The sequence below is a fragment of the Pagrus pagrus genome, assembly GCF_965226575.1.
Source record: "Pagrus pagrus genome assembly, chromosome: 8".
Lineage (NCBI taxonomy): Eukaryota > Metazoa > Chordata > Actinopteri > Spariformes > Sparidae > Pagrus > Pagrus pagrus.
Genome location: NC_140192.1, coordinates 785,599 through 899,211, shown reverse-complemented (window position 1 = coordinate 899,211; position 113,613 = coordinate 785,599). Strand labels below are relative to the sequence as shown.

Below are 113,613 nucleotides of genomic sequence, written 5' to 3'. Positions count from 1 at the left end.
TTGAAATTGAGGATATTATCCATTCGCTTTGATGCACTTTGACACTGGGAGGGATTTTAAATTGAATTTATTATAAAACCATACAGTAAAATGTCTTGATATTTTCCATAATGATAGTCAGGATCACTGTGAACAAGAACCCATTGAAAATATCAGCAAACCTTGTAAGGAATAATTTTATTTAATTTTTGAAATTGAGGATATTATCCATTCGCCTTGATGCACTTTGACACTGGGAGGGATTTTAAATTAAATTTATTATAAAACCATACAGTAAAATGTCTTGATATGTTCTATAGTGATAGTCAGGATCACTGTGAACAGGAATCAATTGAAAATATTAGCAAACCTTGTAAGGAATAATTTTATTTAATTTTTGAAATTGAGGATATTATCCATTCACCAGTATGCACTTTGATAGTGGGAGGGATTTTGAATACAATTTACTATAAAACTATACAGTAAAATGTCTTGATATGTTCTATAGTGATAGTCAGGATCACTGTGAACAAGAATCAATTGAAAATATTAGCAAACTTCTTAAGGAATAATTTTGTTTAATTTTTGAAATTGAGGATATTATCCGTTCGCCTTGATGCACTTTGACACTGGGAGGGATTTTAAATTGAATTTATTATAAAACCATACAGTAAAATGTCTTGATATTTTCCATAATGATAGTCAGGATCACTGTGAACAAGAATCAATTGAAAATATTAGCAAACCTTGTAAGGAATAATTTTATTTAATTTTTGAAATTGAGGATATTATCCATTCGCCTTGATGCACTTTGACACTGGGAGGGATTTTAAATTAAATTTATTATAAAACCATACAGTAAAATGTCTTGATATGTTCTATAGTGATAGTCAGGATCACTGTGAACAAGAATCAATTGAAAATATTAGCAAACTTCTTAAGGAATAATTTTATTTAATTTTTGAAATTGAGGATATTATCCATTCGCCTTGATGCACTTTGACACTGGGAGGGATTTTAAATTGAATTTATTATAAAACCATACAGTAAAATGTCTTGATATTTTCCATAATGATAGTCAGGATCACTGTGAACAAGAACCCATTGAAAATATCAGCAAACCTTGTAAGGAATAATTTTATTTAATTTTTGAAATTGAGGATATTATCCATTCGCCTTGATGCACTTTGACACTGGGAGGGATTTTAAATTAAATTTATTATAAAACCATACAGTAAAATGTCTTGATATGTTCTATAATGATAGTCAGGATCACTCTGAACAGGAATCCATTGAAAATATTAGCAAACCTCTTAAGGAATAACTTTAATACATTTTTGAAATTGAGGATATTATCCATTCGCCTTGATGCACTTTGAGAGTGGGAGGGAATTTGAATATAATTTACTATAAAACCATACAGTAAAATGTCTTGATATGTTCTATAATGATAGTCAGGATCACTCTAAACAAGAATCCATTGAAAATATTAGCAAACCTCTTAAGGAATAATTTAAATACATTTTTGAAAAGCAGGATATTATCCATTCGCCTTGATACACTTTGACACTGGGAGGGATTTTAAATTGAATTTATTATAAAACCATACAGTAAAATGTCTTGATATGTTCTATAGTGATAGTCAGGATCACTCTGAACAGGAATCCATTGAAAATATTAGCAAACCTCTTAAGGAATAACTTTAATACATTTTTGAAATTGAGGATATTATCCATTCGCCTTGATGCACTTTGACACTGGGAGGGATTTTAAATTGAATTTATTATAAAACCATACAGTAAAATGTCTTGATATTTTCCATAATGATAGTCAGGATCACTGTGAACAAGAACCCATTGAAAATATCAGCAAACCTTGTAAGGAATAATTTTATTTAATTTTTGAAATTGAGGATATTATCCATTCGCCTTGATGCACTTTGACACTGGGAGGGATTTTAAATTAAATTTATTATAAAACCATACAGTAAAATGTCTTGATATGTTCTATAGTGATAGTCAGGATCACTGTGAACAAGAATCAATTGAAAATATTAGCAAACCTCTTAAGGAATAATTTAAATACATTTTTGAAAAGCAGGAAATTATTAATTCGCCATGATACACTTTGACACTGGGAGGGATTTTAAATTGAATTTATTATAAAACCATACAGTAAAATGTCTTGATATGTTCTATAGTGATAGTCAGGATCACTCTGAACAGGAATCCATTGAAAATATTAGCAAACCTCTTAAGGAATAACTTTAATACATTTTTGAAATTGAGGATATTATCCATTCGCCTTGATGCACTTTGACACTGGGAGGGATTTTAAATTGAATTTATTATAAAACCATACAGTAAAATGTCTTGATATTTTCCATAATGATAGTCAGGATCACTGTGAACAAGAACCCATTGAAAATATCAGCAAACCTTGTAAGGAATAATTTTATTTAATTTTTGAAATTGAGGATATTATCCATTCGCCTTGATGCACTTTGACACTGGGAGGGATTTTAAATTAAATTTATTATAAAACCATACAGTAAAATGTCTTGATATGTTCTATAGTGATAGTCAGGATCACTGTGAACAAGAATCAATTGAAAATATTAGCAAACCTTGTAAGGAATAATTTTATTTAATTTTTGAAATTGAGGATATTATCCATTCACCAGTATGCACTTTGATAGTGGGAGGGATTTTGAATACAATTTACTATAAAACTATACAGTAAAATGTCTTGATATTTTCCATAATGATAGTCAGGATCACTGTGAACAAGAATCAATTGAAAATATTAGCAAACCTCTTAAGGAATAACTTTATTTAATTTTTGAAATTGAGGATATTATCCATTCACCAGTATGCACTTTGATAGTGGGAGGGATTTTGAATACAATTTACTATAAAACTATACAGTAAAATGTCTTGATATGTTCTATAGTGATAGTCAGGATCACTGTGAACAAGAATCAATTGAAAATATTAGCAAACTTCTTAAGGAATAATTTTATTTAATTTTTGAAATTGAGGATATTATCCATTCGCCTTGATGCACTTTGACACTGGGAGGGATTTTAAATTGAATTTATTATAAAACCATACAGTAAAATGTCTTGATATTTTCCATAATGATAGTCAGGATCACTGTGAACAAGAACCCATTGAAAATATCAGCAAACCTTGTAAGGAATAATTTTATTTAATTTTTGAAATTGAGGATATTATCCATTCGCCTTGATGCACTTTGACACTGGGAGGGATTTTAAATTGAATTTATTATAAAACCATACAGTAAAATGTCTTGATATTTTCCATAATGATAGTCAGGATCACTGTGAACAAGAACCCATTGAAAATATCAGCAAACCTTGTAAGGAATAATTTTATTTAATTTTTGAAATTGAGGATATTATCCATTCGCCTTGATGCACTTTGACACTGGGAGGGATTTTAAATTGAATTTATTATAAAACCATACAGTAAAATGTCTTGATATTTTCCATAATGATAGTCAGGATCACTGTGAACAAGAACCCATTGAAAATATCAGCAAACCTTGTAAGGAATAATTTTATTTAATTTTTGAAATTGAGGATATTATCCATTCGCCTTGATGCACTTTGACACTGGGAGGGATTTTAAATTGAATTTATTATAAAACCATACAGTAAAATGTCTTGATATGTTCTATAGTGATAGTCAGGATCACTCTGAACAGGAATCCATTGAAAATATTAGCAAACCTCTTAAGGAATAACTTTAATACATTTTTGAAATTGAGGATATTATCCATTCGCCTTGATGCACTTTGACACTGGGAGGGATTTTAAATTGAATTTATTATAAAACCATACAGTAAAATGTCTTGATATGTTCTATAGTGATAGTCAGGATCACTGTGAACAAGAATCAATTGAAAATATTAGCAAACCTCTTAAGGAATAATTTAAATACATTTTTGAAAAGCAGGAAATTATTAATTCGCCATGATACACTTTGACACTGGGAGGGATTTTAAATTGAATTTATTATAAAACCATACAGTAAAATGTCTTGATATGTTCTATAGTGATAGTCAGGATCACTCTGAACAGGAATCCATTGAAAATATTAGCAAACCTCTTAAGGAATAACTTTAATACATTTTTGAAATTGAGGATATTATCCATTCGCCTTGATGCACTTTGACACTGGGAGGGATTTTAAATTGAATTTATTATAAAACCATACAGTAAAATGTCTTGATATTTTCCATAATGATAGTCAGGATCACTGTGAACAAGAACCCATTGAAAATATCAGCAAACCTTGTAAGGAATAATTTTATTTAATTTTTGAAATTGAGGATATTATCCATTCGCCTTGATGCACTTTGACACTGGGAGGGATTTTAAATTAAATTTATTATAAAACCATACAGTAAAATGTCTTGATATGTTCTATAGTGATAGTCAGGATCACTGTGAACAAGAATCAATTGAAAATATTAGCAAACCTTGTAAGGAATAATTTTATTTAATTTTTGAAATTGAGGATATTATCCATTCACCAGTATGCACTTTGATAGTGGGAGGGATTTTGAATACAATTTACTATAAAACTATACAGTAAAATGTCTTGATATTTTCCATAATGATAGTCAGGATCACTGTGAACAAGAATCAATTGAAAATATTAGCAAACCTCTTAAGGAATAACTTTATTTAATTTTTGAAATTGAGGATATTATCCATTCACCAGTATGCACTTTGATAGTGGGAGGGATTTTGAATACAATTTACTATAAAACTATACAGTAAAATGTCTTGATATGTTCTATAGTGATAGTCAGGATCACTGTGAACAAGAATCAATTGAAAATATTAGCAAACTTCTTAAGGAATAATTTTATTTAATTTTTGAAATTGAGGATATTATCCATTCGCCTTGATGCACTTTGACACTGGGAGGGATTTTAAATTGAATTTATTATAAAACCATACAGTAAAATGTCTTGATATTTTCCATAATGATAGTCAGGATCACTGTGAACAAGAACCCATTGAAAATATCAGCAAACCTTGTAAGGAATAATTTTATTTAATTTTTGAAATTGAGGATATTATCCATTCGCCTTGATGCACTTTGACACTGGGAGGGATTTTAAATTGAATTTATTATAAAACCATACAGTAAAATGTCTTGATATTTTCCATAATGATAGTCAGGATCACTGTGAACAAGAACCCATTGAAAATATCAGCAAACCTTGTAAGGAATAATTTTATTTAATTTTTGAAATTGAGGATATTATCCATTCGCCTTGATGCACTTTGACACTGGGAGGGATTTTAAATTGAATTTATTATAAAACCATACAGTAAAATGTCTTGATATTTTCCATAATGATAGTCAGGATCACTGTGAACAAGAACCCATTGAAAATATCAGCAAACCTTGTAAGGAATAATTTTATTTAATTTTTGAAATTGAGGATATTATCCATTCGCCTTGATGCACTTTGACACTGGGAGGGATTTTAAATTGAATTTATTATAAAACCATACAGTAAAATGTCTTGATATGTTCTATAGTGATAGTCAGGATCACTCTGAACAGGAATCCATTGAAAATATTAGCAAACCTCTTAAGGAATAACTTTAATACATTTTTGAAATTGAGGATATTATCCATTCGCCTTGATGCACTTTGACACTGGGAGGGATTTTAAATTGAATTTATTATAAAACCATACAGTAAAATGTCTTGATATGTTCTATAGTGATAGTCAGGATCACTGTGAACAAGAATCAATTGAAAATATTAGCAAACCTCTTAAGGAATAATTTAAATACATTTTTGAAAAGCAGGAAATTATTAATTCGCCATGATACACTTTGACACTGGGAGGGATTTTAAATTGAATTTATTATAAAACCATACAGTAAAATGTCTTGATATGTTCTATAGTGATAGTCAGGATCACTCTGAACAGGAATCCATTGAAAATATTAGCAAACCTCTTAAGGAATAACTTTAATACATTTTTGAAATTGAGGATATTATCCATTCGCCTTGATGCACTTTGACACTGGGAGGGATTTTAAATTGAATTTATTATAAAACCATACAGTAAAATGTCTTGATATTTTCCATAATGATAGTCAGGATCACTGTGAACAAGAACCCATTGAAAATATCAGCAAACCTTGTAAGGAATAATTTTATTTAATTTTTGAAATTGAGGATATTATCCATTCGCCTTGATGCACTTTGACACTGGGAGGGATTTTAAATTAAATTTATTATAAAACCATACAGTAAAATGTCTTGATATGTTCTATAGTGATAGTCAGGATCACTGTGAACAAGAATCAATTGAAAATATTAGCAAACCTTGTAAGGAATAATTTTATTTAATTTTTGAAATTGAGGATATTATCCATTCACCAGTATGCACTTTGATAGTGGGAGGGATTTTGAATACAATTTACTATAAAACTATACAGTAAAATGTCTTGATATTTTCCATAATGATAGTCAGGATCACTGTGAACAAGAATCAATTGAAAATATTAGCAAACCTCTTAAGGAATAACTTTATTTAATTTTTGAAATTGAGGATATTATCCATTCACCAGTATGCACTTTGATAGTGGGAGGGATTTTGAATACAATTTACTATAAAACTATACAGTAAAATGTCTTGATATGTTCTATAGTGATAGTCAGGATCACTGTGAACAAGAATCAATTGAAAATATTAGCAAACTTCTTAAGGAATAATTTTATTTAATTTTTGAAATTGAGGATATTATCCATTCGCCTTGATGCACTTTGACACTGGGAGGGATTTTAAATTGAATTTATTATAAAACCATACAGTAAAATGTCTTGATATTTTCCATAATGATAGTCAGGATCACTGTGAACAAGAACCCATTGAAAATATCAGCAAACCTTGTAAGGAATAATTTTATTTAATTTTTGAAATTGAGGATATTATCCATTCGCCTTGATGCACTTTGACACTGGGAGGGATTTTAAATTGAATTTATTATAAAACCATACAGTAAAATGTCTTGATATTTTCCATAATGATAGTCAGGATCACTGTGAACAAGAACCCATTGAAAATATCAGCAAACCTTGTAAGGAATAATTTTATTTAATTTTTGAAATTGAGGATATTATCCATTCGCCTTGATGCACTTTGACACTGGGAGGGATTTTAAATTGAATTTATTATAAAACCATACAGTAAAATGTCTTGATATTTTCCATAATGATAGTCAGGATCACTGTGAACAAGAACCCATTGAAAATATCAGCAAACCTTGTAAGGAATAATTTTATTTAATTTTTGAAATTGAGGATATTATCCATTCGCCTTGATGCACTTTGACACTGGGAGGGATTTTAAATTGAATTTATTATAAAACCATACAGTAAAATGTCTTGATATGTTCTATAGTGATAGTCAGGATCACTCTGAACAGGAATCCATTGAAAATATTAGCAAACCTCTTAAGGAATAACTTTAATACATTTTTGAAATTGAGGATATTATCCATTCGCCTTGATGCACTTTGAGAGTGGGAGGGAATTTGAATATAATTTACTATAAAACCATACAGTAAAATGTCTTGATATGTTCTATAATGATAGTCAGGATCACTCTAAACAAGAATCCATTGAAAATATTAGCAAACCTCTTAAGGAATAATTTAAATACATTTTTGAAAAGCAGGATATTATCCATTCGCCTTGATACACTTTGACACTGGGAGGGATTTTAAATTGAATTTATTATAAAACCATACAGTAAAATGTCTTGATATGTTCTATAGTGATAGTCAGGATCACTCTGAACAGGAATCCATTGAAAATATTAGCAAACCTCTTAAGGAATAACTTTAATACATTTTTGAAATTGAGGATATTATCCATTCGCCTTGATGCACTTTGACACTGGGAGGGATTTTAAATTGAATTTATTATAAAACCATACAGTAAAATGTCTTGATATTTTCCATAATGATAGTCAGGATCACTGTGAACAAGAACCCATTGAAAATATCAGCAAACCTTGTAAGGAATAATTTTATTTAATTTTTGAAATTGAGGATATTATCCATTCGCCTTGATGCACTTTGACACTGGGAGGGATTTTAAATTAAATTTATTATAAAACCATACAGTAAAATGTCTTGATATGTTCTATAGTGATAGTCAGGATCACTGTGAACAAGAATCAATTGAAAATATTAGCAAACCTTGTAAGGAATAATTTTATTTAATTTTTGAAATTGAGGATATTATCCATTCACCAGTATGCACTTTGATAGTGGGAGGGATTTTGAATACAATTTACTATAAAACTATACAGTAAAATGTCTTGATATTTTCCATAATGATAGTCAGGATCACTGTGAACAAGAACCCATTGAAAATATCAGCAAACCTTGTAAGGAATAATTTTATTTAATTTTTGAAATTGAGGATATTATCCATTCGCCTTGATGCACTTTGACACTGGGAGGGATTTTAAATTGAATTTATTATAAAACCATACAGTAAAATGTCTTGATATTTTCCATAATGATAGTCAGGATCACTGTGAACAAGAACCCATTGAAAATATCAGCAAACCTTGTAAGGAATAATTTTATTTAATTTTTGAAATTGAGGATATTATCCATTCGCCTTGATGCACTTTGACACTGGGAGGGATTTTAAATTGAATTTATTATAAAACCATACAGTAAAATGTCTTGATATGTTCTATAGTGATAGTCAGGATCACTCTGAACAGGAATCCATTGAAAATATTAGCAAACCTCTTAAGGAATAACTTTAATACATTTTTGAAATTGAGGATATTATCCATTCGCCTTGATGCACTTTGACACTGGGAGGGATTTTAAATTGAATTTATTATAAAACCATACAGTAAAATGTCTTGATATGTTCTATAATGATAGTCAGGATCACTCTGAACAGGAATCCATTGAAAATATTAGCAAACCTCTTAAGGAATAACTTTAATACATTTTTGAAATTGAGGATATTATCCATTCGCCTTGATGCACTTTGACACTGGGAGGGATTTTGAATACAATTTACTATAAAACCATACAGTAAAATGTCTTGATATTTTCTATAATGATAGTCAGGATCACTCTGAACAAGAATCCATTGAAAATATTAGCAAACCTCTTAAGGAATAATTTAAATACATTTTTGAAAAGCAGGATATTATCCATTCGCCTTGATGCACTTTGACACTGGGAGGGATTTTAAATTAAATTTATTATAAAACCATACAGTAAAATGTCTTGATATGTTCTATAGTGATAGTCAGGATCACTGTGAACAAGAATCAATTGAAAATATTAGCAAACCTCTTAAGGAATAATTTAAATACATTTTTGAAAAGCAGGAAATTATTAATTCGCCATGATACACTTTGACACTGGGAGGGATTTTAAATTGAATTTATTATAAAACCATACAGTAAAATGTCTTGATATGTTCTATAGTGATAGTCAGGATCACTCTGAACAGGAATCCATTGAAAATATTAGCAAACCTCTTAAGGAATAACTTTAATACATTTTTGAAATTGAGGATATTATCCATTCGCCTTGATGCACTTTGACACTGGGAGGGATTTTAAATTGAATTTATTATAAAACCATACAGTAAAATGTCTTGATATTTTCCATAATGATAGTCAGGATCACTGTGAACAAGAACCCATTGAAAATATCAGCAAACCTTGTAAGGAATAATTTTATTTAATTTTTGAAATTGAGGATATTATCCATTCGCCTTGATGCACTTTGACACTGGGAGGGATTTTAAATTAAATTTATTATAAAACCATACAGTAAAATGTCTTGATATGTTCTATAGTGATAGTCAGGATCACTGTGAACAAGAATCAATTGAAAATATTAGCAAACCTTGTAAGGAATAATTTTATTTAATTTTTGAAATTGAGGATATTATCCATTCACCAGTATGCACTTTGATAGTGGGAGGGATTTTGAATACAATTTACTATAAAACTATACAGTAAAATGTCTTGATATTTTCCATAATGATAGTCAGGATCACTGTGAACAAGAATCAATTGAAAATATTAGCAAACCTCTTAAGGAATAACTTTATTTAATTTTTGAAATTGAGGATATTATCCATTCGCCTTGATGCACTTTGAGAGTGGGAGGGAATTTGAATATAATTTACTATAAAACCATACAGTAAAATGTCTTGATATGTTCTATAATGATAGTCAGGATCACTCTAAACAAGAATCCATTGAAAATATTAGCAAACCTCTTAAGGAATGATTTAAATACATTTTTGAAAAGCAGGATATTATCCATTCGCCTTGATACACTTTGACACTGGGAGGGATTTTAAATTGAATTTATTATAAAACCATACAGTAAAATGTCTTAATATGTTCTATAGTGATAGTCAGGATCACTCTGAACAGGAATCCATTGAAAATATTAGCAAACCTCTTAAGGAATAACTTTAATACATTTTTGAAATTGAGGATATTATCCATTCGCCTTGATGCACTTTGACACTGGGAGGGATTTTAAATTAAATTTATTATAAAACCATACAGTAAAATGTCTTGATATGTTCTATAGTGATAGTCAGGATCACTGTGAACAAGAATCAATTGAAAATATTAGCAAACTTCTTAAGGAATAATTTTATTTAATTTTTGAAATTGAGGATATTATCCATTCGCCTTGATGCACTTTGACACTGGGAGGGATTTTAAATTGAATTTATTATAAAACCATACAGTAAAATGTCTTGATATTTTCCATAATGATAGTCAGGATCACTGTGAACAAGAACCCATTGAAAATATCAGCAAACCTTGTAAGGAATAATTTTATTTAATTTTTGAAATTGAGGATATTATCCATTCGCCTTGATGCACTTTGACACTGGGAGGGATTTTAAATTAAATTTATTATAAAACCATACAGTAAAATGTCTTGATATGTTCTATAATGATAGTCAGGATCACTCTGAACAGGAATCCATTGAAAATATTAGCAAACCTCTTAAGGAATAACTTTAATACATTTTTGAAATTGAGGATATTATCCATTCGCCTTGATGCACTTTGAGAGTGGGAGGGAATTTGAATATAATTTACTATAAAACCATACAGTAAAATGTCTTGATATGTTCTATAATGATAGTCAGGATCACTCTAAACAAGAATCCATTGAAAATATTAGCAAACCTCTTAAGGAATAATTTAAATACATTTTTGAAAAGCAGGATATTATCCATTCGCCTTGATACACTTTGACACTGGGAGGGATTTTAAATTGAATTTATTATAAAACCATACAGTAAAATGTCTTGATATGTTCTATAGTGATAGTCAGGATCACTCTGAACAGGAATCCATTGAAAATATTAGCAAACCTCTTAAGGAATAACTTTAATACATTTTTGAAATTGAGGATATTATCCATTCGCCTTGATGCACTTTGACACTGGGAGGGATTTTAAATTGAATTTATTATAAAACCATACAGTAAAATGTCTTGATATTTTCCATAATGATAGTCAGGATCACTGTGAACAAGAACCCATTGAAAATATCAGCAAACCTTGTAAGGAATAATTTTATTTAATTTTTGAAATTGAGGATATTATCCATTCGCCTTGATGCACTTTGACACTGGGAGGGATTTTAAATTAAATTTATTATAAAACCATACAGTAAAATGTCTTGATATGTTCTATAGTGATAGTCAGGATCACTGTGAACAAGAATCAATTGAAAATATTAGCAAACCTCTTAAGGAATAATTTAAATACATTTTTGAAAAGCAGGAAATTATTAATTCGCCATGATACACTTTGACACTGGGAGGGATTTTAAATTGAATTTATTATAAAACCATACAGTAAAATGTCTTGATATGTTCTATAGTGATAGTCAGGATCACTCTGAACAGGAATCCATTGAAAATATTAGCAAACCTCTTAAGGAATAACTTTAATACATTTTTGAAATTGAGGATATTATCCATTCGCCTTGATGCACTTTGACACTGGGAGGGATTTTAAATTGAATTTATTATAAAACCATACAGTAAAATGTCTTGATATTTTCCATAATGATAGTCAGGATCACTGTGAACAAGAACCCATTGAAAATATCAGCAAACCTTGTAAGGAATAATTTTATTTAATTTTTGAAATTGAGGATATTATCCATTCGCCTTGATGCACTTTGACACTGGGAGGGATTTTAAATTAAATTTATTATAAAACCATACAGTAAAATGTCTTGATATGTTCTATAGTGATAGTCAGGATCACTGTGAACAAGAATCAATTGAAAATATTAGCAAACCTTGTAAGGAATAATTTTATTTAATTTTTGAAATTGAGGATATTATCCATTCACCAGTATGCACTTTGATAGTGGGAGGGATTTTGAATACAATTTACTATAAAACTATACAGTAAAATGTCTTGATATTTTCCATAATGATAGTCAGGATCACTGTGAACAAGAATCAATTGAAAATATTAGCAAACCTCTTAAGGAATAACTTTATTTAATTTTTGAAATTGAGGATATTATCCATTCACCAGTATGCACTTTGATAGTGGGAGGGATTTTGAATACAATTTACTATAAAACTATACAGTAAAATGTCTTGATATGTTCTATAGTGATAGTCAGGATCACTGTGAACAAGAATCAATTGAAAATATTAGCAAACTTCTTAAGGAATAATTTTATTTAATTTTTGAAATTGAGGATATTATCCATTCGCCTTGATGCACTTTGACACTGGGAGGGATTTTAAATTGAATTTATTATAAAACCATACAGTAAAATGTCTTGATATTTTCCATAATGATAGTCAGGATCACTGTGAACAAGAACCCATTGAAAATATCAGCAAACCTTGTAAGGAATAATTTTATTTAATTTTTGAAATTGAGGATATTATCCATTCGCCTTGATGCACTTTGACACTGGGAGGGATTTTAAATTGAATTTATTATAAAACCATACAGTAAAATGTCTTGATATTTTCCATAATGATAGTCAGGATCACTGTGAACAAGAACCCATTGAAAATATCAGCAAACCTTGTAAGGAATAATTTTATTTAATTTTTGAAATTGAGGATATTATCCATTCGCCTTGATGCACTTTGACACTGGGAGGGATTTTAAATTGAATTTATTATAAAACCATACAGTAAAATGTCTTGATATTTTCCATAATGATAGTCAGGATCACTGTGAACAAGAACCCATTGAAAATATCAGCAAACCTTGTAAGGAATAATTTTATTTAATTTTTGAAATTGAGGATATTATCCATTCGCCTTGATGCACTTTGACACTGGGAGGGATTTTAAATTAAATTTATTATAAAACCATACAGTAAAATGTCTTGATATGTTCTATAGTGATAGTCAGGATCACTGTGAACAAGAATCAATTGAAAATATTAGCAAACTTCTTAAGGAATAATTTTATTTAATTTTTGAAATTGAGGATATTATCCATTCGCCTTGATGCACTTTGACACTGGGAGGGATTTTAAATTGAATTTATTATAAAACCATACAGTAAAATGTCTTGATATTTTCCATAATGATAGTCAGGATCACTGTGAACAAGAACCCATTGAAAATATCAGCAAACCTTGTAAGGAATAATTTTATTTAATTTTTGAAATTGAGGATATTATCCATTCGCCTTGATGCACTTTGACACTGGGAGGGATTTTAAATTAAATTTATTATAAAACCATACAGTAAAATGTCTTGATATGTTCTATAATGATAGTCAGGATCACTCTGAACAGGAATCCATTGAAAATATTAGCAAACCTCTTAAGGAATAACTTTAATACATTTTTGAAATTGAGGATATTATCCATTCGCCTTGATGCACTTTGAGAGTGGGAGGGAATTTGAATATAATTTACTATAAAACCATACAGTAAAATGTCTTGATATGTTCTATAATGATAGTCAGGATCACTCTAAACAAGAATCCATTGAAAATATTAGCAAACCTCTTAAGGAATAATTTAAATACATTTTTGAAAAGCAGGATATTATCCATTCGCCTTGATACACTTTGACACTGGGAGGGATTTTAAATTGAATTTATTATAAAACCATACAGTAAAATGTCTTGATATGTTCTATAGTGATAGTCAGGATCACTCTGAACAGGAATCCATTGAAAATATTAGCAAACCTCTTAAGGAATAACTTTAATACATTTTTGAAATTGAGGATATTATCCATTCGCCTTGATGCACTTTGACACTGGGAGGGATTTTAAATTGAATTTATTATAAAACCATACAGTAAAATGTCTTGATATTTTCCATAATGATAGTCAGGATCACTGTGAACAAGAACCCATTGAAAATATCAGCAAACCTTGTAAGGAATAATTTTATTTAATTTTTGAAATTGAGGATATTATCCATTCGCCTTGATGCACTTTGACACTGGGAGGGATTTTAAATTAAATTTATTATAAAACCATACAGTAAAATGTCTTGATATGTTCTATAGTGATAGTCAGGATCACTGTGAACAAGAATCAATTGAAAATATTAGCAAACCTCTTAAGGAATAATTTAAATACATTTTTGAAAAGCAGGAAATTATTAATTCGCCATGATACACTTTGACACTGGGAGGGATTTTAAATTGAATTTATTATAAAACCATACAGTAAAATGTCTTGATATGTTCTATAGTGATAGTCAGGATCACTCTGAACAGGAATCCATTGAAAATATTAGCAAACCTCTTAAGGAATAACTTTAATACATTTTTGAAATTGAGGATATTATCCATTCGCCTTGATGCACTTTGACACTGGGAGGGATTTTAAATTGAATTTATTATAAAACCATACAGTAAAATGTCTTGATATTTTCCATAATGATAGTCAGGATCACTGTGAACAAGAACCCATTGAAAATATCAGCAAACCTTGTAAGGAATAATTTTATTTAATTTTTGAAATTGAGGATATTATCCATTCGCCTTGATGCACTTTGACACTGGGAGGGATTTTAAATTAAATTTATTATAAAACCATACAGTAAAATGTCTTGATATGTTCTATAGTGATAGTCAGGATCACTGTGAACAAGAATCAATTGAAAATATTAGCAAACCTTGTAAGGAATAATTTTATTTAATTTTTGAAATTGAGGATATTATCCATTCACCAGTATGCACTTTGATAGTGGGAGGGATTTTGAATACAATTTACTATAAAACTATACAGTAAAATGTCTTGATATTTTCCATAATGATAGTCAGGATCACTGTGAACAAGAATCAATTGAAAATATTAGCAAACCTCTTAAGGAATAACTTTATTTAATTTTTGAAATTGAGGATATTATCCATTCACCAGTATGCACTTTGATAGTGGGAGGGATTTTGAATACAATTTACTATAAAACTATACAGTAAAATGTCTTGATATGTTCTATAGTGATAGTCAGGATCACTGTGAACAAGAATCAATTGAAAATATTAGCAAACTTCTTAAGGAATAATTTTATTTAATTTTTGAAATTGAGGATATTATCCATTCGCCTTGATGCACTTTGACACTGGGAGGGATTTTAAATTGAATTTATTATAAAACCATACAGTAAAATGTCTTGATATTTTCCATAATGATAGTCAGGATCACTGTGAACAAGAACCCATTGAAAATATCAGCAAACCTTGTAAGGAATAATTTTATTTAATTTTTGAAATTGAGGATATTATCCATTCGCCTTGATGCACTTTGACACTGGGAGGGATTTTAAATTGAATTTATTATAAAACCATACAGTAAAATGTCTTGATATTTTCCATAATGATAGTCAGGATCACTGTGAACAAGAACCCATTGAAAATATCAGCAAACCTTGTAAGGAATAATTTTATTTAATTTTTGAAATTGAGGATATTATCCATTCGCCTTGATGCACTTTGACACTGGGAGGGATTTTAAATTGAATTTATTATAAAACCATACAGTAAAATGTCTTGATATTTTCCATAATGATAGTCAGGATCACTGTGAACAAGAACCCATTGAAAATATCAGCAAACCTTGTAAGGAATAATTTTATTTAATTTTTGAAATTGAGGATATTATCCATTCGCCTTGATGCACTTTGACACTGGGAGGGATTTTAAATTGAATTTATTATAAAACCATACAGTAAAATGTCTTGATATGTTCTATAGTGATAGTCAGGATCACTCTGAACAGGAATCCATTGAAAATATTAGCAAACCTCTTAAGGAATAACTTTAATACATTTTTGAAATTGAGGATATTATCCATTCGCCTTGATGCACTTTGAGAGTGGGAGGGAATTTGAATATAATTTACTATAAAACCATACAGTAAAATGTCTTGATATGTTCTATAATGATAGTCAGGATCACTCTAAACAAGAATCCATTGAAAATATTAGCAAACCTCTTAAGGAATAATTTAAATACATTTTTGAAAAGCAGGATATTATCCATTCGCCTTGATACACTTTGACACTGGGAGGGATTTTAAATTGAATTTATTATAAAACCATACAGTAAAATGTCTTGATATGTTCTATAGTGATAGTCAGGATCACTCTGAACAGGAATCCATTGAAAATATTAGCAAACCTCTTAAGGAATAACTTTAATACATTTTTGAAATTGAGGATATTATCCATTCGCCTTGATGCACTTTGACACTGGGAGGGATTTTAAATTGAATTTATTATAAAACCATACAGTAAAATGTCTTGATATTTTCCATAATGATAGTCAGGATCACTGTGAACAAGAACCCATTGAAAATATCAGCAAACCTTGTAAGGAATAATTTTATTTAATTTTTGAAATTGAGGATATTATCCATTCGCCTTGATGCACTTTGACACTGGGAGGGATTTTAAATTAAATTTATTATAAAACCATACAGTAAAATGTCTTGATATGTTCTATAGTGATAGTCAGGATCACTGTGAACAAGAATCAATTGAAAATATTAGCAAACCTTGTAAGGAATAATTTTATTTAATTTTTGAAATTGAGGATATTATCCATTCACCAGTATGCACTTTGATAGTGGGAGGGATTTTGAATACAATTTACTATAAAACTATACAGTAAAATGTCTTGATATTTTCCATAATGATAGTCAGGATCACTGTGAACAAGAATCAATTGAAAATATTAGCAAACCTCTTAAGGAATAACTTTATTTAATTTTTGAAATTGAGGATATTATCCATTCACCAGTATGCACTTTGATAGTGGGAGGGATTTTGAATACAATTTACTATAAAACTATACAGTAAAATGTCTTGATATGTTCTATAGTGATAGTCAGGATCACTGTGAACAAGAATCAATTGAAAATATTAGCAAACTTCTTAAGGAATAATTTTATTTAATTTTTGAAATTGAGGATATTATCCATTCGCCTTGATGCACTTTGACACTGGGAGGGATTTTAAATTGAATTTATTATAAAACCATACAGTAAAATGTCTTGATATTTTCCATAATGATAGTCAGGATCACTGTGAACAAGAACCCATTGAAAATATCAGCAAACCTTGTAAGGAATAATTTTATTTAATTTTTGAAATTGAGGATATTATCCATTCGCCTTGATGCACTTTGACACTGGGAGGGATTTTAAATTGAATTTATTATAAAACCATACAGTAAAATGTCTTGATATTTTCCATAATGATAGTCAGGATCACTGTGAACAAGAACCCATTGAAAATATCAGCAAACCTTGTAAGGAATAATTTTATTTAATTTTTGAAATTGAGGATATTATCCATTCGCCTTGATGCACTTTGACACTGGGAGGGATTTTAAATTGAATTTATTATAAAACCATACAGTAAAATGTCTTGATATTTTCCATAATGATAGTCAGGATCACTGTGAACAAGAACCCATTGAAAATATCAGCAAACCTTGTAAGGAATAATTTTATTTAATTTTTGAAATTGAGGATATTATCCATTCGCCTTGATGCACTTTGACACTGGGAGGGATTTTAAATTGAATTTATTATAAAACCATACAGTAAAATGTCTTGATATGTTCTATAGTGATAGTCAGGATCACTCTGAACAGGAATCCATTGAAAATATTAGCAAACCTCTTAAGGAATAACTTTAATACATTTTTGAAATTGAGGATATTATCCATTCGCCTTGATGCACTTTGAGAGTGGGAGGGAATTTGAATATAATTTACTATAAAACCATACAGTAAAATGTCTTGATATGTTCTATAATGATAGTCAGGATCACTCTAAACAAGAATCCATTGAAAATATTAGCAAACCTCTTAAGGAATAATTTAAATACATTTTTGAAAAGCAGGATATTATCCATTCGCCTTGATACACTTTGACACTGGGAGGGATTTTAAATTGAATTTATTATAAAACCATACAGTAAAATGTCTTGATATGTTCTATAGTGATAGTCAGGATCACTCTGAACAGGAATCCATTGAAAATATTAGCAAACCTCTTAAGGAATAACTTTAATACATTTTTGAAATTGAGGATATTATCCATTCGCCTTGATGCACTTTGACACTGGGAGGGATTTTAAATTGAATTTATTATAAAACCATACAGTAAAATGTCTTGATATTTTCCATAATGATAGTCAGGATCACTGTGAACAAGAACCCATTGAAAATATCAGCAAACCTTGTAAGGAATAATTTTATTTAATTTTTGAAATTGAGGATATTATCCATTCGCCTTGATGCACTTTGACACTGGGAGGGATTTTAAATTAAATTTATTATAAAACCATACAGTAAAATGTCTTGATATGTTCTATAGTGATAGTCAGGATCACTGTGAACAAGAATCAATTGAAAATATTAGCAAACCTTGTAAGGAATAATTTTATTTAATTTTTGAAATTGAGGATATTATCCATTCACCAGTATGCACTTTGATAGTGGGAGGGATTTTGAATACAATTTACTATAAAACTATACAGTAAAATGTCTTGATATTTTCCATAATGATAGTCAGGATCACTGTGAACAAGAACCCATTGAAAATATCAGCAAACCTTGTAAGGAATAATTTTATTTAATTTTTGAAATTGAGGATATTATCCATTCGCCTTGATGCACTTTGACACTGGGAGGGATTTTAAATTGAATTTATTATAAAACCATACAGTAAAATGTCTTGATATTTTCCATAATGATAGTCAGGATCACTGTGAACAAGAACCCATTGAAAATATCAGCAAACCTTGTAAGGAATAATTTTATTTAATTTTTGAAATTGAGGATATTATCCATTCGCCTTGATGCACTTTGACACTGGGAGGGATTTTAAATTGAATTTATTATAAAACCATACAGTAAAATGTCTTGATATGTTCTATAGTGATAGTCAGGATCACTCTGAACAGGAATCCATTGAAAATATTAGCAAACCTCTTAAGGAATAACTTTAATACATTTTTGAAATTGAGGATATTATCCATTCGCCTTGATGCACTTTGAGAGTGGGAGGGAATTTGAATATAATTTACTATAAAACCATACAGTAAAATGTCTTGATATGTTCTATAATGATAGTCAGGATCACTCTAAACAAGAATCCATTGAAAATATTAGCAAACCTCTTAAGGAATAATTTAAATACATTTTTGAAAAGCAGGATATTATCCATTCGCCTTGATACACTTTGACACTGGGAGGGATTTTAAATTGAATTTATTATAAAACCATACAGTAAAATGTCTTGATATGTTCTATAGTGATAGTCAGGATCACTCTGAACAGGAATCCATTGAAAATATTAGCAAACCTCTTAAGGAATAACTTTAATACATTTTTGAAATTGAGGATATTATCCATTCGCCTTGATGCACTTTGACACTGGGAGGGATTTTAAATTGAATTTATTATAAAACCATACAGTAAAATGTCTTGATATGTTCTATAATGATAGTCAGGATCACTCTGAACAGGAATCCATTGAAAATATTAGCAAACCTCTTAAGGAATAACTTTAATACATTTTTGAAATTGAGGATATTATCCATTCGCCTTGATGCACTTTGACACTGGGAGGGATTTTGAATACAATTTACTATAAAACCATACAGTAAAATGTCTTGATATTTTCTATAATGATAGTCAGGATCACTCTGAACAAGAATCCATTGAAAATATTAGCAAACCTCTTAAGGAATAATTTAAATACATTTTTGAAAAGCAGGATATTATCCATTCGCCTTGATGCACTTTGACACTGGGAGGGATTTTAAATTAAATTTATTATAAAACCATACAGTAAAATGTCTTGATATGTTCTATAGTGATAGTCAGGATCACTGTGAACAAGAATCAATTGAAAATATTAGCAAACCTCTTAAGGAATAATTTAAATACATTTTTGAAAAGCAGGAAATTATTAATTCGCCATGATACACTTTGACACTGGGAGGGATTTTAAATTGAATTTATTATAAAACCATACAGTAAAATGTCTTGATATGTTCTATAGTGATAGTCAGGATCACTCTGAACAGGAATCCATTGAAAATATTAGCAAACCTCTTAAGGAATAACTTTAATACATTTTTGAAATTGAGGATATTATCCATTCGCCTTGATGCACTTTGACACTGGGAGGGATTTTAAATTGAATTTATTATAAAACCATACAGTAAAATGTCTTGATATTTTCCATAATGATAGTCAGGATCACTGTGAACAAGAACCCATTGAAAATATCAGCAAACCTTGTAAGGAATAATTTTATTTAATTTTTGAAATTGAGGATATTATCCATTCGCCTTGATGCACTTTGACACTGGGAGGGATTTTAAATTAAATTTATTATAAAACCATACAGTAAAATGTCTTGATATGTTCTATAGTGATAGTCAGGATCACTGTGAACAAGAATCAATTGAAAATATTAGCAAACCTTGTAAGGAATAATTTTATTTAATTTTTGAAATTGAGGATATTATCCATTCACCAGTATGCACTTTGATAGTGGGAGGGATTTTGAATACAATTTACTATAAAACTATACAGTAAAATGTCTTGATATTTTCCATAATGATAGTCAGGATCACTGTGAACAAGAATCAATTGAAAATATTAGCAAACCTCTTAAGGAATAACTTTATTTAATTTTTGAAATTGAGGATATTATCCATTCGCCTTGATGCACTTTGAGAGTGGGAGGGAATTTGAATATAATTTACTATAAAACCATACAGTAAAATGTCTTGATATGTTCTATAATGATAGTCAGGATCACTCTAAACAAGAATCCATTGAAAATATTAGCAAACCTCTTAAGGAATGATTTAAATACATTTTTGAAAAGCAGGATATTATCCATTCGCCTTGATACACTTTGACACTGGGAGGGATTTTAAATTGAATTTATTATAAAACCATACAGTAAAATGTCTTAATATGTTCTATAGTGATAGTCAGGATCACTCTGAACAGGAATCCATTGAAAATATTAGCAAACCTCTTAAGGAATAACTTTAATACATTTTTGAAATTGAGGATATTATCCATTCGCCTTGATGCACTTTGACACTGGGAGGGATTTTAAATTAAATTTATTATAAAACCATACAGTAAAATGTCTTGATATGTTCTATAGTGATAGTCAGGATCACTGTGAACAAGAATCAATTGAAAATATTAGCAAACTTCTTAAGGAATAATTTTATTTAATTTTTGAAATTGAGGATATTATCCATTCGCCTTGATGCACTTTGACACTGGGAGGGATTTTAAATTGAATTTATTATAAAACCATACAGTAAAATGTCTTGATATTTTCCATAATGATAGTCAGGATCACTGTGAACAAGAACCCATTGAAAATATCAGCAAACCTTGTAAGGAATAATTTTATTTAATTTTTGAAATTGAGGATATTATCCATTCGCCTTGATGCACTTTGACACTGGGAGGGATTTTAAATTAAATTTATTATAAAACCATACAGTAAAATGTCTTGATATGTTCTATAATGATAGTCAGGATCACTCTGAACAGGAATCCATTGAAAATATTAGCAAACCTCTTAAGGAATAACTTTAATACATTTTTGAAATTGAGGATATTATCCATTCGCCTTGATGCACTTTGAGAGTGGGAGGGAATTTGAATATAATTTACTATAAAACCATACAGTAAAATGTCTTGATATGTTCTATAATGATAGTCAGGATCACTCTAAACAAGAATCCATTGAAAATATTAGCAAACCTCTTAAGGAATAATTTAAATACATTTTTGAAAAGCAGGATATTATCCATTCGCCTTGATACACTTTGACACTGGGAGGGATTTTAAATTGAATTTATTATAAAACCATACAGTAAAATGTCTTGATATGTTCTATAGTGATAGTCAGGATCACTCTGAACAGGAATCCATTGAAAATATTAGCAAACCTCTTAAGGAATAACTTTAATACATTTTTGAAATTGAGGATATTATCCATTCGCCTTGATGCACTTTGACACTGGGAGGGATTTTAAATTGAATTTATTATAAAACCATACAGTAAAATGTCTTGATATTTTCCATAATGATAGTCAGGATCACTGTGAACAAGAACCCATTGAAAATATCAGCAAACCTTGTAAGGAATAATTTTATTTAATTTTTGAAATTGAGGATATTATCCATTCGCCTTGATGCACTTTGACACTGGGAGGGATTTTAAATTAAATTTATTATAAAACCATACAGTAAAATGTCTTGATATGTTCTATAGTGATAGTCAGGATCACTGTGAACAAGAATCAATTGAAAATATTAGCAAACCTCTTAAGGAATAATTTAAATACATTTTTGAAAAGCAGGAAATTATTAATTCGCCATGATACACTTTGACACTGGGAGGGATTTTAAATTGAATTTATTATAAAACCATACAGTAAAATGTCTTGATATGTTCTATAGTGATAGTCAGGATCACTCTGAACAGGAATCCATTGAAAATATTAGCAAACCTCTTAAGGAATAACTTTAATACATTTTTGAAATTGAGGATATTATCCATTCGCCTTGATGCACTTTGACACTGGGAGGGATTTTAAATTGAATTTATTATAAAACCATACAGTAAAATGTCTTGATATTTTCCATAATGATAGTCAGGATCACTGTGAACAAGAACCCATTGAAAATATCAGCAAACCTTGTAAGGAATAATTTTATTTAATTTTTGAAATTGAGGATATTATCCATTCGCCTTGATGCACTTTGACACTGGGAGGGATTTTAAATTAAATTTATTATAAAACCATACAGTAAAATGTCTTGATATGTTCTATAGTGATAGTCAGGATCACTGTGAACAAGAATCAATTGAAAATATTAGCAAACCTCTTAAGGAATAATTTTATTTAATTTTTGAAATTGAGGATATTATCCATTCACCAGTATGCACTTTGATAGTGGGAGGGATTTTGAATACAATTTACTATAAAACCATACAGTAAAATGTCTTGATATTTTCTATAATGATAGTCAGGATCACTCTGAACAAGAATCCATTGAAAATATTAGCAAACCTCTTAAGGAATAATTTAAATACATTTTTGAAAAGCAGGATATTATCCATTCGCCTTGATGCACTTTGACACTGGGAGGGATTTTAAATTGAATTTATTATAAAACTATACAGTAAAATGTCTTGATATGTTCAGTAATAGATGCGCAACAGATACTAAGCGGCGGCTGACGTGACCTCAGTGTCTCGTCGCATCTCCAGTTACGTTAATCTCGAGATATCGGAACCAACCTGTGGAGCTTGTATCCGGTCGGATGTATTTTTCCGAACACACGGTCCATCGCAGTAAATCGTCCGGAGGTTTCAGTGTTTGTGCCGCGAATCAGAGAAAGAAAATCCAAAATGAAAACTAAGTTCAAGAAGGAAACGAGCGACTCGTGAAGTGACAGAAGGAAAGTTAACTCCAACATCCGCCGTGAAGTGTTTTTATCAACTGTGAGTACAAGAATCTACATCTGTACGCATATATAGCATCTAAACAGCTAACAGCACAGCTAACAGCACAGCTAACAGCACGGCTAACAGCACAGCTAACAGCACGGCTAACAGCACAGCTAACAACACAGCTAACAACACAGCTAACAGCACAGCTAACAGCACAGCTAACAGCACATACTGCAGTAAAGACATGGTGGTACCATAGTATCTGATGTTAAATGTACTCAAGTCGAATCAGAATCATAATAATGGATCAGCTTCTCTGGCTCTGATGCAGCATGTAATCTGTAAAGTAGCTAGTAACTAAAGTTATCACATACAAGTATAAAGTAGAAGAAAATGGAATTACTCCAATTGAGTAGAAGTACCTCAAAATTGGACTTAAGTACAGTACTTAAGTAAATGTACTTGGTTAGATTCCAGCAGTGATTACTGGACATACTTTATAAACAGCATTAACAGCTGAAGTACAGTGTGGTGTATTAAACTATCAATGTGATCTGAAATCAATAGAACCTCAGCTGTGGAGGAAGTACTCACATCCTGAACCTAACAGTAAGTAAAAGTACTGAAGTAGTTTTGAGTACTTCAGACACAGTTTTGTCCCAATTTAGAAAAAACTTCATCTGAAAAGTAAACAAATATATAAATGTAGTGAAGTGAAAAGAGATTTAGTGGAGCAGAAGTAACTAAGGATGTAACTAAGTACATTTACTCAAACACTGTAACTAAAGTTCTGAGGTACTTGTACTTTACTTGAGTATTCCCATTTTCTTCTACATTATACTTCTACTCCACTACAAGTGGTGCTTTTTACTCCACTACATTAATTTGATAACTTTAGTTACTAGTTACTTTACAGATTATATACAGATATACAGAATATCTTGATTAGTGGATCAAAGCTGAAAGTAAATGTGAATATATGAAGCCTGTAATTTACTTTTACTCGTAGTTTTGATACTTTTGTACATTTCTTTTCAGACACACAGGCACCAGAGTAATATTCCCACAAGATATCTTTCCTTTTACTCAAGTATGACTTTACACTGATGATGACAGAACCTGATGATATTATTGAGGTAAAGGTGAGAAGTAATAATTAAGCAGAATGGCCCAGCTCAGGATAACATGATGTAACTGAGGCATTCATGTGTTCATCATGTTTCATGTCGCAGCTGCGACACCTGGAGCTCATTAATGATCAATAATCAGCTCTGTAGTTATAATTCTTTATTTTTGGGGCTGAACTCAGGAAACGTTGAGACTCCACTGATGTTTACAGGAATCATTTAGTCCAAATCAACATTTTAATGTTGGAATTAAATGTAAATGCATGAAGTCTCACACCTTAAATCACAACACTGCAGGTAAAAGGACACAAACGTCAGTGCACATGAACACAAATGAGCTCGTCGAAAACAAAAGAGTCTGAGCGACCCAGTCCAGTTTACACAAGCTGCCTGTGATGAGCATCAAGGTCAGAGGTCACAGTAAAGGACCTCTGGAGGTCAGAGGTCACAGGTCACAGTAAAGGATCTCTGGAGGTCAGAGGTCACAGTAAAGGACCTCTGGAGGTCAGAGGTCAAAGAGCTCCTTGAATATGGTCATGCCTGATCAGAAGTTTATCTCAAACATTGATGAAACATCGATCTGTTGTATTGATTGATTGATTGATTGATTGTTTGATTGATTGATTGTTTGATTGATGTGACGCATAAAGAAATCGATCTCCCTTTTCTTTCTCGTCTCTCCTCGTCTTCAGGATGGAGCTTTCATCTTTGCTTCATGACCTTCATCTCTCCCCCTCCTCCTCCTCAGAGAAGCCCCTCCCCTCTACCTCTCTTCCTCCGATCACAGAGCTCCTGTCTCGTCTGCAGGAGAAGCTGATTGATGTATCCTCAGAGTCTGAAACGATCTCTCTGATTGGTTGCGTGGAACGTCTCTTTCAAACGGCTGATCCTCATTGGCTGTTCCGGCCGGCCTCCACCAATCAGGATGACAGGTCGGCGGAGCTTCAGGTGTCGTACGGCTCTCTGGTCAGCGCTCTGATTGGCTGTGCAGCTCTGCCGCTCTGTGAAGACGACTGCAGCTCGCTGCCCGCCGCAGCCTATCAGAGCGTCCCGAGCCGAGCTGGACCGGTGTGCTCCGCCCTCACAGCGCTGCTGGGAACTCTGGGAAATGGAGGCGGTCACACTGGTGTGCTGCTGACTCTCGGGCCTCCTGTGTGTGTGTTTGCTGTGACACACTTCCAGGTGAGTCAGCAAACATCAGAGTTTCTGTTTTATTACAGAGTCTTTGTTCAGACCGGACCCCGGAGGTTTTTACTTTTCATTTTAATTGTTTTCATTTGAGGATAAACTCTTGTGGATGCTTCATCTGGGTTTTGAGTTCTGACGTCTCAGTGAGAAGAAGATGAATAAAAAAACCTCCACTGAACATCTGAACAAAGACGTCTGTGATAAAACAGAAAAGTCAGAACTTTGACTTCATTTTTTTCTGAGGAAAAAGGTCAGTATTGAAATAAATGTTGCTCTAATTGTTCTATGTACGTTTAAAGGATGTAGAAATATGTAAGTGAAACACAGGCGTCATATTAATAATGATAAATGATCAATGTGTGTTTCATGTGTGTTCAGGATCAGGTGTGGACCAGCTCCTCCTCCAGAGCGCTGGCTCAGAGCCTGCAGGAGGCGCTGCTGAGGGCAGGGGGCTGGACAGACTCCGCCCACCTGCTGATGGGGGACGGGAGTCAGGAGAAGAGAGGAATTCTGGGAGGAATCCTGGACGTCCTGCAGCCTCAACTGACCAAGTGAGAATCACTTTGACTCTGAGTCTGTGGTCCAGTTCACAGCTACATTAACCTGCGTCTGGTCTGATGTCACTTCCTGCTCTGTATGAAACAAACCCGTCCATCACTGAGACAAACAGACGCCATGTTTCTACTCAAAGACAGAAAGAAGTTCATGCAGAACATTTGCTGAATTTACAAGAAGGAACAAATCAGTCAGAATCAGTCAGAGACAGAGTTTCACACAGTTTATAAAGTGTCTCCAACTCAACAACTCACTAAACTGACACATTTGTTAAGGGAGTCTGGGGACAAAGAAGTCGCCTATACTGGTTACTGGTTAGTGTGTTTGTAAAATGTGACATGTTTAGATCAATAAAATGTTTCTTCTTTCATAAATTGAGTGTAAATGGTGAAATCAGTGTAAACAGTGTGTTCAAACAGCTGCTAAATGTTGGCAGGTCAGACTTTAGCACTTTAGACACAGAAGCAGACAGGCTGGTACAGCCATGCTGCCACAAACTGACACTTTGTACAAGGAAACAAACAACTGACTGTTTTCATTTAATGCTGAATTTACAAGAAGGAGACAATGATTCAGAGTCTGTCAGAGACAGAGTTTCACTATGTTAGAGAGTTTGTTTTAACTCAACAACTCTTAAAATCACTACATTTGTTAAGGGAGTCTGGCGATGGTGTGTTACTGGTTCAGTGGTGGATCAGTGTTCACAGACAGCTGCTGCGGATATCGGCAGGTTAACTGTGTGTGTGTGTGTGTGTGTGTGTGTGTGTGTGCGCTGCAGGGACTCGTGGCAGCGTTGTGAAGCAGTGAAGTTGGTGTTTGCGTGGACTCTCCTGCAGGTCAGTTTGACCTTCATTCAGCGATGATGTCATCATGGATTTATGTTAAAAAAAAGTCATTTAAGCTACATGAACTACATTAGTCTCCATGGCAACAGAATAAATATAAATCCTCGCTCAGATCTGACAGAAAGTCCCATGATCCACCTCGACTTCAGCTTCTTGTACTTCCTGTTTCAGGAAGTTTCAGAGTTTGTGATGTCACACACTCAGGTGTTGTCTTTCTGTGTGTGTGTGTGTGTGTGTGTGTGTGTGTGTGTTTTGTGCAGGTCACTCGGCCCTCTCTCTCCCCCCACCTGCCCCGCCTCCTCCCCCCCTCCCTCCTCTTTAACGACCACCACAGACCAGAAAACTGCATGCTGGGAGTTCGCTGTCTGCACCACATCGTGCTCAACACAGTGAGAACACGCGCGCACACACACACACACACACACACACACACACACACACTGATGGTCACATGGAGCTTTAAGTCTCTTCGTCACAAAATGATTATTTGACCAGTTTGTGACTGTGACGGTGTTTCTACACCTGACGGAGTCGCTGGCAGGTGAAACTTGATCTACATGAAGAATTTCAACAGATGTTTCATTTAAATTGTCATGAATACAGAAATATAGAGAATAAAAGAAACCTTGTAACAAAAAGTGTGTGTGTGTGTGTTCAGCCTGCTGCAGATCTCCGTCAGTTCAACACAGCAGAAGTTCTCTATCAGGCGCTGTTCAAACACCTGTACACCACAGAGGCTGCTGTCATACAGGTAACACGCACACACACACACACACACACACACACACACACACACACACACACACACACACACACACACACACCCGCTGGGATCCCAAACTGATTTGAAAAGATGTTATTTCCACCATTTTGAATCTAAAATCTTCACAGCAGCTGATTTACACTCAGATAAATGGAGGACAGTAAACACAGTGACACATACAGTAAACAGGAAGTGATGTCAGACACAGCTGGATGCAGAGTGTGTGTGTGTGTGTGTGTGTGTGTGTGTGTGTGTGTTCAGGTGGTCCTGTCCTGTCTCTTGGACCTGCTCCTGGTTTTGGAAATGCCCCCCTCCTCGCTCGGCCCCTCCTCCTCCCGCAGGAAGCCCCGTCACCATGACGACGTGCTGCGTCTGGTCCTGACACACATGGAGGCGGAGCACAAGGTGGCGCTGCGACGCGTCTACGCCTCCGCTCTGCCTCTGTACATCGACAGGTGGGAGGGGCGCTTCATATTCATCCTGTTACAGCAGCGGGCGGGTGGAGTCCGAAGCTGATTCTCAGGGGGTGTTTGTTTTGTGTGCGGGGTCAGGATGGGCGTGGCCGTGTGCAGACACCTACGACGGGTTGAGCGGGTGGTGCTGGGCTACCTGGAGGTCAGAGATCCACCTGAGGAGACGAGTCGACTGAAGATCCTCGAGGTGCTGCAGAAAACCATCAGAGCTGCCTGGCCACGGTCAGAACACACACAGACAGACACAGACACACACACTCTGTTCTTGAGCATGACTCAGTTTCCATCCATCAGTTATTCTGTTGATTATCTTCTGTATTGATCGATCGGTTCCTCAAACATCTTCAGTTTTCTGTCACAGAACCCAGAAAACAAACGCAGACTTCTTTAAACAGCGACTCAAACGTCCATTATTAAAATAATTGGTGTATATTTAATCAGATCTCATTAACAAGTAAGAAACAGATTAAATGAAACAAACATAATAATGCGAGACGACAGCATGAAAACATCAACTGTCTGAAAATACAAACATTCATAAAGAAAACAGTTAATCTGATCAACTCTGACCTCTGGAGGACAAACGAGGAACTGCAGCTCATCTCACCTGTCTGACTCTCTGACCCGTCTGTCTGTCAGGATGCCGTGTCGTGTCGACGTGTTGCTGCGGTGCCTGTTGAAGTTGCTGCTCGATGTGTGTTCGGACTCTCAGCTCAGTGACCCGGTCAGACAGAAGCTGATGGGTCAGACGGCGCTGTGTATCAGACTGCTGGACGGCTGCTCAAGTGGAAATCTGCAGGTGTGTTCACCTTTATAACATGTTGGTTCTTTAAACCAGCTGAGACTCACTGAGATCACAGAGGAGACACCTGACCAAGAATGGTGGCAACTCAAGAGTTCCAGGAGTAAATTACAGAGGAACACACACAGATTAAACATTCAGACACTCTGGACTCAGTGGTTCTGATTCTGCAGCTTCACTTCCCTGATAAACACTGAACTGTTCCTTTAACATCGATATCCTGTCTGTCAGCCTCTCCTCCAGCAGGTCGACAGCAGCTGTTGCAGCCCTGAGATGCTCCATTGCCTAGCAACAGTAACTATGACGACAGACAGGTGATGCAGCACACCTGGAACACCTGGAGGAGAGACGAGGTGAGAGCAGACAAACGAGGCGCGGACACTGAACAGTTTGAACACAAAGAGTTTAATTTAAAGATAAACACCATCTGTATTCACAGCAGCGTACAACTCTTTTGTACGTGTTTTCATGAAGGCACCACAAGCTTCTTTAAGTGCTTCGTGTTGCGTTCACAGACCTCAGAAATATTCAGTCAGTGCTTAATGTTTTCAGCTCCACGTGACACAGTGATGCTGATGATGCGTTCAGGGAGCGCGTCGTCGTCTGAATCTGAGCGTCATTAACAGAAAACTGTCGGTGCTTCACTCGTCAGAGACGCTGTTGTATAACTTAAAGTTCATGAGGTTCAAAGTTCAGTCTTGGCGTCAGAAACAGTTTTTGTAATAACAAACTCACTGCAGGTTCATTTAGTCGATGTTCTGAACAGTTTCAGACAATAATAATAATCCTAAATCAGAAATGTTCGGCGTGTCGATCTTTGGCAGTCTCATAATTTGATTCTTGGTGTCCACTTTGATTTTTGATTCAAAACAATTGTGTGTTAAACCTTTAATTAATCTGCTGAAATACAACATGAGACACAGCTGCCAAAGATTCACATCAAGACTTAACTCACAGCTTTTATCCCGACGTGGATCAGAAGTCTTCATATATGAGGAAACTGATACGATCGAAAGCTCCAGAACAGAAACTAAATGGACTTTAGGTGAGATTGCCTGATCTGTCTAACATCAGTGTGTGTGTGTGTGTGTGTGTGAGCAGAGAGTCCAGCTGGTCCAGTCTGTGTTTCAGTCCCAGTAACGTCTCTTCGGTCTCTAGTCGTCTCTCCGTCAGAGTTTCCTGCCGAGTCCACAAACTGCAGCGCAGACGAGCCTGGAGGACAAAACAGACACTCAGTCAGGACTCGTCTCTACGTCCACTGAAGGACATCTGTTCTGTCTCCTACAGCCTCATGTGTCAGATGGACGTCCAACACAGACAGATCTGGGACATGTTTAGACTAGCTTAGTACAAAAGACTGAAAGCCGAGGGAAACGGTTAGCCTAGCATCTGTCAGGTCCGATTCATGTGTTGAATTATTCAACAATTTTTATTTTCACTGAGTGAAGAAACATTTCCTGTGGCAGTATTGTGGTCAGTTTGGACTGGTCTGGTGTTTAGCTGCTGCAGCGACCAGCGAACCGTCCAACTCTCACTGTCGATCGTTAGCTAGCACGATGTGACAGGGTTGAGTTGTTGAGGTTTTTGGCTTTTTTAATGAAGCTAAGCTAACAGTTTCCCCTACTTCTAAACATGTGACAACAACAATAAGCCTGACTTCAGTCTTCACTGTGTAACTCGGTATAAATGTTACCTGTGGAAACAAAGTGATGATAAAAAGTTAGCGGGATCATCTGAACATCAATAATCCTGTAAAAACACTCCTGTTTGTCGTCGGAAGATTCATGTTGTTTGTTTCTAATAAAGTTATCGTTCACCTTCAGTCGGTCTTCTTCTTGTCTCAGTTTTTCTCTCTGCAGCTCCACCGTCCACCTCTCCTCCTGACAACACACACACACACACACACAGTAAAATCTCTAAATGAATAAATAAACAAATTAATTCAAACAACTCACTGTAGAAATAAGTTTTTAATCAATGTAATTTATGTTTGTCTGAGTTCATGTCGCAGGAAACAAATGTAGATCAGCAGATTAAATAGTATTTAAATGTAGTGTTTTCCTGTTGGGACTCACCTCAGTACTGAAGGCTGATCTCAGACCAGCTGTAGACAGGTAGAAAGACTCTTCATCCTCCTCTTCCTCCCTGCTATCTTCTTCCTACACACACACACACTGAACATGTTAAATAAACAGTTATTGATTTTCATCCTGAGATCTTACCGAATAAATGTCTACCTCTTCGTCTTTCTTGTGGTGTTCATTTTCACGGGTGTTTTGTAGCCCCTCCTCTTTCAGTTGTAGCCCCTCCCCAAGGTGCTTTAGCCCCTCCTCTTTGTGGAGCAGCTGTTTCTCTCTCTGCCTAAGCTCCTCCTCTGACAAGTCAAACAGGAAATAAACAGTTATTTGGTGTATTTTCTCTTTGTAATGCCTTATTTTAACATTTTCTTTTTATCTTCTATAAAAATATTTTATCTTCTATAAAAATATTTTATCTTCTGTAAACTTTTTCTCAACTGACCTTTTATTCAAATTTTTTCTTAAAATGCTGATGTTTTTTTCTCAGAATTCTTGCTTTACTTCAAACTTTTCCCTCAAAATTCTGACTTCTTCCCTTTCATTTTCTTCTCCAATTTCTGACTTTTCCCTTTGACTTTTTTCTCCAAATTCTGACTTCTTCCCTTCAATTTTTTTCTAAATTCTGACTATTCCCTTTAACTTTTTCTCAAAATTCTCACTTTTCCCTTTAACTTTTTCCCTGAACTTTTTTTTTTCAAATTCCTGACTTTTCCCTTTAACTTTGTTTTCAAAATTCTGACTTTTTCTTTGACTTTTTCCAAATTCTGACTTTTCCCTTTGACTTTTTCCAAATTCTGACTTTTCACTTTGACTTTTTTCTCCAAGTTCCGACTTTTCCCCTTAACTTATTTTCCAAATTCTGACTTTTCCCCTTAACTTTTTTCCAAATTCTGACTTTTTCCAAATTCTGACTTTTTTCTCCAAATTCTGACTTTTTTCTCCAAATTCTGACTTTTCCCGTTAACTTTTTCTCAAAATTCTGACTTTTCCCTTTAACTTTTTCTTTGACTTTTTTCAAAATTCTGACTTTTTCCCTTAACTTTTTCCAAATTCTGACTTTTCCCTTTAACTTTTTTCCTCCAAATTCTGACTTCTTCCCTTTAATTTTTTTCTAAATTCTTACTATTCCCTTTAACTTTTTTCAAAATTCTCACTTTTTCCTTTAACTTTTTTCAAAATTCTGACTTTTTCCCTGAACTTTTTTTTTTTTTTTCAAATTCCTGGCTTTTCCCTTTAACTTTTTTTTTTTTTTTTTTTCCAAATTCTGACTTTTTCTTTGACTTTTTTCCAAATTCTGACTTTTTCCAAATTCTGACTTTTACCTTTGACTTTTTTCTCCAAATTCTGACTTTTCCCCTTAACTTTATTTCAAAATTCTGACTATTCCCTTTAACTTTCTCAAAATTCTCACTTTCCCCTTTAACTTTTTTCCAAATTCTGACTTTTTCCCTTAACTTTTTTCAAATTTCTGATATTTCCTTTAACTTTATCTCACATTTCAGTTTTTTACCCTTAACTTTTTCTCAAAACGTTGGCTTTTTTTCCCCTTAACTTTTTCTCAAATTTCCCCTGAATTTTTTCCCAAATTTCCTTTTTTTTTTGGAGGAGTCCTTAATCAAGTAGCTCAGGATGTTAGAGCTCTACTTGCAGATTTTTAGGATCCTCACTCAAACTTTTGAGATTGAAGTCTGTTTTCCAAAAGTAAAAGTCAAAAATGTAAGAATTACACTGGAATTTAGGAATTTAGTAAGAATTACACTGGAATTTAGTTCAATCCTTGTGAGGCTTGAAGGTCATGTTACTGAAGGAAACAGCGAAAACCTCTGAGAAACAGAAAAGACCACATGAACAAGTGGCTTAGCTTGTAAGAGGATTACTTGGAGTTTCAGAGATTGGGAGTTTGATCCTTATGAGGATCCTCTTCTTTTTCCTTCTTCATAAAAATTGTCTGAATGTAAAAACAAGTTTTGAAAAATTTCGTAAATTTCAAGAGACAATTTTTTTTTACTTTTGTGAAGTGAAACCAAAGGTTTACCAAACTTCTTCTTAACTTTTTCTCTAAATTCTGACTTTTCCCTTAACTTTTTCACAAATTTCTGACATTCACCTTAATTTGATCTTTGACAATTTTCAGAAATTCTTCTTTTTCCTTTGGTTTCACTTCACAAAAAACAAGGAATTCGTCTGAATAAAAAGAAAACAAAAAAAAATCGCAATTTTTGGAAATTTTTCGAAACTTTCCGAAGATTCCCGAAATTTACAGAAAATTGCCAAAAGTTTCCAAGTATTTCCGAAGATTCCCGAACACTCTCGAAAATTGCCGAAGATCAACTTTCGGAAACAAAGAAATTCTTTTGTCTTCTGTGAGGTGAAACCAAAGGTTTCCGAAATTTCCCAAAGACCGAAATTTTTCCTAAGATAACTCGGAAAATTTTGGAAATCTTCTAAATCTTCTGATTTTCCCTCAACTTTTTCTCAAATTTCTCCTGACCTTTTTCGCTAAATTCTGATATTTATTCTTTGAACTTTTTTCCAAAGAATTTCTGAACAAACCAAGGGGGGAGAAAATGTTTTGGGGTTTTTTCTAACTCAGACATTTTTTTGTCATCCTTTTTTTTCCCCCTTTGGTTTCACTTCGCAAAAGACAAAAAAAATATCTTTGTCCTGAGACTTCTGAACTTTTCCGAAGGTTTCCGAAAATTGCCAAAGATTCCCGAAATTTCCTGAGGATTCCCAAAAATTGCCAAAGATTCAGACATCTTCAGAAAATTTCGGAAATCTTTCCATTATCAAGACAAAGATTTTTTTGACACCAAAAGGTGTACCAAACTTGTTCTTACCTTAATTCAGACAACTTTGTTTTTTTGGTAAAGTGAAACCAAAGGAAGAAGAAGAATTTCGGCCTAAGATTCCCGAAGATTGTCGAAATTTTCCGGAGATTGCTGAAATTTTCCGAAAAATTGCCAAACGGAAAATTTCGGCAATTTAAATCTTCTGACAACTCAGATTGTCGAAGATTGCCGAAGATTTCCTTCTTCAGCAATTTTCGGAAATCTTTCCATAATCAAGACAAAGGTTTTTTTGTCTTTTGTTAAATGAAACCAAAGGTTTACGAAACATTCTTGACTTTGTATCAAATTTGTGACTTTGACAACATTCGGAAATTGTTCTTCTTCCTTTGGTTTCACTTCACAAAAGACAAAAAAAAATGTCTTAGCCTTGAGACTTCCGAACATTTCCCAAGATTTCCGAAGATTGCCGAAGATTTACGAAAATTGCTGAACAGAAAATTTTGGCAATTGAAGATTACTGAAATTTTTCCGAAGATTTCTGAAGAATATATGAAAATTATAAATTTCCAAAGAATTTCTGCATGCACACCAAGGGGGAAAAAAATATGAAGGTTTTTTTCGTTTTTGTTTTTCAGACAAATTTGTTTTTTGTTTCATTTTGGTGAAGTGAAAGCAAAGGAAAAGGAAAAGATTCCCAAAATTTCTGGAATTTTCCAAGTTAACTTTATAAAATTTCAGAAATATTCGGGACATTTTGGAAATTTTCAGTTACACTTCACAAAAGACAAAAAAAAATGTCTGAGAAATTCTCAAAATTCTGACTTTTTGCTCAACTTTTTCTCAAAATTCTCAATATTTTTCAGAAATTTGAAAAGGGAAAAGTCATGATTTTCTGAAAAGATTAAGGGAACAATCAAAAATTTGAGAAAAAGTTAAGGGAAAATTTGAGAAAAATTCAGATTTTTTTTTTGGAAAAAGTTAAGGGAAATTTGAGAAAAAATTAAGGGGAAAAAGTCAGAATTTTGAGAAAAAGTCAGAATCAACATTTTGAGAAAAGGTTTAGGGAAAAAATATTGAGGGGAAGTTTTATCCCTGCTGCACCTCTACTCTTTTTAGGTAGGTCCTGAAAAACTGAAAGAATGATTCCGTGTGACTGACTGAGCTGGCTGAGCTGCAGCTCCTGCTGGATCAGACGGCGCCCCCTGTCCTCCAATTGACACACTGCAGCTTTAACATCGTCCAGTCCAACACACACAGCCTGAGAGAGACACAGACAGAGAGAGAGACACACACAGACAGAGAGAGAGACACAGAGACATAAGTTGCCAGAAGCAGGACCAGTTACCACGTTACTGTCATTTGGTCATGTAACGTTGCTTTGTGGGACATTTCTCTTTATTTTGTCGATCTTTATTTTGTTGATCTGTTTAGTTATCAGACTGTGAACTGTGAACATCTGTGTATGTGTGTGTTGTACCTGTGTGTGTTGTATCTGTGTGTTCAGCTCCTTCAGTTGTTCATCTCTCTGCTGAAGCAGCTGACTGGACACACTCAGCTCCTACAGGACACAAACACACACACTCATCAGTACATACACAGAGGACAGCCTGTGTGTGTGTGTGTGTGTGTGTGTGTGTGTGTGTTCGTTCACCTGTTGCAGAGTGTGCAGGTGCTTCTTCCTCTCCTCCAGCTGTTCACTGAGCAGAGACAGCAGCTCACAGTCCTCTGAAACACAAACATCATGTCAGGTTGTTGTCTTCCTCCTGAACTGAAGATATACAGACACTGAGTATGTTTCAGTCATAATCAATAATCTGTATGTTATGATACAGTCTGGATGTAGTGAGGATGTCACACCATTACGCTGCTTCTGACTGGCTGCTGTGTCTCTGACCACTTCCTGTTTGAGGAGTTGGGCATGGTTGAGCTCCTCCCTCTGTTTAGAAAGCTCCGCCTCCACCGCTGACAGACACCTGACACACACACACAGAAACTCATAAATTAATCAATGATTGCTGACACTGATGATGTCACCGTTTATAGTTTTTCACTCAGTCGCAGGTTTTTATGATCTTTTAAAATTTCACATTAAAGTAAATGTTATTGTTTTATAATGTTACATCTAAATAATACACCCACCTGTGTGTGTTTGTGTGTGTATGTGTGTGTGTGTGTACCTGTCGGCGTGCCTCCGTCGGGCCTCCAGGTGTTTACACTGCTCCTGCAGGCTGCTCCTCTCCTCCCTCCTCCTGCTCAGCTCCTCCTGCTGCTGCATGAATCAAAAGATAAAAAAAATTCTCAAACATTTTTTTTTCCAGGTGTGAAACCAAAACCAACAAATACATTGTTTTTGTGGGAAAAAATTTTTTCCACTTCACAAATTGTTTTTTTTTTTTTTTTATGTCTGAATTAAAGAAAAAAAAAAAAAGCTTCATATTCCCCTCTTGGTTTGTTTGGAAATTCTTTGGAAATCTTCGGAAAATTTTGCCAATTTTGGGAAACCTTGGAAAAATCTTAGGGAATCTTCAGAGATTTCCAGGGATCTTCGGCGGAATTTCTTCTTCCTTTGGTTTCACTTCACAAAATAAATAAATAAATAAATAAATCTTCATACTTCCCCCCCTTGTTTTGTCCAGAAATTCTTCGAAAATTCTGGAATTTTTTTTTAGAAATCTTTTAGAAAAAATTCGGGAAATTTCGGGAAAAACCAAAAAAGAGCAAATGTTTTGAGAATTTTTTAGGAAAAAGTGAGATTTTTTGGGAAAAAGTCAGATTTAGAGAAAAAGTTAAGAACACGTTTGGTAAACCTCTGGTTTCACTTCACAAAAGACAAAAAAATGTCTGTCTTGATGATGGAAAGATGTCCGAAAATTGCTGAAGATTTCCAAAACTTTATGCAATTTTTGGAAAATTTCAGAATTCTTCGGCAATGTTCGGAAATCTTTCCAAAAAATCATTTTTTTTGTGAAACCAAAGGTTTACCAAACTTCACTTTTTATCAAATTTCTCACTTTAACCTTAAGTTATGGTTTGAAAATATTCGGAAATTCTTCTCCCTTTGGCTTCACTTCACAAAATAAAATAAAAACAATTGAATCAAAAAAAAAAAAAAAAAATAATAATAATAATAATTCCCCCTCCCCCATTGGTTTGTTAAGAAATTATTCGGCAATTTTCGGAAGTCTTCGTAAAATTCCAGAAACTTCACAAAAAATCCCCCAAAAATTTGTCTGATGAAAAAAAAATAAAAAAAATACTCATTTTGACCACAAGAGGCGTTTTTTTAGTTATGAATTTGTTATAATTGGCATGAATCTGCCATCAGTGTCACAGGAGGACTTTCCTCAGTTCATGTGTAAAATGACACAAAGTTGGAACATAAAAGACAAGAAAAGACAAATATACTGAACTCTAACTGCTGCAACTGACTAACCATTATAACTATAAACTATGATGTAACATAAGAGGCTCATATATCAGAATGATGTATTAAATGTTCCTGCTGATGAATTACAACATTCCACCCATGACAAACTGTGGTCACAATAATTATTACAACAAACAAACACTTGTTGTTCACAACAGGCTGTTGACTTTAACTCGTACTGAACATGCAGCTACAATAATATGAGAGAAAAGGTGAAGTCACAGTGAATCTACTCTGTCATTCAAACACTGTCCACTGACCTGCAGCTCTGTTTGCTGTTGTTTTGTCTCTTTCTGAGAAATCTCTGCTTCCTTCCTGTTAGACTCAACTTCCTGTTGCAGCTCAGCCACCTCTTTCCTCTTCCTGTCCACTTCCTCCTGCTTCTTTTCCAGCTCAGCCTTCCTCTTATTCATTTCATCACGTGTCCCGTCCAACTCATCCCTCACTGAGTCCAGTTCATCCTTCATCCTGTCCACCTCATCCTTCGTCCTCTCCAGCTCGTCCCTCGTTCGCTCCACCTTGTCCCTCATCCTCTCCAGCTCGTCCTTTGTCCTCTCCAGCTCGTCCTTTGTCCTCTCCAGCTGGTCCTGTTTCTTGTGGAGCCTCTGGACACTCTGGGAGCATTTGATTTTCATTTCCTCCAACGCCTTCTGCTCCACAAGTAACTCTTGAAGGACCTGCTTTAGCTCTGGACACGCACACGCACACACATACACACACACAGTGACACACACACGCACACACACACACACACACACACACACACACACACACACACACACACACGCACACATTAGTCTTTGTTAATGACGCAGAGATCAACGCAGATGTTACCTGTATGTGTGTTGTCAACTGCTGTGTGTGTGTGTGTGTGTGTGTGTGTGTGTGTGTGTGTGTATGTCACTGTGTGTGTGTGTGTGTGTGTGTGTGTGTGCGTGCGTGCGTGTGTGTATGTATGTATGTGTATGTCACTGTGTGTGTGTGTGTGTGTGTGTGTGTGTGTGTGTGTGTGCGCGCTTGTGTGTGTGTATGTGTATGTCTGTGTGTGTGTGTGTGTGTGTGTGTGCGTATGTTGTCACCTGCTCTGTGTGTGTTGACTTCAGTCTGTACTGTGATCAGTCTCTGCTCGTCCTCTCTCAGGACACAGTCTGTGGACGTCCTCTGACTCCACAGCGCCTCCTGCTGCTCCAGCAGCTCCTGCAGTCACACAGACATCTGTTATTTCTTTACACTGAAGCTTCTAAGAGTCATTTTCAGTCTCTGCAGCATCTTAAAAACCTGAAATCTGAACTTTTAAAAAGTTTCAGATAAACTTCATCACAAGGCGAAAGCAGGACGACTCCGTCACATCAGCAGTTATGAGACAGACGACAACAGAAGATGATTTTCTTTTAGCTTCACTGTGAATCAAACAGCGTCCAGCATGTTGAACCAAATCAGTCTCTGTTCGCCCCACTGCAGCTGTCTGATCCCTACATTTTGAATTATTTTGTTTCATGATTATAATTTTTTTCCTTCACTATTTGTTTTATTCCCAGACTCCTCGACTGGATGTTCTCGATGGATGTACGAACATACTACAGGAACTTTTAACTTTAACTGAAACAGTCTCAGTTTAACACTGATGTCTCTATATGACCTACATCAAATCTCAGAAATGTTTTTTGATAATGAAATAAGTTTATTTAAAACCATAAAACATACAGATGTTTGTTTCAGCCTACTTCACAGTCACATTCATTTATTTTACACACACGTCATCCATGATTAGTTACAAGTCTAACTCAAACTGTGAAGGTAAGAGAGGCACACAGAGGTCAAATGAAAGGTTCAAAAACATACCAAACGTGGCTCAGAAACTGTCAGGAAGAGAAGTGCGAAGCAGAAAGATTCAAGCCCTGTTGAATCTGAAGTTGACGACAGTGAACAGCGCTGCTGAAGTGTCCACAGCACAACAGCAGGCTGAGCAGAGTCATCCTACGCTGCTGTATTTTAACACTGGTACTCTGACAAACACTGACCGGCATAAACAAAGAGACCATCAGAGAGAAGATCGTCTGTTTCTGTGGAGATATCACATTTATTTATCCGGGTGGATAAGTCATAAAATTACGCCTATTTTCATGGTGGAGTGCTGAGGACTGAGGAAAGAAGCTGCTCTGTAGTCTGATGGTACGGCACCAAAACTGTTTACTTTGTTTTACCATTGTCATCTTTTGTCCACAGGGGGCGCCATAATCAACAAAACATTGAAGTTCCTGTAGTAGCTTCAAATAAAAGTAGTAAAACTACAATGTAAAGATGTTACGTTCAAGTCCTGCTTTCAAAACTGGATTTAAGAACAGTCAGTGTATTTAGTTACTATCCACTAGGGCTGTCACTTTTTCAAAAAATCAAGATTGAACGAATTCGAAGTGACACGCAATTTATTCGTGTCACTTCGAATAATACCCCCCCGCCACCCCCCCCCTTGCTGAAGCTGAGTGTGCCGAGTAGTAGGCAGTCAGACGAGGTTGTACACTTGACGTTGCTCCGGCAGCTCCGCTCGTCTGTGGTGCCTCGGTCTCCACTGTCTAACGTCGGTGGCAAGCTAGCAGGTGAGTCCGCAGATTTGTTGTCGTTGTAGAGTGAGACGGCTGCTTTGTACCGCTCAGGACGACTTTGCTCGCTAGTGTCCTCCATTTTCATAGCAAACAACATAATATTACTAGCTGAATTGATAGGTCAAGGGGTCAATAGGGCGTGCAATAGGTCAAGCTGATAGTGAAGTTTTAGAGCGCCCTCTGCTGGATCACAAGGCAAACTACTTCAAACGGTCTGTTGCGCTTATAGACTGTACATTTTGATTTCAAACAGGTCATTACATTCGAATAAGAACTTTTCCCCCCACATTCGAATGAATTTTCAAATTTCGAATAAAAAGTGACAGCCCTACTATCCACCAGCAACTGTGTTTGTTGTAATTGTCCTCGTGTTCTGACCCTGCAGAGGAAAAAGATGATAACTTCATCACCACCGCCGTCTCCTTCATCCTCTCTGATTACCTTCACTCTGCTCTTCAGTCGTTGCTCCTCCTCTCTAACCTCCTCCACTCTGGTCACAGCTGTTTGATGCTCCTCCGTCCTCTGACGCAGCCTCTGCTCCTGCTGCTCCACCTGCAGGACGACCACATTGTTCCTGACATGTTTCAACTTCAGAACAAAGCTCCAGTCTCAGCTTCATTTTCACTTTAATGTCAGTTTTCAAACAGAACATCTCTGTTTGTTCTCAGCAATCTAATTAATTAATTAAGAATTAAGACCGAATTACACAAAAAGAAACAGATTTGATTGTTTTCAATAAATCGAAGATGAAGTTTACCTGAATGTTGAGGGAGTCGAGACGCCTCTGAGTGTCCTGAGAGTCTGACAGCACATCAGCCAACCTGCACACACACACACACACACACATTATTCTGATTATGGAAAACATATCAACAAACATTTGGACCAACTCTCACAATGGAACGATAAAGGACCTCCAGATGCTTCACAATAAAGGCCCTCCAGATGTTTCACAATAAAGGACCTCCAGATGTTTCACAATAAAGGACCTCCAGATGTTTCATAATTGTAATGTTGGGGCTTTTACTGTGAAATACGTGTCTGATATAAACTAACTTTACTTTATAAAATTCGCAATCTGTGTCTTTATCTTCTCTCAGATTACAGTCAGAACATCAAAGCAGTGTAAAGAGTTTGTGATTCTTTCTTTATGAATCTCTGCTGCTCTGAAACTGATGTCATGTGTTCATATCAGTGTGTGTGTGTGTGTGTGTGTGTGTGTACCTGTCTGTAGCTGAGTGCATGTCTGTGCTGACTTGTTGTAATTCCTCCTCTCTGCTCCTCAGCACCTCCTTCACCTCCCTCAGAGCCTCCTCCTCCTCCTGTCTGCTCCTCCTCAGCTCCTCCACCTCCTCCTGCAGCTCTCTGGGGATCAGTTAATATGATGATGAGGATGATGTTGATGAAGAAGTACATGCTGTGAACTGAGGTCAAAGTTCAGCTATGAGTTTACCTGATGGCCTCCAGCAGACAGGTGGCGCTGTCCTGAGCTGAGCTAGCCTGCAGGAGAAACAGGTGTTTGAGAGAAGGACACGAGCTCAGTCATGAGTTCCTTGGAAGGTCGTGTCCCAATCTGTCCCCCACAACACAATGTATTGTATTAATACACTAAATATATCGGATTATCATTAGCTTCCAGGTCATGTGACCCATTGACTCAAAATCAATGACAAAATGTTTTCATGTGATGGTTGAATGAGACGCGACTCTTTTTATTGGATTTCAGTACTACTCATATTTTTAATTAATGTTTTGACCTATCGACTCTTAACGAAGTAACAAATACCAATCATCATCTTCTCACACACATTTGTGAATTCAAACCTCAGACTAACTTCACCCTCCAACCTGAGACCAACTTCACCCCCCAACCTCAGACCAACTTCACCCCCCAACCTCAGACTAACTTCACCCCCCAACCTCAGACTAACTTCACCCTCCGACCTGAGACTAACTTCACCCTCCGACCTGAGACCAACTTCACCCTCCAGCCCCAGACTAACTTCACCCTCCAACCTGAGACTAACTTCACAGTCCAACCTGAAACTAACTACACTGCAGTGAGTGAAATAATGTGACTACTACAAATTTGACAATCTTGTGAATACAATGGTATTTATCCTAGCGATTATCAGACAGTCCCATTGGTTAACAGCTGACGTTCAGGTGTCAGAAGATGAATGACAGTAAATATTTGTGAAGCAGAAAAATATATCACATATGTAAAAAAGTTCAGCTAAGAAATATTTTGCTGTCTTCTATCTCTAAACCAACTTCCTCGTTTAAAAGCAATCGTAGTTTTCTGGACTAAACTCACCTCAGGGAGCCGTTTGACAATGTGTTTCTCTCCTTCATTTACTTTTCATACAATGATTAAACATTTTTAATTAAGTCCTGAAGGTGAAGGAGAGACGACCCTCATAACCTCCAACCTAAACAATGCAAAGTCTATACCATGGTTAGGTCCCTGACACAGAGAGATACTGTGTAGACGTGTGTGTGTCTGTGTGTCTGTGTGTCTGTGTGTGTCTGTGAGTGTGTGTACCTGGTCTCTGCTGGTGTTTATGCAGCTCTGAGCCTCCAGCAGCAGCCTGTCTGCCTCCCGTAGTTCAGCTCGTCTCTTCAGCAGAGTTTTCTCCACACACTCCACCTCGTCACACACCTGCATCACACTCCTGCACACACACACACACACACACACACACACACACACACAAACACGGCAAAACTCAGATTAACTCTACTGAGCAGATCAGTTCTCGTTTGATGGTCACTGGTTCACTTGTTCAATGTGGACAATCAACCCTCCGTCTCTCAGATCGTCTTTGAGGTTAAATCATTTCAGTTTGAGCAGCTTCACACTCGACTCTCCAACATGGCTGCTGTCACGTCTGTGGCTCCAGATTTAAACTCGGCCTTTCCCTCTCTCTCTGTCAACAAACAGGCGCGGCCATCTTGTTTGAACAAAACTTTAATTATAAATGGAAACAGCCAGTTGGAGGTTGGAGGAGCAGAAGTCGTTTGTTTCCATGCGAGTTGATGCAACATAAAAAAAGATTTGTACAAAAGTCAGAAAATCACGATCATAAAACTGGAGGTGTGTGTTACCGGTGTTTGGTTTCCAGTCGTAGTTTCTTCTTCTTCCTCTCGTCTTCCTCCGCTTGCACTGCCTCTTTGTGCACACACTCACACACACACCTGTCCTCCTGCTGACACACACACACAGGAGATGTGAACATTTCTGCACTGAGATGATACAAATCTGTCTCAGGTCGGTTGCTAGTCTGCTTATTTCATCTAGAAAGAATTTCTCAATTATTTCAGAAAACGTTTTGTCACAGCGCTGATCACACCTTTATGATGGAGACGTGACCCACTACTACAGCTGTTTTATTTCAGAGCTGTTATAAATGAGTGCTGCTGTCATAATGTCTGATTCTGTTCGATGATTTGATTGGTTATCACAGTCAATATTGTCCTCTGGTGCACTCACTGACATGGACCGGACGATGAAAGATTTTACCACAGATTGTGATTAAAAACATTCACAATAAGTTGATGGTGGTGAAATTTCATCACTGTGTGTTCTCTCCGTGCTGAAATGAAAATATTTGTTTTCAAACTAAATGTGAAGTCTAAGTGACTTCAGTTTGTTTTTGCCATCTGAGTTTTTGTTTTCAAGTTTTGAGAATTTTCTGATGACTTTTGGGATAATAGCGTGAAACTCAGTTATGTCGGAGGATAATCAGGACATGAGATGTCCTCACGCCTTCTCACTGACCTCGTCTCTGTGCTCGGGGATGTTGCAGTGCAGAGCAGCGCCTCCTGCTGGCTGACTGTAGACGACAGCTGCAGGTGAACCAGAGAGCAGCCAGGCAGGTCCGACCAGTGGAGAGTGACCGTCTGAGAGCCCGGCAGAGACAGGAGGAGGAGGAGGAGGAGGAGGACTGTCTCCTCCGCTGTCCCTCCACTCTGCTGCAGGACAGTTTACAGTTCAGGACATGTCTGTAGTCGAATCTCAACATGTTGTTAATGTGTGTTTGTACCTGAGTCAGAGTCGGTGTGTGTCAGGGGGATAAACACCCAGTACCCTCCTTCTCCTCCTCCTCCTCCTCCTCCTCCTCCTCCTCCTCCTCCTCCTCCTCCTCCTCCTCCTCCTCCTCCTCCTGTGGGTGCTCTGTCCTGCTGTCGCCCCCTCTCAGGAGAACTGAGGTACTGCAGCCCGACACCAGAGTCCTGAGTCCCCAGAGAGCCCAGACTGGGAGCCTGAGAGACGGAGAGAGAGAAGGTTAAGTTCCCATGATGCTCTGAGTTACAGTGGGGAGGAAGGTAGCTCTACAAGTAAACAGAGATGGTGTTTCCGGGCCACTCTTTCCAGAACTCTCTTTAAAGAGCTGGCGGTTTATTGGTCCCTGATGGTCTTGTATGTTGAGAATCAGTTTTTCCTGAAGATATGGAGTTTCAGTGATACTTCCTGCTGTTGTGAAGATATTTACAGACTCTTCTGAGACACAAACTCCAGCAACAATCATGTGAAACAGTTTCTGTTCTGCTCTTATGTTTCTCTGCCTTCTGTTAAACTCAGTATTTATAGTTCACGGCTTTGCTGCTTCAGTTCTGTCTGTGTTCACTGATCTTCATTCAGTCGGCAGTAAACAGTGAGGACACGTCTACAGTAATCTGTGAGTTTGAGATAAAAGAAATGAAGTCTCACACTGTGTCCAGGAGGTATGAAGCACCACTGTCCTCCATCTCTGGTCCTGGTCCTGGTCCTGGTCCTGGATCTGGATCTGGTGTGGTCCAGCTTCTGTGTTGGCGTGTGTCTCTGAGGCTCCTTCACTGTGTGTGTGTGTTCTCCTGCCTGAGGTGTTTACATGAGCCGTCTTTATTCTTTTTGATCAAGGTCTCTTTTATTTTTCAAATATAACAAACAAAAGATCCACAACTCACACATGAAATAGTCAAATCTGGTTCCTGTCCATAAAAACAAACCAACCAACTTCCCTGCGCCCCCCACACGCAAGTACTGGACCCTCAGCAAATTTCCACATATTCAAACATGAGCCTGCAGATTCATACATATATGATTAAAATATCTAGGCAAATAAAAGAAAAAGACAACATAAAAAATAATAAAGGAAAAATAATAATAATTAGAAAAAAAATTAGAAATACGCACACACAACTGGGTTACATAGAAATGTTAGCAGCTGCTGTGTCTTCTAAAAAAGGAAATAAATAGCTGCCAAATGTCATAACATTTTCTAGTGGATTAATCGTGCTGAGTATCGAGTCTATACAACATTAACTTCCTTAAATAACAGTGCAACAAGTGTAATGTCTCTAACAACTAGCGCACTATGGCTGACTCAGTTAGTCCATAATAACTCGGGATATCCTTTAAGCAAAAACAACAAACCAGAGCTTTAGTAGGAACACTAAGCTGAACATGAAATAGTATGTCAGCCTATGAGCACACAGTTCAAGCTGGTCACCACCAATAAGAGAGTGGCACAGTATAGAAACTACACCTTGTGGTATGAATGGCACCTGGTGACATCTGGCACAGTGACACTGCTCAACGTTCCCCAGGCCGACAGAGGTGAGATGTTCAGGTGAGATGATCAGTCCAGCACACACTCTGGACGGGACAATACTCTTCGTGACACAAGTCATAGCTGTGTCCGGGTCAGTGAACTCCCTGTCCCCCCTCCTGTACGTGACCCGACATCGCGCTGGAAACAGATCCGGTACCGGACTCCCTGCGGTCGCGAAGCAGCTTCCTCGCCTGTGTGAAGCAGCCCGGGCTTCAGCCGCGCAGCCCGGGAGGATGGTGACTGGTTCCCCGTTGAAACGGAGCGGACCCCGAGTGCGAGCGTGTCGCAGTCTCTGGACACAGTCTTGGTAACAATGCAGCTGAGCGATGATGGCGCGAGGTTTTCGGCCCCAGGATCCGGTGCGAGCGGATCATCAGCTCTTCATCCAGCTGCAGCAGCTCGGTTAGCGGCTTCGACACGGAGGCTGCGGTGCTGGAGCCGGAGTCCCGGTCCGCAGTGATCCTCATGTTGCATCTCCTCATCCCCAGACTTCGTTTTCAGCTCTGCTTCATCTCACTCGGTGTTTTGTGCCCCCCCCCCTCTCTGACGCTCACTTTCTCCTGGTCGACCTCGGTTCAGCGCCGCGGTGCTGTTCATGATCTCCGTCTCACCGCCTCCAGCTCTGACTTTAACACCGTAGAAATGTCCGCTTTCAGAGAAAGAAGGACTTCTGGTTTCAGGCCTTCAACGTCCACCTCTCCCGAAGCAGGTGAGGGCGGGGTCACTTTAGCTGGGCTCCTGGCAGTACTCTGAGGTATCGGGCCTTGTTGCGGAGGATCCACTAGGCTACATACATTTCTCCAGCCTCGTGTCCATCAGGGCTCCGCCGTGGACTTGTTCCACTATCCGACGTACTTTAGTGATAGTTTGCTGTTGTATGAAAAACATTACACTTCATGTTTTTCGGATAAAATAGAGGTTTAACGGGAGCTCACGTGGAACACAGGTGACTCCAAGCCCCGCCCCCCGAGCCAAACACGCGTCCTGTGAAGCAGCAAAAACTTCTTCTTGTTGTCAAACATGTATCTCTACACATGCATTTCACTTTCACGTTAATTTGTGTTGTATTTTAACCACTTTAATGCTTCAAGCTGAACTGAAGGTTTCGGTTGAGAAATTAAAAACTTGTGAACATTGTATTCATAACGTATGTTAAAAAAAGATGATCATTTGCGTGACAGGAGGTTTAAAGTCGTTTCATTAATTTGTGCTTTTACAAAGAGAAAGTGATGGAGGGCTGAATGACTACAAAAGCTCAGTTATTCCTTCATGATAAAGATTTATTTATCCCCGGACACAACAGAGGAGATCAATAACAACAGCATACGAGATCAGCATCACACGGACGCCCTGAGGGGACAGCGGAGGGTCTGATCTCCCTGGTTTCCTCTGCTGTGTTTATGACCTGAGAACTGATGAAAAAAGCTTTTGCAGGAGAATCTTTCAAAAGTTGCTTAATAATATTTTCATCTGCGAAAAGACGTGAAAAAAAAATCTTCAGGAGAATTTGTTTTCATGTGTGAGAGAGTGAAAGGTTTTGGATTTTTATCATTGTTTTTCGTTCATTTTTTGTTTTTCTAGTTTTTGTTTATGTGAAACTCATTTTGACCATAAAAGTCTGAAGTGAAAAAATAAACTCAGAGGAAAAAAGATTCACGTGTAAAACTGAAAAAGAAAAAACAGAAATCTTTTCTTGTTGTTGAGAGTTTAAAAAGAGTTTTCTTCAGGAGAATTTTTGTTTTGTGTGAAACAATGAAACGTTTCACCTGATGAGACTCAAAACAAAGACGAGACGGTGATGTTACACAACCTGCAGACGCACAAAAAAACTGCCACTGTGTGTGTGTGTGTGTGTGTGTGTGTGTGTGTGTGTGTGTGTGTGTGTGTGTGTACCTGCTGTGTGTGTGTGTGCAGCAGCTCCACCGTGTGGTTCAGAGCTCTCAGCTGTTCGATGGTGGTCTTCAGCTGTTCGGCCGTCAGCTGATCAGCGTCACACATGGACCTGCTGAGCTGCTGCAGTTTCCTGTTGAGGCGGCCGAGGCTCCTCTGGTGACCGTCGCTCTGTGAACGCAGCTGGATCACATGACACACACAGTCAGTCCCAGCATGCACTGCTGCTGTTGACCTCATGTTATTATCACACACTTCGTCACACGTTAGAATCTGAACATAGTTGTTTACTGCTGCTGAACTCATCAACTGTTTGTGTTGATAAATTCAGTTTTAATCAATTTAATGAATTAATTGTTTTATGGAATAAATGTTGATCTGAACGTCCTCTGACCTGCTGCAGCAGCGTGTCTCTCTCCTGCCGGACGTCCTGACACTGCAGACAGCTCTGCTGCAGCTCCGCCTCCTGGACACGGTCAACAACCATCAGCAAACAACAACAATCAACAAACAACAAACAACAACAATCAATAATCAACAAACAACAACAATCATCATTTTAACAGAAATAAACTGAACCTCCTCCTGATCTCTGTGATCGGCTTCTGGTTCTGGTTCTGGTTCTGGTTCTGGTTCTGGTTCGGGTCTGGACTGCAGCTGATACTCACCAGTTTGTGTTGAAGGTCTCTGTTTCTGCTCTCAGACGTCTGCAGTCTGACTCTCAGAGTCTGCAGCTCCTCCTTCAGCCTCCAGTCTGAGTCCTGGTCCTGGTCCAGTTCCTGGCTATGGCTGCGGTCTTGTTGGAGCTGTTCCCGGCTGGTTCTGGTCTGCTGGATCGTCCTGTACAGCTGCTCCACACTCCTGGACAACATGTCCTGAGGCCTGACAGGACTGCAGGAGGACAGACAGTCAACATTCATCATAAGATCTGAGCTGCTGATGAATCCTCCAGAGCTGCAGTCTGTTTATTTAGAGCAGCACAACATGCAGACGGACACGTGACGACACACAAAGAACAGGATTCTTGGATTCTTCAGTCTGAGCCCGGTCACATCTCTTCAGACTGAGGGGTCCAACCACCCAAACAACTGATATCCAAGGACTGTGTTTCCTGCATTCTGGTGACATTTACAGAATGAAAATAAAAAAACAAGTAAAATGTGAATAGGATTTTATGTCAGATAATGTTTATTTTACTTTATATTCTCAGAAGACACTCAGGATAATCGGCCCTGCAGCGTATCTTGTGAAATTGGTGTCATGAAATAATATTTATCACTTCTCACTTTATTCGTTGCCCTTTAGACAGTCTGCACACCACTGATGCTGTGACGGGAAAATCAACATGGCAGATTTCAAAGCCTCTCTCCTTCTGAGGATTGTTCAAATATTCTTTCTTGTCTCCACTTGTGTGTCCGTCTCTCACCAACTGAGGAGGACGAGTTGTAACAGAACAGCAGGATTCAGCACCAGGAGCAGGTTGTGAGAACTACGAGGGGAGAAAGCGTGAGAAATGTGTCCTCTGGTTCTGGGACGGGGAGGGTTGGCAAGTATGATGGTGAAGGATCTGGTCGGTCCTGTGTCGTCTTTAACTCGTCCACCTTCACACAAGATGAAGAAACACGTCCCAGGACTGCGGCCCTGCTGGTCCGAGCTCAGACTGTTGGTGCAGTCTCCCTGCAGGACTCAGGGGAATTAGCTCAAATGGTAGAGCGCTCGCTTAGCATGCGAGAGGTAGCGGGATCGATGCCCGCATTCTCCACGACTCTTTTAACCCTTCACTGTCTCCTCTGTGTCTGAGAGCAGACTCGCTCTGAACACACACTCTGACACTGACACACTGCAGACATCGATCACATGCCGAGTCGCTACCGCCGCAAAAAAACAGCCGAGTCATGATTTCTGTCCGTCTGCTTCCAAAGGTCAGCTCATGTTTCCTCACTGTGTCTGAGTCTCATCAACACGCTGACTGTAGACAGCACGCTGCTGAGCTTTAGGTCGACTGCTCAGCAGAGAATGATGATGTTAATATTTGTACTGTGAACTTCAGAAGAGACTGAAATCAGAGCTCACAGAGAGAAAAGCAGAGTGTGTCATAAACGGTACATTACAGACCGACTTCAGTTACAGACCGACTTCACATACAGACGACTTCACTTACAGACGACTTCACTTACAGACCGATGGTCGTTTTATTTGATGAGTTTCATTGGTGCTCTTGTCCAACAGCTCATCAGACGAGGTGGCCGAGTGGTTAAGGCGATGGACTGCTAATCCATTGTGCTCTGCACGCGTGGGTTCGAATCCCATCCTCGTCGGTACAATTTCATTTTGACATGAACAGAACTGCAACACTTCACGATCACATAGGCCTGGGCGATAAACCGAAAATTTACCGATACCGAAATTTACAACGATAACCGACGTCATTTTGCCCATGTCGGTATATTCGGTATGTAAAAAAAAAAAAAAAAAGTCGTTTTTGTCTTGTTTGGCTGTGTGTGTAGGTAGGCTACCAGTATATTCATGTGTAACTGTTGCCAAAATGCAACCTCTGCTTATTTTGTGAATGAACACGAGTCAAACCTTTGTGTAAAAGCATAATTACGACGAAAAAGCCACTTTTAAGATTCACCGTAGTTTCGTTTCCAGGTCAAACTCATTTACAATGGAGGTGCACGGGTCAACTTTTCTGTAGCATCAAAACCGCTATTTTTAAAACACTAAGAAGACTCGACACAACATGAAACTTTGCTCGTAGTATCACCAGGGTCTCTACACATGAACACGAGCATTGAGAACATCGTTTGTGGACACAAAGTTTCCTAAAAAGAAGGTTTTTGAACAACTCACGTTAGCATTAGCAGTAGCAGTCCTGCCAGTCGCGATGCGTCGATCTCCGATCCCCGATGTAACATGGAGCTTTCTCCTTCATGTTACGCCGCACTCGGGGATCGACGCATCGCGATTTTGATGCTACAGAAAAGTTGACCCGTGCACCTCCATTGTAAATGAGTTTGACCTGGAAACAAAACTACGGTGAATCTTAAAAGTGGCTTTTTCAGTTCTGGAGGTACTTATCGTTCATTTATCGTTATCGAGGTGAGTTGCTCAATATATCGTGATATTGATTTGCCCTACGATCACATGCTGCTCGTAATACGTTCTGAAATGCATCATGGGTCATTTAATCACATCTGACTGGACTGCTCATCTGGTACCTGGACTGATCCCGATCCAACTCCTCTACTCCACTCTGAACATCAGGATCCAACAATGCTGCTGTGATCTGGTCCACCTGAGTTCTGGTCTGGTCCAGCTGGTCCTGAAGTCTCTGGACGATGTCCTGAAGAGACGACTTCTCATCCTGAAGACAGACAGACAGCCAACGTCCACAGTGTTTATTAATGTCTCTCAGTGCTGAAGAAACAGTTTAAATGTTGATGTTCTGGCGGGTCCAGCAGGAGACTTTATGTGCTGCTGGTTTTGGTGCAGCACCTGAGCATTTTATTCTCCCAGGTCTGCTGTTGTAGTCAGTGGATGTTTTTGTGAGTTTTGTTTATGTTTGTGTGTGTTGTTTATTTAATATCTGCTGTGAAACTGCATATTATGACATATTATGCTCATTTCTGCTTGTTGACATGGGTCCTTGATGTCTAAATGGACTGATAGTAACATGCTTTGGTCAAAAAACCTAAGGATTGAGCACAGCAGGGTTGTTCACACACCAGTTTCACAGCGCTGCTCTCAGCGGCCGGATTCAGGGACTGTTTGTCATTATGTTAATGAGCTACTGCGTGCGCCGCCCACTTCTTCCTGCCGACCGGAAGACGCGAGGACGGCATCGCGGGACCATGGCAACGAGCGACACACAGCAACTTTCAATAAAGTTGAGAAAAAAAAGAAGAAAAAACAACAACAACAACAACGAGCAACACACAGCGCGGCGCAGCTTTTCAGTGTCCGTGCCTGCATATAACTGATAGTAGCGCAGCAGACATGTAGCAGGTAGCGGCTGTCTCCGGCTCCAAAACAAAGTAGTGACTGCTTTACTGCAGATAACGTTTTGATACTCTCAGGTCTCTCATGCCAGCAGCTAACGCTACAGGCTGTAGCATTAGCTGTAGCGTTAGCTGTAGCCTACAGCTAACGGTACAGCTAACGCTACAGGCTGTAGCATTAGCTGTAGCGTTAGCTGTAGCCTACAGCTAACGGTACAGCTAATGCTACAGCCTGTACCGTTAGCTGTAGCCTACGGCTAACGCTACACACGTATTACATGTATACCAACACACAGAAACACGGTCAGAGGACAGTCTCCCAGAGCCATGACATCTGCCAAACTACAGCAGCTCCTCGGGCTGTCTCACAGTCAGCAGTGCATTCAGACAAGACCCGCTGCTAGAAGTTTGCTTACACACTGTCCTTTAGCACAACATGCTAATGAATGAACGTAGCTCACTGGCCGAGAATAACAGACCAGTTCATACCGTCTCCTCTGCGTGTTCACGGCGAAACAGCAGCTAAACGTCCGCGAACAACTGAGACATTTCACCCCGTCTCCTCTGTTTGTTCACCGCCGAGCAGTGGTTCACCGGCCGGTTAGAAGCGATAAAATCTCAATATCCCGATTCATTTTCTCAATTCACCGTCATGTTTTAAAAGAGTGCTGATATGACAAATTAACGCTTCGTATCATTCACATTATGGTGAATCCTCCGGCCTGTAAGCCCAGCGTTGATAACTTCACATGTAATGTTAGCTCAGCCTCATATTTACATCCACGGTTAGCGTTAGCTCATGTGCTAAACGGCCAAAGTAACACAAACTACACTGTTTTTTAAATACTTACAGCTCCATCACTGACAGCGGGTATGGATCCATCTTTTAAGGGACAATCTCGTTGCCAGTCCAGTTGTACTGACCCTGGCTGTTGAAACAGTCCGGGGTGAAGTGACTGGCACAGACCGTAACGCTTCTGCTCACTGAAGCTGGACCCTGATAAATAAAAAGCAGCCTCTTCGCTCTGATATCCTCTTTGTTAGGAGCGATGTAGCGAAACAGGAGGATCCTGCATCCGACGACACAGCAGCAGTGCTCGGCTTTCGGGTTGTACATGGCAGCGGTCAGGCTGTCGGTACAAGTTAGCGAGGGAAGAAAATGGCGGATCCTCGTTCAGGTAGCTGACGTAATGTGGGAGGAGATACGCAAAGAGTGTGCAAATCACCCGGACTGTGACGTCACAATCCGGGTGAAATCCAAACGGCTCGCTTAGAGACTCAGTTCCGGACTCTGCCAGGTACAAAATATTGACTTAGTTGTCAAAACTCATGCTTAAGGGGTGGGGAGGCACTCCGGACACGCAACTATACATACTAAAGCAAGGAGAAAGTCAGTTTTGCATAATATGTCCCCTTTAAAGTATCAGAAAACACTGCAGTTCTTTAGATTGACGTCATGTTTCATATTTGTTTATTTCGACTTAATCAGTAACTACATTTTTGAGAATACAGACAACTAAGTGAACTAAAGCTGGCTGGTAGCTAAGTGACTATTTATTATGTTTTTATCTAAATTTGCAGTAATTTACTCTAATGGTGTCAAACACTATGAGGTCACCGGACAGAATAAAACCTGCAGGAGTTGAAAATATGTTAATGAAGGTTCTTATTAGTGGCTATAAAACTTAAAGTAAACTTAAAAGGGCTTAAAGTAATTTCTACAGAGCTCTCCAGGAGATGAAGTTAACAAGCGCCACCATATTAAACAAAAATGGGAAACTAACAGTTGCATCTCAGAAGAAGTTTGGAAGGAATGTTGTGAACTTCAGTGGAGGATATCGAGCTCAGCTCAGCGCAGAAACCTCATCACTCAGGCAGCTCCAGCTGCTGGAGGAACTGTGGCTCCCAGGAAGCCAAACACTTGTTTTGGGCCCGGTCCAAAAGTAAAACTTACAGAATTAGTTACTATATTTGGGACAAAAATTATATTTAAATGGGATGAACTCTGTTGTGTTCAACGTCTACAACAAGGACACGACTCCAGACTCCAGCTGCACCGTGTGATTCATTTAACCTCTGTGATGAAAGATTTACCTCTTCAATGAGGCTCCAGGAACATACACTGGAAGTAATTAGGAAAATGTATATTTCCGCAAAAACGCCCTTCTTTTGTTTAAAAATGTTTCTTCAACTCTTTTAACGTGTCTATATTTGTTTAACTGTCCACAGGTTCTGTTGATCTTGTGTTGGGTTAAAAACTGAAAAAACGCTTCGCTCTCTGAAAGGACACTTCTAAAGATGATTATGTAACTGTAACAAGATGTGAAACCAAATAAAGGAAATAAATGTAAAAACAAATAACCTGCAGGAGTTTGTTTGAGCCACCAGCAGAACCAGAACCAGAAGCAGAACGTCTGTTGGGACTCTGGAGGATAAATTTCATACACGTCTCTGTTGTAGCTGAGCAGCTGCGGTGGAGACTCACCTGCAGCGTGTCGATGGACGACTGAAGCTGAGACTCTCTGATCTCTCTGATCTGTTTCTCTTTGTCAGCAGCAGCCTGCAGCGCATCACACTCCAACTACACACACACACACACACACACACACACACACACACACAAAATCCAGATGTGATTTAAAACACTTCATTTACACGTTGACACATATCTGCATCTTAAGTAGCCAGATCACACAGATTTACCTGTCCCAGTGTGATCTGTCGGGTTAGCTCCTCCTTCAGCTGCTGGAGCTCCGCCTCCAGCTCCACCTGCTGTCTGCTGCTCTCCACCTGTCTGTCTCTCAGAGCCTGGGCCTCCATCCGCAACACAGACAGCTCCTCCTGCTGGGAAGACATGTCCTGAAGACAGACGGACAGAGAGCAACATGTGTGACCCAGAGAAACAACAAACTGTCCCATGTTCACAGTGAGACACACACACACACACACACCTGTGTGTGTGTCCTGGCCATGTCCTCCAGCTGTCTGCAGTGTCTCTGAGTGTCCTCCAGGTGGAGCTGCAGACTTTGATTCTCAGCCTGAAGACTGTGAACCTGCTGCTGAGCACCACGAGCCTGAAACACAAACACAGGTCACAGAGATCACACACACACACACACACACACACACACACACACACACACACACACACACACACACAATAATACGTGTCCTTCATCCTGAGGTTTAGAGTGTCTACCTGCTCTCTGAGTCCTCTCAGATAGTCCTGAAGTCCTGAAATGATTCCCTCCAGATCCCTCTGAAGAGCTTCATTAGCCAATATCTGACCTGCAGGAGGAGGAGGAGGAGGAGGAGGAGGAGGAGAAGAAGAAGGAGAAGAAGGAGGAGGAGGAGGAGGTGGAGGAGGAAGGAGAGGAGGAGGTGGAGGAAGAAGAGGAGGAGGAGGAGAAGAAAGAGAAGGAAAACGAGGAGGAGAGCAGTTACATTTTATAACGTTGCCTCAGCCAATCCAAGGGCTCCAGTTTGAGAGAGACTCTGAGATTGGTCAGCGGCCTCCTCACCGTCAGTCAGCTGTTGCTCCAGCTCTTTGATCTCCTGTGTCTCCATGGCGATGCGTGACAGCATGTCGTCGAGGCGATCCTCCAGCTCGCTCTTCGTCCCGCTCATTCTGTCCAACAGTCGTCTGCAACCGGACAACCGGGAGGTCACATGGGCCTGAGAGAGAGACGTCAGCCAATCAGAGCAGGTTCATCACTTCACTCTGCTTCCTTATTGGTTACCATAACCCACTTCCAATAGGATCAGTGTAGAACAAACTGATCTGTATACAGTTAGTTTGTAGTCTGGGGAGAAGAAGTCATTAGTGACTCAGTGATCGATGTCTGCAGTGTCACGATTCAGAGGATCAGCTGTGATTCTTTGCTTTGACATCACACTGTGCCGACAGTGAAGCGCTGAAGGAGTCGTGGAGGATCCACACCGATCCCGCTGCCTCTCACATGCTGAGCTGCTGATTCACCTGATTCACCTGAGCCTTAAAGGAGCAGTCCACTGAATCTGTGTCTGTTTACACCCCCCGACCTTTCTCCTGGCCTGCACACCACAGTCCTCTCTCCTCTCTCCTCTCTCCTCTCTCCTACTCCTCCTCCTCCTCCTCCTCCTCCTCTCTCCTCCTTCTTCCTCTTCCCTCCTCCCTTCTCCTCCTCCTCCTCCTCCTTCTTCCTCTTCCCTCCTCCCTTCTCCTCCTCCTCCTCCCTCCATGTGTCTGAGCAGGGAGAACCTCTGCTGCTCTCCATGTCATGAGGGTTGATGTGATGGTCAGTGTGTTGCCTTTCCTTCAGGTTCTGGCTACACCACTGCTACATGCTAACAGCTCTGTGAGGCTACACCACTGCTACATGCTAACAGCTCTGTGAGGCTACACCACTGCTACACGCTAACAGCTCTGTGAGGCTACACCACTGCTACATGCTAACAGCTCTGTGAGGCTACACCACTGCTACACGCTAACAGCTCTGTGAGGCTACACCACTGCTACATGCTAACATGCTCACAGTAATGTTCACCATCTTAGTTTAGCTTGTTAGCATACTAACATTAGCTAACTGTCAGTTAACAGAGTCCAGCCGAGGCTGATGATGTCATCAGTTCTTCAGGAATGTGGACACATGAACATGTTGGACCAGCAGAGTTCTGATTCATCCTGAGGGGAACATGAACGTCAGAGTTGTTGACATGTTTCAGTCTGCAGGACGACAGCTCCTTTATGTTCTTTGCAGTGCATTGTGGGACAACAGTGTCCTTCATCAGCAGACTCAGTAACGTCCGTCTCTAACCTTCACACTGACTTCAGTTACAACTTCATCTCTATCACACCTCAGACTGAAACCTGCTCAGAGTTCGACTGGTTCACACACAGAGATGTTTGTGTACTCACAGTTCAGTTACCAGTCGTCCACCTCAGAGACCACACAGAGCTGCTGCTTCACACCTTCACCTCCTGCTCCTGCTCCTCCTGCTCTTCTATAACTCAGTTCACAGTAAACTTAATCTCTCCTGCTCTCTGATCCAGAAACATTCAGCTCTTCATCTGTTCTCTTCTCTCCGTTACAAACTTCTCCTCCTCTCCCCCTCTCTTTGAATCAACACAGGAAATCTGTCTCCCAGCCAATCAGAGAGGCAGCTGCAGGGTGACAGGTCATCCTCTGTCCAATGGGAGCCTCCGGCCCTCAGATTAGGGGGCTCCCCCGGGGGGAGGAGTCCGAGGTTCTTAAAGAGACGGCAGGCGACCTGTTGATGCTGTTTCTGATGTAACGCTGAACACAGAGAAGTTTTACTGCCGTCTGAAGCTTTTTCCAGATATTCAGTTTTATTCCTACTGAGACTCTGAGGACACTGACTGCTGCTGCCTCAAAGACAGGAGCAGAAAGTTTAAACACCAGTTCTCAGTTATAAAACCTACAGTGTGACACCACACAGGCAGCTCTTCAGTGGACTGCTCCTTTCAGGCTCAGGGGAATTAGCTCAAATGGTAGAGCGCTCGCTTAGCATGCGAGAGGTAGCGGGATCGATGCCCGCATTCTCCACAACCCTTTTAACCCTTCACTGTCTCCTGTGTCTGACTGCAGGACAGAGTTCATCATGTTTCTGATGTGCAGGGAGGACAGAGGACAGAGGACAAAGTGCAGGACAGGAGCAGAGCAGAGAGAGGACAAGAATCATCTCATTTTTAAAAAGTTAACCTCCAGACATCTGCACACAAACAGCCACAAGAATCCAGCCTGCAGGTTTAATCCTGACAGACGATCAGGGTTTAACACACACATTTCAATCAGCAGTTATTTACACTGAACTCTGTGTCTTTGAGCTGTTTTATTTTGGCTCAATAACCAGAACTGAGACAGCAGAACTGATGATTGCGTGGCTTTGCCCTACTCCAGAACAGGTCCATTGCTGGTGCAGCTCGGCTCAACGCGGCGCAGTGAAACTGGTGATGGAACAGCAAATCAGCGAGGCTCGATTTGACTCTGCGCAGTCGAAAGTGCTGGTGGATAACGGTAAAATATATATCTCTCCGTTCTCTTTGTGTCGGTGGATGAAGATACAAAACAGGGAACAGTTTGACGTTGATGCAGATAAAATACAACAGATTTCAGATGATTTGGTGGATGTTTGCTGGTGTGAACTGGAGGCTCAGGGTGCAGGAATAATGGAGAGAAGCTCAACATTGTTAGTCTGACAATAGTACCAAACCTGTAATGATAGACAACTGGTTGAATATCAACACAGTTCCCATTTAAGTCAATAAATCAATGTCTGTCCCACTTCTATCATCACATGATATTAAAACATCTGCCCCGTGTGAGGCTCGAACTCACGACCTTCAGATTATGAGACTGACGCGCTGCCTACTGCGCCAACGAGGCCTGAAACCTGCACTCCTGTGAATGACACAGCTTGTCACTGGAGTAACTGTGGAGCGACCTGGGTATTTAAAATGTCTTCTTCCTGTGTAACGAGGCTGTTACAGCTCTTGTCAAGTCTTAAAGTTGAGCAATAATCCTTTAACCTGACAGAAACTACACTTGTAGGAGTAATGTTGAGAAACGACTCATATTTAATAAGCAGGTACAGTAAAGGCTGTTCCACCTTCCTGTTGTAGTTTCATGAGTGTTACTGCTGTTGTCTCCGTGGCTCAGGTGTCCTTCTACACATCAGTGTTCATGGTGACCTGTGTGGCTCGTGTCCTCAGAGAGTTTTCAGTTGTTGTAAATGTCTCATCTTCTCAGAAAGACTCTGGTGACGTCACCGTGGCTCTTTTTCTTTCTCCTGGCCCAGACCATAATATTCACTGTATTTTGTCTCTATGGATGATGTCATCACCCACATCCTCCTCTGATGTCCCGACGTTAGATCAAAAACAAACAGATAGTAAACCTCAGAGGATCAGAGTCCATCACACAGCAGCGGCTGTCCACATACTGTTGTATAGAGACAAGACGCACACTCCTGAGAGGACAGACACACACTCTGTGGACACTAACAGACCAGACTGTGATAATCACTCACATGTTGTGGGTCTGTGGGCTCCAGAGTCAGCAGTTGTGTCTCCAGCTCTTCCTTCTGTCTCTCTGTCCTCCAGCTGTCCTCTGTCTGTCTGTCCATCCGTCTCCTCGTCTCGTCAGCTTCGTCACTCAGCTGCTCCACCACGGACAGTTTAGTGACGAGGCAACACAGCGGCTCCTGTTCCTGAGTACAGAAACCTGTGGATTAACTCCTCAGAGATCATCATCCAGAGTCCACACATCTGTGAGGACGTGCTGTCAAACTGCATGACTGTGGAAAACACAATCAGAGTTCAGCTGCATATTTGCTCTATGGATTTAAAGTGTTTGTTGTTGTTGTTGTTGTTGCTGTGACCTCATTTTGCCCCACACACACTTGTGAAACCACACACACCTCCTGGTTACAGTAATGTGTCAGTTACCTGTCTGTGAGTTTTGTTTTCCTCCAGTTCAGCTGCTGACTGCTGCTCTGTGTGACTCAACTGCAGGTCAGCCTCAGCTACACACACACACACACACACACACACACACACACACGCACACACACACACGCACACACAATAAAACAACAATCAGTTTTGATCATGACACTGACGCGTGGCTGTAAATCAGCTACAAGATCTGATATAAGAACAGCAGAAAAGCAGGAGCTTATTATTTGCAATCAGCAGATTAAAGATTAATGCGACGAGGATGGGATTCGAACCCACGCGTGCAGAGCACAATGGATTAGCAGTCCATCGCCTTAACCACTCGGCCACCTCGTCTGATGGCACGTTTAAGTCAAACAGTGAGAGTCTGACGTATCTTTGAGCCATATTTACATGTTAATGAGCTGCATGCTCACTCTAACACCTAGCAGTTACTCAGACGAGCCTGTCATGTGAACAAACCTTCACTCCGGACTGTCTGTTGTTGGTTTTCATGTCTCTTTTTAAGGCGAACACATTTCTGGTCTTGTGACAAAACTCTCAAAACAGAGTTGTTGTCCGTCAGGCACCAGGTCAGGCACCAGGTACCGTGTGTGTGTCCTGATCTGATTTTAAAACAGCTGCCCCGTGTGAGGCTCGAACTCACGACCTTCAGATTATGAGACTGACGCGCTGCCTACTGCGCCAACGAGGCCTGAAGGTACCTGATGTGTGACTGAGACGAGTTGTCAGAGTTGCGAATGTGGACTGACTTAATTTTCTTTAACGTGTGCTTACTGTGTCTGTTACAACTCTGAGATAAACTGGATGAACTGAACAAAAGGTGGTTTAGGTCTCACAATATCAGGACTGAGGGGGGACTGTCTGAAGAGAAGACAGTGACACACTGTGATTGAGACGAGCTGTTGTGTTGTAGTGACTTTATTTTTTAAATGTCTGCTTACTGTGTCAGAGAGCCGGTTGCAGCTCTTGTCACATATTAAAGGTGAGCATTGATCTTTGAACCTGACAGTTACTTGACCTCAGAGAGCGAATGACCTTAACACAACGTCCACGTGATAACTTCAGACATCTTTATGGTTTCTCATTGATGTTAGCTGAAGACTGGCGCTGTGACGGCTCCCTGCGGCTGGTGGAGGAGAAGCTGACCACTCTGAACTCAGCAGAGCGAAGAAAGGGTTAAAAGAGTCGTGGAGAATGCGGGCATCGATCCCGCTACCTCTCGCATGCTAAGCGAGCGCTCTACCATTTGAGCTAATTCCCCTGTTAATGCATCAGGAGTCCAGTCCGTCCTGTCTGCTGCTCTCCACATGATGCTATTTTTATAAGTGGACTCATGTTTCTGGAGGAGGTTCAAGCTGCATGCATCAGGACGGCCTCTGCTCATTTTCACTCACCAGTAATTTATGGTTCACAAGTGGAAAATAAATCTCTCACCAGCATAAATTCGTCCACATCAGATATATAAAGACTCTGGGAGGAGACCTGGAGCATGACGCAGCTACAACAACACTGTTTGGACCAGTGAGATTAAGGTCTTATACTTCACCAGTGTTTACACCGCCATCATTTGTGTCATGTGCACGTCACAACATCTGGACTAAATAGTTAAACTGACAGCTAACACAGCTGTACAACAGTCATCAAGACACTGACAGCGTTTCAGTTGAAGGTCATCGTCTTTCTATTTAATTCTTCTTGCATCTTGGACGAGGACACGAGGGAGACGTAACCAGAGAGCGTTTCTTTTCCCTAAACATAAGGCAGACCTATTCAACTGTTGGGTGAATGGGGCCCTGTAACGAGCTCGTCCCAGCTCTTTGATCATGAACCTGGCTAGAGTTGTCACGATACCAAAATGAGTAACCACGATACTACACCAGACAAAGTATCACGGTTCCAGGTATTATCGCGATACTGCAGCCTTTTTTTATTATCATTATTTTTATGAACTGCAATGTATTTGTACAAGTTATAAATACTTATTAATTACTTATAATGTTGTTTGGTGCATGATAAACACAACACTGGTGAAGTAGGAATTAGACTGAAACAAATATTTTTATGAATAACATTTATTAAAAAGTTAAAATTGAAAAAAACAAACAGACCACTGGCCTTTTCTCTGCGTGTTTGTGCGTCTAGTCATACTTTGACATCCTTTAACTCTTCACTCCTCAGCCTGTACACGGAGCATATAGCCTGATATTAGCCAATGAGAAAATAAACAGGGCAAACTAACCTGCTATTCGACGTATAAATCTGGGTGACGACACTGCAGGTGTTTTATGTAGAAACGATTATGAGCCATTGTTTGCTAGCGGTTTGCGTTTCCCGTAGCGGTTTATTTGAAAGTTGTCTCTTACTGTTTTCTTTTCTAAACGATGATCAGCTCCGGTGGCATTTAAAAATGTCCTTGCGCAGCTCGGGAACATGTTGCACTGTTCGCGGTTGTACTAATAACCACACAAAGTTAAATCTGTGGCTACAAGAGCAATGTTTGAACATGCACCCGGACTAAGAGAGAATGTTGCTGTGAGAATCGGTGCAGTTTCCACCGCAGACTCGCCGCTCGGGCCCGGGGCATCGCCCGGAGCTGTCTCCATGGAGTTCGTTCTTGCCGGCAGAAACACACAAACAGCCAATCAGCTAACAGACGGGTGGACCCGGCGTGCGAAACAACCTATCATATCCCCGGACGTCACCAGCAACAGGCAAGCAGCCAATCATTCAGCAGCTGTGTAGTTCGGTTGCAGTAGTTGCCATGTGGGTTTGTTTGCAAGGGAGTAGCACGCAGTGAGAAGCCGGGAGGAGAGCAGAGGCGCCGCTATGGAGCGGAAACTGGCACCGGTAGTATAGTAATCCACGGTAGTACCGTCGTGTAGAATTTCTAGTATAGTAGGAACCTTTACGATTTGGCACCGCGGGTACCGTGCAACTCGAAACCTGGCAGGCTGTGACCCATTCATCACTTCTGTCTGTTGCCAAGTGCAAGAAAGGGAGCCTGAATGCAGTGTAGATGATGTTTAAGTCATTTAAATTTAATCATTTAAATTCATTTATAAAACAGAAATTTACAGAGATTAAGAAGCAAGTGGAAAGAATATTAAATTGTTTGCACGTTGATATTCTCATAGTTCATATTTACAGTGTAAAATGTCTTAAAATCTGGAGATAATCTAGTTTCAAAATGTGTAAAATCTCACTTATATTGCATTTGTAATATTTTTGAAGTAGGTAACTATTTTATTTTGAAAGTCTGGTGAGAATAGTTGAAGCCAGGCAGAGGAGCGTGGAGCCACAGCTCTTTGACCTCCAAACGATTCTTGCTTTAGTCGGTAATGACTTTATGATTTCCTTTTGTTGAAGTTAACTGTCGAACTTTATCGAGCGGTCCTGTGGATTTTATTTGACGTGGATGAAGATGAAGGGAATCGTCAGGGCGTCGAGCTGAAGCTTCAGTCAGTGGAAACCGACACCTACCTTCACCTTCTTCCAGCAGGAGGCGCGATGACTCCATGTCTCCAGGAGACAGCTGATCCGGGGTCTGCAGGGAGGAGGGAGAGGAGGAGGAGGAGGAGGAGGAGGAGGTGATGGTTCTCCTGATGTGTCGAGCTTTGCCGATGTACGGACTCTCAGCCACAGAGTCCACAGTGTCCACAGTGTCCACAGTGTCCAGAGAGTGGACGTCCTGATGACACAGACGAGAGTCAAAACTCAACACTAATTCAGATATTTTATATCTGTGGTTGTTTGAGAATCAAATGTCAGAATGAAACAAAGTAACGATGTGACTGATCAGCTGAATCAGACAGGTTGTGTCCAATCAGTACACAATAGCAGAAAATGGAAATACTCAAGGAAAGTACAAGTACCTCAAAACTGTACTCAAGTACACATGCTTAGTTACATTCCATCACCGGTTTTCACTCAGATATTGATTATCAGTCAAAAAATAGTATTGGACCATACAGACACTACAGCTGTGATAGTCTGAAGTGTGTGTGTGTGTGTGTGTGTGTGTGTGTGTGTTACCTGAATGCTGCAGGTGGGCAGAGGGTTGAGTCTGGTGTCTATCTTGTAGAAAGTGAGCTCCTGCTCGAGCTCGTACAGCCGGTGAAAGGCTCTCGTCAACTCAGACGCTGTCTTCTCCAGCTGAAGACACACAAAAAGCTTTTATTGTGAAGAGAAACAGGAAGTCTGAACATTACAAAACACACGGCAAACAGAGCTGATGCTAAAATATCACTCAGACACACAGGTCCTGATCATCTACATGAGCATCAACACTGCAGGCCAAAACACACACACACACACACACACACACACACACACACACACACACACACACACTCCTCTCAGCTACCTGGGATCAAACTGCAGGAGTCTGAGGCTCTGAGAGAGCTAGGGATGATGGGAGATTAATGTTAATGTCATGACACAGTACCTGATAGGCCACGCCCAGCTGAGAGACAGGAGGGCGGGGCTAAGAACACAGACAGGTGGTGGAGAGAGGAAGAAGCCAGAGTGAGAGAAGGGGTTCACTTTATTAACACGGCGAGGTCTGACATCATTCTGATCATGTGACATCACAGTGTGACGTCACAGTGTGACGTCACAGTGTGACATCACATGTTGGCTGTGATGTGTTTGAGCCTCTACCTTCAGCAGAGAGGAAACGACTGAAGGAGAAGAAGAAGAGAACCGGACCGCTCCGGAGAACAGCTGCAGGAAACAACAGAGAGGAGGAAGAGAGACGGACAGAAGGACTTTAGAGGTCAAAGGTCAAACACCTGGTCTCAGAGGTGTGTGTGTGTGTGTGTGTGTGTCGTACCAGCTGATTCTTGGTGTGCAGCTCTTGCTCCAGCAGTGTGTGTGTGTGTCGGTGTGTTTCTGTCTGGGCCGTGAGTGTTCGGTTTGTCTCCTCCTGCTGGTGGAGTCGAGTCACTGCTGCCTGCTGCTCCTGCTGCAGCCTGCTGAGCTCTGATTGGCTGCTGTCCACCTGCTGCAGCAGACGCTCCAGCTCCTCTGATCACACATAAACACAGTGTCACCGTCCCGTCACACTCTCTAATGTGTTTCTGATGTCAAATGTCGTACCGGCGCTGAAGCGTTGGTGGGCGTGTCCTCTCTCCTCCTGCGTGATTGGCAGCTCATCCAGCCTGTCCAGTGTCCGGAGGTGGTAGAGCAGGAAGAGGCGGGAGTGCTGCAGTGAGCAGGCGGGGTTTCCTGACAGGGAGAGCTCTGATAGGCTGCTCAGAGAGCGCAGCCGGGACAGCTCGTACAGCTGCAGACACACAGACACAGAGACGACTGTAACAAAGTTTACTGATCGTTAATCAATCGTTTGATCGTTTATCAGCAAAAACAACAAATGTCTTCAGGAGCTCTAAGATGAAGCGTTTGTGCGATGAGAGAAAAAACGCTGCACGTGCGTCTTGTCTCTATACAACAGTATGTGGACAGCCGCTGCTGTGTGATGGACTCTGATCCTCTGAGGTTTACTATCTGTTTGTTTTTGATCTAACGTCGGGACATCAGAGGAGGATGTGGGTGATGACATCATCCATAGAGACAAAATACAGTGAATATTATGGTCTGGGCCAGGAGAAAGAAAAAGAGCCTTTCTGAGAAGATGAGACATCTACAACAACTGAAAACTCTCTGAGGACACGAGCCCGCTGCCTGTTTTACACCAGCGGTCTGAACCTGACATCAGCTGGACGCATCATCGCTGCTGTGATCACAAGTTTCCTCCTCAAGTTTATCATTGTTGATTACTTTCTTGATTCATTGATTCATTGATAAGTTGTTTGGGCTCTAAAATCTGATCAGTGTTTTGTCCACAGCACAAAGATCTTCAGTTTGCTGTTGCAGAAAATATTCCCATTTAACATGCTGCCATCAGAGGTCGGGGCCTGTACTCACAGACGTGATGAGGTTGTGCTGCAGGTGCAGCGTGTGCAGCGAGTGCAGTTTCCTGCTGAGCCACACGGGAACGTGTTCGATCCTGTTGTAGGACAAGTTCAGACGCTGCAGACTGGACATGAGCTCCAGTCCCTCAATCCTCCTACACACACACACACACACACACACACACACACACACCGAAAAGTGCTGCATGTAATCACGCACTCACAGAGCTGGAGTTACATCCAGTAACAAGAACCAGAACCAACACAACATCTTTATCTACTCCCACCATCACAGGACTGCACAAATATACTGTTAATCAGTGTGTGTGTGTGTGTGTGTGTGTGTGTGTGTGTGTGTGTGTGTGTGTGTGTGTGTGGGTGTGGGTGTGTGTGTGTGTGTCTCACTGGATGTTGTTGTGTGCCAGCTGCAGCTCTCTCAGCTGTGTCAGAGTGTTCAGTCTCTCCATCCTCTGGATCACGTTGTGGTTCAGTCTTAAACTCTCCAGACGCTGACAGCCATGAAGGTTCTCTATGAACTGAACCCCACACACACACACACACACACACACACACACACACACACACACACGCACACACACACACACACACACGCACACACACACACACACACACACACACACACACACACACGCACACACACACGCACACACACACACACACACGCACACACACACACCAAAGGTAATGATAGCACTAATATAAGCAGCAGTAGCAGCAGTATGGACCGTGGCACTAACAGTACCAGTGTGTTCTGACCTTGATCCGTTTGTCTCCAGTTAATGACGACAGGTTGAGGGATCGAATCAGAACCACAGACCGACAGCCAGTCAGCTTCAGCAGCAGCTCCTCTGTTATGTACCTGATACCTGACAGGAGAGTATTGATTACTGATTACTAATTACCTCATGTGGTTTTAAAGCTTTGTGTCCACATTTCCTCCTCTACCTCCCCTGTTCTCCTGAGAGTCTGCAGCTCCTCCTGCCTCCCTCTGCTCCTCCATCTCTGGACCAGACAGCTGGACAGGCTGAGGACAGACGAGAGACAGACAGGTGGTGAGACAGCCAGAAGGTGTTATGGTGTATTCTGTAACCTTACCAAATTCCAACCAGTCCTCTCCGTGACATCTAACCATGAATGATCCTAATGGGATCTGTTCTTTGGAGAGCTTAAAGGAGCAGTTCACCCAAAAACTTAAATTCAGTCATTATCTCCACAGAACATTTCTGGAGCTTCACAGTAAAACAGCGTTGCAGCGTTCTGCTGGTCTGACAAAACTTTATTTACACCCTGGAGGTGCAGTTAGCTCGTGAATCCAGGTCAGACAGAGCGCACGCTAACACTCTGAGCTCAGCAGCTCCAGTAAAGACTTCAGTTTAAGAGAATGGTGTAAAGACATTTAAATGATTATTTGATAAATACAGATAAAACATGTAACCATCCTATAACGATCCAAAAAGGTTTAAAACCTCAAAAAGCACATTTTTATGACATATTATTTTCATTCTGATTGGCTGTTTCTTTAAACTGAATGTGTGGACAGCCAATCACAGAGCTGCCTCTGTCCTTCTCATCTTAATTGTGTCATAATTGTATTTATTTGTATTTAGTTAATTATGCTTCATTACAAACTAAGTCTGAGCTTCTCTTAAATCTTCTTGAGCACACTTCTGAATAAATGTTCTCACACGTACTGTTTGATATCTCTGTAAAGCACTGTGTGACTTTGTTTAGCGAAGCGCTGTAAAACTAAAGTTTTTATGACTTTTATTTATCATTATTAATTAACATTATATTTGAAGAACTTGAGTCTCATTACCTGTCAGCAGTGAATTATTCCTCATCAGGTCACAGAAACCTGCTAACCTGAAGCTGCTAGCTAGTGAGAAGTCAACAAACTTAACCAGTCTTTAAAGAGTTAACTGGCTAAAGTTAACGTCAGTAATTAAAATCAACCACCAGTAAACTTACTGGTCAGACTGAACCTCTGTCCTCGCTGTTGTCAGCATCAATTAGCTGGTTAAATTATCAGATAAGTAGCTTTAGCTCAGCTTTAGCCTGGTTAGTATGTGGTCACCATAGAAACCCAAAGCTTTAACTAGCGGGGACTTTAACTTTATACTCAGTGAGCTAACAGCTAACAGCTAACAGCCTCCAACAGCTACACCGGGCGGACCGGCTCCTGGTGACCGACACAGACCGACGGTTAACGGTTAACTTTACCTCTGCTAACGTTAGCGTTAGCGTTAGTTAATCCTCCGTCTCCATGGGAACCAGCCGATACAAAGCCGGTGTAGTGACGTAACCCAGGTTAGCGTTAGTTAGAGATGAGCTGAGAGCAGGACGTCACACACACACACACACACACACACACACACACACACACACACACACACGCTTTGATTCAGACACGCTCCTGAGAGCTGCAGGTGGATGTTGCCTTCACGCTCTCCTCATAAACTCGGATTATTCCCTCACGTTCTGACGGTACCAACGAAATACTTGCTATAGCCTCTCTTTAATAAATAATTGACATGCCATATTGATTACACGAAGAACAGATTATTATCCAGATTTCAAATTCCGTCATTGTTTTTTTAACTGCATCTGCAAAGTATCGTGTTTATCGGATGATTAACTGCCATGTTAAACGTGTGCGAGACTGACAGTTACAATGTTTCCGATGGTACGTTAAGGCAGCACAAGTGTAACGCTGCTGACGTAAAGAAACTGAGTTCAAAGAGAGAGAAGTAATCAGATACTTCAGTGAAGTAATCAGATACTTCAGTGAAGTAACAGTACCGGAATGTAAAAATACCGGATCATTCACAGGGTTATACAAGTACCAACAGTCATACTGGAGTAAAAGTAAAGATATGGTGTGAAAATATTACTTTGGTCAAAGTAAAAGTCACATATATGAATAGTACTCGAGTAAAAGTCTCAAAGTATCTGATAATAAATGTACTTAAGTATCAACAGTATCAATAAAGTAACTGATCCATATACATGTGTATAAACTGTGAGTCAGCTGATCGTCACAATCAGTTTTTATCTGATTGATGACAAAATCAATTAATTAAAATGATGCAGTATGTAATCTGTAAAGTAACTAGTAACTAAAGTAATCAAATAAATGTAGTTGAGTAAAAAGTTCTATATTTATGTAGTGGAGTGTAAGTATAAAGCTGCAGAAAATAGAAAATACTCATGTAAAGTACAAGTACCTTAGAATTGTACTCTAGTACAGTACTTGAGTAAATGTACTTTGTTACATTCCATCACTGAATATAACACCAACAAGGGGCCTTATGAGTACTTCTACTTTTGATACTTCAAGTACATTTTGTTGCTTATATTTTAACGCCTAAATATTGAATGCAGGACTTTTACTTGTAACAGAGTATTTTAATACTTCTTCCATTACTGTTTAGTAATCCACACAGTGATCTGACAAACCGAAATAACCAGTGTTGTAAAAAGTACCCAAAAGTCATACTTAAGTACAAGTACCTCAAATGTTACTTAACTGCAGTACTTGAGTAGAAGTACTTAGTTATATTGCATCTCTGATTAATTACATGTTAAAGTTCTGCGTTTACTTAAGTATCATTGTCACACAAGAACATTTTATTTTGAATATTTTAAGCACATTTTCAATGCAGTACTTGTCCTGTAACAGTATTTTTGCAGTGTGTTGTTAGTACTTGAAGTATCTGCATACTTGAATACTCCATAATTGTCAGATAAATGTACTGCAGTAAAAAATGAAATATTGAGGAGTAGAAGTATAAACAGGCACAAACTGGTTCCAATATCACCTCAAAATGACACTTGAGTACAGAACTTGAGTAAAAGTTACTTTCTATCATTGAGTATCTGTTGGTGTCTGTAGCTGATGAAACAAACGATCAACAGAAACATGTTCATCATCAGATTATTTTAACTTTATTGTCAGATTATGAAAACAATCTGAAGAAGAAGAAATAAAACCACATTTAAACTGCGAGCTGACAACATGTCATCCTCAGCGCTCTACAAACGCCCCTCAGGAGTCAGGGCAGCTGACCAACTGCAGGTCCAGAGCAAAGTCATCCAGCTGGGAAACGTAGTCCACACACTCAGGAGAACTACAATCTGTCGGCCACAGCTCCACCAGCGCCTCAGAGTCCAGAGGAAGACGATACCTGCGAGACAAACACAGTCACATTAAAAAGAAGAAGGAGAAGAAGAAGTAGAAGAAGAAGACGAAGAAGTAGAAGAAGAAGAAGAAGAACTACAGGTGAGAGAGAGGTAGAGAGACACTGACTTGAAGCCCTGGTTGAGTTTGACCTCTGACCCGCTGGAGCCCATCACCAGGTACTGTTTGTTGTTCTGGATATCAACTGCACTGCAGGTGACCTTCTTCACCAGGTCCACCTCTGTACCTGAACTCACCGCCTCAAACTCTACAAGAGACAGAACGAACAGGTAACATGATGTCATCAAGGTGACAGGAAGTCAGGTGACAGAACATTTCTACAGGCGGCTTCAGACACATTTTCTTCCTTCACGTCTTCTTTGAGATTCGTGGAAAGAAAATGTCAAAATACGCATTTATGTGTTTATCTTACTTCAGATTTCTGTTTCTCAACATTCATCCTAATTAATGCATATTTAATTAGATAGCCTCATTTACATATTTAAACATAAAATATCAATAACTTGTGTGACGTCCTGAGAAACTGAGTTGGTCTTAAGTCAAACAAAGCGCCGCAGCGACGGGATGATGCTGGTTTAAATCTGTGTACTTCACCTTTATCTGAGTTCTTCAGGACTTCAACTACGGTGGCTGTGTAGGTCATAAAGTCTCCCTCTGCTGCTGAAGACACCACTGTCACCTTATAGGCTGCAGGAGACAAACAGAGAGCAGTGAATGACATGATGTGTGTGTGTGTGTGTGTGTGTGTGTGTGTGTGTGTGTGTGTGTGTGTATTTTCTATCATGTCGAGTCAATATGAATAATAATAATGAAATAACGACATGTGTGATTTATTCCAGGAGACAGAATAACCAGTTTGAGATGCAGAGCTTGTATCGGGGCTGTGGCTACAGGCGCCGGCTTCAGTCAGAGAATAAATTGTTTTCGATGTATTTTGATGTTTATTTGTTTAAAACATACCTGCTGCGTATGAAAGCCGATTATTAACTGTATATTACAGAAAGATAAGCTGAAGTTTATACCTGACTAACTTAATGAGCCTAATGAACATGTGGCATTTAAAGCAACATTATGTAGAAGTTGTAATTTTGTGTGATTGGGCCCCCTACAGCTTCTGAGTGGAACAACACATACACACAAACCACAGGTGTGTAACGTAGCTGCTCACTACAGAACTCATCACGTCATCACAGTGTGAGAGTGTGTGTTGGAAACGTGTGTGTTGACGCACATGATGTCGGACTCACACACACTGGATCTGATGTGCTGTATAAAACCTCCATCTAACAAAACGTGAACACAGGCCAGTGTTGCCAGGTGTACCATAGTTATCATATTTGTACGATAATTTTGCCTTCTGTACGATGTACGATCAACAATCCCAAATCTGTGAATGTGTGGTTGTAATCAGCCTGCAGCACCCGTCTGCCGGAGCTTTTTTGTGAACCCTGAAGGCATCTGTTTCCACTGTGACAAGTTTCCAGCCAATTGTGCTTTTCCAAATGTGAGCTACGTGACGTCCATGCGTTTGCCTCAGAACAACGAGCATGATTGGTTGAATGGTCCGCTGCGCCAGCCCCACGAGACGCTCCAGTCGGGTCCGGTGCTGATGTGGTGCTGTGAATCCATTCTGTACTGACGCCACAAAGCCGTGAGTGCCTGTTAGACGCTATTAAACACTAGAGTGACTATAGCGCATCAATAGACTTGTTATTTTGGTTATGACGTGTACGATAATTTCCCCAAAAATACGATAATTTTATGTCCCCGGTACGATAATCCTATATTTCCCACCTGGCAACACGTGTCTTCATGCTGACGGATCAGCATCACTTCTGTGGATTCTTCCCTGCAGCGGTTCTGGTCCAGTTTAATTTAACAATAAATGTCATCCTCACCGTATTTGATGTGCGGCCTGCAGGTCTCATCGGTCCGTTTGCCTGCTGTCAGAGTCACATCGATCTTTCCTCTGTAGGCAGCGCACGCAGCTACACAACAACAACAACACATTAACAACATAACGTACACAACAACAGGAAGTACTGCGTGAAATCATCCAACCAGAGGAGCGAGTGACAGCTGAGCTCAGCCAATCAGAAGGCAGCAGTTACCTGTCATACACTGACACTGTTGGCCCACACAGAGGCGCTGCAGCTTCTGCTCCTCGGAGGAGAACTGTTTGGTGCACAAACTTCCTGCAGGACACAAAACAGACGATGACACCAGAGTTTAAAGGACTTCGGGTTTACAGACTCTGAGTTGTTGGTCCGTGGAATTTTTTCTCTTTAGATAAAGCTCGACGAACAGTCCCCCCGCTTCCAGTCTTTGTGCTAAGCTAGGCTAACCACCTCTCTGTACTCCACACACATCTCATCTAGGAAAAGAAAAAGTAAAGCAAAGCTCTGTGGACAGAAACACTCGGATCAGGTCGAACTTATGAGTCTGCTGATATGACCTCATACGTTCGATTCTGATTAAATATCTTAGACATAAATTTGATCTGGTCCCTCAGAGTTCTGACTCAGAACGTCATGGTGCTGATCATAATCTTCACTTCCACAGTCAGAACCCTTGACTTTAAAAAAGTATTTAATAACTTTAACAAGAAAAAAAAATACAAATCTGGACTTTGTGCCTCATAACTCTGAACTCACGTCTTTCATCAGTTTTTAGATTTTATACGTTTTCTGTTTGAATGTCAAAACTACAAACAGACCTGATAAAGACTACAAATCCCAGGATGCACAGCAGTCAAGACTCTCACCTTTGTCCTGCGGCTCATAGACGCTAAACAGGGACTCGCTGGCCCCGGTCACCTTGAACGTGGTCCTGACCCGAAAACCAACACACAGGAAGCTGTCTGAGGGAACCTAGCAACCAGACAGGAAGTTATCACATTGAACCTAGCAACCAGACAGGAAGTTATCACATTGAACCTAGCAACCAGACAGGAAGTTATCACATTGAACCTAGCAACCAGACAGGAAGTTATCCAATAAACAGGTGCGTCCGTTACTCACAGCGTCCATCTGAATGACCACAGTTTGTCCTTGGAGCTCATAGTGAGAGATGCTCGGCACCATCGCGTCTCTGAACTGTGGGACAACAGATGAAGACAGTTTGTTACACAACATGTAGTTCAGTTTGTCAGGATGTTCAGATCAGTGTGTTTTGTCTTTATGTGCAAATCAAAACGGTCAAAAACAGGAGGACGGAGACGCAACTGTCTGTCCTCACACTGTCACCTGTCTCAGGTCCTCCAGGTACGCATCAACACCTGTGGGCAGCTGGATCTTCATCACTGTCAGACCGGACTCTGTCGACACCTCGTTAGGAGGAGGTTTATACCTGTAACACACACACACACACACACACACACACACACACACACACACGATGTACATGTGGGTCCTGGTCAGTCTCTGATGAGCGGATGAATATTTAGTCTTTTATGTTCAATAAAATTTGAGAAAAAACTTTTTTACTTTGCACAGGCGACAATGTGAGGAGTGCTCATACTGGGATCTGAGGAGGAGAGGACATTTACTCTGGTAACAGACAGACAGGCAGGCAGGCAGGCAGACAGACAGGCAGACAGGCAGACAGACAGACAGGCAGGCAGGCAGACAGGCAGGCAGGCAGGCAGGCAGGCAGGCAGACAGACAGACAGGCAGACAGACAGGCAGGCAGGCAGACAGGCAGGCAGACAGACAGACAGACAGGCAGACAGACAGACAGGCAGACAGACAGGCAGGCAGGCAGACAGGCAGGCAGACAGACAGGCAGGCAGGCAGACAGGCAGGCAGGCAGGCAGGCAGACAGACAGACAGGCAGGCAGGCAGGCAGGCAGGCAGACAGACAGGCAGGCAGGCAGACAGGCAGACAGGCAGGCAGACAGGCAGACAGACAGACAGGCAGGCAGGCAGGCAGACAGACAGACAGGCAGGCAGACAGGCAGACACATACACACACAGACAGACAGGCAGGCAGACAGGCAGACAGACAGGCAGGCAGACAGACAGACAGACAGGCAGGCAGGCAGGCAGGCAGGCAGACAGACAGACAGACAGGCAGGCAGACAGGCAGACAGGCAGGCAGGCAGACAGGCAGACACATACACACACAGACAGACAGGCAGGCAGGCAGACAGACAGACAGGCAGGCAGGCAGACAGGCAGGCAGGCAGGCAGGCAGACAGACAGGCAGACAGGCAGGCAGACAGGCAGACAGGCAGGCAGGCAGACAGGCAGACACATACACACACAGACAGACAGGCAGGCAGGCAGACAGACAGACAGGCAGGCAGGCAGACAGGCAGGCAGGCAGGCAGACAGACAGGCAGGCAGACAGGCAGACAGGCAGGCAGGCAGACAGACACACAGACAGACAGACCTAATTGAATACTCACTGCTGGAGGTGTCGGGGCCCGCCACCTCTATAGTGAGGTCAAAGTTGCAGTTGTGTGTGGACGCGGTGGTCTCATAGTAAACCGTCTTCATCTGGAAACACAGCGGGGGACAGTTACAGTCCAACGTCTCACTCAGACAGCCTGCTGGATTAAACCACACCCACCTTCACAGTGGACACGCCCCTCCCGTAACCCGTGGACACGGTGATGTCATCATTATTCGTCACCTGGGGAGAGAAAGACACAGGTAGAAGGAAGGACAGAAACACAGCAGACCCGTCTCACCATCGTCCTCCTGTCTCACTCTCACCTGGATGGGCGAGGCCACGGGTCGGCTCTGGGTCAGCTGGACTCGTCCCATAGAACCCTTCCTGTTGCGGATGTCGATGTCCTGATTGAGGACGGCTCGAGGGACGGCTCTGCTGTACTCTGTCAGCGCCTCCAGAGTCAAGACTGTGTCCTGAGAGACAGAGACAGGTCAAAGGTCACCCAACAGAACATCTGTATGTGTGTTACAGTGTGTTTGTGTGTGTGTGTACCTGTATAGAGTAGAAACCCTCTCCATAGTGCTGATCCTGGGTCAGCCAGGACAGGACGGGGTTAGCGTCCTGGATTCTCCCCTTTAACACAGATCCAATAATCAATAATCAGCATGTTTGACTTTAATTTCATCTTTGAATCATTTCAAATTAAATCTGTGACACAATGAAAGACGTCTAAATACAAAGCTGACGAGCAGCAGCGTGTTTTTATCCATCACACACGGGCAAAATACGTCTCAGTCCGGCCCGTTACGTCCTCGAAAACATGAACACAATCTCCAAAAAATAGAAAAAGAGGCAGAACAGCAGTGAATCTCATGACGACAGTGAGTCAGCGTTGCTTGTTCACTCACCTCAAGTGACAAGTTACAGTCATGGTTGTCAAGACGGAGACATGATTGATTGATTGATTCAACATTAATGCTTCAAGACATCAACGAGACATCTAAACATGTCATCACAGTGCGGGTCAGAGGGTGTTGAGCATGTTTGATATGACAGGAGACGATCGTGATGTTCGAGGAAAACAACGTTCAGAGACATTTTTACACCGAGCGTCTTAATTTCACTGCAAACTTTCACCAAGAAAAAACAGTTTCTGCTCGACCAGACAGAATATTTTTACAAAGCAGTCGAACGTTATGACGTAGCTGCGCGCTGTCACGCAAGCTAACGAGACAGAGCGAGACTCTCTGTAAACACTGATGATGAAGGTTCACGACTGGAGGACAACAAAGAGTCTCACGCTCCTCATGATGAGGACGAGACAAAGAGACAAGAGACTGAACAGGAAGTAAACAGGAAGTAGCGTCACCTTGAGGAGCAGAGTCAGCAGCACGTATACTGTCATCTCCACTGTCAGGCCGCTGGATTGGTCGGGTTTCAGCCAATCAGCTGTCACATTGGCCTCCTTCCAGTACCTGAGCACAACGGGGTTACCTGCACACACGCACACACACACACACGCACACACACACACACGCACACACACACGCACACACACACACAACAAATGTATTTATTTTTCATGTCAGAGAGAGAAATTAATTTAAATAATAATCAGAAAAAAACTGAATAAAATCTTGAAACTTCAAACACTTGAACTAAAAAGAATATCGATCATAAACATTTAACTGACAACTGATCGGTGAACTGACTGTCTGTCTTTATGTCTTTATGTCTTTATGTCTTTCTGTGATGTCATTTAATATAACTCGGACGGGGATGTGTGAGAATCAAACACACCTTTGCTCTGAGCCTTCCTCTCCAGGTGGAGGAGCAGCGTGGAGGCCGTCATGCTGTTGGGGTCATGAAGGGTCAGAGCGTAGGTCGCTACCGCACGCACATACACGCTTTTCACACCTGAGGCATGCTGGGAAATGTAGTTTGCTGCAGACGTCTTGCTGTCTTCCTGAAACTGAGAGCGAAGAGCACGAGAGGAGAGGAAACAAGGTGAGGAGAGACCGAGGAGGATTAGGAGGTGACAGGAGGAAGAGGAGGCGGTGTGTTCTCACTTGGAGCTGCAGGATTGGATCTTTGATGCTCGTCGCTTTGTGTAACGCGATCAGCACGAAGGACGTCAGATACACTGATTGGTCGACTGCATTTGCCCCTGCAACCTGCAGCCAATCAGAAAACACTGATGTCTGAAGATCACATTTTACCCAAAACATAGTGAGACGCTGACAGGAAGTGTTACTCAGTAACAAAGGAAACAGAAGAAGAAGAGTCGCTGCTCACCATGACTTTGTTGGGTCTGAAGGAGGATGTGTCGGTGAACGACCCGTCCGGCTGCTGAGTGCTGTGGATCAACCAGGCCACAGATTCTGACAGAGACTGACGATGGTCCGACTGATGGTCCACAGAGACCAGCGGATCGGCCGCAGACAGAGTCTTCACCACCTGAGCTGTCAGCCTGAGGGGAGGGCACAGAGGAGAGACACAGGGGCACACAGATCTCACCAGACTCCCTTAACAAATGTGTCAGTTTAGTGGGTTGTTGAGTTGGAGACACTTTATAAACTGTGTGAAACTCTGTCTCTGACTGATTCTGACTGATTTGTTCCTTCTTGTAAATTCAGCAAATGTTCTGCATGAACTTCTTTCTGTCTTTGAGCAGAACCATGGCGTCTGTTTGTCTCAGTGATGGACGGGTTTGTTTCATATAGAGCAGGAAGTGACATCAGACCAGACGCAGGTTAATGTAGCTGACAGAGATGTTGTTCTTAATTTGACCACTAGGACAGCACAAGTAGAGGCCTGTGTGTGTGTGTGTGTGTGTGTGTGTGTGTGCGTGTGTGTGTGTGTGTGTGTGTGTGCGTGTGCGTGTGTGTGTGTGTGTGTGTGTGTGTGTGTGTGTGTGTGCGTGTGTGTGTGTGTGTGTGTGTGTGTGTGTGTGTGTGTGCGTGCGCGCGCATGTGTGTTCTGACCAGGTGCTGGATTCTCTGTTCATCCACATGCTGTAGCTCGAGTCTCCACGTCTGAACGAACTGATGGCGATCAGACCTGCACACACACACACACACACACACACACACACACACACACACACACACACACACAGACACAGTTGATAAATAAACATGAACCTCCTCAGTGTCCTCAGTGTCCTCAGTGTGTCCTCAGTGTGTCCTCACCCTCTCTGATCTTCTGTCTCAGACCTCTTGAGCTCTCCTGGACGTTTTCTCCCAGAATGTCCCAGTGCCTCGCCGTCTCCAGGTACTGGTACACCTGGATCAGGGGGAGGAGTTCATCGAGCGCGGCCTCTGCTGACCCGGCTGGCAGGTTGAGGAGCTGCCGGACGCCCTCTGGGCTGAGCGCCACCGACAGGACGTCTCCGAGAACCTCACCTGTTCAAAAACACGACACATACTGTGTCAACTGTTCAGACCGGACCTCAACTGTTCATCAGAACCAATAAATTCATTTAGTATCTCATAGCATCAAGAATACATCAGAATTGTGTCAGACGATGTTTCATCTCGTCACTTGGAGCTGCAGTTATATTTAGATCAGCTGATAAAAGCTGTTTGTAGAGTGACGGCTGGGTGAGTTGTGTTCCAGGGTTCAAAAGATTAAATGTACCAGAAAAACTCAGTCTTTGTCAGTTACGAGCAGAAACATAAAGTCCGGCCCACACAGAGCTCACTGTGTCTCACCATGGATGGTCAGCATCCTCTGCACAGCCGTGTTGGGAACGATGTTGGTCGGCAGGTTGTTCTTCAGCTCCACGCTCATCTTCTCTGAACCTGCAGCAGCACAGAGACACAGACTGACACAGAGACACAGACTGACACAGACTGACACAGAGACACAGAGACACAGACTGACACAGACTGACACAGAGACACAGACTGACACAGACTGACACAGAGACACAGAGACACAGACTGACACAGAGACACAGAGACACAGACTGACACAGAGACACAGACTGACAGAGACACAGAGACACAGACTGACACAGACTGACACAGAGACACAGAGACACAGACTGACACAGAGACACAGAGACACAGACTGACACAGAGACACAGACTGACACAGAGACACAGAGACACAGACTGACACAGAGACACAGACTGACACAGACTGACAGAGACACAGAGACACAGACTGACACAGAGACACAGAGACACAGACTGACACAGAGACACAGACTGACACAGACTGACAGAGAGACACAGACTGACACAGACTGACACAGAGACACAGACTGACACAGAGACACAGACTGACACAGACTGACAGAGAGACACAGACTGACACAGACTGACACAGAGACACAGAGACCTCAGATGACCTCATCCTGCTGGTGGTTGTCAGGAAACGTACCGTAGCGTCCCTGCGGGTCGAGCGTCCCTCCAGACATCAGCTCCTTCTTCACTCCTTCAGGCTGCAAACACAAGCAACGTTAAAGGGAACAGCAGGAGAGGAAACAGCACCGGTCCGATCCGATTCACCCACTGTCACCTTACATGATTCTGACTCTTCAAACCTGATCTCCAGATAAATGAAGTCAGTGTGATCTCAGTACGTTTAGTGTATTGAATGAAGGATTTCTGTGAGCAGCAGCTTTGTTTTCACTGTGATCATCACAGGATGGATGAACTGATGATGTTTCACTGAGCAGCAGATGAACAAAAATCTGGAATCAAATCTGGAAAGAAGCACTGAAACATGACTGAGTGATTTAAAATGGCTGCCATGTTGGCCATCTTATCCTGGCTGATATTTTGATATTTAGTCAGCAGAATTTTAAAATGAATACACTTCTTTTAAGAAGTAATTTAATGACTCGTTGTCCAGAGAAGTTTCTTTCTCCAGGCTTGATGTTAAACAACATGTCGTCCATCTTGATACGCACCACCACCCGCAGCTTCTTCTCCAGGATGTCTTTGGGTCCATTGCGTGTCTTCAGGGTGAAGGTCAGGGTGTGTTCTCCGGGCTCCAGGCCCAGCACAGTGAAGCTCACCTTCCCCACCTCCTTGGCTGACAGGCGGCTCCAGGTGCAGGTGGTGGAGTGAAGCCCCGCCCCCCCGGTGGCTGGCTGGGACTGCAGCAGACACAGCGCCGGGCCGACCGTCAGCGTCACGCAGTACTGAGGACGAGACGAGATGTTACAGACTAACCTGAGAAAACATTCAAAAAATAAATACAATTATCAACAGAATGTGAAGAAGTAACAGTTTTGATGTTTGGACTGCTAGCTGCACAGCTAACTGAGCTAACAAGCTAACGGCAGCAATTAGCAGTTACTCTGGTGATCTGCTGCCCCCTGTTGGTTTTGAATATGAATTTGACAGATGGTTAATTATTATAGATTGTATCTTTAACATGTAGCATTCAAACTCTGTCCTTTACCACTGATCAAACAGGCAGAGCATCATGGGAAATGTAGTTGACTGTGGTACCGTGATGGGGTCGGGCTGCTGGTTGTACACAGAGCCTTTCAGCTCCAGCTGTTCTCCTCGGACCACCTGATAGGGCAGCGGGACGTCCACGCTGAGCGGCAGACTGACCGACACCTGAAGAGGCTCCGCGACACAGATACCTGCAGGAGAGACACACCTGAGGTCACCTCAACCTGCTCACGTGCTCACTGTTAGAAGACGGTATTTACATCCTCCATGTGCGGTCGCTAACACTGTTAGCTCAGCAGAACTACCTGATGCTAACACTTGTTAGCTCAGCAGCTCCAGTGAAGACTTCATTATTGAAGGGTTAAATCTGGTCTCCTCAGATCAGTGTGATCTCTGTGATCACAGCAGACGAGCTGCATGGAGACATCTGATGTTTAAATCATCTCCAGCTGCTTCAGGTGTTCAGCAGAACGCTGCAACTCTGTTTTACTGTGAAGCTCCAGAAATGTTCTGTGGACTACGAGACTTCACCTGACTTTATATCATCAGGAGGAGACGATGGCTGAGCCTGACTTTATATCATCAGGAGGAGATGATGACTGAGCCTGACTTTATATCATCAGGAGGAGACGATGGCTGAGCCTGACTTTATATCATCAGGAGGAGATGATGGCTGAGCCTGACTTTATATCATCATGAGATGATGACTGAGCCTGACTTTATATCATCAGGAGGAGATGATGACTGAGCCTGACTTTATATCATCAGGAGGAGATGATGGCTGAGCCTGACTTTATATCATCAGGAGGAGATGATGACTGAGCCTGACTTTATATCATCAGGAGGAGATGATGGCTGAGCCTGACTTTATATCATCATGAGATGATGACTGAGCCTGACTTTATATCATCAGGAGACAATGACTGAGCCTGACTTTATATCATCAGGAGGAGACGATGGCTGAGCCTGACTTTATATCATCATGAGATGATGACTGAGCCTGACTTTATATCATCAGGAGGAGATGATGACTGAGCCTGACTTTATATCATCAGGAGGAGATGATGGCTGAGCCTGACTTTATATCATCAGGAGGAGATGATGACTGAGCCTGACTTTATATCATCAGGAGACAATGACTGAGCCTGACTTTATATCATCAGGAGGAGATGATGGCTGAGCCTGACTTTATATCATCATGAGATGATGACTGAGCCTGACTTTATATCATCAGGAGGAGATGATGACTGAGCCTGACTTTATATCATCAGGAGGAGATGATGGCTGAGCCTGACTTTATATCATCAGGAGGAGATGATGACTGAGCCTGACTTTATATCATCAGGAGGAGATGATGGCTGAGCCTGACTTTATATCATCATGAGATGATGACTGAGCCTGACTTTATATCATCAGGAGACAATGACTGAGCCTGACTTTATATCATCAGGAGGAGACGATGGCTGAGCCTGACTTTATATCATCATGAGATGATGACTGAGCCTGACTTTATATCATCAGGAGGAGATGATGACTGAGCCTGACTTTATATCATCAGGAGGAGATGATGGCTGAGCCTGACTTTATATCATCAGGAGGAGATGATGACTGAGCCTGACTTTATATCATCAGGAGACAATGACTGAGCCTGACTTTATATCATCAGGAGGAGACGATGGCTGAGCCTGACTTTATATCATCAGGAGGAGATGATGACTGAGCCTGACTTTATATCATCAGGAGGAGACGATGGCTGAGCCTGACTTTATATCATCAGGAGGAGATGATGGCTGAGCCTGACTTTATATCATCAGGAGGAGACGATGACTGAGCCTGACTTTATATCATCATGAGATGATGACTGAGCCTGACTTTATATCATCAGGAGGAGATGATGACTGAGCCTGACTTTATATCATCAGGAGGAGATGATGGCTGAGCCTGACTTTATATCATCATGAGATGATGACTGAGCCTGACTTTATATCATCAGGAGACAATGACTGAGCCTGACTTTATATCATCAGGAGGAGACGATGGCTGAGCCTGACTTTATATCATCAGGAGGAGATGATGACTGAGCCTGACTTTATATCATCAGGAGACAATGACTGAGCCTGACTTTATATCATCAGGAGGAGATGATGGCTGAGCCTGACTTTATATCATCAGGAGGAGACGATGGCTGAGCCTGACTTTATATCATCAGGAGACAATGACTGAGCCTGACTTTATATCATCAGGAGACAATGACTGAGCCTGACTTTATATCATCAGGAGGAGATGATGACTGAGCCTGACTTTATATCATCAGGAGGAGATGATGACTGAGCCTGACTTTATATCATCAGGAGGAGATGATGACTGAGCCTGACTTTATATCATCAGGAGGAGATGATGGCTGAGCCTGACTTTATATCATCAGGAGGAGACGATGGCTGAGCCTGACTTTATATCATCAGGAGACAATGACTGAGCCTGACTTTATATCATCAGGAGACAATGACTGAGCCTGACTTTATATCATCAGGAGGAGATGATGACTGAGCCTGACTTTATATCATCAGGAGGAGATGATGACTGAGCCTGACTTTATATCATCAGGAGGAGATGATGGCTGAGCCTGACTTTATATCATCAGGAGGAGACGATGGCTGAGCCTGACTTTATATCATCAGGAGACAATGACTGAGCCTGACTTTATATCATCAGGAGGAGATGATGACTGAGCCTGACTTTATATCATCAGGAGGAGATGATGACTGAGCCTGACTTTATATCATCAGGAGGAGATGATGGCTGAGCCTGACTTTATATCATCAGGAGGAGACGATGGCTGAGCCTGACTTTATATCATCAGGAGACAATGACTGAGCCTGACTTTATATCATCAGGAGGAGATGATGACTGAGCCTGACTTTATATCATCAGGAGGAGATGATGACTGAGCCTGACTTTATATCATCAGGAGGAGATGATGGCTGAGCCTGACTTTATATCATCAGGAGGAGACGATGGCTGAGCCTGACTTTATATCATCAGGAGACAATGACTGAGCCTGACTTTATATCATCAGGAGGAGATGATGACTGAGCCTGACTTTATATCATCAGGAGACAATGACTGAGCCTGACTTTATATCATCAGGAGGAGATGATGGCTGAGCCTGACTTTATATCATCAGGAGGAGACGATGGCTGAGCCTGACTTTATATCATCAGGAGACAATGACTGAGCCTGACTTTATATCATCAGGAGACAATGACTGAGCCTGACTTTATATCATCAGGAGGAGATGATGACTGAGCCTGACTTTATATCATCAGGAGGAGATGATGACTGAGCCTGACTTTATATCATCAGGAGGAGATGATGACTGAGCCTGACTTTATATCATCAGGCAGCTGCGGGGACGCAGCAGAGAGGTGACGGCTGAATGACGTTGATGAAATGAAGGAATAGATGAAGCAGAGTAAAAAGAGCGAGGCTGTAGAGAATCTCACCATCGTTGAACATGCCGACGGCTCTGATCTGCCAGGTGGTCAGAGAGTCCGGTAGAGTTCTGACTGCAGACAGCTGACCCGGGCTGAACACAGACACTGAGTTAGAGTGCAGCCTCAGCAGGCTGTTCTGAAGTCTGATGGAGCTGCAGGTGGAGTTCTACCTCAGTCCAACAGGAAGTGTTCTGAAACTACTGAAGTGATCCTGGACTGTACCGGACTTACTCACACCTGACTTCAGTATTCAGATTTTCTACTTCAGTTACAATTGAGTGCTGCAAAAAGTACTGACAGTCGTACTCGAGTAAAAGTAAAAATATGGTGTTAAAATATTACTTTGGTGAAAGTCTGTGGTATCTGAGGTTAAATGTTCTTCAGTATCAATTTTGAGGTGTTTGTACTTTACTTTCCATTTTCTGCTACTTTAGTCTTCAACTCCACTACATTTACCTGATAACTTTAGTTACTAGTTACTTTACAGATTACATGTAAACGGTGTATACATACATGTAAATATATGGATCAGATACTTTTACTTATACTTTTGATACTGAAGTACATTTTAGGTCAGATACTTGAAGACTAATATTTTAACACCACATCTTTACTTTTACTTCAGTATAACTGTTAACTGGGTACTTTTTACAGCACTGAGGTCAGAAGCATCATCACTGAAATATACTCAAAGTACCAAAAGTAAAGTTACATGAAGCTCATCTCACTACTTTAACTTAATCTACTAATTTACACTAGTTATCTGAATTACATGTATTTTACAGCCTGAATAGAGTAAAAGTACAACACTTCTCTCTAAACTCTAAATACAAGTACAACAAAATGGTACTCGAGCAATTGTACTTAGTTACTTTCCAGCATTGCTTTAATGTGCTGGGTGTGTTTGATTTGTGTCACCTGACGGGCTGCACCTCCCACATCCAGCTCTCTGGAAAGTAGCTCCGCACCAGAGAGGGAGCCAGGTCGAAGTCAGCACCCAGCGCTGCACACACACACACACACACAGACACACACACACACACAGACACACACACACACACACACACACACACACAGACACACACACACACACACACACACACACAATGTAAAGATCTGTCAGATTTCATTCTGAGCTGAGAAAGAAACAAAACAAACAAAGGATTCAGTGAGAGGACATCAGCTGTCTGACGTCTGTCTGTCGCTAACTGAAGTTAGTTAGTAGATATGTTCAGCCTGTGGTAACCACACACACCTTATTTCACACATTTAACTGAAAACACATTCAACACACTCAGACTTTGAGGGGACAGGAAGTGCTAACATGCTAACATGCTAACTGATTTCTGGTTTCAGGACTACAGACTACACTGTGTTATTACTGACACACACCACTGATGTTAAATCTCCAGAGGAGCTTTAATCTGTAAATGAACATGTTTTTAAAGTACAGCTGAGCCGCCATGCTAATGTTAGCATAAAACAGCAACTAGCATCTCTGCACTCTGGAGCCCCCTACAGGTCACAGGGGGGAACTGACCCAGTGTGTGTATGTGTGCGTGTGCGTGTGTGTGGTCACCGTTGCGTCCCAGAACCAGGTCATGGTTCTGGTCCAGGTGCTGCTGCATGAACTCGCAGCATTCTCTGAAGGCCTGGCAGCAGGGAGGACGTTTCTTGTAATGCTGATTAGCGAACTGTTGGCAGGTCATGATCTTTGGGATGAACTTCATCCCGAGTTCACAGCATCTCTTCACATGACCGTAACTGTCAGCTGACAGACAGGAGGACAGACAGGAGGACAGACAGGAGGACAGGAGGACAGACAGGAGGACAGAGTCAGCTGCTGCTCACTCACGGGTCGGGTGTCGCCCTGAGGGATTTAAACTGTGACATCGTTTCACTGTTAAACTTATGAAATAATGACGAAGATAATAAATCAGCCGGAACAAAAGAAAATATTCAGGACGTGTGACATCAGCACCGACACACACTGATGCATTATGGGATATTTGTTGTTGTTCTGTAGCGTTAATGTTGGTGTCATCAGACTGGTCCGCTTCTACACGACTGTTCTCATGAACAAAACATAAACAACATGTAAACAACATGTGAACAACATGTAAACAACACATGAACAACATGTAAACAACATGTGAACAAAACATAAACAACATGTGAACAACACATAAACAACATGTAAACAACATGTGAACAAAACATAAACAACATGTAAACAACATGTGAACAAAACATAAACAACACGTAAACAACATGTGAACAACTCGTAAATAAGTAACCAACATGTGAACAACAGGTAAACAAGTAAACAACTGCTCTCACCTTTCTTCTTCTTCTCCTCTTCAGTCAGAGCTCGCTTTGGACGCACAGCTGCTGTGCATGTTTCACCTGCACACACACACACACACACACACACACACACACACACACACACATTAATCCAACCACAGTTGTTTTAATGCCCAGTCTATGGTCACTGATTGATTGATTGATTGATTGATTGATTGATTGATTGACTGATTGACATACTGCTGGTTGATGGGTTGGCGTTGGCGTTGGTGATGAAGGTGAGGCCAGCCAATCGGAACACATCTGCGCTGTCTCTGCCGCCGCCCCCGCCGCAGCCCAGGTCGCTGTGCTCGATGTGACGCAGAACCTGCAGGCCACCGTACATCCTGTCACTGATGCTGTCCGTGTCTTAGACCGGATACAGAGATTAACCAATGGGATGTGTTCTGTGTTACCGTGGAAACAGGGTCCCTGTAGTTGGGGCGTAGTGTGAAGAGGGCGGAGTCCACAGCAGACAGAGCCACCAGACCCTCCTGATTGGTCTGAATGTTCAGCTGGAGCCTTTCCTTTGGTTTGTAGTCCCGCGCACGATACGACACCTCAGTCTGACACACACACACACACACACACACACACACACACACACACACACACAGACACACACACACACACACACACACACACACACACACACACACACACACACACAGACACACACACACACACACACACACACACACACACACACACACACACACCACCATTAACACAGTTCATCTCATGGACTCACAAAGTGGCGTCACGAACAGGATTCCAGAAAACAGTGACTGATTCGTGCAAACCTTCTTTATTTCGCCTCTGTGTGTCTGATGGGATCATAAAGTGAATGTGACAGGTGAGGTCGTCGTGGCAACAGGCTTCAGGAATCAGTGGATCAATACAGGATGTCACTCGTACGATTGACAAGTGTTAAGCTCTCCTGTCTCTCAGTGTGAACTTTCTTAACTTGGCTGTGAGCGTCTGCAGCCTGATGAAGGTCAGAGGTCAGCGTCCTGGCTGCTCTCTGTGTGTCAGTGGAGTTTAAAGTTGGACTGCGCTTCAGGTCTAAGTTTAAATCTAAAGACGGAGGTAACTGTTGTCTCTCGACAACCCTGCGGCCTGTTTGTGTGCTAAGTGGTGTCTCGTCGTACCTGCAGTCCGTTGACACACTTGTCTCTGACGTCCAGCCACACGGAGTCGGCCACCAGCTCGGACGTCCCCTCTCCGTACAGGATGTAGTAGACCAGCAGTCTGATGGACGGGACCATGGAGGGCGTCACCCGGAACCTCAGATTCTGTTTGTGATCGGCGCTGGAGACGAACTTTGGACTGCCAAAATCCACCACCTTCCCTTTAGAGAGCACCTGAGGGGGAGTGATGTCACCAGTAACTATGTAAACAGGACAAACACTGACAGTGTGCATCATCAGCTGTGTTGTCTCACCAGGAAGCTGAGGGCTTTGACGGGCACATAGGAGGGCGTGGCCGAGTACACCTTGATGCTGGCGAAGCGTCCCACCTCCAGACCGCGGCCCGGCAGCGGCGGGTCGATGTAAAGGTACCGCTGGTTAGGAGAGTGATACGCCGCCGCCTCCAGACTGAGAGCCGCCTGACTGGCTGCTGGGAGGGTGGGGTCCGCCGTCGCAAACTGTGTCAGGGGGAGGACGGGTAAACAACAACAGGTAAACAACAACAAGTAAACACGTAAAGAAAAATAAAGTAACCAATGAGAAAGAGTAAACAACAAGTACAAAAAGTAAACTAACAAGTAAACAACTGAACAAAAACATGTAGACAACATGTAAAAACTCCTCCCCCTCCTCTTGCTTCTCCTCTTCTTCCTCCTCATCCCCCTCCTCCCCCTCCTCCCCCTCTTCCTCCTCTTCCTCCTCCTCCTCTTTTTCCTCCCCCTCCTCCTCCTCTTCTTCCTCCTCATCCCCCTCCTCCTCCTCTTCCTCCTCCTCCTCCTCCCCCTCTTCCTCCTCCTCTTCTTCCTCCTCATCCCCCTCCCCCTCTTCCTCCTCCCCCTCTTCCTCCTCCTCTTCTTCCTCCTCATCCCCCTCCTCCTCCTCTTCCTCCTCCTCCTCCTCCCCCTCCTCCCCCTCTTCCTCCTCCTCTTTTTCCTCCTCCTCCCCCTCCTCCTCCTTCTCTTCCTCCTCTTCTTCCTCCTCCTCCTCCTCACCTTCAGCATCGCCCGGACTCCATCACTCGGTACATTGCAGATGAAGACTGCGAGGCCGTCTGATTGGCTGTTGGCGCTGTCAGGACAGGGGATTTGCTCGCTCTCACCTCCACTTTTGAACAGCTGTCGCTCCACCAGACGAACCTGAACCCGGTTGACCGGTTTGTCCAGGTGATCCTTCACCAACACCTGCAGAGACGATCATTATTCAGTGACTGTTCTGGAGGTTCACACAGATCTCGCAATCTTAAGACCTGAGAGTCGTCTATTATTTATTTGAAGTCCTTTCTGCGTCTCTGCCCGCCTCTACCTGTTCACACCTGCTGTAGTGTGACACACCTGGATGTTATAAGGCAGTCCTGGTTTGATGAAAGGGGGCGTGGACACCAGACTCAGGCTGTAAGGTGATTTGACGAACTTCACAGCAGCAAACTCCGCCTCCTGAGTGATACCACCTGTGAGACAGAGAGGAGGGGTGAGGAGGGGTGAGGAGGGGTGAGCACACCTGGGCGTGTGAACATGTGTTCCTGATGTAAACATCAGGTTGAGGATGCGTGGTGTGTGTACCTGTGTCCTCCTGCAGCAGGACAGCCACGTACAGGTACCTCCCCACCAGACTGTTGAGGTCTTTTGGGCCGTCGTGTTTGGACAGGACCTTCTCCATGTTGACCGTCACGTCCACCTCACCTGTCGAGGACAACTGAAGCACACAGACGCTGGTGAATACGTTTGAGTGCTCTGAGCTGAGCTGTAGATCACATGTTCATCAAGAAATCCTCCACAGCTGGTTTATCAGACGTTAAAGGAGCAGTTCACTGCAACAATAGAACTGTATTAAAACAATCTTCATGAACTCTGCTGCACACCAGCAGTCTCCTGTTCTTACTCTCTCTCTGGAAACAGAGCTGGGGATGAGAACCGGAGGATTCTTCCCATGAACGTAACCGTAACGCAGAAACACTTCACCGTCAGCCACCGGAGCGCCGTGGAGATACCTGACAGAAACACACGTGTTAGCTGAATAATCAGGAGTCAGCGTTACGTTCTGATCATGACGTCAGCTCCAGTCTTCACCTGGCAGACACCTTGAAGTTGAAACTGTTGAATTGTCCGTAGCTGATGAAGTTTAATTCTGGTTCCATCTGGATGGAAAAACTGGGAAGAACTGATACAAAACACTTAAAAGTTAACAACTGACTCCGTCTGAAATCATGTCTGACGACCAACATGAAGCTTTCTGCTGTTCTTACCGTATTCTTTAACTTCAAACTCTGCTCTCGCTGTAGTGGTGAAATTATCAGAGTAGGAGGCTTCAATGGACCAAATCCCCAACCTGGAATCACATTGATATCATCACACACAGCCTGGAGTCACATACATATTACTATAGACAGTCTTGAAATCCTTGGATAACATGAAGCACAGCCTTGAGTCAGAATGTGTGCAGATGAAATTGTCTGTCGGGTTTTTAAAGGTCTCACTTTGGTTTGATGGGGATCTTGAAGGGGTTTTGCATCGACGGGATTCCGTTGCTGACATCGATCATCTCCACGATGTCCACGATCACGTTCTGTGGGTCCTGTCGGGGAGAGATTATTGATCTGTGATCACTTCAATCAACACGCTGCACCCTGCTGGTCAATATACGTCATTACACTCACTCTAAAGGTCAGGAAGACGCTGCGCTGGGCCGGCCTCAGCTCCTGGTTCAGAGAGAAGGCCCTCACTTTGACTGGACACACACACACACACACACACACACACACACACACACACACACACACACGCACACACACACACACACCAGTATTTGTACTTTACTTGAGCATTTTCTGTTCGTGCTTCTTTCTCCGTCTCTGAGGTGAATATTGTCCTTATAACTTCCACTACATGTACTACACTGCTGTGCAAAGGATTGTGGGACATTGAGGATGTGTTGTGTTCAGGTGAGGCTCTCACCGCTCTGATGGGGCGTGTACAGCGGTTTGTCAGTCTGGATGAACAGGTAGCCGTTGGTGCGGCTGACGGGGATAGACAGGTGGCCGTTGATCACCTGTGATTGGACGTGGAGGATCACATGACTCACGCTCTTATCCAGCTGACCTGGGAACAGCTGCAGAGGGAAACAAGAGGAGACATGATGATCAGAATCTCAGCCCGAGGTCAGCGCTGATGAATCCCGGCTGACTCGCTCTGTGCATCATGTCTGACCCGGACTCTGGCAGCAGCCTGGTGGTCGTTCTGGGCATTGAGGGTCACGACTTCCTGGGCCAGAACCACATGATTGGGCGCCATGGAGGTCTTCAAGTAGACGTAGACCCTCACTTCATCTGTGAAATCGAACAACTGCAGCAGCACCGTCTCCACGGCGTCCAGACGCAGCGAGAGAGGAGCTGTGATCAGATACCTGAGAGAGGACGACACAGGGAGGCTTTACTTCCTGATGAAACAGGAAGTGGTGGAGCAGCAGTGAAGGGTGTCCTGACATGATCGGGAGCAAAATATGGATCCTCCGTCCAGTGGCTGAGTTGCATTGTGGGTAATGTAGGCGGCAGGATTTGAGGAAGAAGAAGAACGTGGAATTAAAAAAGTGAGTGTTGGAGCAGAGGACTGCTTTTAAAACCGGGAGCCTACATTACCCACAATGCAACTGAGGGACATCACTGGAGGCAGTTTATGAGATGATGCAGCTTCATCTGGAGACACAGAAGGTTTCATACTTCTGCTGTCACGCACGCAGCAGAGCTCACCTGTACACACACCTGTACACACCTGTACACACACTTTACCTGCTGAGACTCAAACAACAAATTCTAAAAAAAATTAACCAGAAAATCACGAGAAATATGGAAAAACGTCGACTTACGTTCTAGAATCAGCCTCCGTCCTCCAACAGAGACAACACACACACATCAGGAGGACACACAGCTTCATCCTGACGCTGACGACAGAACACACAACTGACTGAGAGACTGACTGTGTGACACAGAGTCCCTTCTGATTAGTTATTGATCAACTCAACTATTGGCTAATGCCTGTGAGTCACCAGACAAGCGGGAAATCCTCAGTGTGTGTGTGTGTGTAGAGCTGAGTGTGTGTCCCAAAGGTGAGTTTACTCAGTCTGTGTGTTCAATCTTACACAACAGTGTCGACTCTGAGCTTTGTTCATCAAACCAGAACCAGAAACAAATGTTCAGACCTGTCGTCGTTTTCTCTTCGTTCTGCAGTAAAAACATGAAGATGTTTCAGATCAACACTCCACTGAGAGTCAGAGTGAGCCAGCTGCCATCTCCTGCAGGCTGCTGCTGTCCTGAGGGGGCGCTGGAGGGCAAACCATCGAGTCACTGCAACTGACAGGGATCATCTTCAGGAATACACTTAAAGGAACAGTTCACCCAAACATTAACCTCAGCCATCATCTCCTCCTGATGATATAAAGTCAGGCTCAGCCATCATCTCCTCCTGATGATATAAAGTCAGGCTCAGTCATCATCTCCTCCTGATGATATAAAGTCAGGCTCAGCCATCGTCTCCTCCTGATGATATAAAGTCAGGCTCAGTCATCGTCTCCTCCTGATGATATAAAGTCAGGCTCAGTCATCATCTCCTCCTGATGATATAAAGTCAGGCTCAGCCATCGTCTCCTCCTGATGATATAAAGTCAGGCTCAGTCATCGTCTCCTCCTGATGATATAAAGTCAGGCTCAGTCATCGTCTCCTCCTGATGATATAAAGTCAGGCTCAGCCATCGTCTCCTCCTGATGATATAAAGTCAGGCTCAGCCATCGTCTCCATTTTCTCATGATCGCCATTTTTACATTTTGAGCTCTTTCGGGTTATTTTAATCGCAACTCGCCAAAACTGAACGGAGGTTTATTACAAAATACACAATGATTTTATTTTGTGTCCATTGTTAACAAAATATGGATTTGTGCATCTTTAAACTATAAATATTATGTATAATATATATTATGACACATCTGGCAGCCAGAAAGTTACAAAGAACTTGAGATTCATGTTTTCAGTTGTGAAATATGAAGTTTTATGTTTGAAACATTTTTCAGGTGAAACGTCCTGAAACACAGTGAGCCTCATGTTCATCACAAATGCTGTTTCTGATGACTGAACTCAAATTATTATTAATATACTGATATTATATTATAATAAACTGTATGGAGCGTAGTGTTATTGGCAGAATGGAGTTAGAAAATAAAAGTAGTCAGAATGAGGCTTTAATAAGGAATCATTATTACTGAAGCATCAGCATGAAGCTGTTTTTAGGGTTTCATAACGTTCACATGGTCATTGTTGTTAATTTAATTTAATTTACCTGGTTCATATCATACCTCACCTGGAACGGCTCCTTGTCCAAAACCTGCTTTCTGGAAACTGGTGTCCCTCAAGGCTCAGTACTCGGACTGCTTCTGTTTTCACTCTAAACTAGATCTCTAGGCTCTGCAATCACATCACATGGATGCGCTTACCACTGTTATGCTGACGACACCCAGCTGTTCCTCTTTCTTCCATCCTCCAACACCCACGTTGCAACGTGCATCTCTGAATGTCTGGCAGACATCTCGGCTTGGACTACTGCAGCTCGCTGCAGCGCACCTCGTTTTCAATCTACCTAAATTCTCCCATGTGACCCCCCTCCTCCGTGACCTCCATTGGCTTCCTGTTGCAAAATGTAAAATGTAGAGAGGTGGCAGGGTCCGCCACATATAAACAAAGTAAAACAGAAAAACAAAAAATGAAATGATAAAAACAAAGAGGGTTTATTTAATTTCTAATCAGCCAATGAGGATCTTTCTCTGCTCCTTAAATATCTGCATTTACAAAGTAACCAGCGGCTGCAGGTGTCAGATAAATGTAGTGAAATATAAAACATCATCAAGTACTTGAGTAAATGTACTTAGTTACTTTGCTCCACTGGCTCCCGCAGTAAACACGCAGAGTGACGGAGGTCAAAGGTTCAGTAATACTTTATTAGGAGTATATAGGTTCAAATACAATGTCCTTTATAGAAGTCAACATCCTTCATATACTGATACATGTGTCATATACATATAGAGAGATAAAGTGACAGTTGAATTATATTCTGAGCATAAAGCAGATCTCATGTTTATATTCTTCTCTTTGACAGTTTGGAGGTTATTTACATTAAAGGGACGCATCGATTCTTCTTCTCTGTCCTCGTTACTTTGATTATTTAACAACATCTTTATACAGAAATCAGATGGTGGAAAAACAATCATGTAGAATCATTTACAAAGATTAGAAATTTAGATTCTCATATTTTCTAACAGGCGTCAACTGAACCCGCCTGAGACCCAATTTGGGTCTCAACACGTAGCTTAAGAACAACAGACATAAACATAATAATTAGAATAATAATTAAATATTTAACATTTCAGGCTCTGCCTATTTTAATAAGTGATGAGCTTCTTTAAAGGAATCTGGTGAGATTTTAGTAGATTTCCTGTTTGGTCAGTCGAGCTGAAGTGATGAGGTCACCTCCTGCTAGCATGTTAGCATGCTGCTAAAGTCCCTGAAGATGTTTTTACATTTGTTTTTATCACAAGATTATAAAACACCTGTTGGGACTTTGGTGCTTCGTACCACGCTAAGTTATAGCATCATGCCTTCCACCAGTCAAGCTAATGTTGGTGCTCAGAGTTACTCCTCCATACAGTTTATGCTAAGTGTTAGCAGGTAGCGCTACATTTAAATTTTGTCTAAAAACAAAACTATCAGTCAACAAGGTGTCTGCTAAAGTGCTAGCTTGGAGGCTTCTATAACTCAACATGGTTCACGCTGAAGTGAGAACCGGCCTGTTAGTCCTCGAAAATGGACGTGAACGTTGACACGGTTCTGTTGAACACAGGCGTGTTCATGTGGTCATAAAGTTTGGACTGTAACGGACACAGACGGCCGCAGCTCAGTGCACAGCATCACTGAAGCTAACGTTGCTCTGTCTGTGTGTCCTGCTGAAATATGTCGTGTTGAAGTCGTGTTTGCTTGGGGACATTTTGGCTACGAGCAGACGTGGTTGATGTTCAGTCTTAAGACAGCTAGCTCGCTAACAAACTGTAGCTTGTTGCTAATGGCAAAAAAAGTTTATTAAATGTAGCTCGTTTAAACATGTTTATACTCAAACAGCCTCATCAGCCTCGATAGCTTCTTCTAGTTTGGACGCTCCGGCTCTCCGGAGGTCAGATCTCTCAGGATTGTTTTATATTTTCAAAGCTTTCTTAAAAAAACATAATTTTTGAAGTACTCCACCTGTGCCTTCACACCTGCAGTCGGCGAGTACGTCTGCGTGAACGCACAGTTAGTTTTGGTTGTGAGCAGATAATACAGAGTGTCAGCATCATGTATGCTAACCTGTTAGCATGGAGCGAACTGTATGGAGCTGACCAACAGGATGACCTACAGACACTCAGGTTCCTCTGAAGCAGCCTCAGTGCTGCACTGTAGCGCCTCCTAGTTTTCAACACACAAACTACGACTGTTAACAGAGAACCATTCACATGCAAACCAAAGCACGACATCATCATCTCGAAGATAGAGAACACTTTCCCATCATGCAACTGTTATATGAACCATCATCAGAGCTCATCTGATGTCCCCTTTAACCAGTGTGTGTGTGTGTGTGTGTGTGTGTGTGTGTGTGTGTCATCATGCATATAATACAACCGTCCTGTGTCCAGTGTGTTTCTGATCTGACGTCTCATAAACGTCTCTGCAATTATCACCTGCTGCAGCCGAACAGTGAAGGAAGCACAAAGTGTGTCCTCCATATAAACTACACTGCAGCAGGTCAGAGGTCAGAGGTCACCAGGCTGCCTGGGTCAACTCAACATGTCTGTGTGTGTGTCTGTGTGTGTGTGTGTGTGTGTGTGTGTGTGTCTGTGTGTGTGTGTGTGTGTGTGTGTGTGTGTGTCTGTGTGTGTGTGTGTGTGTCTGTGTGTGTGTGTGTGTGTGTCTGTGTGTGTGTGTGTGTGTGTGTGTGTGTGTCTGTGTGTCTGTCTGTCCTCACAGCACCATGGTGGGTATGTGGTGGACCAGTGATGCTGGGTGAGGCATGGCGGTCAGCTGTGGTGGGTGAGGGGGAGGTGAGTGAGCGGCGTGGACCACCACGCTCCCCACCGCCGCCCCGCCGTCCCCGGTGGGCCGGTGCCTGGCGCTCTTCTGGTGCGCCCGCAGCCCGGCTAGCTGCGAGTACGCAGACTGGCAGACGTGGCACTTGTAGGGCCGCTCGCCGGTGTGCAGCCGGACGTGGTTCCTCAGCGTGGACGACTGGCTGAAGCGGCGGTTGCAGAAGCGGCAGACGAACGGTTTGTCCAGCGTGTGGATCCGCATGTGTGAGCGCAGGTTGCTGCGGGAGTTGAAGCCACGGTGACAGATGACGCAACGCATCCGACCCACACTGGAGGAGGCGGAAGAAGAGGAGGAGGAGGACGAGGAAGAGGAGGAGGAGGAGGAGCCCTCACAGGTGTGGAACTCATCTGGGAGGAGGAGGAATAATTCAGACTGTTCAAACATGTTTCATCAACTAGAAACGTTAATGATCACAGATCCAGCGGCTCAGAGCTCAGACGGATCTGTTGTTTATCATCTAATGTCACGATAAAAAATGTGTGTTGTCTGTGAACAGAAGCTCAAAGCTGCCACATGTCAGACTGTCTGAGATGACAGCTAACCCAGCTGACCCATCAATAATCAATAATCAATAATCAATCATCTTTACCGGTCTTGCTCTTCTTGCTGAGCTCCTCGTCTCCTCCAGGAATTCCAGGGATTCCCAGGAAGGTGTTGTGGGAGTTTCCGTACCAGACGAGCAGCTCCTGGTCCGGAGGGATCGTCTGAGGAGGACAACATGGACGTCAATCATGTGCCTTCAAAATAAAAGTCATATATGAATGTATGAGTCATGAAGGGAGACTCTGTTTCATCTGTCAGCCAGCAGAGGGCGACACACACCTGAACGCCTCCTGCAGCCGCTCAGACACTCTCCTTCTTTATCTTTGTGACTGTTTACATGGTTTTAAAACTGGAGACTCTTTAATCATCACAAGTCAAATGACTGCAGCTGCTTCAGTTCATTTACTGTATAAAAGTTTGACTTAGATTTAATTTTCATAATTTCTTGATTTCCTGCTGCACACAACGATCATCATCATTATTATTATTATTATTATTATTATTATTTCAGCTCAGTGGGAGAAGTGGAGTTAATGAACGTATCTGCTGACTCAGCAGGAGGACGTGATGCATTCACTGACCTCCACAGCCTTGTAGAAGATGCTGCTGCCGATCTGGACCACCTCCAGGTTCTGCTCCTGCTCGTTCCTCGCACACTTGATGTACGTCATCCAGCTCCTCTGATCCTCCTGACTGGCGTCGATGAAATACCGGACCGTCCCGTCCTCGTTAAACACCTGAGGGGGAAACATGGCGTCAAATCCAGTTGTCTGTCTTCACAGTCAGCCGGTCGACTCACTTTGTCAGTTTGTTGGTGGTTTTTCAAATACGTCATGAAAACATCTACACAACAGAACCAGGACATTTATTCACCCCGCTGGTCCGCTCACGGCTCAGTGTCAGGCAGACAGTCAGACAAACAGTCAGTCAGTCAGTCAGTCAGACAGACAGACAGACAGTCAGTCAGACAGACAGACAGTCAGACAGACAGACAGTCAGTCAGTCAGACAAACAGTCAGTCAGTCAGTCAGTCAGACAGACAGACAGACAGACAGACAGACAGACAGTCAGTCAGACAGACAGACAGACAGACAGACAGACAGTCAGACAGACAGACAGACAGTCAGTCAGTCAGACAGACAGACAGACAGACAGTCAGACAGACAGACAGACAGACAGACAGTCAGACAGACAGACAGACAGTCAGACAGACAGACAGACAGACAGTCAGTCAGACAGACAGTCAGACAGACAGACAGTCAGTCAGACAGACAGTCAGACAGACAGACAGTCAGTCAGACAGACAGACAGACAGACAGACAGTCAGTCAGACAGACAGACAGACAGACAGACAGACAGACAGACAGTCAGTCAGACAGACAGACAGACAGACAGACAGACAGACAGTCAGACAGACAGTCAGACAGACAGACAGACAGTCAGACAGACAGTCAGACAGACAGACAGACAGACAGACAGACAGTCAGACAGACAGACAGTCAGTCAGACAGACAGACAGTCAGTCAGTCAGTCAGTCAGTCAGTGAATGTCTGTCCTATGGGCCTGAACATGAACATGATGTTAGCGTGATGTTAGCGTGATGTAGCGTGATGTTAGCGTGATGTAGCGTGATGTTAGCGTGATGTTAGTGTGATGTTAGCGTGATGTTAGCGTGATGTTAGCGTGATGTTAGCGTGATGTAGCGTGATGTTAGCGTGATGGAGCGTGATGTTAGCGTGATGTTAGTGTGATGTTAGCGTGATGTTAGCGTGATGGAGCGTGATGTTAGCGTGATGTAGCGTGATGTTAGCGTGATGTTAGCGTGATGTAGCGTGATGTTAGCGTGATGGAGCGGCGGCGGTTGCTCACCTCCCACATCAGGTTGTTGTTCTTGTACAGGTCGATGTGTTCAGGTGAGATGAGGCGGCCGGTGAACGGGCCCATTTCTGTTCCTGCTTTAATCCACGTTTTAGAGAAAATCCCCAAACCTTCACCTGAAACACAGAAGACACTGCTGTCACACACACCTGCTGATCATATAGACTCAACACACACACACACACACACACACACACACACACACACACACACACACACTGAACAGAAAACTGCTTCGTAGCGTCGTCAGGCTCCAGGCCGCTGATCAATATTATTTATTTATGACTCATCAGTCTTTACAGGGACACGTAGATCAATACATTTAAAGGCTGAGTGAGTTTACAACCTCAGTGTGCAAAAACATATTTTATAAACTCCACCGGATCTTTCTGGACCACACGACCGTCCAGAACATTTAGTTTGAATTTTCATGCTCAATAAAAAGACAGAAATTTAACAATCAAACACACGAATGAAGGAAACGATGGGAAAACAAAATCAGTCAGAATGAGTCAGAGACAGAGTTTCACACAGTTTATAAAGTGTCTCCGACTCAGCAACTCACTAAACTGACACATTTGTGAAGGGAGTCTGGGGACTTTGTCTGCTCTCCTTGTTGTCTGCAGCGTGTTGTGTTTAAGTTCACCGTCGGCTGCAAATCGCTTCCTAAACCATCAGATAAATGTCACCATGACAAGTCACACTAACGGCAAGAACATGAACGCCACACATCATTTATCATGAAGTGATTACGGAGAGCGACCCTCAGACAGACAGGTGGACAGTTTACCTGGAACTGAGCTCTGAGCGATGATCACCTCGCTGGGTAAAACCAGACTGGACAACTTCTGCACCTCTGAACACACAACAACAAAACACGGCATCGTTTTAAATTCAGTTCATTTTAAAACATTTTTTTTTCTCTTCTTAAAATCAGAAAACAAGAATATCAAAGTGACGACAACAACACACTGAACTCCATTTAGATTTTTGCAGATTTAACACAAATGTTAATTCTGCAGTTGTTCTGAGTTTTAATGAAAAAGGTCATGAAGTTCAAGATGCTGCAAAGCTGAAGTTTCCCATTAACAGCGACAGCAGCAAGAAACGAGCAGAAGAAAAAGGTTCAACTCCTCAGCTGCTGCCCGCCGAGCGGACCGGTCCGGACCCGCGAGCGCGCTCCGAGGAGAAGAAAGAGAAAGTTCACGAGACGGAATGAAAAAGCAATGAACGACATGAAATGAAAGTAAAATGTAAAGAGGAAGAGAAGAAACGTCACGAGCTGTTTCACGCTCCGGACGAAGCGTGAAAGCGGCCGTGACATAAAGGAGCGGAGACAAAGTGTGAAGATTATCCGCTTTAAAACCACAGAAGAAGAAAGGACGGCCGTCATAAGTGCCACCAGGAGGACGTGGAGCGCGCGGAGGCGGTCAGTTCACACGACGACGAGAAGACCAGATTTAAATTCCTGCGGAGGAAAATGAACCAGAAATAATCCGCTAGAACTGAACCGGGAGGCTGAAGAGAACCGGTCCGGACTCTCACTGGTCCTCTCAAACTGTTTCTAACGAATTTTATCAAAAACAGAAACGAATTTAACAGAAACATTAAATTAAAATTAAAAACACGTGAATTAAAGGCAGAGAGAGAAAAGGCCGCGAGAGAAGCTCCAGTTTATTTCTCCGGATATTTGAGAAACAGAAAATATATAAAAAAATATTTATTAACTTCAGAAACACGAAGAATTAACGAATGATCAGCTGGCGGCTGCATCTTTAATCGATTCATTCTAATCATCAGGTTTTTGATGGACGTCGAGTTTCGCGGCGGCGGCGGGAAAGATTCTGATCACATCCAAACAGTCTGATCGGCTATTGATCAGGTTAATTAACGAACAATGATCAGATTAACTGTGTGTCTGGATTAAAATCATTTTTTATCTTCAGAAAATAATTTAAACTTCGCTCAAAACGTAAAACTGTAGGTGAAAATGAGCTGATCGGGTTGATCGATTACTAAGATCTCGAGTTGTTTCCGAAATAAAAACCGTTTCATTCCTGAAATCGTCTTAATTTAATTCGACTGGTTTCATGTTTGAATCTGAGATTTTTTATGAACGAAATGAAACAAGAAGAATTCAGAGACGTGACGTCATGTTAAAGTTAAAATTATAATCAGCAAAATACTAAAGTTTAATCAGCAGAAGAACTAAAATGAGAAGTGTCATTATGCAGAATATTAGAGGCTAATTAATGGATCATCATAAAGTAATCAGATGATCGTTTGATCCTTAGAGCTGATCGATAGTTGAAGATAAAACAATGACTCTTATTTTGAAGGACTGTGTGTAAAAAGTCTTTAATTAAAATAAGCAGAAAATATTTCTGTCAAATTAAAACTGATCTCTGACCTGACGGAGGTTTAAAGGGAAATATCAGGAGAGTAAAAGTACTTCGTTACTTTGCAGCACCGGGCTCGAGCCGCGCAGTTTGACATTGAATGACCGGATATTGAATATCGATCATATCAGACTGCATCGATCCCTGAACTCTGAGCTTCAGTGTGTGAAACTAAGATTAAACCAATTTAAGTTAAAAAGTTCATTAAGTGTAATTGAATGATTGAAGTGACGTCACTGACCTCCGGAGAAGGACTGCGCGAGCACCTCGGCGGTGAAGGCGGTCTTGGGGCTCGCGCTCGGGGCGGTGCGGTCCTCGTGCTGCAGGTGATGCTGGTGCTGGTGGTGGTGCTGCTCGCCCAGCACGTGCCTCCAGCGGCCGTACAGGAAGCTGTGCAGGATGTCCGACGTGATGATGTCCGCGAGGGACAGCGGCTGCTGCGGCTTGAAGCCCGGCTTCAGGCCCAGCGACGAGCCGGGCAGCACGGAGCCCATGGCGGGGCGGGAGGCAGCGGGAGCCGGTGTCAGGGGGACCGGAGCGAGACCAGGTCCTGCAGGAGGACACGAGTTTAAAGGTCCGAGGAGCTCGAGTCAAGCTCCACCGCTGGTATCGGTTCTGGTACAGAGGCAGATGTGTGTCTGCAGGTTGTGTGTTCCGAGTTTAAGAGTGAAAAGTGTGTGTGAGCTGCTGTGTGTGTGTGTGTGTGTCTATATACACTCTGTAATGAGCTGTAATCACCTCCTCCAACAGGTCTATAAAGAGAGAGGGGGGAGGGAGGGGGAGGGAGGAGGGAGGGAGTGTGTGTGTGTGTGTGTGTGTGTGTGTGTGTGTGTGTGTGTGTGTGTCCTGGCTCTGTTCACAGGCTCGTGACACCATAGAAACACTCACTTAGGACTTAATGAGAAAACAACAGCAGAACAGACCTGAGACCAGCAGTTAGAGACCTGGTCCTGGTCCTGGTCCTGGTCCTGGTTCAGGATGCTGCAGGTTTCCTGTGGTCCTACTCAGTCCTCTGCTTTTAAAGGATCTGGTGTCAGCACCATGGAGGATCCATGATGTGGCGTATCAAACAAACCTCACTGAGCCTTATGTGTCGTTTCATATTGTCCTGTTGTGTCGAGTCTCATCGTACTGTTCCACATCACATCTTACTGTACTGTATTATACCTTTTTGTACCGTTTTGTTGTGTATTGTTGTGTATTGTAGTTTATTGTAGTGTATTGTAGTGTATTGTAGCGTATTGTAGCGTATTGTAGTGTATTGTAGTTTATTGTCGGTTATTGTAGTGTATTGTAGCGTATTGTAGTGTATTGTAGCGTATTGTAGCGTATTGTAGTGTATTGTAGTTTATTGTAATGTATTGTAGTTTATTGTCGGTTATTGTAGTGTATTGTAGCGTATTGTAGTGTATTGTAGCGTATTGTAGCGTATTGTAGTGTATTGTAGTTTATTGTCGGTTATTGTCGGTTATTGTAGTTTATTGTAGCGTATTGTAGTGTATTGTAGCGTATTGTAGTGTATTGTAGTTTATTGTCGTGTATTGTCGTGTATTGTAGTTTATTGTAGTGTATAGTAGTGTATAATAGCGTATTGTAGTGTATTGTCGTGTATTGTAGTGTACTGTAGTTTATTGTTGTGTATTGTTGTGTATTGTAGTTTATTGTAGTGTATTGTAGCGTATTGTAGTGTATTGTAGCGTATTGTAGTGTATTGTAGTTTATTGTCGGTTATTGTCGGTTATTGTAGTTTATTGTAGTGTATTGTAGCTTATTGTAGTGTATTGTAGCGTATTGTAGTGTATTGTAGTTTATTGTCGTGTATTGTCGTGTATTGTAGTTTATTGTAGTGTATAGTAGTGTATAATAGCGTATTGTAGTGTATTGTCGTGTATTGTAGTGTACTGTAGTTTATTGTTGTGTATTGTAGTGTATTGTAGCGTATTGTAGTTTGTTGTTGTGTATTGTTGTGTATTGTAGTGTATTGTAGTGTATTGTCGGTTATTGTAGTGTATTGTAGTGTATTGTCGGTTATTGTTGTGTATTGTAGTGTATAATAGCGTATTGTAGTGTATTGTCGTGTATTGTCGTGTACTGTAGTTTATTGTTGTGTATTGTAGTGTATTGTAGTGTATTGTCGGTAATTGTCGTGTATTGTAGTGTATTGTAGTTTATTGTAGCGTATTGTAGTTTTTTTGTAGTGTATTGTAGTGTATTGTAGTTTATTGACGGTTATTGTCGTGTATTGTCGTGTATTGTCGTGTATTGTTATGTATTGTAGTGTATTGTAATGTATTGTCGGTTATTGTAGAGTATTGTAGTGTATTGTCGGTTATTGTCGGTTATTGAAGTTTATTGTAGTGTATTGTCGGTTATTGTAGAGTATTGTAGTGTATTGTCGGTTATTGTCGTATATTGTAGTGTATTGTAGCTTATTGTAGCGTATTGTAGTTTATTGTCGTGTATTGTAGTTTATTGTAGCGTATTGTAGTGTATTGTAGTTTATTGTAGTGTATTGTAGCGTATTGTCGTGTATTGTAGTGTATTGTAGCGTATTGTAGTTTATTGTCGGTTATTGTCGTATATTGTAGAGTATTGTAGTGTATTGTAGTTTATTGTAGTGTATTGTAGCGTATTGTAGTGTATTGTAGTGTATTTTTAGTTTATTGTAGTGTATTGTAGCGTATTGTAGCGTATTGTAGTGTATTTAGCGTATTGTAGTTTATTGTAGTGTATTGTAGTGTATTGTAGTTTATTGTAGTGTATTGTAGTGTATTGTAGCGTATTGTAGTGTATTGTAGCGTATTGTAGTTTATTGTAGTGTATTGTAGTGCATTGTAGTTTATTGTAATGTATTGTAGTGTATTGTAGTTTATTGTAGCGTATTGTAATGTATTGTAGTGTATTGTAGTATATTGTAGTGTATTGTAGTTTATTGTAGTGTATTGTAGCGTATTGTAGTTTATTGTAGTGTATTGTAGTTTATTGTAGTGTATTGTAGTTTATTGTAGTGTATTGTAGCGTATTGTAGCGTATTGTAGTGTATTTAGCGTATTGTAGTTTATTGTAGTGTATTGTAGTGTATTGTAGTTTATTGTAGTGTATTGTAGCGTATTGTAGTGTATTGTAGCGTATTGTAGTTTATTGTAATGTATTGTAGTGTATTGTAGCGTATTGTAGTTTATTGTAGTGTATTGTAGTGTATTGTAGTTTATTGTAGTGTATTGTAGTGTATTGTAGTTTATTGTAGTGTATTGTAGCGTATTGTAGCGTATTGTAGTGTATTGTAGCGTATTGTAGTTTATTGTAATGTATTGTAGTGTATTGTAGTTTATTGTAGCGTATTGTAATGTATTGTAGTGTATTGTAGTTTATTGTAGTGTATTGTAGTTTATTGTAGTGTATTGTAGTTTATTGTAATGCATTGTAGTGTATTGTAGTTTATTGTAGCGTATTGTAATGTATTGTAGTGTATTGTAGTATATTGTAGTGTATTGTAGTTTATTGTAGTGTATTGTAGTGTATTGTAGCGTATTGTAGTTTATTGTAGTGTATTGTAGTTTATTGTAGTGTATTGTAGCGTATTGTAGTTTATTGTAGCGTATTGTAGTTTATTGTATATTGTAGTGTATTGTAGTGTATTGTAGTTTATTGTAGTGTATTGTAGTGTATTGTAGCGTATTGTAGTTTATTGTAGTGTATTGTAGTTTATTGTAGTGTATTGTAGTGTATTGTAGTGTATTGTAGTTTATTGTAGTGTATTGTAGTGTATTGTAGTTTATTGTAGTGTATTGTAGTGTATTGTAGTTTATTGTAGTGCATTGTAGTGTATTGTAGTTTATTGTAGTGTATTGTAGTGTATTGTAGTTTATTGTAGTGTATTGTAGTGTATTGTAGTTTATTGTAGTGCATTGTAGTGTATTGTAGTTTATTGTAGTGCATTGTAGTGTATTGTAGTTTATTGTAGTGTATTGTAGTTTATTGTAGTGTATTGTAGTGCATTGTAGTGTATTGTAGTTTATTGTAGTGTATTGTAGTTTATTGTAGTGTATTGTAGTGTATTGTAGCGTATTGTAGTGTATTGTAGTTTATTGTAGTGTATTGTAGTGTATTGTAGTGTATTGTAGCGTATTGTAGTGTATTGTAGTGTATTGTAGTTTATTGTAGTTTATTGTAGTGTATTGTAGTGTATTGTAGTTTATTGTAGTGTATTGTAATGTATTGTAGTGTATTGTAGTGTACTGTAGTGTATTGTAGTTTATTGTAGTGTATTGTAGTGTATTGTCTGACAGCTTCAGATGCACCAGATGGTTCAGTGGGTCTGACTGTTACCGGGCCTCCTGACTCTTTCTTCAGACAGAAAGTTGATATCTGCTCACAAGAGGCAGAAAGAGAGTCGAGGCCTCTCTGTCACTTTCTCTCGTCTTAACCTGCAAACAGAAAAGACTGAAATTATAAAACATAAAGAGCTGAACAGAGTCTGACACAAAGTGGACAAAAATATGTGGACACCTCTTGTTTTTTGGGTCTCGTAAATAAGTGAGTGAGATAAATAGTGCAGTTAGACACATTTACTTTTTGTCTGTTTTCTCTATTTTTCTAAATTTTTAAAAAAAAGATTCAAATCTCCAGCAGTGGAATGTGAGCAGAGGAGGAGGAGGAGCAGGAGGAGGAGGAGGAGGTGTGCAGCAGTGTGAGTGACAGAGCAGGAAAACAGATTAGAGGACAGATTACCAAGACAACAGCTGCTTTCTTCATCCCTCCATTCACCCTCCTCCTCCTCCTCCCCCCTGTCGTCTCTCAACAGGATTATTATTCTCTCTTTCACTCTGATCTGTATTTATGAGCTTTTAAACATTTATTGTCGACACTCGTGAGCGCGACACACACACACACACACACACACACACACACACACACACACATTGTATTGTCGTCAGTCTGTCGGTTGAAACATCAGAATGGATTTAATTTGGTTTCGATGATTTTCTAAATGTTTTGCACGCAAACAAATAAAATCTCGGAAAAAAAAGATCAAAGAATCGAGAAGAAATAAAAGAAAACCCGAGCCGAGAGCAGAAGCTGGAGTTCTGCTGAGATTTAAAGATCCTGAGAAATGTTTCATGTTTTGTTTTTTTGTTCTGATGATTTTTAGAAGCTGAGAAATATTTATCAGACGGAGAGAAAGGGTTGGAGGACGTGAAGCTATTTGCGGGATATTAAATATAAAATGTGTATTAAAGTGTTTATTCTTGTGTTTTCCCGTCATTTTTCCATTTTTCTAATAAAATGGTATTATTATTATATTTAATATAAAACCTGTCAGTACATAAAACATTTAAATTTATATTTCTTATAATTTTGGATGAATTTAGTTGTCATGATTTTTCCTCTGACACGGTTCTGGTTCTGGTTCAGGTTCTGGTTCTTCTTCTTCTTCTTCCCTCCGCCGGCCTTCAGCGCACCTCTGCCGGCTTCAGAAGCTTCAGGCGGCTCGGTGAGATTTCCACCCGGCTCTCTGCTCTCCTCCGGGGGCTTCAGGCCCGGCCCTCCCCCGCCGCGCTCCCCGGAGCTCCGTGCGTAACGGCTCGGTGCCAAACACGGAGGCTGCGCGCTTTTGTCCCGGCGGACAGAGGAGAAGAAAAGGAGAGAAAATCCGGGAATAATGGCAGATTTGCAAATGTTTTTCAATTGATTTGACTCAATGAACGCGGGATTTTCTTTTTTTTCTCTTCTTCTTTTTTTTGTCTCTTTCTTTCTTTTGGAGGAGAGTTTGGCTGCAGCCGCCACGCACGCGGGCCGAGCGGGAGTTTATTAATGGAGAGCCGCGTCTTTATTGAAGGAGGACACGCTTTAATGAGCTTTTTACAACAAAAAGCCCTCAGTGAGTGTGTCCCGGTGTCCTCTCCGCCTTTATACCCGCTCCATGCAGCCAATAAGAAACCACTTTAGTCCCGAAAAGACGACGGGAAGTCAGGAGGCGGAGGGAGCGGCAGGTGACTGGCACGCGTAAAGACAAGCGAGAGAGGAGAGGAGAGGAGAGGAGAGGAGAGAAGGAGAGGAGAGGAGAGGAGAGAAGGGGAGAGAAGAGGAGAGGAGGAGAGAGGAGAGGAGGAGAGGAGAGGAGAGGAGAGGAGAGGAGAGGAGAGGAGAGGAGGAGAGGAGAGGAGGAGAGAGGAGAGGAGGAGAGGAGAGGAGAGGAGGAGAGAGGAGAGGAGGAGAGGAGAGGAGAGGAGAGGAGAGGAGAGGAGAGGAGAGGGGAGGAGGAGAGGAGAGGAGAGGAGAGGAGAGGAGAGGAGGAGAGAGGAGAGGAGGAGGAGAGGAGAGAAGAGGAGAGGAGAGGAGAGGAGAGGAGAGGAGAGGAGGAGAGAGGAGAGGAGAGGAGAGGAGGAGAGGAGAGGAGAGGAGAGGAGAGAAGGGGAGAGGAGAGGAGAGGAGAGGAGGAGAGGAGAGGAGGAGAGAGGAGAGGAGAGAGGAGAGGAGAGAAGGGGAGAGGAGAGGAGGAGAGAGGAGAGGAGAGAAGGGGAGAGGAGAGGAGAGGAGAGGAGAGGAGAGGGTGGTGTATGAGCGGAGGACGGAGAGGAGGTGAAGGAGGAGGTGTTGGTGGGAATGAGCCCAAATGGCGCACTGATATTGTTCCGCTAACATGATTAACGCTGCGCTGCGCCTCATTAGTATTCATGCGGCCGGACAGACGCTAATAATCCTCCTTTAAAAAGCCTTTTAATGATCATCAGCCGGCGGAGAGGAGACAAGCTGTCAGCTGTCAGCTGTCAGAATCAAACCTCCCTCTCTTCTTTTCTCACCGCTCCTCCTCACCAGCATCATCTTCATCATCTTCATCATCAGAGGACCTCAGTGTGAAGAACAGGACGCGGAGTCACCTGCTCACAGCTTTTATCCACCAGGATTATTCAGTATTTAAACATGTTGGAAACATTAAACTCATATTTATAACAAACTGTAAATTCATCACAATCAAATGTAACAAAATGTTAAAAAGATCATTTTGATTTTGTTCAAATCCAAAGATATTAAAGAATAATCACACAGGAGCTGTTACACAGTTATAATAAAACAGATTAATAACTTTATTAATCCCACTCATAGCAGCCGGTACATTCAAATACAACCAAAGCACGAGAGCAAATATAGAAACAATAAAATCCTTCAGTAGTTGTAAGATAAAATGCTGAGCGTTGATATCTGATCCCTTGTTGTGTTGTAAACGTCACAGACTTCACTCATAAAATGTCTGTTGACACAGTTTTACTGTCATTTAACAGACTTCAGTTCACATCAATGTGCCAATCATCAGAGCACGTTTTATTGATAATAAATCAAACAGATATCAGTTTAATATTCTGTCTGGTTCTGAAACCAGTCGGTGAGTTCAGTTCAGTCCGACTGATCAGCACTGATGGAGCTGCACTAATTGATGATGAGTTTGATTGACAGGTTAAGGAAGTCTTAAAGGAGAGACTACTCATACCACAGTGTACAAATACTCTATTACAGTCAGTAATCTGACTTCATCAGATGATTGTGACTCAGTGATTCATGTAAAATCAGGATGATGTTCTGACTCTGACGACACGTTCACATTGTTTGTTTAGTCCAGACTGTTAATAATTAATGATTAATCACCACTGAGAATTTAACCCATTAAAAATGTATTAACCTCCATCAGAGGTTCAGATGAAGCAGAAAGTATCCTGATACAAAACACAAACACTTAATAATTTATCAAAATAAAATCTAAAATACTGATGTGAGATTTTATTTAATTAACAGAAGCAGATTGTTTCAGTTTGTCAGCACGAGCTGGATGTTGTTTAAAGCTCTGTCGTTTAAATTAAGTCATTCTGTTATTAATTTATGATTCAGATAACCTCACATATTCATTCTGATTGTAAACCTCCAACATATTTCATATATTATTAATGATTAACTGATAATCGATTGATTGGAGAAAAATGTTTTTGCATCCTGAATCCAAACTTCAACATTATTACAAAGAAATGATTGAGATGATTCAGAGAAGCAGCAGATCTGAAACCAGCTGCCTGTGTGTAAAAACCTTCGTTTGTAAAGTAACTAAAGCTGAGCTGTAATGGAGTAAAAGTATTAGGTAGCATGAAAAGATTTGTATGTCACAAGCAGTGCTGCAGCTTGTGACATATCAGAGACATTCGATATGACTAAAAGATAAAGATGGATCATAACTCTGCTCACAGTATCACCAAATATAAAAGATCTTTTTTGGGTCTTTTGGGTTTTTAAGTGTTTAAATCTCTAAATATCAGTAAATGAACAGTTTGTATTAGTTTTTTTAAAAACAATTTTAACGATTGAACCGAAACTTAATGAAATACAATTATAATAATTGACTCATTAATAATAATAAATAATCGTCTATTCGAGTCAGTGATTTGTTAATTTTCTAACAGGCGAGACGACCAAAACCTGAAACCAGCTGAATACTGCACCTTCTCTGGTCCCCAGCAGGAGATGGAGACGAGTCGCCATTCTCATCTCAAGCAAGCTACATTTTGAAAGAGTATTTGAAATGGAGGATCAGGACGGCAGATTTATTTTACTAAGGGGGAACATAGATGTACTCAGTTACTTTATTGAATGCATATGAACCCCCAGGAAGTGAATTTCATTTCTTTCAGAAAATCACTAATATCACGGTAACAGAAGCAGAAGGTCTTCTGATATTAGAGGAGATTTAAATATACATTTGCAACCAAAGCTCGACTCTTCCAGTAGAAAGACTCATGACCTTTTCCCAACAGACTCTCTGCCCTCCGCTGCCCGTTTACAAGAACAGACTATTTAATAACATTTAATAACAACTTGCGATGTTTCTACAACTTGATTGGAGTCCACCTGTGGTAGATTCAGTTGATTGGACATGATTTAGAGAGGCACACACCTGTCTACATAAGGTCCCACAGTTGACAGTACATGTCAGAGCACAAACCAAGACATGAAGTCCTGTAGACCTCCGAGACAGGTCTGTATCGAGACACAGATCTGGGGAAGGGTACAGAAAAATGTCTGCAGCATTGAAGGTCCCAATGAGCACAGTGGCCTCCATCATCCGTAAATGGAAGAAGTTTGGAGCCACCAGAACTCTTCTTAGAGCTGGAGCCACCTGGACTCTTCTTAGAGCTGGAGCCACCAGGACTCTTCTTAGAGCTGGAGCCACCAGGACTCTTCTTAGAGCTGGAGCCACCTGGACTCTTCTTAGAGCTGGAGCCACCAGGACTCTTGTTAGAGCTGGAGCCACCAGGACTCTTCTTAGAGCTGGAGCCACCTGGACTCTTCTTACAGCTGGAGCCACCTGGACTCTTCTTAGAGCTGGAGCCACCAGGACTCTTCTTAGAGCTGGAGCCACCAGGACTCTTGTTAGAGCTGGAGCCACCAGGACTCTTGTTAGAGCTGGAGCCACCTGGACTCTTCTTACAGCTGGAGCCACCTGGACTCTTCTTACAGCTGGAGCCACCTGGACTCTTCTTAGAGCTGGAGCCACCAGGACTCTTCTTAGAGCTGGAGCCACCTGGACTCTTCTTAGAGCTGGAGCCACCTGGACTCTTCTTAGAGCTGGAGCCACCTGGACTCTTCTTACAGCTGGAGCCACCAGGACTCTTCTTAGAGCTGGAGCCACCAGGACTCTTCTTACAGCTGGAGCCACCTGGACTCTTCTTACAGCTGGAGCCACCAGGACTCTTCTTAGAGCTGGAGCCACCAGGACTCTTCTTAGAGCTGGCTGCCCGGCCAAACTGAGCAATCAGGGGAGAAGGGCCTTAGTCAGGGAGGTGACCAAGAACCCGATGGTCACTCTGACAGAGCTCCAGCGTTTCTCTGTGGAGAGAGGAGAACCTTCCAGAAGGACAACCATCTCTGCAGCACTCCACTAATCAGGCCTGTATGGTAGACTGGCCAGACGGGAAGCCACTCCTCAGTAGAAGGCACCTGAAGGACTCTCAGACCAGGAGAAACAAAATTCTCTGGTCTGATGAAACAAAGCTTGAACTCTTTGGCCTGAATGTCAAGCGTCATGTCTGGAGGAAACCAGGTGCTGCTCAAAGCACACTGCCAAGATAACAAAGAAGTGGCTACAGGACGACTGTGAATGTCCTCGAGTGGCCCAGCCAGAGCCCAGACTTGAACCCGATTGAACATCTCTGGAGAGATCTGAAAATGGCTGTGCACCGACGCACCCCATCCAACCTGATGGAGCTGGAGAGGTCCTGCAGAGAAGAATGGGAGAAACTGCCCAAAGATACTTGTGCCAGCCTTGTAGCATCATACTCAAAAAGACTTGAGGCTGTAATTGGTGCCAAAGGTGCTTCAACAAAGTATTAAGCAAAGGCTGTGAATACTTATGTACATGGTATATTTTCGTACTTCGTTTTTAATAAAGTTGCAAAAATTTCAAACAAACTTCTTTCACGTTGTCATTATGGGGTATTGTGTGTAGAATATTGTGGAAAAAATAATTTAATACATTTTGGAAAAAGGCTGTAACACAACAAAATGTGGAAAAAGTGAAGCGCTGTGAATACTTTCCGGATGCACTGTAGAAGAAACTACAACTCAAATACTAAAATTATTGATCCGACAACAAAAGTTAATGAGAATAAACTGAGTGAAATTTAAGAATCCTTTGAAGTGTTTTACAAAACTCTATATTCACGAGTCCCAGAGGGAAACATAACGCTGACTGGTGACAGAACTGAAGGTGAGCCAACAGAACTGAAGGTGAACCAACAGAACTGAAGGTGAGCCAACAGAACTGAAGGTGAACCAACAGAACTGAAGGTGAACTAACAGAACTGAAGGTGAACCAACAGAACTGAATGTGAACCAACAGAACTGAAGGTGAGCTAACAGAACTGAAGGTGAACCAACAGAACTGAAGGTGAGCTAACAGAACTGAAGGTGAGCCAACAGAACTAAAGGTGAACCAACAGAACTGAAGGTGAGCCAACAGAACTGAAGGTGAACCAACAGAACTGAATGTGAACCAACAGAACTGAAGGTGAGCTAACAGAACTGAAGGTGAGCCAACAGAACTGAAGGTGAACTAACAGAACTGAAGGTGAACCAACAGAACTGAAGGTGAGCTAACAGAACTGAAGGTGAGCCAACAGAACTGAAGGTGAACCAACAGAACTGAATGTGAACCAACAGAACTGAAGGTGAGCTAACAGAACTGAAGGTGAGCCAACAGAACTGAAGGTGAGCTAACAGAACTGAAGGTGAGCTAACAGAACTGAAGGTGAACCAACAGAACTGAAGGTGAGCCAACAGAACTGAAGATGAGCTAACAGAACTGAAGGTGAGCCAACAGAACTGAAGTGGGTCATTCAGACGAATAGAGATTATAGATCATTTACCTCCATCATGGCCAAACGATTCGGGGGGTTCTACCCGAACTGATACATAATGATCAGACAGGTTTTATACAACAACGCCAAACACAAGACAATATACGAAGGACGTTACACATTATGGATCATATACAAAAAAATCAATTAAGGCGATAGTGAGCGTGGATGCAGAAAAGACATTTGATTCAGTTAGTTGGAAGAGTTCTACATAGATATGGTTCACATGACACAATTATCCCACTGCTAGGATTAAAATCAATGGATATTTATCAAACAGTTTTACCCTGGAGAGGGTCGAGACAGGGTTGTGCATGGCCACCGCTACTCTTCACATTATATTTGGAACCATTAGCTCGGTACATCAGACAAACAAAGATATCAGGGGAATCACTATCAAAGGGACAGAGCACACATTGGCATGTTATGCAGACGACATCTTGATCTACCTGGGACAACCGACATACTGTCTACATAAATCGATGCAATCATCTGAACAACACGGTCGACTATCAGGATACAAGATCAACATAAGTAAAACCCAATTCCTTTCATACAACTACAACCCACCGGGTGAAATTACAAGCAGGTACCCCCTGGGATGGCAAACAGAGTCCTTCAAGTATTTGCGCATCAATATACCAAACGACCTGGCAAAGTGATCAGAATGCAACTACTTGATTTAAAAATCAAGGAAGACATCACAAGATGGAAGCTAATTCCTTTCTGCAGTCTCAGCTCGAGAGTGGAATCCATTAAAATGAATATATTACCCTGTTATATTTATTCCAGACTCTACCAATAGCTGACACCCAAAACCAATTTGATGAATGGGTCAAAATGCTATCAGGATATATATGGCAATGTAAGAGACCCAGGGCTCGTCTCAAAACTCTGCAATTAGTCAAAGAAAAGGGGACGGCAGGTTCAAAAAGGGGGATGTAGGTAAAAAAGGGCAACAAAGACGACGTCCCCGTTGAGACGCTTCAGACACTAAACTCTTGGTGAAGGAGGAGAGGGTTGAGGAGGATCCAGACTGGACCTGTCGGATTGTTGACGTCACAGTTAATAATCATCTGTCAGCTCTGTCTGTAATTATAATTTTGTAAACAGCAGCTGGAGGACACGACAGAAGACTTCATTCATTATCTACAGAGAGATGAAATCATCAGTTATTGATGAACAGATCAATCTGTCAGAATCAGAACTGAGGAGCAGATGAAGAGGACGGAGAAGGACAGGAAGAGAGACTTTTATTGTGAAAGAGAAGGCGATGAAGTGGAGGAGAGGAGGAAGAGATGGAGGGATGAAGAGATAATGACTGATGGAGAGATCAGACAGGAAACAACAAGAACTGAAGACTCCACGGTTACCGGCAGTGTGTGTGTGTGTGTGTGTGCGTGTGTGCGTGTGTGCGTGTGTGTGTGTGTGTGTGTGTGTTGCGGTGTGTCAGTGGTCATAAAGTACAGGAAGCAGCTCTGTAAGTACAGATGAACTCAGAGTGTGTGTGTGTGTGTGTGTGTGTGTGTGTCAGACCTGATTAATGATTAAAGTAATGGTGATCTGGATCGAGTCCAAATGTTTCCCATGATGCTCAGGGACCATCAGCAGCAATAAACTGTCTGTCTTCATCGCCGCACCACGTGGACGAAAGTATGTGGACGCTGAACAGAGTGGAACATGTGGCTGTGACTCAGCTGGGCTAGCTGGGATGAGCTAACCAGCTGCTAGCTGTAGCTTTGTACTCCACAGTATTAATGTTCAGCTTCTCTTCATGGTGGACGATGAGCTCAGAGTCTCAGCCTGAGGACTGAAGCTGCTCTGACAGCAGATACTTCTGTATCTGTTGTCAGACGGCAGCAGGGAGAAGATTCTAATCACCTGCTGCAGAGCTGTGAGATGTTTCCAGATGTTTTCTACTGTTCCTCTCAAAGTTGACCAGAACTTGGCGAGGTTCTGCAGGAAGTAGATCCTTCTGTGCTGTGTTAACCAGGGTGCTGATGTGTGATGATCCCAGAACCTCAGAGTGTCCAGCTGCTCCGCCTCAGCTCCACTCATGTGGACGGGCTGTTTGGTTTTGGTTCTCTGTTCGTTTCCTCCTGATCTGAACTGTCATCGTTGTTTATGATGCCGTCCGTGATGGTCTGTGGTCCTCACGCTTCACTGGACAGTCTCCTGATGTCTCACACTGCAGTCCTGACTTTTCCAATCAGCTGAGCTGAAGTCAACAAACATCCTGATGCAGCTGTTCTTGTTCTCCAGCTGTGCAGACGGAGGGGAGGGCAGTAGATATGACATCCTCTGTGGATCTGTAGGTTCTGAGAGTGTACCGGTGAGGGTCCAGACCGGCAGGGATGTTGTCTTTGACGTGCTGGAGAACCAGTTGCTCTCACACTTCATCAGGACGGTAACGTACAGACATCAGAGGAGAGTCCAAAGAGGAAGAGACGAGGATTTCTACAACCTGTGGTCCATTCATCCCCAGAGGTCAGTGTGTGTGTGTGTGTGTGTGTGTGTGTGTGTGATTACAGTAATGTCTTAATGACAGATGACATCACACCGTCAGTCCGACCATCTGTCTTCACTCTGGGAACATGAATAAATAATAAATCCCACTTTTCATG

At 41.2% G+C, this 113,613-nt stretch overlaps 4 protein-coding genes across 14 annotated transcripts; 1 reads left to right on the top strand and 3 right to left on the bottom strand.

Moving 5' to 3' along the window:
• The first annotated feature begins 23,898 nt into the window (after positions 1–23,898).
• On the top strand, positions 23,899–31,027 carry tti2 (TELO2 interacting protein 2). The gene is made up of 11 exons (XM_084360704.1): positions 23,899–24,095; positions 25,864–26,353; positions 26,738–26,910; positions 27,693–27,750; positions 28,020–28,148; positions 28,418–28,510; positions 28,784–28,977; positions 29,074–29,217; positions 29,635–29,794; positions 30,029–30,150; positions 30,899–31,027. Exons 2-10 carry the CDS (start codon positions 25,865–25,867, stop codon positions 30,113–30,115), a joined length of 1,527 nt encoding a protein of 508 aa, XP_084216830.1. The 5' UTR covers positions 23,899–24,095; position 25,864; the 3' UTR covers positions 30,116–30,150; positions 30,899–31,027.
• cntrl (centriolin) lies at positions 30,184–67,993 on the bottom strand. Of its 11 annotated transcripts, none has more exons than XM_084360697.1 (42): positions 67,798–67,992; positions 66,673–66,742; positions 66,523–66,601; positions 66,334–66,443; positions 65,962–66,092; positions 65,570–65,711; positions 64,742–64,928; positions 64,476–64,669; positions 63,677–63,796; positions 63,125–63,332; positions 59,633–59,709; positions 59,215–59,394; positions 55,707–55,860; positions 55,385–55,473; positions 55,137–55,259; positions 54,889–55,044; positions 54,671–54,766; positions 51,406–51,551; positions 48,853–49,075; positions 48,579–48,650; positions 48,188–48,367; positions 45,412–45,558; positions 44,866–44,963; positions 44,744–44,829; positions 44,479–44,672; positions 43,806–43,906; positions 43,243–43,372; positions 42,151–42,197; positions 41,922–42,062; positions 41,455–41,518; positions 41,139–41,249; positions 39,174–39,291; positions 38,355–38,782; positions 36,845–36,936; positions 36,525–36,640; positions 36,319–36,392; positions 36,145–36,225; positions 35,769–35,925; positions 32,035–32,171; positions 31,873–31,956; positions 31,615–31,677; positions 30,184–31,009 (listed from the first exon to the last, which is right to left on the bottom strand). In XM_084360697.1, exons 3-42 carry the CDS (start codon positions 66,575–66,577, stop codon positions 30,839–30,841), a joined length of 5,283 nt encoding a protein of 1,760 aa, XP_084216823.1. In that variant the 5' UTR covers positions 66,578–66,601; positions 66,673–66,742; positions 67,798–67,992; the 3' UTR covers positions 30,184–30,838. The 11 variants fall into 11 exon arrangements, with proteins under 11 accessions (XP_084216823.1, XP_084216824.1, XP_084216822.1 ...); XM_084360698.1 differs by lacking the exon at positions 67,798–67,992 and adding an exon at positions 67,546–67,784; XM_084360696.1 differs by lacking the exon at positions 67,798–67,992 and adding an exon at positions 67,394–67,535.
• A 1,513-nt stretch (positions 67,994–69,506) lies between these two features.
• On the bottom strand, positions 69,507–90,549 carry c5 (complement component 5). Its single transcript, XM_084359471.1, has 42 exons — positions 90,476–90,549; positions 89,821–90,016; positions 89,569–89,722; positions 89,271–89,341; positions 89,091–89,188; positions 88,860–88,942; positions 88,684–88,774; positions 88,496–88,604; positions 88,177–88,309; positions 87,949–88,064; positions 87,610–87,798; positions 86,872–87,075; positions 86,579–86,791; positions 85,844–85,993; positions 85,629–85,755; positions 85,422–85,487; positions 84,661–84,852; positions 84,000–84,084; positions 83,091–83,173; positions 79,639–79,778; positions 79,092–79,325; positions 78,560–78,620; positions 77,884–77,973; positions 77,362–77,574; positions 77,155–77,230; positions 76,466–76,640; positions 76,240–76,344; positions 75,971–76,142; positions 75,540–75,664; positions 74,723–74,803; positions 74,494–74,643; positions 74,348–74,410; positions 74,184–74,274; positions 73,261–73,300; positions 73,021–73,123; positions 72,796–72,870; positions 72,540–72,645; positions 71,887–71,970; positions 71,674–71,763; positions 70,370–70,462; positions 69,884–70,022; positions 69,507–69,761 (listed from the first exon to the last, which is right to left on the bottom strand). The coding sequence occupies exons 1-42, from the start codon at positions 90,541–90,543 to the stop codon at positions 69,623–69,625; spliced, it is 5,073 nt and encodes a 1,690-aa protein (XP_084215597.1). The 5' UTR covers positions 90,544–90,549; the 3' UTR covers positions 69,507–69,622.
• Positions 90,550–94,610: 4,061 nt separating this feature from the next.
• Positions 94,611–100,258, bottom strand: LOC311261087 (PR domain zinc finger protein 12-like). The gene is made up of 6 exons (XM_084359479.1): positions 99,832–100,258; positions 97,982–98,047; positions 97,183–97,307; positions 95,895–96,050; positions 95,360–95,474; positions 94,611–95,117 (listed from the first exon to the last, which is right to left on the bottom strand). The coding sequence occupies exons 1-6, from the start codon at positions 100,082–100,084 to the stop codon at positions 94,645–94,647; spliced, it is 1,188 nt and encodes a 395-aa protein (XP_084215605.1). The 5' UTR covers positions 100,085–100,258; the 3' UTR covers positions 94,611–94,644.
• Positions 100,259–113,613: the final 13,355 nt, after the last annotated feature.

What these genes read in the sequence shown, in the direction of transcription:
- tti2 (XM_084360704.1), top strand. Translation starts at nt 25,865, where the DNA reads ATGGAGCTTTCATCTTTGCTTCATGACCTTCATCTCTCCCCCTCCTCC. An exon ending in CTGCAGCCTCAACTGACCAA is followed by an intron (nt 26,911 to 27,692) that starts GTGAGAATCACT and finishes TGTGCGCTGCAG; the next exon opens with GGACTCGTGGCAGCGTTGTG. An exon ending in ACCACATCGTGCTCAACACA is followed by an intron (nt 28,149 to 28,417) that starts GTGAGAACACGC and finishes GTGTGTGTTCAG; the next exon opens with CCTGCTGCAGATCTCCGTCA.
- cntrl (XM_084360697.1), bottom strand. Translation starts at nt 66,577, where the DNA reads ATGGAGGAGCAGAGGGAGGCAGGAGGAGCTGCAGACTCTCAGGAGAAC. An exon ending in TGCCCACCTGCAGCATTCAG is followed by an intron (nt 63,333 to 63,676) that starts GTAACACACACA and finishes CTGTGTCATCAG; the next exon opens with GACGTCCACTCTCTGGACAC. An exon ending in GATCAGCCTTCAGTACTGAG is followed by an intron (nt 31,678 to 31,872) that starts GTGAGTCCCAAC and finishes GTGTGTTGTCAG; the next exon opens with GAGGAGAGGTGGACGGTGGA.
- c5 (XM_084359471.1), bottom strand. Translation starts at nt 90,543, where the DNA reads ATGAAGCTGTGTGTCCTCCTGATGTGTGTGTGTTGTCTCTGTTGGAGG. An exon ending in GCGTCTTCCTGACCTTTAGA is followed by an intron (nt 89,189 to 89,270) that starts GTGAGTGTAATG and finishes TCTCCCCGACAG; the next exon opens with GACCCACAGAACGTGATCGT. An exon ending in GAGGAAGGCTCAGAGCAAAG is followed by an intron (nt 75,665 to 75,970) that starts GTGTGTTTGATT and finishes GCGTGTGTGCAG; the next exon opens with GTAACCCCGTTGTGCTCAGG.
- LOC311261087 (XM_084359479.1), bottom strand. Translation starts at nt 100,084, where the DNA reads ATGGGCTCCGTGCTGCCCGGCTCGTCGCTGGGCCTGAAGCCGGGCTTC. An exon ending in CGCTCAGAGCTCAGTTCCAG is followed by an intron (nt 97,308 to 97,981) that starts GTAAACTGTCCA and finishes TCTGTGTTTCAG; the next exon opens with GTGAAGGTTTGGGGATTTTC. An exon ending in TCTTCTACAAGGCTGTGGAG is followed by an intron (nt 95,475 to 95,894) that starts GTCAGTGAATGC and finishes TGTCCTCCTCAG; the next exon opens with ACGATCCCTCCGGACCAGGA.